Source organism: Musa acuminata, chromosome BXJ3-1 (genome assembly GCF_036884655.1).
Source record: "Musa acuminata AAA Group cultivar baxijiao chromosome BXJ3-1, Cavendish_Baxijiao_AAA, whole genome shotgun sequence".
NCBI classification, from domain to species: domain Eukaryota; kingdom Viridiplantae; phylum Streptophyta; class Magnoliopsida; order Zingiberales; family Musaceae; genus Musa; species Musa acuminata.
The window spans coordinates 12,580,611-12,717,445 of record NC_088349.1 but is presented as its reverse complement, the minus strand read 5'-3'; the positions used below and the strand labels follow the sequence as shown (position 1 = coordinate 12,717,445).

The window sequence follows — 136,835 nt, the reverse complement described above, 5'->3', positions numbered from 1 at the left end:
CGCGATTTTGAACACAGTTGATTATTACCTTTGCTGGGCATGCCAAAAAAAAGGGGATGATAATACTGGGGCCAAAAAATAACATCTGAGCACCACTAGGGAGAATTAGCAGAATGGACAATGTAAAGCTCTTTTGGTGGCAAAATGTAGTAGTCAAACATGGCTATAACTATGATGCAGAAGAAGATAGATACAGATACAACATGATGCAGAAGAGAGAGAGAGAGAGAGAGAGAGAGAGAGAGAGCACAAATTAGGACATTACACAGTACAAAGTTGTTTCTCAGTGTCTCAGTAGCAGACTAGTCCAACAGGTTCTTAAACAGGGCTGCTTGAAACCTTGATTAAGAAAATCCACCCAAATGTATCTTCAAGGAAATTACCACAAAGTTAAAACTAAATCCAAGAACTTTAACCGGACAATGTATGAAACAAATTCTCTGGTATTCAAAGGCTACAAGTCTAAAGATATATCGTTTTATGATTGACACGAAGAAAGTTCTGCAAGTATAATCTTTTATAGAATAGGACAATGAAAACATCAAACTTCCTACAAGTTCTTTACATGATCCAAGTTTGAATCAATAAAAAAACTAAGCATTTTTTTTGTTTGCAAACATATCAATATCTAAACTAGAAGATAGATATTGCATATCCCAGAAGCTAAGGTTAATTCTCAAGGAATGACAGCTTCCGCCTTTGCCCGCCAAAAGCATAACCATGTTTTGAACAGAAAGTACGACTAGTAGAGGATCTAGCAGAAGAAACTATTAAGAACATGCAGTCCAAGTTCTTCAGACCATCACAAAATAAAGATTTGTTGACTTGCAATCAAGTTTGGCAGTCACTAAAAGTAGCCGAAAGAAACTGTTAAGTGTAGATAATATCAAGTAACATGAAATATCATAACATACTACCATCCGAGCAAAGAATCAAATGGAAGAGTATCATCATCATAGACCTAGAGGAACCTAACTGAAGGTAGAATAAATAAGATATCCAAAAGTTTAAGTGCATCAAAATTGGAGTTACATGACAACAGCATAATAAGCTCCTACAATTCTCATATGGTAGCAAGTGCAGCAGAGATCTTACGGTTGATGATTACTATAAAAAACCATCACCAAGAAGCAAAGTTTAGTATGATAAAACAATAAAAAGAAAGCTTCCCACAAGTTCACTGTAATATCCAATTTCAGATTACTTGAGAAAAATGAGTTTTTCTCCCATTTGCATACACTTTAATATTGTCTTAGCAATCTTACCAAAACCTTGAGAAGTCCAAAACTTGTAGAGCCCTAATGTCAGAATCATGAACAGGTGATACCTCATATTTTCACCTACTTAAAAAATCGAACTTGTCTCGTGTAGAACGCTAACAAAACAAGTTGGGGCTGACAAAATCATGGGTAACGGGAATTAGGATCCATTGGAAAAAAAAAAATGAAATGCCCTTCCTTTGCAATTTGAACACACATTATACACAATTCAGTCGGACACAACTAGCATTAAGGCAATTATAAACACTTAAAAATCACTACTTTCAAGACAAATAATAATTAATCTTTTTATAACATCTAGCTCACTTTGCAAGGCCTTAAACATAATCACAAAGTAACAAGCAATTCATGAGAGTAATAAAATTGGATCACCCACCCAATTCCTATTGCAAGCATTACTCATAAATTTGTCTGAAAATAAATATAGAGATGAAAATTATCAAATTATGAATATATATTCGGAAAATAACCCAAATTTCCCCTGACAATTACGTTGCAATCTTACCTAGATATAGAAAGACAGGAAGAGATGCAGTCAATATGCAGCATCGATGACCTTGGTGGCCTTGAACACTGGATGTAGCAACCCGAGCTCGTCCTTCACATCGAGAGGGTTGCTGGTCTCATTCCTTATCCTCTTCACCCTCCGGCTAGCTAGTGATTTGTGGGTGAACCCGTATATCTGCAAGATCTGATTGTCCCCAAAGTTAAAGGCGCGGTCCATCTGCTTTAGGCACCGTTCCACCGGGTAGTCCCCAAACTTCCCGCAGGGCTTGCAGCCAACGAAGTGGGTGACGAGGGGCCATCGGTGATCCCCGAGCCCCGGGTGGTGGTTCTCGATCATCTCCTCGTAGCGATCGACGAGGATTCCCCAGTAGCCGTGGAGGTAGTAGGCGCTCTCGAGGTAGACCTTGTCGCCCCACCGGTCGCGCTGGGTCGCGAGGAGGTAGACCATGGCGGATTGGTCGTCAGCCTCGAAGACGGGGCGGTCCTTGAGGAAGGCGGTGAGTACCTTGCCTGCCTCGGTGCGGGTCTTGCCCTTGGGGCCCATCGGCGCCCAGGCGTCGAGGAGGTCGAGCGACCACTGGCAGTTGCGGAGGAGGAAGCTGCCGGTGTTGAGGCCGATCCAGTTGTGGTCGTCGTACACCATCTCGTTCCATCCGTGCATGACCAGGTTGTAGGGGGCGTAGCGCTCCCAGGGTAGCTCGAAGGCCATGTCGGTGAACATGGCATCGCTGTCCATCCACCACAAGAACTCCACCTCCGGGTGCGCGAGCAGAAGGGATCGGATCAGAGGCAGCTTGGCCCAGAATCCAGCCATCTCGGCGTCGAGCAGGGCCATGTTGTAGAAGATCTCAATGCCGTGGACGCGGCAGTAGTCGATCTTGTTCTTGATGGACTTGAGGAGATAGTGGTCGCCCACGGGGTTCTCACAGGGCTTGGGGGAGGAGCCCGTCACCAGGAGCACCCGGGGCTTGTTTGGCCCGAGGAAGCTGGGCCGCTCGGGATGCCGGCGGAGCCAGTCGGCGCGCTGCTCGTCCCAGTCGGAGATCCTGGGGCCCAACGAGTAGGGTTGCGAGGGGTCGCGAGGGGGGTCCTCCTCGCTGTCATCCAGAGAATTGGAGGAGGAGATGGTGGTCTCGACGAGGGGGCGGCGGAGGCGGAGGCGGATCTGGTTGAAGTCCTGCTCGGGAGTGCCGAACCGGCCGGCGCCGACGGTGCCGCGGAGGACGAGGACAGTGAGGGCGAGGCAGAGGAGGGTGAGCTTGGCGCTGCGGAGCGCCCGCCGGAGATGCCAGACGCGGCGCTCACCGACACACCGCCCCAGCCACATCGCTGTTTCGTTGGCTTCTCCTTAACGCGCTGGATCTGATCCCCTTAATACATGGTAAGAAAACACGTCTGGGTTTTGGGTCTGAGTGTTGAGATAGTGGGAAGGATGTCCAACGGAAGAGGAGGGGACGCAGTCAGAGTATTATATATTTAAAGAGGCATATCTCAGGAGGAAGGGGAATGCACGGGGAAGATGCAACGAAGGGGAGAGTGTGCCGGTGGTTGCTCCTTTTGGGTTGGCGTTCTTCTAACACGGTAGGTAGGTGGATTATATGTCCCACATACGAAGACAACGGTAACTCTTACCTTCTTCCTACTGTTAGACGTAATTCTTCCTTGAATTAAGGGGCACGCACATGGACATGCACATGTCGATGAATACGTGAAGGCACAGCTCGATTGTCTTATTTGACGGGAAATTAATTGTGGGCGATGGTCGTCTTACTCAATTAGTTTGGGCAAAATGACACCACGTCACCGGCACTGAATCCACCCTGGAAAAACGTGTGGGGCATGATGATGTGGTCTGTGGTTACTGGTCTCAAGTGTGGGAGCCACATGCATATGGCCCCACTCATCAGTCGAGAGAGTTGTTTGCAGATGTAACGTACCTGTAACGTGTGTCATGTATGGGACTCGGGTATTTGAAGTCGTGCACTTGGTTGGGTCAATCCAACTACCGGTGAGGCAATTCACAGAAGGATCAGTGTCGTCTAAATCCAAAATGAAATGACCCGAACCTGAATCGAATCGCTCTTGTTGGTTTTAGTTCGGTTTAGGTTCCAGAGCGAAACAAAACCAAACCCCTCGGTTCGGATAGGATTGACCGAAACTGAACCGGGCGGACTCGAATTGAAGAGCCATATCTTCACCTAAAAAGCAATTCCGGTCCGGTTCGAATTTGCCGCTTTCATAAGCTGGTCTAAAATCGATTCGCCTCTCATCCGTCGGATTTGGCGGGAAAATAGACGTCGCTTCCCGCCATTTTTCAACACCTTCTTCATTCGATGTAATTATTTTTTTTTTAATTTTAAGGTAAAAACAAAATGCTGTGGACACCTACGAGAATTGTTTGCAATACCCTTATCAACCTTAAAGGTGAAGATTCTTGTGCGTGGAGAGCATTCCTCGCTCGTTCCATTCAAGAAGGGGAAAGGGGAACACCGCAATCTTCGTCTCCTACCAACGCTACGCTTCGGTGTTGCTTCGCCGCCTGTTGGCCGCCGATCAACCGACTCAGACCTATAGGTTTCCTTTCTGTCCTTTGTCGCCCGATCCATCTCTCTCTCATTCGCTCGCTCGCGCTCTGTCCCTCCTCTCTCTCTCCCTCACCCTCTGGCTGGAGGATCATACACGAAGTGGGTGGAAACTGATAGGAGCCCAACACACCTTTCCCTTGTTACCTCCGCCGCCCCCAGCCGAGCCACCCCAACAGATAGCCTCCCCGTCCTCTTCCCCTCTGCTGTCGCTCTCCCTCTCCCACTTCTCCTCCTCCTCCGCACCCCGCCCCGAACCCCCCGCGCCCCCCCCCCCCCCCCCTCTCTCTCTCTCTCTCTCTCTCTCTCTCTTTCTCTCTCTCTCCGACGACCTCGCTTCTTCTCCCATCGTTCAGCAGCCTCCCCTTCTCTACTTCTTTTCTCCCCCCGACAGTCCCCATCCGGCCTCCTTTGAATTTAATAGTAATTTTTAATTCTTGTCCGTAATGGTTAACTTTTTGTTAATACTAGTTCTTGAATGGTTTAAAAGACGGAATTTGTCATTGCTAGTATTTTCAATTGTCACTGCGTTATATACGATTTAATTAATTTAATTTGATATCTTAATGGTAATATTTTGAATATGAGATGATACGAAACTCTTATGTTGTCTAATTTTTTTTCATAATTATCTTTCGTCTTAATTTTATTTTTATAATGCTTATATTGACGAGCAAAGGGTTAATTATATATTACTCCATGTAGTTAATTATCTTTGGCATCTTGGTTTCTACATTTTAAAAAGTTATATTAACATTCCTATAATTATTAAAGTGAAACATTTATATTCATTTATAATAATGTCGTTGATTTTACCAATAGAAACATGAAAAAAAAGAGAAAAAGATAATTTTAACGTTTCAGTCGATGGTAGCGGTGTTGTTGGGGTCGCAAGTAGTTATTGTGGATGAGAAGAGCGGCGATGGGAGATGAGGGTTGCTTTGCGTTGATGTTGATACCAATGTAGTTGTCGAGTGATCTTTTTGTCACTCTACATCTGTGTTGGGGTAATGCAGTTATTGAGCGACGAAAGGGTCGCTCGACATCTACATTAGTGTCGATAGATGCAGAACAATGTCACTCGACAATTACGTCGGCATCGTTTTGCATCTATGTCGGTGTCGATGTAGTTGTTGAGTGGCAAAAGAGCCGTCGATACAGATGTCGAGTAGCATCGCTTTGTATTTGCATTAGTGTTGATGCAGTTATCGAGTGGTGCTTCTCAGCATCTGCATCGGCGAACCTTTCATTGCTTGGCAATTGCATCGATGTTGATGTAGATGCAACGCGGTAAAAGGGTCGCTTGGCAATTGCGTCAGCTTTGATGCAGATGCAGAGCAACCCTCACTTCTCATCACTCTCCTCATCCACAATAGACACTTGTGGCTCCTAGCGGCATCGTAGTTCACCACCACTGATGTCATTCGCCATTATTAATTAAAACTTTAAAATTATTTTTTTGTCTCCTTTTCATGTTTTCATTGGTTAAATCAACGATGTTAGGATAAACGGACATAAATGTTTTACTTTCGTAATTATAGGTATGACAATATAACTTTTTAAAGTGTAGGGATTGGGATGTTAAAGGTAGTTAACTACAGGGGATAATTTGTAATTAGCTCACGAGCAAATGTGTGAGTGCCTAGGCAAGCATCGAGTGCCTTAAGCATTTTGGAAGCTTAGAGTCTTTTAGCCCCTAGTGCCTAGACAACACTGAAAATTAGAGATAAAAGCTTCATATCAACATAACAATGCATTTGGTGAACAGAAAACACTTTCTATTTCTCAATCTGAACATGTTGAATTATTTGGTTGGGTTGATTTTTTTTTGCTATTATTGATTCTTTGTTGTTTGTCTTTCTTTTTTTTTCTAGTTTGTATCCAAGGATCATGACTAAAGAAGAAACTTCTGCTGAAAGAGATGACATGCAAATTGATGGACGTGAGTCGGAGCACCTGCAAGTTAGCACAATTCCTGGAGGATTTAGTTCTGACTATCTCAAACTATATTATGGTAAGGACCTTTTCGTAGGTGGATTTTTTTGTTAACATGATTTCACATTTCTAACTTTTATTAATATAGAAAGGGAATTGATGTAGAATGTTCTTAGAGTTGTTCTATGATTCATTCTTATTTTTTATCATTTTGAGAATTCTTGCGCGTCTTGGTCACAGTATGGTTTGTCATGTACACAAGCCAAACCGCATGGACTTCCTAAATTAGGTTTGTCCTGTTTCAATTAGGCCATGCCTTCACTTGATATAGTTTTTACTAGATTATTTTTCTCATTCACCATGTTAGGCATAAGTTTTTGGAAGATAATGTGCTTAGTTTGTTTGGTGGCAGGAAAGCTCTTTCCACATGCTGATATTTATAGATGGCTCTCCTATGGAAATGGTAGGTCATATTAGCTATCAAAAATTTTTGTGAAGCTATGGTCTTCCTACTCATTCTTGTTTAACTATGTCGCATGACCTCTTTGCAGATGGAAAGCATCCTGCGTGTGACCATTCCTACTTTGGTCGAAGAGAATTTTCATTCACTTTAGAAAATGATATATATGTACGCTTCCAGTCATTTAATAATGCAGTTGACATGGAGAATTCTATCCGGGAGAAGTGTCCTTATAAGATTGATATTGGACCTGTTTACAGTGTGGATGTATGAACCAAACTCTTGAGCTTCAGACATATAGTTTTGAGATTGCTTTTATCTTTTGCTTCTTGACTATTTTCTTACTGTTATGACATATGTTGCCACAGCCTGCAAAAAGGCATGCATATGCACAATCTGGAAATAATGTGTTTGCACCAGTGGAAAGGGAGCTTATTTTTGACATTGTAAGTTCAAATGTTTAAGGCATCTGAAACTTTTAAATATCTGCTACATTACTGGACCAGCTATTTGATATGCCACATTCCAAACAGGACATGTCAGACTATGATGATGTTCGGTATTGTTGCTCTGGGGCTGATGTTTGCTTGAATTGCTGGCCTTTAATGACTATTTCTATGAAGGTTTTAGACACTGCACTTAGAGGTCTGAAACACTTATGTTCTATGATAATTATTTTATACCTGTTTTTTCTTATCTATATAACTACAATATCTTTCATAAGCAATTCGAAGATCCATAAGAAACTGTTTTCCCGCCAGGAGCCTTCATGGAATACCTTGTTTCTCTACTGTTACCTACTGTTACAAAATCTTGCAGATGATTTTGGTTTCAACCACATCTTATGGGTATATAGTGGCCGTCGCGGTGTCCATTGTTGGGTTTGTGATGGCAGAGCAAGAAGGTCAGGAGAAAGACTTTTGTCATATGCATTGTTGTCTTGCTTTATAATCAGAATAGTTACTAATATATGTCTCTTTCAGGCTTAGCAACGAACAACGGGCAGCAATTGCAGATTACTTCCGTGTCTATAAGGTGATTCTCTTATGATGTTTGTTCTACCATGCACTAAATTCATTCAGGCAATGTGCAATTCTGTGTTTATGGTGTTGCTTCGGTTCAGGGTGGCGAAAATAATGTGAAGAAAGTAAATTTGACGGGACCAGTTCTTCATCCCTTTCTTGCGTATGTCTTGATCTGTTTAACGTCGCATGTGTCCTCTATGTTTCTTGATTAACTTCTTTTTAAGATTTATTTCATGGGAAATGTGCTTTTTTGTGTAGACGATCTTATACGGATGTTTTAAAGGGCTTTTTTGAAGGAAAGTTGCTTGCTAGCCAAAACTTATTTGCATCTATAGAGAGATTTCAGAAGATCCTTGAAATCATACCTGACGAATGTAAGCAAACAAGAACATCAATTGATGAACTTTTTTAGTTAATCATGACAGTGTTGTGATATCATAGAAAATAGCTCTTTCCTATTGTAAAATTGTGTCCTTTTCAGCTATTGCTTCTGAGCTTCTTGACAAGTGGCAAGGAAATAGAAGATCCTCAATTTCAAAGGAAGATGTCAATGTTGTTCGATGGGAACAGTTAAAGCACGTGTTACAATCAGGAAAGCAGAAGGTTGATGTTTAGTTGTCTTTATTTAATGGTCAAATGTGACTTTACTTTTTTCTATAGTTTATTGATTTACAACTAAAAATATTCTTCCAAACCATAAAAATGAAGTATCTGTATTAGTAAAGTTCATATATCTTTAGTAAGAATGATAAACTCCAATCAACATTTTATCTCTGATCTTTTTATGTTGTGATAACTGATATAGCTGGTGGTGCAAGAAAGTACTATTGTTATTTGTAGATCATTGAATTCTTGTTGATCAGATTTGAGATACATACCAATATGAAAATATGGAACTAAAACTGTTCAGGAGAAAAGGTGCACCATATTGGTCTTGACTGTTGCATCATTGAATGTTTTTGTGCATTTTAGATGAGCATTAGGACAATGAAGATATTGGAACATTGTTTGAAACAATAGGGCAAGCATAGTAATGAAGTAATACTTTTAAGGATACATATGTTAGGACATTAGGTTTGTCCAGGAAGATTGTTTAGGTGGTCTGGTTCAAAGGTAGAGGTCAAAATAATGATCACAACAGAAAAAGGGAAATAGCCAGATGACTTGTCTGAATAAGTTTATGAACACTGTATCTTAGCTCTATATAAATTTGTTTTATCTTGGTGCCAATGGGAACTGAGATTTGTACGCCTTGGACTCTTGGACTTAATTTATCAGACATGCCCGATTGTATCTATATTATGTGGATCTGGTTTTAACTTTATTCGTTTACATGTTTCAGGCACAGGGGCTTCGGAGGTGTGTGGAAGAAATTATTTTTACTTATACATATCCTAGGCTTGACATGGAGGTCTGTTGGTTGGTTCTGTTTTGTTGCTTATGCGTGGTTCATTTCAGTTTTCACTTCTGAGTTTGTGGTGATGTTAGGTATCAAAACACATGAACCATTTACTAAAGGCGCCCTTCTGTGTACACCCAAAAACAGGTTTGTGTGGAATCTTTATGGAATCACACACTGCAATTTTATAATTTCATTTGCTTTCTTTAGCTCTCTTTCTAATATTAGATCCTATAACTGTGGCAATTTTCACTTGGATATCACAGGTCCATGATACAGGTTCTGATAAGTTTGTATTTTTGTTATAGGGCGTGTATGTGTGCCTATTGATCCCAACAATTGTGATAATTTTGATCCTACAACTGTACCTACTCTTTCTCAGGTTAGTTTATGAATGTATTTTGTCAAATTGAATTTGATGTGGAATCTATATATATATATATATATATATATATATATATATATATATATAATTTATTTCATATGCCTTTAACTCTTGTACCAGCACTTCATGGGTTCATCGAGTGACCCAAGTTTACGCATGAGATTGTAGACCAGCTTATCAGTTAATGCTTAACATATTTGTCTCTCCACTAATTTATCAAATAATAGTGCAATGTTTGCTTATATTTTACCATACACCAACAGCCATTTTACCATCATTTGTTTATCCTGTAATTCCTATGCTAGCTACTTCTTCGCTCATCTTAATCATCATATGAGAATTGAATATTTCAAATTTGTAATTTTTGTTTAAATTATCTATAGCTATTCCACAAAGTATTGTGGTCACATAAAATAGTTCCCCTTTAAGAAAGTACTTTAGCTTCTGTCTAGAAATCCCAATTTTCCTATATAATATGATTTTATCTAATATGAACATTTTGAAACTTGATGTGCTTGCAATTTGTTAATTTCTGAGTGCTGACCCATTTGCGAGCAGCTTGCCTGGACCGTGGTGTCCGTTTTGTGGATCTTGATTCTGACCTTTGGTTGAGAATGTCTAGTTGGCATTTGGACTTGCCAAGTTTTATTCGATATATTTAGTTCTGTTGTGCTGATCCTGTTTTGACCATAGCTTTTATGGTGTTGCGGCAAGTGCATTGAATCATGGCTATGCAAATCATGTGAGGATAAACTTAACATGTTCAGATGTGGATATCTGATAAACTTAGTAAGTATGGAGCTTCACAGCTTCATTTGCATACACGGTCAATTATCTTAATATAAAATGTATGATATGTTCATATGTAAAACTTGGTGACCTTAGGCATTTAGATACGTCTTTCTTATTTAGAATGCAATGACTATGGTTGGTCTTAACAGCATGTCTTGAATGTTCTGGGGCTCCAGCCTATCCATAGTTACTATGGTAACTAGCCCCTTGTAACCATGTTGCCAGTTATGGATCCCAATGCCTGGACCATTTGGTCCAGGATCATGACAGTGCATGATTTCAATCACCTAAAGGCCTATCTCTGTCTAGCACAAAGAAGAAGAAAAGGATGAGGATTAAGTGGTTGATGCCCTTCTGCAGATAGACCAAGGGGGAGAAGAGAAGGGTGAGAAAGAGTAGAAAAGCATACCTGGTTATCACCTACAATTGGTTGCTCTACATGCACTGTCGCCAATTGCTGTTGTCTGCTGTAATGTGCAACTCTCCATCAGTGCACTCAAATAAATTTGGCTTTTCCCTTAAGAAGTGTGCTTGAGTAACATGTGAGAAGTGGGCGAGAGAATTGAGAACTAAATTTCACGAGATAAGATCTGAATCTGGCAACTTAAAAGTTTTCTTCTGCCATGAATTGAAAAGAGAAGAAATGAAGGGGAAAAAAGGGAAAATAGAAGAAAAGAAAAGCTATCTGCAACATATCCTTTAAGTGATTTTAGTTTCAAAATAGTGTTTGTTTTAAAAAATATTCATTAAACTGTTATAAAATATCCAAACATAATCAAAGAAATATAAAATAATGTGATATCACATGACCAGCAGGAGCCACAACTAGAAGCAGTGATCTGGCTAAAACTACCCCTTTGTGCTGCATGCTAAGAAATGTATTGTATTCTGTTCTGTTTCTGTAATGCATACCATGTTGAACCACAATCCAGGTAACTATGAGCCAATCCCTTGAACAAGCTGTTCAGAATAGCTTCCTCTTAGGTTTGATTCTCATGTTGGTTTCCTGGACTTATCCCTTGTATGAGTAGGTTAATGTTTCAGTTTCAAATCAATCAATTAAAATTATTATATTACGCCAGACAAACATTATGGTAAGGTCATCCTTTAAAGATTTACTTGTTATGAAAATAACCTTCTCCCACTTGGTCAAAAACCTTAGAAGCCCATCCATATATGAAGTCTAATTTGCTTTAGCACTTTTTCCTGCTGCTGTTTATGAAGTCTGATGATGCAATCTTCATGTGGATTTTTATAGTTTTTGTTAAAGGGAACAAATTCTAGATTAATATTTGAATTCAGAATTTTTTATGACTATTGAATTGAAGCTCTTTTGTTTCCTCAGTGGTTAAACAAAAGGTAGATGATGATAGCCAAAATTTCTAATTTTGGGCCGTTACTGATTTTGGTAGTGCAGTATACCAATTTGTACTATCGGATTTCAGCTGAAAAAAAATTAAAAACTTGGTAATTACTGAAGTTAGTCTTTGCACAGACTGGTAAATGCTGGTTGGTTTACACAATACTGACTGATATTTGAAACGTGATTCATAGTATTTTCTGTGGAAACTTAACTTGATGCACATTCTTTTGTTTATTATATTTCAGTAAACTTTCTCTTTGTAGTTCTTTGATATATGTTTTTTGGTGATGACACTTTGCAGCTTTTAGAAGAGCTTAACATGAGCGGTATGAGATCAGAGTCCGAAGATGGTAGGTGACTACTGAAAAGAAGAGTTGCACTTGTGGGTTTTCTATTAGGAATTCACTCTTAGGATCTACACGTCTATTGCCACAAATAAAATAGAAGTAATCTCTTCTAGGATTCGGTTGGCTAGTTCTTATTGCATTTCTGTCTGTGTGCTAGCATGGTGTAGAACCTATACCGTTAAGACGAGTTATTCTATTACTCATGAAGACTTTCAATTTCAATTTTAACATTTTTTTGTTGCATCTCGTGTGACAGAATGGGAAAGAACTTCACTTGGCAAGTCCATCAAATTTTTCAGATCATCATTTCTGTCCCCGCTGTTGAAATCTTGTAAGGTAATTTTTTCTCTTGCTGCCTTCTCATTTTATAATCAAATGAATATAGGGTCGATAACTTCTCTGGATGCAATCTAGTTGATCAGTCGGCCTTTACTGTGCATACAATGGCACATAGTTTCTAAAATGAAGTTTTTATTGCTAAACATGCAGGTGCTTGATCAATGACTACTTTATATGGTCTTGATGAACTTGTTTTTCATTTGTCATAGTTTAGTTTGGTACGGAATCTTGGTGCATCATCTCTGGACACCTCGTTTTTCCTGCATAGCACTATAATCAAAAGTTGGTAAAAGTATGCATATAGTAAGCTGCAAAAATAGACTATCTCCTTAAAGCTCATATCTCCTGTTACTAGACAAATCAGTTATAAATAAATAAATGTTTCTTGTTCTTCTTGCATTTGTGAAGTCTTAGTTCGCCTTTCAAAAAGCAAGTGTTGATGCTGTTGCTACTGAGATATGCAGTCCTCTTAACGTGACCTTTTCAAAAACAGTTTTCTTTTCCCTTCTTTCTGCAGGAGGAGATGGAAAGTTTGTACAATTCCAAAGTCAAGCAATCTAAGAACGCACTGAATTGGTAGAATGTACGAGAGGTTTCTTGGGAAAACCTGACAGGTTTCCAACTGACCTCATTCTATGCTTCGAGCGTTGTCTGCTTACAAAACCTGTGTACCAATAGTCCTGTCTATTGGATCTTGCATGTTCCAAGAATCCTTGTCAACCAACTGATAATATTTTTTGATCAATATGTTCAAGGCTATTTCTCTGTTTAGATGAAATGCAAAATGCTTGTACAAGATTAATTATTATAGAATAGTTTTCTACTTGTGTACAGTTTGGTACATTTCTAATTGCTGTACTCTGCTTCCTATTTGTCTCAGTAACTTCCTCGACATGGTGGTTTTCTGAGGTTTCTGAAACTTAACCTGTTTACAATGATGACGGTTGTACCTGTTTTCAATCTCAAGACCTTGCCATCAATCATTCATGTTGCTAAAATAGGGTGCTCTTCTTCTGAAGCCATGCGAAAGAAGAAATGCTCATGCTGAAGCACAACAATTTTAGTGTGTCTGTGGAAGCAGAGCTTTGTTGTACGTTAGGACAAGTTTGGTTCAGGGAAGGAACAGCAAGTGGTCCTTTTAGTAGACCATTGGCGATCGTCCTGTAGGCTGCCTCCGTGAGGTGCAATCCGTCCCAGGAAGCGTAGCTCGATGGGTCGCTGCATAGCTTCGCCGACGGACCACCACATCCTACGCAGCATGCAGAGAGAGGCTCCTTGAAACCTGCAAAAGGGTGCATTCCCTTCACCACTCACCTAAGCAGATCTTGTAATGGACGGGTAAGAAGGAAGGAGCTCACCGAATTGCTTTGGGGACTCGAACAGCCTCATCGCGGACTCATAGTAATCAGCGTAGGCGATGGTTGCGTTGGGATGAAGCCCCCTAACCCGCTCTATCTCATCCTGCAGCAACCGATTGTGATACTGGGAGAACTCGTTCAACCATCTGATGCAGCCAGTTTTGGCGTCGTAATCGTCAAGCTTTTGGGTCTGGAACTGCGTCAGATACACTGGAACACATCCGATGGGTAGATTTCCTGGAACCACCAATTTTTTTGCACCGAGTTTGATCAAATCCTATCATCCAGAAATAGAACCGCATGGGGGTGAAAGACATGTCCGCATGGTTGCAAGTTCTCGACAAAGGATCAGGCGGAACAAGTAGGCTCACGGTGATCGCAGAGCTGATCGCCTCGACCACGCTGGGCACGAAGGTCCTGATCTCCTCCACCCGCCGATTCTGGAAGAACGGGTGGTTGTAGTCATTCCCTCCGATCTCTCCCACCAGGAACAGCGAGTTGCCCAAGATCGACGGTTCTGTCATTGCTGGTGTTCAGTCAAAGCCTTGTGATCTAACTAGATGCCATAGATGGCTGTGCAAAATTTGGTTGTTTGATGATTGATTCAGCAGTTGCTGATGGATGATGACACACATCTGCTGTTACTGCACACATCAGAAGTTGTTCAGCATGTCTTTTTCTTCTTTTCTCCTACTCTCTCTCTCTCTCTCTCTCTCTTTCCTTGTCGTTCTTTCGCTTTAAATCTTTATTATCTTTGAAGTATTCTCTGTTATCAGTAGATTGGTTGGGTTGCTTCAAACCACTCCTTTATGCTCCAAAGGGTACGGTTCTAGAATCGTTAGCTTCGATCATCTTCTACGTCCTACGCCACCATTTGTTTCGGAGAAGGTAAAAGCAGACAAAGACGAGGGAGGATCTATGATACCTCGGAAGATTTCCGGCAGATCACTAGATCTGACATAATGATGCGCAGGGAAATGAGCCAATCAGTGCTAACCTGAAACGGATGGTGTGGAGCGGAGCAGCTGCTTGAACCACGCGATCTGAACCTGCAGGGAGTATTCGGTCCAGGAAACATCAATCTTCTTGTCCCTGAAGAAGGAGCTGTTCAGCGCAGTGGCTCCTCCGACCGCGAAGTTTGCTCCGTGTCGGAAGTCCTCGTCGCTCCCTCCACCAAGATACGGCCGCAGCAGTGGTACTCCCATGGCTTGCGCTGAGACAAAACGTCAGACATCGTTGACGAGCAGGCAGAGGCGGACTCAGTCTTGGACGAACAACACAAAAAGAGGACCACTGACCGATGAAGTCTATGATGAGTCGGCCGTCGGAGTAGCGGCCGGTGGGGCGATGGAAGTACGTCTCACCGTACGGGAGGCGGCTCACGGCGCCAGCTGAGTCGCCATCCGAGGCCAGTATGTTTCCGGTGTCTGCAAGCGAGTCACCGAAGCTAAAGATGGATGAGTAGCAGCTGGTCACCCGATGAACGCTCAGGAGGAGGACGATGGTGATGACGACACCAACGTGAGTCTCAGAGGACGCCATTACCCAACTGTGTGGAGGAGCAGCGTACTGCTCAAAGCCTATTACTTTATTGTTGCCAGCAGTAGCTGTCATCAGCTTTGTTTAGCCATAGTCCAATTGACGGTCGCTGCAAGAGGAGATGAGATTCCAGCGATCCATCCATTCTTATATAAGCTTTTGACTCGGTACCACAATTGAAAGTGAGAAGAAGACTGGTTCTTTAACCGGCAGTTGTCATGGGCATAGAAAGACACTAAGATACAGAGTCAGACAGAACAAAACAAAACCACAGCAAATATGATGACTGGCTTGGAATATTTTTTGGGATGCGTGAGAGATTAGGAGTACCAATTGAGAGGGCATGTTTTCTCCGCGAGTTCTTGCAGGAAATGCAATCATTCATGGCTACCTCCATGTCATCTACAAACGCCTACTCTGATATTGAGCAGAAACCTGAACTCGGTGGTGTAAGTGCCAATGATATCAACAGTTGAAAGAATTGGGTTCTAAATATGTGTGTGTGTATGAGAGAGAGAGAGAGAGAGAGAGAGAGAGAGAGAGAGGGAGAGAGAGTATATGCAGCAACATCTGATTTCCAGATTCTTAGCACTCTTAATTAGCTGGCCAAACTCACACAAAGCATTGAAAACGAGTTTTATTTTAAGGGCAAAATGATTACAAACTAAACTTAGAATTGGAAAGCATAGAATGGTTCAAATAATTGTAGAGACTGACAGCCTTGTTTTTATTATTGCCTTATGTTTCATTCATTTCGATAACAAATCGGGTTTTGGCACTTCACTTCAATTAAAGCCTACTGGATTTCGATGGCAGGTTGGGCGGCATCTTCTTCCTTCTCCTATCAGTGTGCTTGCACAACATGGAATCCAATGCTGCCACCGCATCCACGACGTGCTTCCCTTTGTTCAGCATTATGCAGCTCGCCCTGCACATATCCATCCTTCAGATTCGGTACAATGCTGTGTAGATTATCATCAGTATCTAAGCAGTAGATTATTACCACAAGATTGCCAACTTACTTCATTGCATTCGCTACATCTGTGATCTCAGCTCTGGATGGGAACCCGGACTTGATGAGAATGTCCAAAACCTCGGTCGCCCATGTCACCGGAATGTGAGCAGCACTGCAGACGGCCATGATCTCTTTCTGGATCTCACCCAATTGATCCCACCCACACTCCACCATGAGGTCTCCTCTAGCAATCATAACCCCTATCGGGTTCGATGACTGCATCGCCTGCAGCAACAACTGAGGTAGATTGTCGACAGCTTCCCTCGTCTCAATCTTCAGCATCAGCCCCAGTGCCGGGACGTTCCTCTTCTCAAGCTCCCGCTGCACGCTGGCCATGTCGTTCGCATCCCTGATGAAGGAAATGCCGACGATGTCAGCGTTGGCGGCAACGAAGTGGAGGTCCACGAGGTCTTTGGAGGTCAGACCTCTGAGTAACTTGGTGTCGCTCTTCGGCAGGTTGATCGACTTCTTAGTGCCAAGTTTGGATCCCATTGCGTTGGCCTGAACGATCATGACTACTATCGCATTGCTGTTCTTAGCCTGAATCATACCCCAGATTTTGCCATCATCAAACGCGATCGGCTCACCTGGTTTGACGGAGTTGAAGATGTGATCACTGGAGCATGTTATGATGGTTGAATCGTGTCTGTCGTCATGGAGATCGTTCTCAGCTACGCAGCAGCTTCTAGTGAGAGTGAGCACGTCTCCTGTCTCGACTGTGATATATCTCTCTACTATGAGTATCTTCAAGATCTGCCCGGAAACCTTCTTGTCTTCCTTGTCCACCTGAAGTGTCCCACCCAAACTTATGTGAGCAGCTTCTGAACACTCCGCTACATAGCCAGAACGACAGTACTTCTCCACCACCATGACTGGTCTTCTTCCACCCGTGGGATCGACGAAGCTCACCGTGTCGCCCACCCTGAGCTCACCGAAAAGCTCTTGGCCGATGCGAAGAATGGCATGGCATGATTCGTCAGACGGAGGGCTCCTTCCGTCGCAGCACAGCCAAATCCGAGCCGGAGAAAGCATGTCACCGCTGTCATCAGATTCCGGGGAAACAACTGCGGCGATCTTATTCACCAACAGAGAGGCAGTCCTCAGCTTCGGCCCTGCGAGATCCATCAGTACCCGACATGATTTGCCCAACGATGCTGAGCTCTGTCGAGCGATCCTGACGATCTCACTCCACACGGTGGGATCGTCGTGTGCGCAATTGATTCGGATGACGTCGGCGCCAGCCTTGAGGAGATCGGCGATGAGCGTTTCGTTGGAAATGGCTTCTTTTCCTGCGGTCACCATGACATGCACTTGCCCGCTGTCTTGGTACGGACCGAACAGAGCTGTTGCATGGGAGAAGCCTCTCTCTCTCATGGCACTCGCGGCGGCCGCTCTCTCGTTTCTGCCTTCCTCGCCGGCGGTCGTAGTACCAACGGAGAGTTCCAAGAGCTGGATGATGGTGTCGATGCATGGAAGCACGCTAGGGTCTATGGATTCCAAGCTTTGGAGTCCCACAGAACAGAGGTCCTCGTTGAGCCGCTGGAGATCAAGGCATTTGAGTGCCAAATGATGGCACAAGTTCATGGCACTATCCAGGTAATTCCTGTCAGCTTCGGTTGATTAGCGTACGAAGAGGAAGGTTTATAGCACAGGAAGATGACAGACATTAATGGCCAACCTGTGGCACAGATTGAGTCGACAGAGATCTCTGTTCTCCGATGCCAATAAGCATCTGCGCACCGCCTTCAGCTCCTCGAGAATGCTTGCTAGAACGTCAACCGGATGTGCAGAAGACGGCTGGACATCTTCCGGTTTATGATCTACGTAATGCTTGATCGAAGAGTTTGAAGTTGACTTCTCATTGCACACGAAAGATCTGCTTGATTTCTCGTACGGTTCTAATCTGGCAACATAGATCGAGTAGCTTCTTAGATTTCCCTTCATTTGTAGAGGGAAATGCTTCATCTGATACGGGAATATGATCGTGGAAGAACAGAAACTGCGACCGCTTAGATTCAAAGATAACATCTCTCACCCGCTCCACAGTTTGGACTCCCTGGAACCAGAAATAATTATTATTCCAATAATCTGAATACTATTAAGCTAACTAAGAGCAGAAAAGATATATAAAAGAAAATTAAGAATATAAATGAATAAAATCATGTCTTATACATCACAGAAAATACATCTGATGATGAGGAAAGGGTTGCTCAGAAAAAGAGAGAGATTAAACGGAGACAATGCATTAAAACGATCAAATAAAATAGGCACATAAGCTATGCTCCCATCGTCATCGATACAAGTCCGAAGCGAAGCCAAACAATATTAGAAGCTTGGGAGAGCTACTAGATATGATCGAGTGACCTGAGTTGGTGGGACTTGGAGAAGCAGCTCGTCTAAAGCAGGCGAGAGATGTCAAACACCAGAAGCGTTCCATCCCTTTATGATGGATTCACAGAGTCTGCTAAAACCTTCACAGAGGAAGGACAGAGTCGCCTTCATTGGGTTCCTCCTGCGAATGAACAAAGCCCGTAGTTCTCATTGGATTCGCGTGAGTGATTGAACGGCGAGTAGATCCCGTCGAAACGTGTTTCATGACTTCTCATTGCAAAAAGCATGACGAGATATGTTCTTACAATCGTATAAGGCAATCGTGGAGGCACCCCTAAGGAGAACTCATGGGAAGAAACTTACCGTGCATAATTTTTTAATATAATTAATGTTGAAATTTCAAATATCATATAGAGGTTAATTTTATCAAAATAAACAATAAATTAACTATATATGAAAAGAGAAGCCATATTGATTCTTGGAGAGATTTATTGTAAGAGAATGATTAATTTTTAATATAATTAATGTAATGTATCTTTCGAGACTATATAAACCTCATATATTAAAAAGTTTTGAGAGGAATATAGAAGATTTAATCTTGTCATACTCTTCCTTTGATTAATAATTATTTGATATCAAAGCATAGTTTAGCTATGGTTTTTTTCTCAAGTACCATTCAACTCTAGATCCTTATATTGCCAAAAAAAATTATAATATATGGTATATCCAAATGAAGGTTCTTCTAAGCTTTCAAGATGTATGGGAGTTCGTAGAAGATGAATATGTTGAACTAAGTCCAACAGAAGGACCAATAGATGCAGAAGTAAAAAAAGAGACTCAAAGATAAAAGGAAGAAGGAGAAAAAAAGTCTTATTCATGATCTATTAAGGGCTTGATGATACAATGTTCGAGATCATCGCTCTAGTCAATATTTCAAAGAAGACTTGAGAAATGCTTCAAAAAGCATTTGGTGGTGTTGATAAGTTAAAGAAACTTCATCTACAACTTTTACGAGCCGAGTTTGAAAAATTACAATAAGGTATTTCTGAAACTATTTCTGATTACTTCTTAAAAATCATTTATATTGTTCATCAAATGCGACAAAATAGTCAACAAATAAGTGATCAAAGAGTAATAAAAAAAATACTAAGATCTTTAAATCTAAAATTTGATTATATTACTGTTGCGATCGAAGAATCAAAATATTTAGAAAAAATATCTTTAGAACAACTTATGGGTTCCCTTCAAGTTCATGAATAAAGGATTACAAAAAGAGGATGAGACAAAACTATAGAGCAAGCACTACAAGCCAAGTTTACTTTTGAAAATAAAGGTGAATCAAATTCTCAATGATGAAGAAGAGGCAGAAATCAAATCAATCAAGAATCTCTAAACAATAAAAGTAATAGAGCAAATTTTACCCAAAGAGGCTGATGTTATGATTAAGGACGTGGCCAAGGCCGTGGACATGGCAGAAATTATAAAAGCTCTGAAATACAATGTTATGTTTGCAAAAGGTATGAACATTACTCCTATGAATATTATTTTAATCCTAATAATCAATGTGATAAGATAAACTTTATTGAGGAAGAAAAGAATGAAAATCAAGTTTTACTAATGACTTATGATAATTTGAAAGAGAATCAATCTATAACATAGTATCTAGATACAGGAGCCTTAAATCACATGTGTAGCATCAAAGAACTATTTTTAAAAATGGATACAAGTTATTTCAGGAACATTATATTTTGTGATCTGTCACAAAGATTAGTAAGAGACAAAGGTAAAATTTTTCTTGAACTTAATAATGACAAAGAATTATACATTTCAGATGTTTATTATATTCTTGATATGAAAAATAATATTTTAAGCTTGGGATAATTACCTAAAAAAGGTAATGATATTGAGATGAAAGATATAGCTCTCTCAATTCGTGATAAAAATAAAATATTGATATCACATATGAAAAATGATAAAGAACATAATGTTTCATCTGCATTTATATATTTTTGATCGATCAAATTATTTTAAAACTGATATTGAGAACATTTTTATACTATGACATGTTAGATATACTCACTTAAAATTTGAAGCTTTGAAACTTCTAGAGAAGTATGATATGATGATAGGAATGCCAAGAATTGATCGTCCATCAAAATTATGTGAAGTATGCGTCATATGTAAGCAAAAAAGAAAGTCTTTCAAAGTCAGAAGAACAAAAAGAGCATGACATCGACTTGATCTGGTGCACTTAGATGTTTGTGGCCCTATCAGTCTAGTATCACTTGGAGGAAACATGTATTTTTTTACCTTAACTAATTATCATAGTGGTAAAACTTTGTTTATATGTTAAAAAAAAAGAAATTTTTTTTAAGCAAATTTAAAGAATTTAAGGATTTGGTTGAAAGACAAAGTAGTTGTAAGATTAAATGTTTAAGAACATGTGATGAATATATATCAAATGAATTTAAAAATTTTGATAGAAATAATGAGATTTTATATCAATTCATTGTGCTATACATACCTCAACAAAATAGTAACTCAAAAAGAAAAAAATAGGACTATACTTAATATGATCCGATACATGTTAAAGAAAAAAAAAATTCCTAAAGAATTTTGAGGAGATGCTATTACTTATGCAGTTTATTTACTTAACAAATTTCCTACAAGGTAAATTAATAATTTTACACTAGAAGAAGTATGGAGCTTGCAAAAATCAAGAGTTGATCCTTTAAAAATTTTTGGAAGTATTGCATTTGTCAAGATACTAGAAGAAAAGAGAACAAAACTGGAGTATAAAAGTCAAAAAAGAATTTTGCTAGGTTATGCAGAGAATTTCAATGATTATAAACTCTACAATCCTTTCACAAACAAAGTTGTGATGTCAAGAGATGTTGAGATTGATGAGCAACAGATTTGGAATTAAAAAAATGATGAGCAACATAAGAAAGTTATAGCTTTAGAAGAGGATGATATAATACAAGCAAACACTAAAGTGGCTCTACCGGAATCATCACCTAAATTAGCTAGGTCACATAATTCAAAAAATCTGATTATAAAAAAGATAAGATCGATTTAGGAGCTATATGATTTGACTTGAATGATTGATATTAACAATGATAATTTTTTTTTATTTTATTTTTTTACACGATATGATCTATTAATCTTTAAGAAACTTGTAGAAAAAAAAAATGATGACAAGCTATGAATGAGAAGATTCATGCTATTAATAAAAATGATACATAAGAACTTACTACACTTCTAAAAGACCACCAAATGATCGGTGTTAAGTGGATCTTTAAAATAAAAAAGAAATACAAAAGGTGAGGTGGAGAAATATAATACCCGATTGGTTGTAAAGAGACACAAACAACAAAATGGAATTGACTATGAAAAAGTATTTACATCGGTTACTCGATTGGAGACAATAAGATCACTTATCTCTCTAGCAGTTTAAATGAAATAATTTTTTATAAATTAATATCAAATCAATATTATAAAAAGGTTAGATGTCAAATTAGCATTACAAATGGAACAAGTTTGAAGGGGAAAATGTTAGAATTAAACTTGTTCAAATATTATAAATAGGTTAATTTGATGAAAATAAATAAATTAAATATCAAAGGAAAAGTTGACTATTAGATTTTAAAGGAATTTCTCGAAAGATAATGATTATTTGGGGACTATATAAATCCCGTATGTTATGTTAGATCATGAAACATATAGAGTTTCTAAAATTATAAAAAAATTTAAGAAAAATATAGAAGATTTAATCTTGTCATACTCTTTATTTGTTTAATAACTCTATTTTTTTCTTCCTAGTTTAACAATTAAGAATCGAGAGAAAATGATACGAGAAGTCACATGTCGTGGGGCTCAAAAGGACGGTGGATTTGCGTGTAGGACGAGCTCTTTTGTCGGTGTGGACTCCAAGCAAGCAGGTTACGAGCATTTCATTCGGCCAAGAGAGCACACAATGATCACAAGCGGAAACACACACCCTCTCCTTTTCTTCTTGGTTAAGTAAAGGAAATTAAGAGAAGCAGCTTTTTTTCGTGTGCTGTGCCATCATATGCACGATTGGAGATTTATGTCGATAATTATTCCAATTTTAGGAGTTTCCTACAGCAAATTCCGCCGAGGATCGGTGACATGACATGTGGTTTTTCTTAGAACAAGCTAAGAGATTCTTGCCGATCAAAGTTAAACTTTAGACTATGAGAAGAAATGTAAGGATAAATAGGGTTTGATCCTAAAATATTTCTTTCTATTACCTGTCGAATACTTCACATTCAAGTTTGCTAACGTTGAAAGAATAATAAATAATTCGATGAAATGGGAACAATCTTTGCCTTACACGCCACAATTTTTTTGTCTCCTCATCATTCATAATACTTGTATTCACGCGATGTGGCGGCTCACCGCGTGACCAACGAGACAAACCGTGTGTTGAAGTGAACGAAGCCTCCCACCGGTCTCTTCCTCCATAGATCTCCAACAACACCCTCTCTCTCTGTATAAATATATCCCACTCACACCATCTTACTCTTCAACAAAAGCAACTCCCCGACGCTTCTCTTCCATATCAGCAAACGACATCACCGGTCTCTTCCTTGCTGTTCTTCTGAGCACTTGCTATAAGGCCATGGCTAAGAAGAAAGCGGCGTTGCCAGGCCGCGCATGGAGGCTGTTGCGCATGGCGCTTCTGTGGGCGCGCAAGGGCGGCGTGTTCAAGCGCGGCATCTTCGTCGACCTCCGCATCGTCCCCGGCTACCTCAAGAGCCTCAAACCCGGCGGCCGCGGATCTGACAGGCTTCACTTCGGGGAGCGCGAGTTCTCCTTCGAGGAGACGCCGGCTTTCCGCTTCAAGACGCCTTCCGTGCGGCTTCTCCGCATCCCCTGCATCACTCCGGCCGGGGACTTGGATACGGAGGACGACGATCTCGTCTTCGCCAAGCTTGACAGGAATAGTTACTTACCGGATAAGCATGAGACGAAGGAGGCGAGCGAGATCGGCTGCGAGGATGACGACGACGACAATGCGGTACGGGAATGCGAGGATCACGCGGGGATGGAGGAAGAAGATGAGATCGACAGGAAGGCGGAGCAGTTCATAGCAAAGTTTTACGAGCAGATGAAGATGCAGCGGCAGATCTCATGGCTTCAGTACAATGAGATGCTCCTCAGAGGCGTGAATTGATTGATTTGCTTGGCTCGGAGTCACCATACATCATATATCCTGTTTGATTTGTTTTGTGTTTGCTGGTGGATCTTTTCGTTGCGGCGTCGGTGTAAATATTAAGAAGCGGGATTTGGTTATATTCTTTTTGTTTATCTGAATAAAAGACTTCATTCTTTTTTATTGTGTCATTTCTGCGGAGCTAATTGGGATTGTGAACAATATATGTTCCCTAAAGAAGAGCAAAGTAAAGTGTTGTAATATATTGTGAAAGAGATAAAACTGAGGTAATAATATTTATATAAGTTTTGAGAGAAATTTCTTCTCTCACTAATAATTAAATCAGTTATTTAAATATAAGATTGTTTTTATTATTAAGAAACACGTAGTTGATGTTTGACAGCTTGATTTCGAACGAAGTAAAATTGGATGATAATATGTTTTGTTGGTGAGTGAAACAATGGATTGAGATAAAATTAAAAGAATGAAATGTTCATTCAAAAACATAAAATTAAATCATGCTTCATGAACTTGCAGTAGACCTGTCAAAAGCTCTCCTACATATATCTATATGAAAGCTCTTAATATCTACACCGACGCCGCAACGAAAAGATCCACCAGCAAACACAAAACAAATCAAACAGGATATATGATGTATGAAGACTCTGAGCCAAGCAAATCAATTAATTCACGCCTCGGAGGAGCATCTCGTTGTACTGAAGCCATGACATCTGCCGCTGCATCTTCATGTGCTCGTAGAACTTTTCTATGAACTGCTCCGCCTTCCTGTCGATCTCATCTTCTTCCTCCATCCCCGCGTGATCCTCGCATTCCCTTGCCGCATTGTCATCGTCGTCATCCTCGCAGCCGATCTCGCTCGCCTCTTTCGCCTCATGCTTATCCGGTAAGTAACTATTCCTGTCAAGCTTGGCGAAGACGAGATCGTCGTCCTCCGTATCCAAGTCCCCGGCCGGAGTGATGCAGGGGATGCGGAGAAGCCGCACGGAAGGCGTCTTGAAGCGGAAAGCCGGTGTCTCCTCGAAGGAGAACTCGCGCTCCCCGAAGTGAAGCCTGTCAGAGCCACGGCCGCCGGGTTTGAGGCTCTTGAGGTAGCCGGGGACGATGCGGAGGTCGACGAAGATGCCGCGCTTGAACACGCCGCCCTTGCGCGCCCACAGAAGCGCCATGCGCAACAGCCTCCATGCGCGACCGGGTAACGCCGCTTTCTTCTTAGCCATCGTTTTACAGTTGTTGCAGTAGTTTAGAAGAAGATCAAAGAAGAGATTGGTGTTGTCGTTGATGATTTGGAAGAGAGAGAGAGAGAGAGAGATCTAGTCTGGCTTTGGTGAAGAGTAAGGTGGAGCGGGTGGTGTTTCTATATGTAGGGAAGCTGATCAATGGAGACGCAGACGCTCCAGAATCATAGAAGTGGGAAAGAAATGGAATGGGATGCTTCCTATATTACATCATACACGGTTTGTTTTGTTGTCCACGCGGTGGACGACCACATGAATTGCGCACACATTTCCTTACAGAGACAGCATATATGCATTTTTTTTTTGGCTCTAAGCTGAAAGCTTAGTCCTTTAGAACATCCACAACAATCCATCCCATCGGTGACTAAAGCAGTGTGATCCGCGAAGCATAGTTACTAATATGAGATGAATGCAATTGGATGGAGCTCGTACAGCAATGCCAGTCTAAGTAGAAGGCCAGCAACCATTAGTACTGACAAATCTCCGAAATATGAGCTTGCCCGGAAAAGAAGTAGACCTGCGCCTTACACGGAGCTCGTGCCCACCAACTGCTCGATGTATTGACAGCTACGGAAACCGCCGGATTTGGCGCGTTCCTACGTCAAATGACACCCAAACGTCACATTACGCTGCTCCAACGCTGCTTCGCCCGCGGTTGCTGTCCTTCTTGACCTACCATGCGTTGGCAAGCTCACGACTTTTGGGAGCCGCACCCACCATGTCCGGTTTGTAGAGACGTTGATAGCTGTAGTGCATGCCACTCTATCTACCAATTCCATTAGCTGTTTCTTGTCCTCATGCAACAAACTCGTTGTTTTTGTATTGACTGCGATGATGATGGAGTTGTATGCCTCGATAGAGTGGAAATGACTCGATGGAAACGGCACACATAAACAATTGTATATTGATGCTGACTTCTCCTTTTATATCCTTAATCAATTGTATATTGATTTATTTCTTTCTTTCATGATTGATATATATATTTTTGACCGAGAGCAGAATAAAGCCTCCTCCCATATGATCACTTCCAAGTGAAAAAAACAAATCATATACTCTACAATAGTAAAAGAAAAATATCACATGTATGATAGATAGTAAATAAGATCAAGTTTGCGAGATTGTCTCAAAAGTTACACTTAGCTCATTAAAAAAAAAACTCCTAAATTAACAAACTGAAAATTTTGAGATACTATTATGAAATTTGATTATTTTGGATGATAAATAAATATTGAACTTTGATCACCTCAATCACATTTAGTTCAGTTTTTACACTTGTCGATCGGAAAACCTAATCTGATGTTGCTAAATGTGAGTGCAGTAAGGCTGTATTGGATTTTAGTTTTAATTGTAGCAAAGACTGCCCAACCTTATGCTTCCATTGTTCATCCAAGCAATGAACAATACTGCAAGCCATATAAATGCTGACAACCAGAATTGATTAGACCTCCTAATAGAAACATAAATTAGCATCAAAAGATGCAGATTGTTTGACCTCAAGATTCCTTTTTGCACTTTTTTTGTATGAGAAATAAATAGGGTATGACTAACTGGTGTAGATTTCTTGAGCTGTAGTATCAGATGCAAATACTTGGCCTTTATACCAATGAAGAAGAGAGATAGATTTATGAACATTATAAACACTAGGTTAATAAACTACAATGCCTTGTAGTTTATTAGCCTAGTAAACAATTTGATCAGATATAGTCCCAATTAGCTGTTTTATTTATGGAATTTTCCTAATTCTAATAGTAGGAGACATATCCTTTTTCATATAGAATAAAAAGAGAGAATTCTAACTGAGTTAGGAGGAGTAATGTTTAGTCATTAGGAAACTAGTCTTAATTGATGCAGAATTGGAGGTAACCAAAAGAGAAATTATAAATAAAGATTCTTAACGCGATCATTACCGAAATAAAAAATCGATCAGTCGAGGCTTGAATTCAACTCAACTTGATGGATGGTTCTTTTGAGATCATACACAATAATTTCATATCAATTTTAATATTTGAACAATGAGGATTATAAAGGGAATAAAATGTTGATGAATTTTGGATCACTGATAATTGATAACAGTGAGTTCGATATCCTGTCGAACAGTATGATCGAGTTCCTTGCAAGATGTTGTTGTTGTTGTCGTTTCAATGGTTATCGCAATCCTACCTCTAAATCTAGAGAGAGGGTTTGTTCTTCATTCACAAAAGTTTCAGCATAAGTAGTAGCTTTGATCACTATTCACGAAGGAGTGACAAGCATGAAGTACAAACACGTAATTGGAGTCTCATCTTTTCCAAGAAGATGAAACCAGATAGCTTCAGAGAAGAAGGACACAGCTAATGACGAGCATCATCAAGCAGACGGGAACGACGAGCCTGTTTCCATCATCACAGTACACATCATAGTCATCAGGGTTGAAGTCGCCTGCGACCAACAAATAAACACTTTAGAGAGAGAGAGAGAGAGAGAGAGAGAGAGAGAGAGAGTTCTCTTAACCAAGAGGATATATGGCGCTCGGTCCTGCAATTACACGGAGAGGAGACGGCACACCTGACTCGCCATAGGTCGTGGATAACCAAAGCACAGCCAGGAAGAAGTAGCAGCAGCGCTTGAGAGGGATGAAGGCAGGCATTATTGTCATGCCTTCAAGCATGTAAGATTGAGGGATGGATACACAAGATCGAACAAGCTTCCTATTAAAGGCTCACGACGTACAAAAATGTCAACCATAAATCTACCTAATTCATTCTTTCATCAGTTTGATCTTTACATGCCTTTTGGTGAATAGTCCATCCACTCTTTTTTTATGGTCATTTTTCAAACTAGAAATGAGAAATTGATGAGAAGGAAAGTTGATGCGATGAAATAGATTCAAGAGAGATGAGACTGCTTTACCAATGTGATTCAGATAGGGTGGTTGGATGATGTGTTTCTAGTTCTAGTTCATGAGATGGATAGGATTTGGTGGGGAAGACTGATGAACAACATTCTTGACTTAATAGAATGATTACAGCAGACACCATTACCCAAACCACCATAGTGTTTCTTGGTAGATGATGGAGAAGCCTATCTCATCAAACCTAAATCCCACATCAAGCATGCCATGCATTTTGAAACTGGTCAATATCTTAATCAAAGTATTTGTTATATATATCCTTAAACAATCACTTCAGAGCCTTCTGATTTTTTTTTTAATGATAAGAGACGAATATGAGATCCGATTTCACAATATTGTTATCTATAATCAAAGTTTTTATCAATTAAATTAGTTGTTATTTTCAGAAAAATATAAGAATAAAATTGTCAACCGTGACATTTAGTAAGTAGGTCGATTATACTATCACCGAACTAAATTATTTTTTTAGATATAAGAAATACGTATCCAGAGGTGATGCATAAGATCGAAGGTAATATTATTGCCCTCGCATGTATAAATACATTGTACCTCACATGAATAAATTATCGATCTTTCATAATAAATCTATTCATTTTAAATATAAAAAATATTACGAGAATCAGATACACTAAATTTTAGTTATAAATCTTACGAATTAAGATTTTATTCACTCAAGTAATGATAATGATAAGCCATCAGGCTAATATTTAAGCATCCATATTATAATCTCACCATAGATAAAACTTAGGCCTTTGACTCAATCCCGGTCACCAGCCCTATTTGCATAAGGATCTTATCGACTATAAATCATAGTCAATAAAAGCACCAAAACTGCTGCTAGGAAGCCACCAAAGTTAGTAGGATTTGGTTGACCATGAATACCATGACACAGAGCCAATAGAGTTATTAGAATTCAAATACAGATCCGAGCTTAATTAAGTACACTTCCCCTCATGTGCACCCCTCACCCATCGACACCTGCCAAATTGCACTCCCCCAAGTAAAAGAAACCCTCACAATGTCCACTTTTAGTCCTTTACGTTCTCTCTCTTAGCGCCTAAATTAATCTCAAGATTCATATGCTTTCACGCTCCCACATGCATCCCATCATCATCCCGACTCATTTGTTCTATTCTATTCTTGTCCCCGATAGTTCCAACTGCACCTACGTTCCCCCCAAAGCATCAGATCTATGACCGAGTCATCCTTCCCACTTCATTCTAAGCTTGGCGTTTTGGTGATCGGAAGATGTTCTTCCCTGTCATGAGATTACAATAATGCAGTCGCTATGTCACCTGTAAAGAGGAGAAGTCATATGCATGTATAGCCAGAGTGATAGATACATGAACTATTATTCAATGGGCATTTGGATCGGCCAAACGACATGCCTAACCTTGTGATCTGTCTCACCTTGAAAAGTACTGGTGGTGGGACTGCGTTCTTACTTGTTTGAAGTTTTCTTTAATGTATTTCGCACGCAGCATTTGTAGAAAGGAGACTTCGATATGTTCATACGAGATTTCCTTCGAATGGATCATAAAAGTAATCAGACAGTTCCATAAAACCAAAAAATATTATATTATATTATACAAAGTTGTAGTAGTATGATATCGGTTTTCAGATCAATGATTATTATTATTATTGCTGCTGTTATTGTATCTTATTAGCAGCATTCATGTGTCAAATCAATGTATTATATAGGGACTGTAAGCTATCAATGGGTACGTAAGAGATGCTTCCCAAACATGCATGGAGAATCTCAGCAATACTGACCTTTTCCACTGGTCTTCCACGTCCATCGACAGCTTGCAGACATCATAAAATACTCGGTGCAAGAATCACCACAATGTGTTGCTTGTTCGACACAGTGGACTGTGCACACTGTGATGTCCGACGATCCCTTGCCAGTCGAAAAGTATGATCCCGTGATAGGCAAGTCAAGGATTTGACCATTGAGCTTTTCATGTGTTTGGATGAGGTTTCCCACTGTCTGACTCCTAAACAACACATTACGAACATAACAACAACCTATCATCGTTCAAAATTTGCTCTCTAAGTTCCAAAACACTGTACAAATCAACTTCTACTCTTCATCGACTCACTTCACCGGAATTGCTCCATGGCAATGCATGCTTCCCGCCTCCGCCGTGTCGCGGCAAAACCGCCTTTGGAACACCCCCGCCGCAGCCACGGCCGCCTTATTTGGCACCTCTGACCCACCACCCGCCACCGTGGGAATTGATGCTGCAACTTGAGCTGCAGCCGCCACTGCCACAGCCACCTTCTCCTCGTTCATCACCGTCGCCTTAATCCTCGAGTACCCTTTCTGCAGCATCCGGTATAATACCATGGCCGACATCTTCGCCTGATCCCTCACGCCGTCCGGATCCCGGTGATCATCCGCGAACTCCAACCGGGCCACGAACGCCGTCGCCTTCTCCGGCTTATGTCTCAACGACAGAAGCAAGTACGCACGCTCCAACTCCGACCTCGTGCAGCCGTGACGGACTCCGATCAAAGCGTGGTAGTCCACGTCGATGCAGCCCCCCGCGGCCCCGACTTGGCACCGCAGCTGCTGAATTCGCGCGGCGAGCGCCCGGTGCTCGACGGGGATGTCGCGGTACCGGACGCCGTGGTGGGGACGCCACGGTGGGCCCGGAAGCTTGCCGTCGCGGAGGATGGAGTCGTAGAGGAGCTTCAGGTGGTCGAGGTCGCTGAGGCTGTCGGGGAGCGCGCCGATGGCCTCGAGGAGGTCGGCCCGGGCGCGAAGGGCCGGGACGCAGAAGGGCTCGACGGCGAGCGCGCGGTTGCAGTCGGCTATGGCCTCGGCGAGGCGGCCGGCAGCGCGGTGGGCAGAGGCGCGGCCGACGAAACAGCCAGCGGCGAACGCGGCGGGGACGCCCCGCCGGCCGTCGAGGACCTTGGAGAACAGACGGCTGGCTTCCGCCGGGACGCCGGCGTCCAGCGCGGCCACGGCGGCGGTGGTCCGGCGGAGAAGGAGCTTGATGTGTGAAAGGAGCTGGGAGGCGGATTCCAACTCGGTAGGCATCGGAGCAGCGCCGTTCCCTCCGGTAGAGGCGGTGGAGGAGACGAAGCTGTCGTCCGACCAACAGACGGACCGGCGTCGGGAGGCGGCGGCAGCGAGGCGGCGGCCGGCCTGGAGGAGCACCATGGCGTCCTCCAGCAGCCCGAGTCGGCAACAAGCGTGGCCGAGGACGAGGTACCTGAGACCAAGAACACAACGTAACAGTGAGGTAAGTTCACAGGCCGGTGACCCTATTGAATGGAGCAGCAAAAACAAACCGAAGTCGAATGCCTATGGTAAAGAAAGAGACAAAGTTGTTCGAGGAAACGTAAAGAGATGTCCTGCTTCATTTAAAGATCCTTTTGCCTTCCATTGCTTGAAACTTCGAGGAAAGGGGTTGGGTCGTATTCAGCTGCAACCAATGGAAGCTGTCTCAAAGACTCCATCAGAGTAACGAAAGAAAAGGAAGAGAGAGAGAGAGAGAGAGAGAGAGAGAGAGAGAGAGAGAGAGAGAAATTATGGAAAGTTGACCTAAACCACAGCAATAATGGCTGAAGGACTATGGTTGCAGTGCTTCTTGTTTTTGAGGGCCAAGAACCCCATGACTCTTGAATGAAGAACCAAAGAAACATGGAAAGAAGAGGGTTATGGTCTAATTTCTTTCTTTCAAGGGAAAGAGACAAATGCATTACTTGGGAAAGATGACTCCACAACTCTCTGAAACTACAAACCAATTACTTTATGGGATGTTTGAGGTTATTAGTGCATCTCATCATTGCGGTAAACGTACCTCCAATGGCCTTCGTCGCCGGAGCTCTTCGAAAGGCCCGCCAAAAACTTGCGCTTGAGATCCGAGACGGAGAAGCAGCGAAAGAAGAGGCCGCCGCCGGACCCCTCGCCGCCCGGAGAGAGCAGCTCACGGTTGAGGGGGGCGGAGACGGCGGAGCCGAGGGAAGTGGAGGAGTCGTTGTCGGCGGCGGCGGCGGCCATCTTGCAGCTCGGGATGTAATCTTGGAGCATGTCCGCCACCTCCCGGAAGCGGCGGAGGAAGAGGAGGGAGCGGGCCTTGAGCTCTAGCGCGGCCTCGTGGAGCGGGGAGACCACGAGGGCGGCGTCGAGGAGGCCCACGGCGGTGGAGACCTTGGGCAGCTCCCGCGTCGCGACGAGAGAGCGGGCGTCCCGGAGGTACTTGCGGACGAGCTGCGCAGGGTGGGAAAACCATTCAAAGATTAGATCTTGACGCATGGATCCTTCAACAAAATGGCTCCCGAAACAGAGCACGAGGAACCGAAAGCAGAAAACTGATTCTGATATGAAGACCACAAGACACGGGCTAGAAATGCAGGAGAATCTGCGAGGGTTCTAATGAGAGAAGAAGAGAAAGCAAGGGCCATGAACTCTTCAGTTCTCGTTTTCCTTTAGTCCTTTTTCTTCCAAGAGAAACTTACATCAGAGATGGAAACATGGACAAAGACCAGCAGGGAAGCGAAACCAATGCAAAACAGAGCAATAAATGCATTGCCCCTCGTCGAAGGAAATCGAACAGAGAAGACGCTTGAAAGGAGAACACGGCCAACACCATGAGGTCTTTACCTTCCTGTTGCTCAGCCACCAGCGCGTCTTCTCCCCGGCCAGAGAAGACGAGGTCGCCATTATCCCCAGCGCATCAACTTTCCTCCCCCAAACTCTAGGCGACTCAAACACCGCCAAAACCCACTAAAGGCCTCACCTTTCCCTCGTCTGAGCTCGGAAGCCTCAAATGGCACCTCAAGTCGAAGAAATAGAGGAAAACAACGCCACCACCTCTCTCTCTCTCTCACTCTCTGCCTTTCAAACCAAGCTTCGAGCCCTCACCCTCCTCGCTGGCAAATTATGACCTCTGTCTTCCCCCGCCGAACTCGAGAGAGGAATTTATAGCAGCAAGAAATCTATGGAACAAAAACAAAAGCTGACACAGAAAAGAATATATATATATATATATATATATATATATATATATATATCTCTCTCTCTCTCTCTCTCTCTCTGGGGACACAGTCACCATAAGTACGTCACCGGCTCCACAGCAGGGTGGTGGTGACATGGTCGTGATAGGTATAACACCAGGTCACACTCTTCGGCCAGCTTGGGCAGGAAGCAGGCGGGCCCCACGTCGGGTCTTTAATGTTGTGGGGATTGGTTTGATTATACCGCGCGAGGGTTGATGGCGTAAATTAGCAAATTCCTCATATTCCAATATTATATTTATTTCATTCATGGAAGAAATTGATAAGGGATTGATGATCATTTTTAGATTCTCGTAGGGTACATGAAATGATTTGTGTGGGAAATTAAAAACTAATATTGTCCAAAGATTTGAGGGGTTGGATCGCTTGTTGGATATGATTTATTCGAACAAAAAATCTTAATTATTAACCAAAGATTCAAAATGTGAGAATAAGAGAATGATAAGAGGAATATTTTTAGATTATGGAATACAGACTTGGTTGATTAGAATCGGTGTATTATTAGTGATCATATAAATATATATGAAGAAAATATTTTTATTTCATGTAAAAATATATAAGAATAAAGATGGAAGAATATATGCATCAGCTTTCATCCAAAAATTAATAATTTAAACTTTTAGATTATATTAGTATCTAATTTTATGTATGTTAACCATACTCTATCAATGATATCCACACTTATAACCTATTTTATGAGTTTTTGAATCATTTAGTGTCGCTAATATGATTATTGAAGTATAATTCTTTTTATCAATAAATAAATAAATATAAAATTTGATAAGATAATTGGTCTATTAATTTTGTTGGATCGGAACTATTAATCCAAAAAGCTTAAGTTAAAATTAATAATAGAACACTCCAATATAATTCATAATCATATGATTGATGTATTATTACCTTTGTAAAATATCTATAAATCACCCACAGGGCTAAATCAAAATAATTACATATGGTGGGCTCTAACTCATGTAATGTATGTTACTGTTCATGGACATCCTAAAACTAAGCTTAAAGGAATTAGCTAATGGCTAAGTATTCAACGTGTGAAACCCAGTCTTCTTGCAGAGGAAGGAGGAGCTGCCACTTCCATTAATTGGACACTGAGTGAGTTGGCCTCATTTAATGAGGACTATGTATGGCTCCATGTAGAGAGAGACTCCACCTTCTCCAACAAAACAAAGAGAGGAGGCGCATGAGGACATGTAACCTGCCCACCCAACCATGCATGGAAGGGAACCCTACCGTCACCAAATCCTTGGTCAGAGCGCCCATTGGACCCATTGGGGCCTTCCTCCTCTTCTTAGGCAGCTACACTGAACGCAAAGGTGGCAATAATGGCCGTGCCTTACCTTCCCCGGCAGTGAGGACTTTCTCCCACATACCCATCCCTGGTCTTCTGTGTCCTCCAATTAGATGCCGTCCCCTGACGTTTGGATTCGGATGATCGAAGCTTACTTGCACGAATCATTTCTGGGAGCAGTAGGACTTTGACTTTCGAGGATGCTGGCATGCTGAGCCCATCCTTGTTTCTTTCTTCTTTTACTCTGAGAGGTGATCAGAGTGGGAGACGAGAGGACATGGCGGACGACTTCTGTGCGCTTCTCACGTGAGCTATCGTACGACACAGACAGTGGTGCGTCGAGAGTCCTCTCTCCCCATCTTTCTTCTCCCTCTAGATTAGGTGTGAGGAAGTAATTGACCAGTTGGTGAACCTATGATTTTTCTTATTTTTATTAAAAACATATATATATATATATTAAAGAAATAAGAAATGATCACAAGGTGTTTGGTAGGGATCAAACGACTCCACCAACCCGGTAGATGCAGAACTAGCAACAATGTGAGAGAGAGAGAGAGAGAAAGAGAGAGAGATACCATGAGGAAATCAACATCTTTCTCGAGGAGTTGCGGTCACTCGTCAGTCTAATTACCGAACAGTAGTAATTGTCTCTTCTTCTCCATCAAACATTCTAAAACTTACCTTGTCAAGTCCCACCAATATCATGTTCAATATCTATATTCTCATTGCATAGAAGATTCGTTGAGTCATATATGATGAGATCTAACGTTGTCTACTAAGAGTGATTAATATAAATATAAAAATTATAATCATATGTAAAAAAAATTAATGTGAAGAATTAAAATTAGATAATCATAAATTGAAGTTTAGATATAAAATATATTTCTATACCATTCAAAAAAATTATTTAATTTGTAAGCATATTCGTTATATGATCAATAAGCATACCATCATCTAATCCGAAGATTATAGTGATATTGATCTGTAAAGAAAATTAGATTTCTCTTTACCTCTCTTCCTATGACGAAATAGGGACTAAAGAAAGATTACAAAAAATTTATAATTATTGTCATGTATTGATTTCCTAAAAGATACTACATGTAGATCATCTAAGATAAGTAATTAGGAGATTTTCTATTAAGAAATTATATCATAATTGTATTTCTTTTCTATTGATCGATAATAATATCCAAAATATAATCAGATATATAATATATCTTACCTCATTAAATAAAATCATATAATCTAATAATTAATATTATAGTGAAATAATAATTATTGTGATCCAAGCTCAAAATCCCTTAGATCAATTTTAAAAAATGAATGCTTAGAAGTTATTCTTTTAATTATTATCACTTTATATAAGACCAATACAAAATTCTCATTATTCATGTGTGAGAATAGTGACTCAATACAATATTTAAAGTCATACTATTTAATTAACATGAGATTATTTTAAAATTATAGAAAAATATTCATGTGTGAGAGGTGGATATCATGATTAGTTTTACATTGATATGGATTGAAAAAAAATATCAAATAATATATATTAGGACTAATCCATGTCCATTCACGAGGCCCCTCTACTACCTCCGTCGGAGCAATCACCTAGGTGCTAGTATACGAGCTAACCATAAGCTTGGAAGTGAGCTCACAATAATTCTTATGGTTGATGAAACAACCCCATGAGCATGATGCCAACACAACATTATTTGGCTTCAATAGTGAAATTGATGATCCCTGTTGCTTCTTGCCCAAGGGCTTCTAGGAGAGGACCCAAAGCCTTAGATCTTGTGATCCCTCACTAGGCTCCTTATTGTCCTCGGCCATACCACTACCAAAAAATTTGTGATGCACTATGAATGGAACTTGGTGCTAGAGGGCGTCATACATGACATGCCACTAATCAGGTTACCGCTCTACATAGAGCAGAGATGAATATGATGATGCTAGCAGAGGACACAAGTGTGATGCTACGATCGTAAATGGGTAAGGGTAGGTTAGTGCATTAAGAGGAGACAAGAGCCATTCCTCATCCTCTCCCATGCTGCCAATGTTAGCATAAAATCTGTAATCATGCTATCTGTAATGCGAAAAAAATTTTATGCCAAAATTGAAATCAAATAAATTGGATTTAACAATATTACGATCCATACCTTTCTTGTTGTTCAAAAGAATAAACCTTATCTGATCTATAAGCGCTTCATCTTTGGATCTAAAATATCAATATGTAAGGAGAACTAGATCCTTCTCCTCTCTTCCTATCTTTTCACAGGACCACCTAGATTGATGGATTTGGGGATTAGGGGAAAGGGAGATTGAGAGAAAAACCTTAATCTCTCAATTGCTGAGATGCTGCTCAGATGCTCACTTAGCCCCTAGAGGTCTTGTCTATTTATAGGCGAGAGCATAGAGTTTAGGATAAGTTATTAGGAGAGTTCATCCCATCAAGGTTATCTCCTAAGGAATTCTACTTTAATATGGACTTCTTTTCTATTAGCCAATAACCATAATTAGACTCCAATCATATCTATAATATATCTTACTTAATTAAATAGGGTCACATAATCTAACATTCTCTCATTAATTAGTAAGATACAAAAAGATTTAAAATCAAAATTAAATAAATAAAATTTATTTAAAAAATAATTTGACTAAATTAGATTATGAAATTTTAGAAAAACTATATACATACGCATGAATTTTAGAAAATAGACTAATAAGTCCAATAATAATAATAATAATACATTAAGTCTCACTAACAATATGAGTCATAGCGGTTGTATGCCATTAGTGTCATATTTCCTTCTATGTACCATAATACTGTTAGCCTTTCCTAATGCAGTCCAAAATGACCCATATAATTTGTCTTGTCAAGACAATCCTATCATCACATTCAACCATAATATGTACATACATAATTGTGAACAGGATAGCAGAAATAAATAACTTTAAATATGTAAGTAAAAATGTCAATTATAGTATCCATTCAAACATGCATCATCATATCCTTTATGGGTTGCTCACAAACCCAATCATAAGAATATGTTCTTTCAAAATACTTTAGACTGTAAATCCTAAGTGAATAAATCAGCAATCAATATAGTGGAACTCAAGTAATTAATTGACATTAGATATTTCTGAACTCATCTTCTCTAACCATTAAGTACTTTATACCATAATGCATATAAGTGCAATAGCACTTGTCATTCTTAGAGAAGAAAACTACTGCAATGTCATAAAATATCTTCAACGACTTGGTAATTGAGTCTAACTACACCAAGTCTTGAGATAAAAATTTTACAGTTAAAAATTTGATTAGTGGCCTCAAAGTATGCCACAAAATCAACTTCTATTATTAATAATAATAAATTGTCCCTCTAATTGACACAGCTATTAACCGTAAGGTGGACTTCCTATTATCAATGTAATTTATATAATCAGCATATGAAAAATACCATTATTTCAAGCTGATATAATTTCATACATATGAGCATATAATCCTTTGTCCCTTCCGGATATCCTAATACTATCTTTGTAGTCCTTTAATATTTTTACTTCTGGGTAACTCCCATATATACCCAATATTTTAACTATAAAAACTTATATCTTTACTAACATAAGCTTGAGCATAGACTTTCAACTGCGCATATACAAAGAATATCTTATTTAATTCTTTTCAAGTCATTTTAAAATATTTACTATTGACTAAAACTTTACTTTTATGATTAACTTAACAAAGCTGTATATTAAAATATTTTCAAGGCTCGATTGATATATCATTTCTAAGACAATCTTTATAATCATTGAGGTCTATCCTTGAATTACTCAATGTTAATAATATAATATGTCTCATTCATATCAACCATCTTAAAATTCTTAGTGACAAATTTCTTGATTTAGTATAATAAATCAAGATCATTATTGGTAAGGTAAAATATTATATATATATAAGACCAATATAATAAACTTGCTTCTACTGATATAAAAACTGATTAATAGTATTTACCTTAAATCTAAAATAATGATATTAAGAACCTTTATATATGATTATCTTGAAGCTTGTTTAAGGTCATAAATGTATTCCTGAATTTGCATACCAAACTTTATATTTCTTTTATTTTCTTTGTAAATCATTTAAAATAACCCATATAAAACTAAATTTTTTAAAAATATTTTTATATCATTATGATATAACTCAAACTCATAATAAATCACTAATGTCATGATGATTCTTAACGAGTTCATTAAAAATCTTATTATGATCGATATATTCTTTATGAGTAAAACTTTTAATCACAAGTCTAACCATTACGTCGTTCGACATTGTCCTTTGAGTCACATTTATATAATAGACTCTTTTATTATTATTGGACAATTCGATAAATTTATTAGATACCATTCTGGTTATTAATTTTAACTCTTCTTTTATTGCATCATATTACTTTTTAGAATCATTATTTTTCATGGCGTATGACAACAATAAAGGATCCATTCTAATTCCTATATCATAATATAATTCTTGTAGATATACAACATAATAACCATAAATGATATGATTCCTTCTCCTTTGAGATATTCTCAAAGTTATTAATTATGGTTGTTCTACAAGACCATTAATAATGATATCAATATAATACGAGAGTTTAGTAATGTTATTTTATTATTCACTTTTATCAAATCATTTAATGATTTGAGTAACAACAATCTCTCGAATAATAAAGGAGTATTAACTTGTATCTCCTTTATATCAAAATTAACTTTCGAGATTTTCACTCCCACTGATTTGCTATTTTATAGGAATTTTATGTTACTGGATTTAATTGTCCTTATACTATGATTAGAGTAATAAAATATGTACCCCTTTAAACTTTTTTGAATAGATAATAAAATATTTAGAAATAATTATTAAATCTAATTTTCTTTTATGTGAGTTGAAAATCCTTATCTCCATAGGATAATTTTAAACATGTAAATATCTTAACTTAGGTTTCCTATCATTTTATAGCTTAAAAGAAGTCATGTAATTTACTTACTAGGAACACCATTCAAGATATACATAGTTGTCATTGGAACTTCTTCTCACATTGATTTGGGTACAAAAGAATAACTTATCATTGCTCTTAACCATATCTATAAGGTACGATGATATCTTTCAACAATCATATTCTGTTGTAACACATCTGGTAAATCATACACCTTATTTTTCTAAGAATCTAGCAAAAGAATTATAATTGGATTCATCATAAATACCCCTCATCAGATATGATGATATTGACTTTTCTATCTAATTGTCTATCAACTTCATTTATACACACTTTAAATGGTCATGGACTTTATATTAATTAGATGTATATAATCATATCTTAACAGATTATTTATATGGTGATAAAATGTCTTTCTTTAATGAGACAAAAGCATATAATGATAAACATAACCTCAAGGAGTTTGTAAAACTACATTTCACTTCAATATTTAATTGTAGGATCATTGTAAACTTATGATTCATATTAGTTCTGTATAAACTATTATACAGAATTCAAAGGTTAATTTTATTGAATCATAGTAAGCTTACAACCACCAAAAGGGAAATATTATTATAACAATTATAGATAAAGAACTCAAATTCCCATAATTATAAGAACACAACATGGATTCTCAAGATTTATCAAATTGAATCATCTTTAGATATAAGCGATAAATACAAACTAATATCGCTTTCACTTTAAGATGATTCCCTATAATGATAAATATCTCATTCTCTTTTAGTTTTATACCTCTTCATTTTTCTTTTTATTTTAATGAATATCTATTATTGGTAACAAGCATCAAATTAATCCATCAATAATATCTGTAATATTTGATTTGAACCATATAAAGGTTATATTTATATATTTTTCATTTCAAATAAAATCTTATAGTATATTTCTTTTTCACATAACTTTATTTACTACAAAAGTAACATTTTATTGTGAAGATATCCTTTTATGAGTTTATATAGTAATTATAAACTCAAGTGGACTTACGCTTCATCATTATTTTAGTGTTACCTACTCCTTAAGTAGTACTCAAAATATTATGAGTCTTGAGCTTACAACTTTATCATTTATTTTGAGGATATAATCTTGAATTCTTCAAATATTATCATTTTAAAATGTCAACTAATGGCTTATTAGAAAATTTAAATTGATCCTTAAATATTCTCATGCGTTAGTTGTAAACTGTACTGAAGTCTAAGAATCATAAAATTGAGTCATGCATACCTTTCTTAATCAGTCATCTCAATTATTTATTTCATAAAACTTTCAGTAATTAATATTATGTTCTATTCAATTAATTTGATCAAGGTCTCACTCACTAAATACAACTTGTATATGCTCAAGTCATTTATTTCAAAAAGTATAGGGATATTTACAGAAATACAATAAAGGAAGTACCACTATAATAATATAACATTAATACTTTGAGTTTCCAAAATATGATGAACTATTGATATCATCTATATTTTACCTTTGGGTGAAATATTAACATATACAGTGTTCACTCAAGATCACTCATGGAGGATTGATACCATCCTTGTGGAATAGTATTGTTACCTTTGGGTATACAACCCTAAACTATAAGAATATCCAAAACAGTATCATTCTACCTTATCATATAATTATTTGAAATAGATTCTCCTTTGAGATTATCTAAATCTCATAATTATATGTGCCATCGTGAATATTATTTTATTTAATATCATTTAGGATGAATTCCATAATATATTTTATAGATTATTGGTCCAGGTCACTTTGGTGGCTGCAAGACCAATACAAAAAGATAAAATACAATCTAAAATATCCCATGAATGACATGAACTTTATTGTAATTCATATCCCATAAGCCTATCATCCCATGCTACTTTGATAGCTACCGGTCATATAAAACTTAGGAAGATAAATTACAAATAATATTCACTAAATTTCTTTATCCTGATTCATACTACCATTGTAAATATTATTTTTATTTAATATCATTTAGGACTAATTTCATAATGTATTTTATGAATTATCGGTCCATGTCACTTTAGTGGCTGTAGGACTAATACAAAAATATAAAATATAATCTAAAATATCCTATAAATGGTAATACCTTTATTGTAATTCATATCACAAAAATTTATCATCCAACACCACTTTGGCAAGTCACATAAAACTTAAGAAGATGAATTATAAATAATATTCATCAAATTTCTTTAAGCAGTTCAATAATAGAATAACAATCATAATAATTATTGAACATTAATGCTAAGTAGTTCAATAATAAAATAATAACCATAATAATTATTGAACATTAATGCTAAATAGTTTAATAATAGAATAATAATCATAATAATTATTGAATATTAATCAGCAAAAGAAAACTCATATGATAATCATGATAACACATAAATCATGTCTTCATGTGAAAGGTAAACATTATTTCATAAATTTAAATATATACATGTGAATAACTAAATAAATATCCAAGAACAATAATTAGATTTTATTTACCACATGTATAATCAATAATTCATATGAGAAAATTATAAAGTAAACCATAATTTATATTTTTTAATCAAAAATTAAATCTAATCAAATAATCAAAATATAATCATGATTAAATTCAATCATAATTATAATAAATCATATTTATCAATTTTATAATTGAGAATATAAACTAAATTTCTCAATTTCATAATGATAAAATTGTAAATACTTTATAGGATATAAATCAAAAATATGTAATTTATGAATGACAGAACTATAATTTGGCAGAAATTAGATCCGAGGGTAAAATTATAAATATGTTGACAGAATATAAACTGAAATTACGAAATTTATAAAGGGCAGAACTATAATTTTGTAAAACCCTAGCCTCGAGGTCAAAATCGTAATTATGCCAAAACCCTAATCTGCCGCGCCGCTTGTGCGTGCAGCGCTACCACTGCGGCGTTACCCCTGCTCGCGCGCAACCGCTGCGACGCTGCATGCGGCACTGCCGCTGCTCGCATGTGGTCATTGCGACGCTACATGCGGCGCTACCGTTGCTCGCGCATGGCCGCTGCGGCAGTGCCGTCGGACGACGTGCACGGCTGGCCGCGACTGTTGCCAGCACGCGGCCGTTGCGGCGGAACCTGCCCGCGCGCTGTCATTGCCGCCGCGGGGGCTGCCTCTGCCCACGAGTTACTGCTGTAGCGGTTCCTGCCCACGCGTGGCTGTTGCCAGCGTGCGACCACCGCCACTACCTATGCCTGGCTGCCGCGATTCCCGCCCACGCTTGGCCGTCACCTTGGCGCAACCGCTGTCGCTGCCCTCTGTCCACAAGGGCAGCGACTATCACCATCTACGACCACTGCCCTTCCGCAGACGCCTTCTGCGGGCACCACTATTATGCGTGAGGGCGGCCACCGCCTTCACACGGAGGGGAGAAGAACTAGATCCTTCTCCTCTCTTCCTATCTTTTCAATTGCTGAGATGCTACTCAGATGCACACTTAGCCCCTAGAGGTCCTGTCTATTTATAGGCGAGAGCAAAGGGTCTAGGATAAGTTATTAGGAGAGTTCCTCCCATCAAGGTTATCTCTTAAGGAATTCTATTTTAACATGGACTTCTTTTCTATTGACCAATAACCATAATAAGAATCTAATCCTATCTAATCATATCTAATCATAACTAATATATATACTTAATCCGACGAGAAGATTTCTTGGCATCAGAACATGAAGAAGGCCGTCGGCGATGTGTTCACCATGAATTGCCAGACGAAGCGAACAAAAGGGGTCGACTGGTCCAAGCTGCCGGCGCATCTCCTGCGGCAGATCGCGGAGCTGCTGGTCGTCGACGTCTCCGACTACGTCCACTTCCGCGCGGTGTGCACCACATGGCGGTCCGCCGCCGTCGACCCTCGTCGCCGTCCTCCGCAGCTTCCGTGGCTGCTGCTTCAACATGATCGCACCACCAACCGCCTCTCCTTCTTCTCCCTCTCCGACGCCAAGACGCACTCGATCAGGCTGCCCGATCGGGCCGGCGACTGTCACGTCTGCCTCTCCTGCGACGGATGGCTTGTCCTAAAAAAAGCCTCCTCACGCATCTGTTTGCTGAATCCCCTCAGCCGCACTCTGCTCGAACTTCCGCCGGTCTTCAATCTGCTCCGGGCGCCCCAGCTTCGCCGCTCTTATCCAGACATCACGAGCGACATCATGAAAAGGTATAACGTCCGTGCCATCGCCATGTCCTCGAATCCAAGAGCCAGACAACAACACTGCACCATCCTGGCTAGCTTCCGCTTCATGCCAGACTTGCCACTGTTAGCATCTCTCCGCTTATCCGATCGGTACTCGTGGACCTTGGTCGATCACTCGATCATGTACGACGACGTCATCTGCATCAAGGAGACCTTCTACACTGTTAACGAAGCCGGACAGGTCGCTGTGTTCAACTCCCGCCTTGAGAAGATGGCTGTGGTCGGGTCACCAACGAGAACCTCAATCTTTTTCCGGTCATGGCGTCTCGTGGAGTCGTCCGGCGAGCTGTTGGTGCTCCGCAATGTGGTCTACAGCAATCCTACAGTCGACAGGAAGAACCCCAACCGGCTCCCTGTGTATTCGACGGACAGAGTCGAGATCTTCCGCTTAAAGTCGATAGCAGGGGAGCTCTGTTTGGTGACAGCAAAGAGCTTAGACGACCAGATCTTGTTCGTAGGCTTCGGCCGCTCGTTCGCGCGGCCTGCGATCAGTTATCCTCCCGCAAGACGAAATAGCATCTTCCTCGCAACGGAGTACGACTTCATGCGCAACGACAACCTTCTCTGTCGTATCGAATCCGGCGAATACAACTTTGGAGATCAAATCATGGAACCGCTTCCGTCTGATAGAGTTGAAGACGAATCCATGGGCTACACATCCATATGGCACTCTCCAAGCTTCTAACATAAACTCCATTGTCTTCTCTTAGATATCTTTCGCTAGATTTGCAGGTGACTCTCCCAAGTGAAGCAGACTTATAAATGCATGATTCTTTCTTATTTCTTATCATTTAATTTCCATTAATTACTTCCAGTCTTACATACTAATTGTTCTGTCCAATAGAGAACATGTACACCCTGCTGAATCTTGTTCTTGTTGGTGGTTTAAATTGAAGTTCTTTGTTTGTTTGGGCTAAATCAGTATATGATCTATGAATATCATAAGCAACAACCTAATGGAAACGTTAATCTTCTCTGGGATAAATGTGCTGAGCTGTTGAGTGTTTCTCAAATCATTGTATCAAGTGAAAGATCAACTGTCATCATCTATCTTGGAGAGGAAGAAGGCTGTGAGGCATGATAGAGGAGACCACCCAGAAACTAGTGGTGGTGAAGAGCTTGAGGCTATTGTGAAGGGATTTATATATTCATTCATCTCTCATCATCTCCTATTTCACTGTCTCAGACGCACATCAACACATTGACTGCACAGATCTAAGACTGGATTATTCGAAGAAAGCTTGCCAAAAGAACATGCATCAATTAAGCTTCTCGATGTTTCACGATCAGAACAGGGCACTTCGCATTTCGAGCGCAGTGGTCGCTGACGCTCCCCAGCAGCGCCCTGAGACCACACGGATCAGCAGATGGATCGAATGTACATATGCAATGTAGACCGAACGCCTCTCTTCACCTCTTAATAAAGCCGTAGCCATGGCTGCCCATGACCAACAGGTCCGCGCCCAGCTTGTCCACCATCTGACAGATGACTTCTCTTGCGTCTCCCACCGAGATCTTCACGTCCACCTTCACCTGATCCAGTTTGCAGAGAACGAATCCAGTTCAAAAGTGGAAGAACACGAACAATTTTCATGGATACTGCAACCTTACGTTGCCATAATCCTTGCAGATGTTCCTAGCTTTCTCCGTGACCGAATCAGCGAGGTCTCTGCCGTACATGTCCAATGTGGCGGTCACATCTTCTGCAAAGGATCGCCCTACAAAAGGAACAACGCAGAAAGATCTTCTCCTCTACTGCAACCAGAGGATCAAGAGAGCGATCACGCCTCGTACCTGTTTCTCGAACTTGAAGATCGGGTACGAAATCCTCTTGGGTACCGAACACGTGGTGTTCTCTTCCATTTTCTGTACACAGAGGGGACTCATTCTTCGTTCTGCCATGACGACACAGGAAGAGAGCTCGTACCTGTTCCATTCAATGCAGAGTAAACCGGCGGCGTAGGTCTCGCATAAAGGAGCACGATCATGTCCTTCGCCCCTGACCCATCGCCGGGAGCAGGCCGGACGAGGTTGCGCAGGCACCACCGCAGCGCGCTCAGGCTCTCCTCGCTCTCGTCCACCGCCACCACGATCCGCCGCTCCCTCGAACTCGCGACGTTCGCCATGGTCGCAGCTCCGGATCCCAGGCCGCCGGCTCTTATACTGACGTCCCGGGTTTCTCCTTGGGCGGTGGTTCTCCATGGTTTGGATTACGCGATCACTTGTTACCTCGACAACAGCGAGCAGCAGTTTTAGGCCGAGACGGTCTAGTGCGCACGCGTGTTGATGAATGACTCGTCAGTGGAGGTGTTTTGTGTTTGCAGGTGGTTCGTGTAACCCATCGAAGCAAGGAAACAGGGGAAGGAGAAAGCGGGGGCGGCACACCGAACCAAGCGGGGTTGAATCCGCCACGGGAGGGTCCCCTTCCCTCTCTCTCCTCGTTGACTTCGTCTCACTAATCCCAGCAATAATAACCCGACATTTATTTTACATAATGGATAGGCTATTTAAATCAAGCGGATCCACACGTGCGCGGCCCACACGCGTGCGGTATCAACCACCTGCATGCGGTAACTAACCGCCCCCGAAATAATGCCACCGCATCTCACACGTGTCGAATCCGTCTCTTTCCAGCGACCTCTTCTTCAGCCTCCTCCTCCTGTGCCCATCTCCTTTTTAACTCGGAGTAGAAGGGGAAGAAGACCGAGGCATCGACGAAGGAGGAGGAAGAGAGAAAGATGAGTGGCGGCAAGTTGGAGACGCGGACGCTGCTTGACGAGATAAGGGACATGGACAACGGGTGGCTCTTCGACTTCGGCCACCCGCTCATCAACCGCGTGGCCGAGTGCTTCTTCAAGGCCGCAGGGGTACCCTCGTCGTTTCCGCCTCCCGGCCTGCTCTTGAAGTTTCTCATTTTGCTTGACGCTTTTGCCCTTGCAGATCGGAGCCGTCCAAGCGGTGACTCGAGAGGCCTACTTCACCGCCGTGGAAGGTCAGCATCGCATACTTTCTTATGTATGTGTGCAGGTGCATCGACGGTTTGGTGTTTATGCAGGTAGTGGGGTTGATACCGGTGGGGTGGCGGACGTAACTGGTGGCAAGAAGAGAAGGTTCTCAGACCTTCGAGGTACTACTGGAACGTTTCTATACACGGGTAATAAAAATAGTGGCTGATTGCATTTCTTGGTGTATACAGGAGAGAACTGTAAGAAGTCACTTGAAGCGATGGTAAGAACTACACTACTTCCAGTCTTTTACTGTGCAGCTGAGCACTGAGCAAGTGTTGTTATGTTTCAGGTAAAGAGTGCTGGGAAGGAGTCATTTCAATGGGGTAACTGACGGCCTTTGGCTATGGATCTTTTATTGGTTTATTATTGGATTGGGAATTTGGTAGATGATTCTTCGCAGTTTTGGGTCTTTGAGATTCGGAAGAGAAGTTTAATCATCACCCATTAGCAAACTATTTATTAAGGATATCAGCACTCTTTCTTTTTCTTTCCAAAGGGATCCGTTGATGTTCTTTTTGGTCTCTCTATGCATTTCAAGGTGGAGTCCGAAGGATCTAACATAGATTTGAGTCCTTTTTAATAGCTTGAATTTTTGACATTTGTGGTAACTCAATTCAAAATCTGCATGGCTTGTTCAGATTCTCTTCACTTTGATAGAAGAAATTACTAGATGTCCATGTTTTCGTTATAGACTAACAAATATGACTTCCCATTCTCCTTGTTGCAGGGATGGCTGCTGGCATGTATTCTGGCCTAACCTATGGTTTAAAGGAGGCTAGAGGTTCTCATGATTGGGTTAAGTATTGTTCCTTCTTCTTCACTTGGATGAAGATGATGTGATTTCCTGATCTCTTGATGTTCTCATCTGCAGAAGAGCAGCGCAGTCGCAGGGGCAATAACGGGAGCTGCATTGGCACTGACAGCTGATGGCACCTCCCATGAGCAGATCGTCCAATGCGCGATCACCGGAGCTGCGCTCTCCACGGCAGCGAACCTCCTCTCCGGCATATTCTGAAGTGGGAGCCGTGGATGACATGGCTTGGAAACCCAGATTTAGGCAGTGTGTAGGCTGGCTGGCTTGTCGTAGGTAGATCTCTGGTTTTGACGACATCAGACGTTCTTCCGGTTGCATGAGACCGCTCTGTCTCATCCTTGCGGTCTCCATTTCGGCAAGCCTGTTCGTTTCATAAGGGCACTCTGTTTAGTCCTGTTTTGTTTCTCCTTTCTTTTCGTCGAAGTACCGGTGGATGGTATCCTGTCCTTTTCTACGCGTGCACTTCATTTCCTTTGCAGGTCTTCTTCCAAGAGCAGCTTTGTTTCTGCTTGTGTTGACTTGGTTGGATGTATTGTGCTTAGGTTGTCTGCAACTTCTTTGCTCGTTAAAGAAGATAAAGGCTGGAATGCTTTTTTTTATCTCGCGATGATCTCCTTATAAGTGCTGATTTTTTTTTTTTTTTTTTTTTTTTTTTTTATGTTGTACATGCTTTTATGCGTATCACATCTTTGGGTTAGTGCTATATTATTTGGTAATATGTATTGTGCTTAGGTTGTCTGAGTCAATTTGATATGATCTAAACTCGAAGGCGTAAGGGTGTTCGAGGTGGTGACTATAAAGTGGTTTCGAAGTGGAAGTGTCGAGCTTCTAATTTGTTACATGTATAAGATTTTTGTATGGAGAATTTTCTCATCACCTGACTCGTATGTCTCGGATATATTTTGTTATGTACCTTTGTCACAGTGAATTTCTCTTGATATATATTGAGTTTTCTCAACTCATACATCTTCTAGTAAAGGTTGGGTTTTCTCAACTCACATGTATCGAGTATATTTCGTCTCGTGCTTTCATCGTAGTAAATTTCTAGCAATGGTCGAGTTTTTTTTACTTGAATGCTTTAAGCATATTTTGTCTTGCATCTATGTCAACATTTGTCCGTCATGATGGATTTTAAATTCTTAGTCCATCATCATGGGCTTTAAGTCATTCCTTTGTCATGATAGATTTTAAGTCCTCCCTTCGTTATGACGGACTTCAAGTTCTTGTTTTGTCGTGATAGATTTGGAGTCCTCTCTTGTTATGGCGGGCTTCAAATTATCTCTTTATCGAATTTTAGATCCTCTTACTATCGATGTTTTTTGAGATTTTTTTTCCCAAAAGGACATTTGTCTTGATCATAGAAGGAGAGAGATCGATATCCTAATTATAAATTTTTCCTCCATGTAGGATGAGATTCATTCTTTAATTTTAGTCTTTAGAGACTTCAGTCTCTTTAGAGTATCTCTAGAAGCTTTCTACCTCGCCCTTAGGGCCTCCTTAGGAGAGTTCTATATCTTGCTCCGGTTCCTAGTAGGGTGGGTCGGTCTTTGAGTCCCTCGTCTCGATGTCGTCAATTCTGCAATAAACTAGTCATCAGTCATCTTATTCTTCTGCCTTAGGTTGGGATATCTTTCCTTTCTTATACAAGTTCCTCTTGATTTTCTGGCTATTAGTCAATCATCTTGCTCTTCCACCTCAGGTTGAGATATCTTTTCTTTCTCGTACAAGTTCCTCATGATCCTTTGGCCATTAGTTGGTTGAGGTTTGTGCTCTGTCTTTGAACAATCCAAGAGTGCAGGAGGTGTCCTCTCCTTCATAAGAGGAGGCATCTCCTATGAACCCGAAAGTGTTTTTAGACTTGAAGTTTATGAAAAGTTCATATGACTATGACTCAGTGGTAAACATGTCTCTCCTATATCACTTATGAACTAGGTATTATATTTCGATTGAGTTTGATCTATAAGTTTTCCGACCTGGTCAACACCCTTTCAACCTCACACTTGTGTCTTTTTGCTTGTCTTGCGACACCTTAGAGGCAAGACTCTAACTTCCTCTCCACTCGGTGATAATGTCCGGCCTTCAATAGTGGGGATATCGTCTTTTCAAATGGCGCCCAACTCGTGGTGCTACTTAATAATGTTCATAAGAGAATGCTAAGGTGTAGATATTACTTCGATCCATACCCTTTCTGTCACTTGAAGTAGCCACTACCTAGCCATTCAAGGAGGTTTCATGGTTAGTGGTACCCCTTCCAACTACAAAGGATGGAAAGAGCACTTCTTTCTCGTGAGTTCAAGTCGAGATTGGGGATTTAATTTTGCTTGGTTGGCACATTGCATTCACAACACCCCTCCCTTCTTGTCGGATGAGGAGGCAGGTCAAGTGCTTCAATTGAGGGATATATTCTTTTCCTCCAAGATAATTTGAAAGATAGATAAGGACTAGTTGATCAACATGGGTCTCAACCCAACTCCTCGGGATACGACCCGAACCTCTTATCGCTTCACTCCACCTCTTTTTTTAGTCCTCAGCCTTGTGATTTAGATCTATACAGGCATGGATTTATACTCCTTGGAGAGGAAGGCGCCTAGCTCCTCGTCGGGCACGATGGAGCCCTGTTTGGCCCAGGTTATTACTCATGAGCCATTGATAGAGGTGTTGGACCTGCCTTGGTTTGATTATCATAACAACGTCAACAAACTGAGGAAGAAATATAAGATCATTGCGAGGAAGGTCACATGCCCTCAAAGGGATGACACACCTAAGGAGCCAACTCATGCCCGCACTCCACCCCCGCCCCTGCCCTCGCCCCCACCTCCTCTGATACCATTGTTGAGGTGAAGTCTTGGGTGGTCGAGTTGGCATGTCAATTAGAGGACGCCAAGCAGTGTCTAGTTGGCCTCGCCAAACAACTAAAAGAGGTCTGAGGCAACAACTGAGCAATGGAGGATGAACTATTGCGACTCACCCAAGAGCTGCACTCAATGAGGATGTGCAACAGCTTGTCAAGAAGGTCACGATGGTCAGGGGGAGGCTCGCGACCTAAGGAAAGTGCTAGAGGCCAAGCAACGTAGTATATTATAGAGAGGAAGCGATTGCTGATTATAAGGCGTCCGTCAAGTTCAATAGGGGTCTAAAGAGGACAGGGGTCACCTTGTACCAATTTGGGCACCAAATCGCTTTGGCTCATTTCAAGGCAAGGTACCTTAAGCTAGTGCTCAAGGAGAATCCATTCATGGACTACCCTGACCAAGATACCCTTTGATGATAGCCTGACTCGTCACTCGTTTTGTCGCTTGAGCTGTTGTCTCCAACTGTTGATCTCTTATTTAGTCATCGGGTTGGTCTACCTAAATCATTCCTTTTGTTTGCCCTATTAGCATTTTATTTTGACAGGCCAGAGCTTCATCTTGGATGTAGAAGCCTGATCTGATTGATGTAATCATTCTATAAGTAATAATTTTTTTTCTTATTCGTAATTGGCACTTTAAAGATACATCGTACAACCAACACCGCTAGGCCTTGCAGGCCAACATTTGAGGCTCGTGGCATAGTCCTCCTTGGCTTGATCCCAAGGGAGGCCTTATGGGTAAAACTTTTTTAAGTTTACAACATCCTCTGTTGTCGCAAGATAATATATTCCATCTCGAATGACTTTGATTACTTGGTAAGGCCTTTTCCGGTTTGGCGCTAGCTTCCCTCAGGACTTGGTTGGGTCACTAACCTTATATTTTTGGAGTTAGAGTTTTCATTGAGAGGATTGACGGGTGTACGTTCTTGCAATATCAGACCCTTCTTAAAATGTTAAGAAAAATTATCGTCGACATTTGAGTCAACCCGATATGGTTCAAACTCGAGGGTGTAGGAGTGTTCGAGGTAGTGACTATGGTGGCTCCAATGTTGGAGTGTTAAGCTCCTGAGGCATCATCTACACTAAGATCAATGTCAATTTTTTTTTTTAACTTAGTTCTTCCGACGTTTAAGTTAATGACCGAGGTCTCTTAGTGGATGTGAGTTTTTCTTGAAAAAAGAAACCTTTGGGGTAGCATCGGGATTAGGTTTTATACTTGATCTTGAAAGGAATAATCCGTAATTGCCTCAACATCTATCTCTTGATGTTTTGTTCACGTGAGTGGTAAGGAATAACCCCTTGGGTAGCGCTTTTGTCCTGAATGATTACCTTAGGGTGACATGATATTTTTCCTTCGATAATAATTTTTGTGTTGAAGGATGATTAACCATTAATATATTTCCTATCAGCATCTATTCATCGTGGTTCTTAAGGTGCGATGACCGAAAGATTGAATTGGTTCCACACGTCAGACGACCAGCGGAAATATGAACTTGGTTGGATTCCCGACAGACGATCTGCACGCCTCGTATAAAAATAGAGGCTGAGGGAACATAATAACAAAGAAGAGCAATCTCATATAAATTTGATACGTAGACAGAATTAATCACATGAAGAACAGACTATATATATATGTATGTATATTCACACAAACATCAATTGCATACAATAGCCATGTTGATGAGATGGTGAAGCCATCTCACATACACATCATGGATATCAGTGTGGTTCCTGTGATACAAAGTAAAATAACCTCATCAAGCAACTTTGTGTGCTCGGCTATGAGACACCGAAGAATCATCTCTTTTTGAACCTTCAGGTTTCCTGGCCCAAGCAGGCGCTTGATCAGGGCCGTAGCGGTAGTCATAGAAGAGCTCCTCACCGGCTTCAACGTGTTCTTTGGCAAAAATACCCACTCGATGATCGCCGGCTACCAGCATAACCTGCAGAGGTTAATATAATATCGTCAGGATCTCAAAACAAATGATAAGTTGTTGGATCTAAGTTGGTCTTGTTCCCACCCTAGTTTTATCTGAGATCATAATGTATATGTCCACAGTGTGCATGATGCACTGTCATAGATGAGAAGCACCAATATGATTGCTTAGATGCACTGTTATACAATTCGTTGAAGTTTTTAACCTTTTAGAAGGAGAATTTGCTATGCAGTATGAAGGACATCAAACAAACTCGTTACACTTTGTATTTCCAAGAAAAGAAAAAACCAATTTTAGTAGTTTTGAAGTCAATGGTAATATTAGTATGAACAAAACAATTCATGTGGAGCATATAAAAATTTTTAAGTGAGAAATATCAATTGACGAAATCATTAAACTTGTTTCCTAGACGATTCTGAGTGGGCATAAAAAGGTTGGTCTGGCTGCAATGACACTTGCTTATAATTTGATGATAATTAGACATGGTGCCTCTCGTTCTCCATAGTGTTTTACTACTGACTCATGCCTCCATTTTTCTCATAACTTTCTGGAGGTTTTATGCGAAAAAGAGACTTGAAAACCTTTTACTCTATAGTTCAACCCATGGTTTAATCCAACTTATGCTACTCCACGATCTATAATAAAAATCTAATCATGAAAATACCAAGACTGAGCATACCTTGGCATAGCAATTTGGATTCGATGAATGATTTGCAAACTTCAGCTTGTCACCCTTGCGATAAGCATCCAATACATACTGCATATAAGCAACAGGCACATTTATGTTACAAAAGGATAAAAATAATCTTCTATCAACAACGAACTATATCCAGTGAATTATATGCTTCTTGTCAGGTCAACAAGAAGAGCAATGAGAGTCAGGGATACACAGATCTATTGCTTGATTGAATATCACATGTAATAAAATCTGACGTCCAATTTTGAATGGAAATTTAGTAGAAACAGCCAAGATGGTACCTGATCATTCAAGTCAAAAAGAAAAGATGAGTTTGCACGGTCATAAATCTTCCCCCGTTTATCTGCTTCTCTATGGGAAATCAATTCACCAGTGTATTCTCCGAGATAATCATTCTTGTTAACCGGATTCTATTAACCACATGAGGGGAGTATTAATTACAATGTCAAAATTACAGCAAATGTAATACCTATCGTCGATCTACTAACCCTAATAAAGGCTCCCCATCCAGCAACATCGGACCTTGCCAACAAAATCTATGCAAACGGAAAAGAGAAGTAGAACTAGTACGCATAGTATTTTGGTATAAAGCGCCATAAAAGATGATGTAACATTGCAACAGTAGTGCACACTCACTCTTTCCTGCTGCTTTAGAAGGAGCTTCATGTTGCCACAGTGATAGCCATCACCTCGATCTGGTGGCTCACCTAGGGAACCATCTCCACAGCTGCACAAGTAGAAAGCATTTTCTTGTGTATATTATGCCCTACAATAGTATAATCATCTAGCTCCTAGAAAGAAAACTACATTAGATCTACTCTTTCTGTCAAACTTATTTCAAAAAATTAAATAGGATGATTTAGTGAAAATATCAATATATTTGTACTTGCTTTCGTTTCTCCAAAATTCCATCAACAACAAGAGTAGAAGCACCAAGAACTGTTCTGGCACAACAAAACCATGACCAATAAAACACAAAATTAATTAGGGCATAGACACTAAAGGAGGAAACAATTTTATTCCAGTAACCAGATTTGCAGGCTCTATGAAACAACTAAACCAGCCTTGTTTTATATTCACTTAATAGAAACTGAGGATACTCTTTATAGTAACATGATAATCTGGAAATCTAACATGATTTGTGCACATAAAGTTCTTCCACAGCAAAGGATGATGCTTGGTCATGCATAATAAAGGATTCATAAACTCAATTGACTAAAATCATTAAAAATGAAGAAAATTATCAGAGAACAACAAAATTACCTAACCCAACAATTCCTGCAGACATCAGGATCGCATTCACGACCCGCTGCAAAGCAAGGACACTGCCGGCTTCTGCACTGACTCTTGGCACAATGGCATCCTCGGAATCGGTTTTTGCAACCCTTTGAACACCTGCATAAAAAAAAAACTCATAAATGAACCAGAAATGACAATTATACTTCCAGATGACCTACAAAAGCTCACAGCAATCTTATATCATTTCCTCCAATAGGAATTCAACATATCACTTCTGATTCCCATTTACAATTGCGTACGTCAACATAAACTCAAACCACAGCCTAGCATGTTATATTCTGAATATAATGTCTTAATTTTCATGTAAAAAATATTGTTCAAAGAAGAAAGTTACTGTATATATAATTGTTTATAGATTGATGAAAAAATAGCATACCCACAATACTTCTCACAGCAAGTTCCGTTGTGCATACAAGGGCACTGTTTCCCACACATTTGTTGGCAACCACATGGTGTGTACTGTTTACATGACTGCTGTTTACCATCAGCAATTCTTTTGCGAATATAAGGGTAGCCAGCAGATTTCCAGGTGTATTTAAGCTTCCGTGTTTTTCCCCTTCTTCGCAATATTCGTGTTCTTGTGGGCATATCTTGATCCTACAATGTTAACATCAACTCATTTAGAGTAAGCATCTAGAACTTGATATATTTGATATATAAAACCATCTGCATAAATAATGTGTCCAGAGTTGGAGAGCAACTATTAAGCATCCGTAGTTACCTAACAGCTTCTTAGCTAAATTAGAGAAGTTATATAGAGAAGAGAGGAAAATGATAATGCACAGAGAAAATTAGTTTGATTTACAACCTCAGAATTTATTGTATTCCTGTAGGAGCTGAAAGAGTCAACAATATGCAGTGCAATGAGAGACAATATATAGAAGTCGACAAAATCAGTTTACTTAACAAATTCCAAATATTGCCAATATTTTTTTTATGTTTGCATTTGGATCTTAATTATAAACTTCTAGGGTAGTCCAAAAGCTCATTAGAAAAAAAGAAAACGTTGACGAGGAAAATGAGTTTCAAAAAGGGAAGCCAACCAGATCGCTTGGTTGGTATTGAGAAAGACATTACCATGAAAACACAACCACACTAGGCAATTGACTATTCTTCTGATTAGAGATTAAGAACATGTATTTGCATACAGTTCCTTCAGAGTTGTCCCATTCCTTCCTCAGGTTTCCCAAATGACTATTTTATAACTTTAGAACCATGTAAGCTAAGAGATGGTGAGGAAAAATTTCCTTGCAGAGGTTTCATTAATTTTCTAGTTGACAGTTGCATAATTCAGACAGTTTTAAGAGTCACCCTACTCAACCAAAGGTTAGTAAATCAAGGTTCGCCAAACCGTGACATACCACTTGCTACGGGCGATACATACTGGTTCGATAGGAGATTGGTACGTGTGGCATATACCAGTCTATCGGTATGGACCGGTAAAACAAACCATGTAGTAAATTATTATTTCCTTATGTTGTAGAATAATCTAATAATTTCAATCATTTCCCTGTAACAGGAAGTTTGCCATTGTAATGTCAAATATGCTGGTGTTTTACAACGCACCATATGTTCCTGATCTGTCCTCCCACTGTCATCAAAGCATGAATTTGCTAAGATGGGTCTGCTCGCTAGGGAAGCTCCATAGCTGGCCATGTAATTTGCAACTTCCATGCATGTCTTCAGGCCAGAAAGTAGGTTTCTTGCTATGAGGCAACTGCAGAGAATGAGCATTAAATGAATGCAGATTAATGACATGAATAACAAACAAACCAACTGGGACAACAACCATCAATACAGATGTGTGGACTAAAATTTAAAAATTAGCTTCAGCTCTTCGTTTGGGCTAAAAAATAACTAAAAGAGACACAAATGACAAGAATATAGAGTCATTATGTGATAATTCTCCAAACTGCCCTTGCACCAGTTCTATTTTTCATAGAACTCATGGAACTCATTATGACTGAAGTCTTCATGAACAACAGATATTGCAAAGTTAATCCTTCTAGCTCTTGTTTACATTGTTAGCTACAAAGAACAGAATGTAATTCTTAAATGCATCTATCATTCACTTGACAATGAGCAGGATAGCGTTACCAGTAAATGCATCAACATTAACATAAAGTCACCTCTACCCATGTACTGACTTACCAGGTGGCATTTCTTTTTATCCAAAGATCAATAGAACACATCTTGCTTGACAATTTAATAACAGAGGTAAGTCACTATGTCCTTCAGGAACCATGGAAAAGCAACAAGAATGGGACAATCAAGCATTATATTTTTAAAAATGTATTTTACATATAAGTTATCTCTTTACACTATTCATCTTATAAAAAATGTCTCCAAAACATTATATTCTTTTGACTAAATGGTAAACAAGATAAGGATTTAGTAGCATACCAGTTTTCTCCAAATATCTCTATCCCCTTCAAGTATAGATCTTTCTCCATAGTGTTCCAATCATGAGCGGTTTCATTCCTGTTAGAGCAAGAGGTCTTTATCATGGTAACTTGAGTAATACCTTTTGTTAGGTCTTCTATAGTATTACTGCTGCTACCAACACGAACATCGTTCCCAGTAGGCTGTTCAACATACTTGTCTATAACTTTCTCCAGTTGTTGATTTGGAGCAGGTGACTCAAAATCCGGACATTTACTACCAGTGCTTGAATCGGGATGTCTGTCTGAGAAATCCTCATGCATCGAAGGAACCTCTGAGTAAGATGGTTTCTTCCGCTTTTTGTCAGAAGCCATCAAATTTACTTCGCCAGGCTCATGTTCTCCCAGTAATCTCTTTCCATTATTTGATGTCTTGTGCTTGTCTATATTTTTCAGTGGAACATCTGATGTGGTGTCTATATCATCAGTATCTTCAGAATCTTGTTTACCCGTTCTATTGGAAGTTTCGGACAAAATGATGGGCGTGTTAATATTAGTGCATATTTTCTCAGAAGCAACTGGTTTCGCATTCTCATCATCAGGATTTGAGTCTTCAGATTCAGAGGGTAATGAATTATCAAGTCCCTCTGCTAATGTTTTAGGTTCTATCTCATGTGTAAATTTGGTACCAAAAGTACCACTTGATTGAGCTTGACAATCTTCTTTTCTCTGAAAAAAGATGAAAAAACATGTCAGCTATTTCTTTGATTGTTAAATGAACAAAGAAGTCCAGCTGTATCTCTCACATCCTAAATAGTCCTCTGTATGCCATCTGCAACCTAACATACCAAGGTGTTCACCCTAATAAGGAAAGGAAAAAACAGTCTTATTCACCTGCTCAATATTGTTTTCACAAGGTTCAACTGCAGTAACTTTCCTAACTAAATTATGAGCACATGAGTTAATTTACCTACTCATGATGATATGATGTTTTAGGCATTCACAAGCATATACTTCGATTTTTTATTATCTGTTAGCCTCTCTGTTACACAAATGAAAAAAACAATACTGAAGCTCCTCAACAATAATCCATACATCAAGATAGTAGCTGGAATCATCATGAATAACAAGTCAATGGTACAATGCCATTACAATGTTGCCATTTGATTAAATAGCACATCACTTAAATCCCAAACCAGCTCACACCTGAAACCAAAAGGACTCCAACAACTGACAACATAGCCTTGAATGAACTGAAACATAAGTGATGCTTAGGAGTCTTAAACAGCAAAAGCATCTAACAGCACATTACACTCAATTTTGTATCACTAAACCTAATGTTATTTGACATTTTGAACTCATCTATTTTTGAACTCAATTTTGACATTTTGAACTCAATTTTGTATCACTAAACAGCAAAAAGATCAGAATTCATTCCAGTACATTAACTCATCTATTTTTGAAGGCCATCTATCTTTTTATCATTGCCATTTATGTATATAAATTTCTCAAGTATTTTCTTTCGCTATGCTCATCCTAGCTCAAAACATCCATCCAAGAATTTTAAGATGACCATTAAATATGTTTTACAAGTGCAAACATCATTTATTGACAGAAGATTGTACAACAAAGATCACCATTCAATAAGAAAATTGGCAGCACACAAACATCAAACGTTAATCCCAAGCAATCACTAAATTCAAAGAGTTCAGGGATCACATAACATTCTTTCAGTGATATCATGAATAAAAAACTATTTCTCTTTATGGTTGACCAAAAATTTATTACAAAGATACTCCAAAGACAGCATTCAAGGATTTTAGTGCTTCACTAAGTATGTGAATCATACCATAAGGTAGCATTGATCACCACAAGGTTTCCTATTTTCTTCAAGGTCGAAAGCACTAGACTGCTTTTCGTTCTGTCAAGCAACAGTTATAAAAAAATCATAAAATGTTCTTAAAATCTTGGAAGAAGAAAACTTTGAAGAATATGACTCACAGAGATGACTAAGTTCTGAGAACAGCCATGAAGTCTACAATCAAAAATCTGCAAGCAGTAGCATCTAGTCAGTGAAGGTATCATGCCTAATGAGTAAACCAACTTTAAGAGAAGCTTCTTGAAGACAAAAAAGTTGGAATGAAGTTAAAACCTACCAAGCAACGACGACAGAAGAGATTATCAAAAGAATCTAAAGCAGCATTGAGAGACTTATCAGAAAACAATCTTCCTTCTGAATCTTTTTCATCAGAATCTTTCGGCTCGCTTCTGTGCTTCTTGTTATGTTTTGACAGAAGCATTTCATACCTATCCTGCAAAAGAAATTTTATGTATAAGCTGAAATTTATAAGCATCTTAAAGTACGACATCTGAAACGAATTTTCATCACTAATGCATTAAAGCTCTCATGTTTCTGTCATTCAAGATACCTCAATTTCATCATGAGTTGCATCAATAAATTGGTGAAGAATATTGAGGACTTCCTGATTAATCCCATGCTCTTGAATGGCCTTCCTGCACACAGAAGATGAAAATATTATATTGTGTAGATGAAAGGAAAAAATAAACCGTCAGCATCAAGTCAACTTGACATCCGTAAATATAGATATTATAATGAAAACAACCTTCTTATAATTTTACTGTCTGATAATGATTTTACACAGCCAAAGCAGATAAATTTTATTATTACACCAACAAGCAGAAAAGGGAAGTTATCAAACAAAGAAAGAAAAGCTAAAATACTGAAATCATCAATGGTATATATCAAATTGAAATATACTCGTTTACCAAATACATTGCAAATTTTGAATCAACCTAGAGCCTAGACAATATTGAAGAAAACTTAAACCAAGTGCACCATCACATATAGTCTATAGCTTCTGATTTTCATCATATTTATTGCTTACATTCTGCATTATAAATTGGCATTTAGATGGATTTTTTATTCTCCTATGGAAGATTTTCTTGTATGCACCGAATGTTCATAACGAACCCACCATAGTCAAGAAAAAGAGAGCCTGACAGTATGAAGGTTGAAATGCAGTGGCTGGATGGCAATAGGCTCAACTAAATTCTTTGGGGTGCCAGACCTAAAAAGAGGTTCAGAAAAAGCCACGAGAACAACAACAGACATCTTTCATATCCAGTTGGAAAAAAGCATCATCCAAGGGAGAGATACCTGACATAAAAACTTGAAAAACTACTGATGCTTCATAAATTGTGGGTAGGCCAAGCACAATAAAGTGTAAGAGTTATCATGTTTAAACAAGTAATTTTGAGTACTTAAAGGTGCATAGAATGGTAGCATACCTACCATTTATGCTGGTGAATAATGTTCTATTCCAATTTATCATAGTGTAATTATGTTCCGAAGAAAATTTTACATGAACAGATTAGAAATATTTGAGGACTTTTAATCATAATAAGAAAGAAAGAAAGAGAACAAAGAACCATTTAATCCAAATGAATCAATCATACAAAAAACTTGTAACATTTATGGAAAAACACTTCGACCCCTAAAGTGATTTGATAAGAGAAGTGTAAAGTCGAATATCACATTTCACACCATCTATCTTGTTTACAACTGAAATATGTATTATGTGGTAACTGATATGGTGTAAATCGAATTCACTATATTCCCTTCCCATCAAAAGAGACCAAGATTTATAAGTATTACTGAACCTGGCAGAAATATTTCTCAGACAATATGTCCTTGCAAATAGTAACTTACTGACTCTCTAGATACATGCTGTCTGGGAAAATTTTGTTCAAAATTTAGTGTTTGACGTACATCCCTATGAATGTGTGTGCATGATGAATGTGAACCATTAAAGAGGGGGTTCCAGACCTCGGGGGCACTATGTAACTCAATCCGTTATAGGACTATTGGTGGATTATTTTTGTTCTAAAAGAAACTAGAGATAGAGGAGTATTCAAGGAGATTTTATCAATATAAGGACTGGTAAAGTCAAGTAGTTACAGAAGTAAGATCTCAGACTCCTGGAAGAAAAGTGAAATATATCTTGAGGTTTCACCATGCAAATTTAATGAAACTTGCCACTGCTTTGAAACAATAAATTCAAAATATCACAAAAGTTTGACATGGCTTAGTATGTGAAGAAGCACTGTTGGGGACATCCTATAATTTTTGACTTGAAACAAAGGTTTTTGATGCATTGCTGATATGCAACAAAGAAGGGAGATTGTAGAATAGCATATCAATTTCCAATGTAAAAGAAAATGCAGTTTTGAACCACTATAATTCTTTCCGCTATGTGCAACGCATCACAAGCCCTGCTAGGAAAGGTAAATAATTGGTGCAGCAATGTTTACCACAAGATCTGATCTTCCCCTTCAGAGAATTCATGTTTCTCTTCCTCTGGTTCTGCAATTTCTTCATCAGTATCACTACAGATGAGTGCCTCGTTGCCAACTGGATCATAATAAATCCGTCTCCTTCCAACAACAGACTGATCTTCAGCCATTCGTTGATTTCTGCATTGTGTAATGTGTTAGTGTAGCAAATACCAAGAAATTGCAACTTACGAAAAGAGGAACTTTAGCTGGTATAGATTGTCTACCAAAAGGTGTTGATTATGTACAGAGAACAGTAGCAGAGGAAATAATAAGTAACTAGGAAGAAAGCTATGCATATATTAGAAATTATTTTGTAAGGTTAGCTTGAGTGTCGAGGCTTCATCGTCGTGAATCTTCAAGTTTTCTTTTTTCTTCTCCCTCTTCTTTCATCTCTATCATGGACCTCTTTCTTCTCCCTCTTTTTTTGTCATCACCGACCGATTTAGAAATGGAAATAGTCTACTGACGTACTGGTATGTACCGCCAGTACGTTATTGGATTGAGGTCAATATAGAATGCACATCTTACATATTATCTGGACTAAGACAACGAAAAACAAAAGATGATTTTATGTTGATCATTATTAATGGTCATGAGAGATACGAACATTGTTCACAAATAGCATGATTTAAGTGATAAACAAACAAATGCAACGGTTGTTCAGGCAAATAAGTAGCAAAATTTTCATTGCATATCCATGTACTAACTTCAGAATGTTTTTCACAATTTTCTGGCAATATTAGCATGGTAAGGATGTATTTTCAGAAAGACCGAAAGAAATATCAAGACCAATACTTGAAGTTCTCAACTTCTTAAGGATTTAGCTTGATTTTGACCACCCATGCAAGGCACAATACTTAGGTATCAAGAATTGTTCCATGATTGAAACAAACAAATGTAACATGCTAAAAAAGCATAAATCTTTACCAAAAAGGTAACTGTTTTAAATAGTAAAAAAATAGTTAACAAAAACAAACCAATCAGCATTTTACCACTTGACTTCCTGATTCATCTCATTTTATATTCATGTAAACAAAGAACATGTTACAACTTGGCATTTGACTAAAATTTTGCAATATCCAATTTTCTTCTTTTTAATTGGGTGTTCATATATACAAGGAACAGAAAAAAAAACACAAATGTATTGATACAATTCCGTTTGATCCGATTTCAGCAAGTAAAACCTAATGTGAAAGAAAATTTAGAAATGGTGACAATGATAGATTCTTCAGTACTTGTTTAAGAATATCCATGTGGTGTATGGTGGAATTTTTTCGACAAAAGGAAGGTTGAGGAGGCGCACGACACTCTTGTTGCCGCCATTATTTCCAATCACCACCGTCCCCGACGACAAAACCTCCTCCTGGTTGTGCACGACCTCCTTATCCCCCGATCCATTTAACACATCCCATCCGCTCAACGTACAAGGAGCGCTTCCCATCCTAGTCGATAGCAAGTTCTCCCCTTTCGACTGGTTCGATGAGCTCCTCGTGGCGGCTTCCGCCGCAGCAGCCAGATCAAAGAGATTGCAGGTGTGGAGCCGAAGATTCTTGCTGTTCGTCTCGATTTTCTCCTATCGGGATCAAACAAACATCCAGCTCAATCCGATAACGGGGAATTTCAAGGAAAACAAGGGTTTAGAGGCATTACCCTGATGGAAACCAATCTGGATGCCTTGATTTGCTTCTTCATCTGGGACAATTTCCATGACAGATTAGCAATCCCTTCCCTCCCCTGCTCTCCCTCCACCCTCTGTGACGGAAGAATCGTGCGAAATACTAAGAAATTTGGATTGGCTTTCAGGAATACCACACGAAAAGTGGACGAAGAGATCTACAAATCGTGGAAAGATCAGACCTTAGATCGATTGGAAGAGGCGTCGCCGGCGCGGGAGGAGGTAACCATGGCGGCTGCCTGTCACCGAGCGAAGCATCGAACGGGGCCGGGCAGAATTGGCCGAGCTTTTTGAAGGTACCGAAGTAGATTTATTTCCGATACCTAAACGATTACCGGACGTCAGGACTCACGTCTTAGCGGCTCATCATTTGTGGGTTCCACCATGATCGTGTGGTCTGAATTAACTTGGACCCCAGCGTGTTTCCTTGAGGTGTGCTCGCTGTTGTTTGTTATCTCCACAGGTTTTCTCTTATTTATATTCCTTCTCTTTTCCCCCGTTTCCTTTCCCTCCTCTCCTCTCCTCTCTCTTCGCTCTCATCATAAATTAGCTAACAAATATTTGCAATCGTCATAAGCTCTAAAAATTAATTGGATTGTGATGGAAAAGTAGCTAACAAATGGATGATTATGGAAAAAAATTCAAGGTCAGTATTACCATTTGATTGAGATCACACGGTTTGATCTTGTTCTAAAATAATAATAATAATAATAATAATAATAATAATAATAATAATAATAATAATATTTAAGTGATTGAACCACACTCTTGGCAGATTAAAGAAACAATAAATTTGGTTTCGGATTCCAAAAACAACCTATAAAATAATTTACCAATGATTCATATAGGGTGATTGAGATTGGAAGTTCAAGCACCCTTCTTAGTACAATGTCATTGAAACTCTTTAATGGTTCCAAATAAAATAATAATAATAATAATAATAATAACTAAATTGGCCAAGTTTTCCTAGTTCCTCACCTTGGTCTTACAAGTCTTACCACAGTTATACATCTCTTATCATCATCGACACAAGCTCAAGCTCAATGCTGATTGCATCAACACATCCACGGACAATTTAAGCTAGCAGTTATGCATTGCACATCATTGAACATCATCTCTAAAGACAATTTTCAAGCCGGAAGCTGAAAACGAAATTGTTATAGTGCACAAGTTTACGATGGTCAAGATTTAACTTGAGATTAATTTTTCTGCTTATAAACAAATGCACAAAGGTTTATACATGATACTTGTCTAAGTAAAAAATTTTCAAATACACAAACGTAATTGTCTAATTTTTCTCCTGCTGCTCCCCGAAACAATACTTTGGTTGAAGCCGAGCTAATGCTTCCGTGTGAGCCACTGGAATGTCCCTGGTAGAGAAGATTTCCTCCCATACTTGCCGGACTTCTACAAGAATGAGAAAATAAAAGCAAAATTAGCAGTTTATGGGCAATCATTAGTTACCACCAGATACTAAATTCTTATTTTGGAACTATAGTTCCAAGTCAGAGTGATCCTCGAATCCAAGGCAATGGGTCCAAACAAGAGGACAGTTCAGAGTTGCCAATGTGGCTCAAGGCAAAACGATTAATGCATCATTTCATGTTGCTCAAATGGTCAACTCATTTTTTTTTTCTTAGTTTTAAGTCTTTCAGTCTTCCTTAGAGCCATTGAGACTATAAAGGCGTGTAAAGGTCTAGCATAAGCTACTTCATCTTACGAGAAACATAATATGAGAAATGGTGGACGCCTGGTTCTGCCCTCTCCAAATGCAGGTTGGTTGGCACATAAAGTAGCACAAGCAGGTGAACACAAAGCTTCAGAAGCTAAGATAAGAAACCATGGCAGATATCTTGAACAATGCCAAAAGAACATTTGGCTTGTCAAGGCAAAGCACTCTTACTTTTTTTATCCATGTCTGTGGAAATAACTCCACTTTGATCAATATGCAGATGGAGACTGTCCATTGGAAGCATATGTTAGTTTACAAAAAAAAATAAGACGAGAAGATTTTTTACACTGAATTTGGGTGGCAACAGACCAAGACAAACTTCGTGAAACAAATCAATGAATCAAGGAAACATTCTCTAATGCACTTTGTTGCTATATCAGAGGAAACAGATTAACATTCAATGCCGTGAATCAATATATTAACTCAACAGATCATGCACTTCTGGCTATTCAAAACCTGGAAGAATTTGTTTGGAGTATCTCATTGTATTTAATGTTTTCTTTTTTCTATGCTCACCCTTCTCTTTTATTATAAAACTTCTATCATTTCATTCTCTTGCTATAATCTTCATGGCTCCTTTTTCCTTCTAAAGAAGAGTAAAAGATTAAATTCTCCCATGATTGCTGCAGGTGGAGGTGGGGGGAGAGAAAAAAATGGTCTGGAAGGCAAGAATACATTATCATTTGAATCATCTTGATGTGAACAGAAACCTCTCATGGTTTTTTCCCTTTGAAGTGGTAAACATAAAGAAGAGAAAATGAAGTTTAGGAAAGGCAGATAGTGGAGACCAGCTTCTTGAGTGGGAGGACAGCACATTCTTGGAAGTCAAGCCAGAGTTAATTTAACTTCTGAAGGCTCAGATTAACGAGTTCACACACTTTCTCTGTCAAGCAGCAGAAGGAATTCATCTTCAACAGAGGGTGGAAGTAAAAGATTTATGATTATAATTGTTGATGACATTATTACCAATATGTTGAGATTTTTTATGATATATAAGTGGTAGATGCAACCATATGCGGCAGAGATACACCGCAGCCATTGAACATTCAGAGCTGGTATTGCCAATTTCTATGGTAAAATACACATTCCGACCCTACTACACAGCTAAGGAACCAGCCAGAATTCTTTTTGTCCACCTTGAAGAAGGGAGGAAAAGGAAAACAAATATCTAAAAGGAGAGAAAAAATGAAAGGAACATAAATTTTCCATTGGTTTTTCTACAGTGATAAAGAATGACAAAAGGAAGCAGACTACTAATATTTCACCTTTTAGGTACCAGCAGATTCAGGTTGAGTTCATGAGATTCTAAGAGCATACTGTAGGCACAAGATATAACTAGTGATAAGGAGGTGGGTATCTAATAATAAAGGCATAACCCTAAAGAATATCTCTACATAGGCAACAGAAAGTAACAACACATAGAGTAAACAAGAATAAAAAATTATCACACACATAACACACACAGTAACCAAGACAATCAAGACTACGCAGTTAAGATGATCCATGAAAACAAAATAAATCAAGAGACACCTTTGTCCCATATAAACATGCAATAAAATGCTCAGAGTTATAAACATGTAATTTCCTTCAAAATATGCCACAAATTAAACAGAAGAAAAAGAGACTCAAAAGGCTAAGAACCTTAACATGTTTAAATTGCATAAGTAATTATAATGAATCAATAGTTAAATTCCACACTCACCAGAATGATCCTTAGCTGAAAGACACATGATTATCATGTCAAATCGTGGCACCTTGACCATATTATCTAGAAGACTAATAGCTGATTCAGTATCTTCCCTGAAAATGGAACACATGCCGTCAACATATGGTCAAATCCCTGGTTATGATTCCCTTTTATGATGAAAAAAAGCCATAATAACATAGAAACAACTTACTTGAAAAATGTGCCAATGCACTTAATAATGTCAACTAAAATTGGTGCCGACAGGGCATTTTTAAAGATCTGAGGCAGTGTATGAGGTGGGATCATCTGACCTCACAAGTTGAAATATAATACAGACCTCAGCAACTGAATCCAATAAAATTTCTGATTAAACATAAGTAGCATCAGGACAAACCTTTAGCAACTGAGCTTGAGCAGAATCATCAGAAAGTGCCCTCCAAGAAACCTCAAATTCATAAGCTGACTTTGGAGAAGTAATATTTTTAGCTGCTGAAGCCACAGCTCGAGAAGCAGCACGAGAGGCGACATCATGCAGTGATGCTTTCAGCTCATGCTTGTGTTGGACACGTTCATTTTTCTTTCAGATTGTTTAAAATTGCAAGAATATGAGAAAAACAACAAAAGTGAATCATTACACTGATCTAAAGAATGAATAACCTTTCTGAAAATGAAGTATTATCACATTTAAAAGGTTTATCCTGAAAACAGCAGAACATATGAGAAAACTAACCCAGATGCAAATAGGGTCAATGGACAAGTTTTGCACATTGATCAATGAAAAACAGATGTTCTCAAGTAATAGTGGAGAATGTGCTAATGATAGCCTCAGTGTCATGACATCCAATTTAAATAGATGAACTTGTTATGGCTGCTAAAAGCCCCCGGCACCTTATATTGTTTATGAGTCCACATACACAAGTTCTGATGTCAAGCATTGTAATTATCATCATCATCATCATCATCATCATCATTATTATTATGTTTCATACAACCATCACAAAAAAGAAGCATATGCCTCAAATTATGATAAAATAGTCACTGTCATAGAAGATACGAGTTTATAATATCTAGATCGGAAATTATAGAGATTTTCAGATGATGTAGATAACTTCCAGCATTAGTATTGAAGGGGCTGAAGAAAAGATTGATGTGTCTATCACATAGGTCGAAATGTGAAAGGAAGGTATCAACAAGTGCCAAGCAATTTCGTGATATAGCCACTAATATATAGCCAGGTCAATTTTGAAATTCACCAAACATGATTGATGTTTGCAATCAGTTACAACATGAAATTACATCACACCAGAAAAAGATCATCATGGCCTGTGCCACAGAATGACAATTATACTGAAATTTCCAACCTTGTAATTTGAGGAAGCAATGATGTACGTTAATCAAAATGGATCTGGTAACTGGGATCCAATCTTGTATGAAAAACAAACATAATGAAAACTAAATCACATAGTAAAGGAGTAGGTTTACTTTTGGAAATACTTCTGAAATTAGCTCAAAATGTTTCCCAAATTAGCCTTACAGGTAGCAAAGTACTATTCATGACATTTCATTTAAAAAGAACACTATTGGTAGCAACATGTCAGGAAGGAACACCATTATCTAGAATCATGTTTTCTCAAACTTGAAAGTGCATTTAGAGAATCACATTTCTTTAGGTAATTCTATTTGTGACACTAGTAAGATTGCTCCTATCCGACATAAGTGGCCATGGTCTGAATCATGTGAACAGTATCCTCATCTATAGAAGTGCAAGTTGACCCACCTAGAGCACGTATTAACAAGAGCCTCATGCACTGGCTCACCCTTTTCAATCGGCAACAAGGCTTCATGATGTAAAATACTACTTTGAATTTGCATTTTCAGGCAATTATTAAGCGCCCTTTCACATCATCAAAAGTACTAGTCCTGGAAATTTTTCACAATAAAGGCTCATTCAAAATATCAAGGCAAAAGCTAGTTTGGAAACAAGTTCAAAATATCAAAGAAAAAGAACATATCTAGAAAGGCATGGATGACCTAGATGGTAACATATCGAATGAAACTGGCCTCAATCCAAAAAAGGTTAATTATAGGCTTGATTCCCAACAATAGAAGAAGAAAAACCAATGAATATCTTTCTTTTTCTAGATAATGACAAGAACAAATCCAAGTAATATTTCTTTATTCCTTCTGCAGAGTTTGCTAATAGATAATAAAATGGAACTTATGATCTGTAAGTGTAGCATAGACAGAAGTTCAGGGGAAGTAAAGGATATTGTTTGAGAAGTAGGACATTGATAACCAGGTGGTACACCTAAACAGAAGAGGGTGTCATCTTACAAAATTTTCCAGGTTGTACATCTAAACGGAAGAAGGCAGGATGAAAATGTTGTGAGCAGAGCAACTACTATAATAGTATTTGCTCCCCCGTGTTTTGGTCGCATAAACTTGCAAGAATGCAATGATAATGACCACATTGGTGCAGCTGGGTGCATGCTTCAAGTTATATAATGACATATATCTAACTGAACAACACCATTTCACAAGAAGTGAGTAACTGGATGTCTGAAAATATGATACCATTTTTTTTTTCATTTCTACATAGCAAAAACAGGCATGGGGCATGGACACTTTACATATGTGATTTACACATCTCAGTTCTTAAGGCTAGTGTTTTATTTCCTCAACATTTCTCTAGTAATTACCACCAGTATCAAATAGGAGGACATATGTAGTGCACAAAGTTCTCACCAGTGTAGGTTTGGGGCCAAAGGACAGTCTTATCTATATATTTAGAATATGGAGAGGCAGTTTCCGGAACTTGAACATGGTCTCACAGATAGGAAAAAGGAACAATCTCACTATTGTACCAAGATCCACTCTCATCACTAGTATCAAATGATTATAAAAAAAAAAGGCAAGATCAATCACCACATACCACCACACTGGATTTATGTGAACTTGCTGCTGCATTGTGGACTCTATTTGAGATCAAATAATCATCTTGGATAATTTTTGATTCCACTTGCAAGCCATCTGCCCGTTGGCTCTCTTTACTTGCCTCTTTTAAGGCTCCAGATTTCCTGTTGGCAACCTCCTATAACACCAGATCTGAATTAGTCAACGAACATAACCTTCCTGATTTCCTAAAAAAATATTTAACTTATAACAACAATAAAAGGATTAACAAAAAACTTAGTCAGTTCACATTAAATGTTCTAGAATTAAAAATTGCCAAAAGATATGGTGACTTCCTTCTAAATTTAAAAAATTAAAGGTGAACATGATCTACTTTTGTCACACCTACTAAGGAATAAAGAACAAATTGAACAGAAAATAAATTTAACTGGTAGTTGCAGGTCAATTTTGAAAACAAATTACCACAATATATCTAAGAGTAACTCCATTAGACAAGGAAACAAAAACGGAATAAAAATATGGAATATAATCAATCACACTTGGTCAAAACCAGATACGATCTTATATAAGATATAAGCTTGTTAATAGATTTGCAGCACTGATTGCACCATCAATTAGGTCAACATCGATCAATATATTAGGTAACAAGATGCAATAGATATATCCGGCATGAAAAATATCTAAGTACTAAGACAAGATTCATAAAATTCAGAAAAGAAAAACATGATGAGAATGCCAATGACCACCAAAAATTCATGTCTTCCATCAAAGTAAATCTATAAGTAAAAAAATATATTATACTCAAACAATAAATAAAAAACATCAAGATACAGGTAGATAACCAAAGGCATAACATACATAATCTTGCCATTAAATATCAAATCTCCTTCTCAAGCAGAAGAGAAGCAATGTGAAATTGATGTGCCAAAGGATTCCATATCCATGATAACAAGTATCTCATCAACAATGGCAAAGAAATGAGTTCAAGCTAGCACTATACAAGCTAGCGCTATAGTACTTAATCACCAACACCCATTTTAACATTTCCTGCAGCAAATTTGCAATACATCCTTGCATCATTATTCTGGCAAGGATGTATACCAAAGGCATAACGTACATAATCTTGCTATTAAATATCAAATCTCCTTCTCAAGTGGAAGAAAAGCAATGTGAAATTGATGTGCCAAAGGATTCCATATCCATGATAACAAGTATCTCATCAACAAATGGCAAAGAAATGAGTTGAAGCTAGCACTATAGTACCTAATCACCAACACCCATTTTAACATTTCCTCTAGCAAATTTGGCATACATCCTTGCAGCATTATTCTCGCAAGGATGTATACCAAAGGCATAACATACATAATCTTGCCATTAAATATCAAATCTCCTTCTCAAGCGGAAGAGAAGCAATGTAAAATTGATGTGCCAAAGGATTCCATATCCATGATAACAAGTATCTCATCAACAAATGGCAAAGAAATGAGTTGAAGCTAGCGGCTAGCGCTATAGTACCTAATCACCAACACCCATTTTAACATTTCCTCTAGCAAATTTGGCATACATCCTTGCAGCATTATTCTGGCAAGGATGAATCTGATGTTTAAGAATCTGATTTTGCACATTTTTCTTCATAAGTTCCTCATGGCAGAGAGAACTTACGCTTTGCTCTCTCATGGTGGCATCACAGGCTCCTGTGTTGTCATACATCAGAAAGCTTTATCATTAAGTATGCATGAGTATCCACTTCCCAAGTGCATGAAATATACAACACAAACCCTATGTAAGCTGCTGAATAATTTTGTTTAAAGAACATCTTAAGAAAAATGTATATAAATATTTAGGTAAAACAACAGTACTTAGAAATGCTAAAAGACCAATAGAAACATAGATGTTACCTTCTCATACAAAGCTTTTATCTCAGAGTACTGCTTTCTAAGTTCTTGAGTATTTGGATCAAGTCTCACAGCAAAATCAGCATCTGTAATCAGAACTTAAGGATCACCAGTTCTAGAAACAAGATAACTGAATTCAAAATGCATGAACTAGATATCAAAACTACAAGAGACCAAACATATTATCTTATACCCTCTAATGATGCTTTAAGCTTTCCAAGTTCTTTCCTGGCAGTAGCTCTACGTGAATATGCTTTGACATAACGATCATCCAAGTTTAAGGCCTCCGTACAGTCATTCTCGGCCTCTTCAAATCTAACAAACATGTGTAAGGCACACCATCAATTAAAAATAAGAACCACCAAAATCACATGGAAGAAGGAAGATAAAAGATCTAAATTAGCCAATTTTGGCAACTCTATTTCTCCAATTCTTCTTTCATATTTTCAATAATACCTTATAAAAGCCCAAGAAGTTCTAACCTCATAGCTTTAAATATTTTATTACAAGTAATGACCCAAACTGAAGCATAGAATTACTAGAACAATAAAAGTTTCCAGTTGGCTTACAAGGCCACAAGAATTCTACAACCAAGTTTTCTAATAGGATTGGAATTTTTAAAAGCTTGGTGAGAAGAAAGACCAAAGGCATCAAGAAAGAACATTTTATCTATCATAACTAGTTGCAAATAAAGCTTGAACAGAGAGACATAGGATATCTCTAGTCCGACCTCTCAATGATATCAAAGACAAATTTCTTTAATTTGTATATAGTTGAAATTTGCCAAAGTCCTAAAAGGTGGAGTTACTTGCATTAAGTATCTGATAATACATCAGACATAGAGCTATAATTATTACAATTAGAACATTTAAATTTTAAAATGGAAAATTAAGTTATAAATTAAAATAAAGAATGAAAACAGATAAATGTAGGATCTGACAGAATCCAGAATGATTGTAAAATACCTAACAAACTAAAAGGTCAGATCTGATCATATACACTATAATCTGGAAATCTGAAGAAAGCATTTTATCAATCGGAAAGACACTCTTCTAGCATTTAATCAACACAAAGACCATATACAGAACTGCACAAATTATTGCTGAATTGTACTTCTGAGCCATCATATTGAAACTTTGGAAGAAAGTGACTAAACAAAGATTAAGATTTAGAATCACTAATCCAAAATTTTGACATAATAAAGATATACCTAAGTGTAACAGTTTGTTTCTTTAAAAAATCAAACCTTAAAGGTTATTTATTTATGCAACAAATATGAAAAAAAAAACAAAGACTTGTATCTGAAGTTTAAAACCCTAGAAAAAATTCATGAGAGCTCCTACAAAATAATTCATAAACTAGAATACAACCTGCTTTGCACAATGTACAATTTCTTCAAAATCCTTTAAACATGTAAAAAAGAAAAAACATAATAGAAAGTTCAAATTTATCTTTAAAACAACAACATATAACTTCAATTTTAACGTCAAACCAATAACATCATGAGCAGATAACATGAGAAACTTGCCTTCTAAGTTTGAGATAAGCCATAGCTCTATTTGCAAAAGCAACAGAAGTAGGAGATAGTGCAATACTTCTTGAGTAGCACTCAATGGCTTCGAGAAACCTTTTTTGCTTAAAATATTCGTTACCCTACAAGAAGAAAAAAGAAATAACAGTTGTCACAGAAGAATCTAACCATTCTATACATGAAAAGTATCTTCCTACCAGCTCTTTCTCTGATGCAGCATCAGGTAAAGCTTCATCATTCAGATTGCTACTGTACATCTGGCCAATTGCATCAGTATATTTTGAATAATCATACGGTGCGGAATGATCATTAGAAGAAAAATCAAAAACTACATCAGATTTTGGCTTAACACCAACTGCTGGAACCTTTCTTGGAGGTTCTTTATATCCATCAATAATTCCAGGATTCTGCAGTGAGCCCTCCAACATAACAATAGTTCCGGTTAAGCAAAAAAAACAAACTATGAAAAGCATAAAGCAAACTCTATACCAGGGTCTGTAGTACTACCGCCCGGTACGGGCGGTATGTACCGGTCCGACCGGTTGTCGGTACACGGACCGTCTGTTACCGGTCCGAGTATACTGTAGCACTGTAGCAGTGCACTGTAACACCATAGCAATACTACAGTACTCGGCACATCTGGGTGTACCGCTCGGTATACCGTACCGTACCAGTACCGAGCCCAGATCAAAATACCGGTACGGTACGGTATTGCGAACCTTGCTCTATACTATGTTTCACTTCTCAGCAGTAGAACTAAGATCTGCAATTAATTGAAGCTCATGCAATTTGAATAAAAGATAAGCAGTTACTATTATCAACACCAATAACTATGCAAAAAAAAAAAAAAAAAGATTGACAAAATGCTAAAAGCAGTAACCATGGATTCATTGTGAACATATCTTGGTTTGGAATACAGTAAGGCCAAATCAGAATATACATGAACTCCACTGCCTGGAGCTACTGAATAAAATAATATGGACAAAATGATTTTAAATGCAATAAGGCTCATTGAGCCAAGGGCAACATAGCAAGTCCACTATACTGTATATGCAGGCATAAGTATCATAAATCAAGAATGCATCGTGAAAAACAGATATATGTAGTGCAAATTATCCATATATTCAGTTCTCAAGCTAACAAAAATGCAGTTCCATACAATTTAATTGTAACAGAATAATCCACAAATAATTAAGCATGACTTCAGTTCATCAGGGTTGCAACTTTCAAATTCATTTGTGCACAAATAAATTAAAACTGTACAAAGATGTTATAGTAGACAGAATGAAGATCAGAAGGACGATCAAATAATATGTGGTCACCAGTGCCACAACTACGCAAGATTAAAAAAAGAAAAGGCTCTTGATGAACCAAATACATTTTTTGAAACTCAATCTATGAAAGGATTATGATAAACCTGATTAGGAGGCAGATGGTTACAAATACATAACATAATCTGAAGGACCAATTTTTATGTCATTATCAGTCAATTGCAAAAAGTGGACAAGACAATGGATACAGAAGTCTGGCAGTGATTTTTTCACTGTTCAGCAAAAGAAACTTGGGGATTTGCAACATTGATTCATCTTGGGCAGAAAATCCGGCGGCCATATGCTCATTATGAGAAACAGAATAACAGAAATCACCACATCTGTCAAAAAATGAAAGGTCTGTAGAAAAATACACAAACATTGACCACCCAAAGAACAACTCAACTACTTATTTATTCAGGTCTTGCATTCATGTTGTGCTTCGACTCTTTGATATACTCATGAGAAACATCCAACAAAAGATCATATAGCCACCGTATTAGGACCTATGTAAAAGTGGATAACTTTACTACTTGTACCAGTGACAATTCAAAGATGAATGTAGTAGTAGAGGAAAGAATATAATAATACTGCATTATTCTCTTACATCATAATGTTTACTTGTTTAGAGTAAAATTTTTAAGTAAGCAATCTTCAGCATCCAAGCAATCACAGCAGAATTGGCTGTTACATCAGGCACATTGCAATATTAGCCTATAAGAAAACTAAAAATAAAACACTACCGGCTTTTTGTTCTGGCGGGCATGGCCCTTCAGCTTCTCGTCCTTGTCCTTAAGCAAGTCATCCCAGTCTTTCAGGTCGTTCAAGAAACCCTTGAACTCCTAAGAAACAAAGTATTTGCGGTGAAAATGTTCTTAAGTTCCAATAACAGCATAAAAAGCGAAAGAGAGAATTTTGTGGCAAAACAAACCCGGCTACGCTCTTATTCTAACATTTTTTCACCGTCACCATATCATAGTTAATATCATTAAGCCTATTTCATCAGAAGGGCGGAGGATAAAAAAATTGTTCTCGTCTACGAACAACAGGTAGGTACTGCTTCCTCATCAACACAATAAAAGGCTCGAATTTTGTCCAGAAAACATAAAAAGAGATGCGATTTCGTGAAAATACTTACCATGGAGCGGTCTCGGTCCGGCTTTCTGGGGACCCCAGCCATCGATTTCGAAGCAACCACTAACAGCTAGAAACGGAGAGAAGGAAGAGAATAAATCTGTCAAATCTGAAGATAAGATACGAAAAGAGCAACAGTTCGCGAGGGCGAGGGCGGGGCGAAAGCAGGAAGACACTGGAACTTCGAGGTCTCTCTCGGTTCTTCTTGGGGTGAAAGGGGCGTTTCAACCTTTTATATGGGCTTTGAGTACGACGCCGAGTTGGACTTGGTGGCCGAGTCGCAGAGTTGCAAGTCTCATGGGCCTCAAATTTATCCCACCTGAACCGAACCAAACCGAACCCAATAACTCATAATGGAACACGACGTTAACGAAATCAGAGGATATGGTCCGACCAGACCGGCTAGATACTTATCGGTCGCTGGGTCTCCCTTCCTTCGACTTGGTTGATGCCTTGTCTCTCTTCCCCTTCCCATAGCTCTCACAATCCCCGAATCCAAACCCTTGTTAGGGTTTCCACCTCTCTCACCAAATCCCGTATATCGACCTTGGATTCCTCCCTCCTTCCCTATCTCCGGCTCCAGGATCCGAACCGTAGTCCCTTTTTTCTCTTTCTCCTCGATCTCGCGATCGCCATGTCGAAGCGGAAGTTTGGCTTCGAAGGATTCGGCGTCAACCGCCCCGCCACCTACAACTTTGAGCGCACATCGGCACCGCAGCGCCTTTACGTCCCACCTTCCTCTCGCGGCGGCGGCCACGACAACCATGAGGACGCCGACCTTGACAATATCGACTACGACCAGCCCGACTTCCCCGAGCGGTCGTCCCCCGCCGGTGACGACGGAGAGATTGACCCACTCGACGCCTTCATGGAGGGGATCCAGGAGGAGATCCGGGCGCCGCCTCCTGCCTCTGTGAATCCCAAGGACAAGGACGACAAGTACAAGGACGACGATGAGGACGACCCGGTCGAGAGCTTCTTGCGGTCCAAGAAGGACACTGGATTGACTCTGGCGTCGGAGGCTCTTCACGCCGGGTATGACTCTGACGAGGAGGTGTATGCAGCGGCGAAGGCGGTTGATTTGGGTATGGTTGAATATGATTCAGACGATAACCCGATTGTAGTGGACAAGAGGAAGATCGAGCCAATTCCAGCATTAGATCATGGCACCATTGATTATGAGCCGTTTAACAAGGACTTTTATGAGGAGCAACCGTCGATCTCAGGTAAATGTTCTAGCTTTTCTCTTGTTTTTGATGGCTGAGATGATTCTGATAACTTCACATTCTTAAGTAGATTATTATGTTACTCTCTGTTTTGCTAATGAATACCTAACCTGCTTGTTGTTACGGTTTGTACTATGCTAATTTGGCCTGCATGTGGATTAACATAATGACCAAGTAAGCTTAAGGTTGAAACTTCACACGATCCATGGAATGAAATAAACTGATTGAATTCTTCTACTAATAACAGCAATTTTGATATGCAATACAATATGCCCCTCATTGGTAATTTATGAAATTTAGTCAAAATCATCGGCTTTCATTGAGTACTCTGGAATTTTGAGATTATGCTCTAAAATCTAAATAACCTTAGATGTTGTTGGTTGCTGCTGTTGATTCTTCTAAATAAACTGAAATGCTTTCTTTTTTTTTCCTACATTGTTATTCTTCATAGTTGTGCTAAGTGTATATTCTGCTACCATGTTGGATATCAAAGTTTAGATGCACCTCTAATGAGCAGCGTTTTGCTGCATATGATTATTATTCCTATGAATGACTGCTTAGACATTGTTATACTGTCTAAAAGCCTCATAAGGTGTTTTTTAAGTTCTCACTTGCTCAGTTTAACATTTTGGTATCTTTAAGTTGTTATGTTGTATATTAGTACTGTTTCTAGGCTTTTTGTCACAGAATCTGGCAAAGCCTCAAAGGAAACCTTGTCAATTATATGTTTGTTGATTTATTTTCTCTTAAGGTGCTATGTAGGAGTCAGTATGTAGTGAAGATTCTCTGAAACATATACTCAATATCTTATCTTTCTTTTGTTTTATAGGAATGAACGAGCAAGAAGTTGAAGAATATCGGAAAGGTTTAGCCATACGGGTTTCAGGTTTTGATGTACCAAAGCCAATCAAACTCTTTGAAGAATGTGGGTTTTCTCCTGCACTAATGGGTGCTATCACAAAGCAGGGCTATGAGAAACCAACAACAATACAGTGTCAGGCTCTGCCCATTGTACTTTCTGGTAGAGATGTTATTGGCATTGCAAAAACAGGCTCTGGTAAAACTGCTGCATTTGTTCTTCCTATGATTGTTCATATTATGGATCAGCCTGAACTTGACAAAGGAGAAGGTCCAATAGGCGTAATATGTGCCCCTACTAGAGAATTAGCACATCAGATTTATCTAGAAGCTAGGAAGTTTGCAAAATCATATGGAATACGAGTTGGAGCTGTGTATGGTGGTGTCTCCAAACTTGACCAATTCAAAGAACTCAAAGCAGGTTGTGAAGTAGTTGTTGCCACGCCAGGAAGATTGATAGACTTGCTGAAGATGAAGGCCCTTACAATGCTTAGGGCAACTTATCTTGTGCTAGATGAAGCTGATCGGATGTTTGATCTTGGCTTTGAGCCACAAATACGATCTATTGTTGGTCAAATTAGACCAGATCGTCAAACTTTACTTTTTTCTGCCACTATGCCTTACAAAGTTGAACGTTTAGCAAGAGAAATTCTCTCTGATCCTGTAAGGGTTACAGTTGGTGAGGTAGGAACAGCAAATGAGGACATTACTCAAGTTGTTAATGTAATTTCTTCTGATGCTGAGAAGATGCCTTGGCTTTTAGAAAAACTACCTGGAATGATTGATGATGGGGATGTTCTTGTATTTGCTTCGAAGAAAGGTACAGTGGATGAGATTGAAAGCCAGTTGATTCCAAATGGATTTAAAATTGCAGCCCTTCACGGTGACAAGGACCAGGCCTCCCGCATGGACATTTTACAGAAGTTTAAATCGGGAATTTACCATGTCCTTGTTGCAACTGATGTTGCTGCCCGTGGACTTGATATAAAGTCAATCAAATCAGTTGTTAATTTTGATATTGCCAGAGATATGGACATGCACGTCCATCGTATTGGTCGAACAGGCCGTGCTGGGGATAAAGATGGGACTGCATACACACTTATCACACAAAAGGAAGCACGTTTTGCTGGTGAATTAGTCAACAGCTTGATAGCTGCTGGTCAAGATGTCCCTGCTGAGCTAATGGATCTTGCTATGAAGGTATGACTTAACATTTTTTGTTCATTGTTTGTGCACTTTGAACAAGGTTGTCTCAGCAAATTTGCCTAATTGTTTTTTCTGTATAGAAGGCTGCATCTTGGTTGGTTGGTCAAATGGAAGACTTACCTTTACTTCATGTGACTTTTCAAGCATCCAGTCCCAATCCAACCACACTGCACCTTATGATGGGCTCGTGTGCAACAGTAACCTGATCCCATCACAAATTCCATTTTAGTTAACCTGTCTATGTTGGGTTTTATCAGTTTTTCAAAGAAGATTTACCCTAGGCCAACCCAAGTTAAAAGAACAAAGCTATTCTGCCACATTAAACAGTTTTGAGTTGTTGGACATCTAACCATTTGTAGTCCTGATTCTCCACATCATGGTGTACAACTTCGTCACATTCTGCATTAAATAATTAGCATAAAAACATCTCTTTTATGATTTATTGTTGAAGTGTTGCTCTTCAAATTTTCCATCGGAGACTTCATGGAAGTGCCATCTAAACTTTACTTTCAGATTCATTTTCCTTTTGCAAAGACATGTAACCTTTTATTCTTTAGATAAACCATATACTTCAAAGTTGTAAAGTGTGAGCATTATTTTTCTTTAGTTCTCCATGAAATGAGTTTATCTAAACTTCTATTAAATTTAGGATGGGAGGTTCAGGGCCAAACGTGATGCAAGAAAAGGTTCTGGTATGTGTATATGGATTACTGCATGTGACCCCGAGAGAGGTAAAGTCAATATTTTCTTGCCTTCGTTGTAACACAAAGATTCCCTTTATCAGGTGGAAAGAAGGGGGGACGCAGAGGAAAAGGTGGCAATGGAAGTGGGAGAGGTGTACGTGGTGTTGATTTCGGGCTTGGTATCGGCTACAATCCTGATACAGCAAATGCAGCAACATCTCATTCTGTTCCAAGCAGATCTGCTGCTGTTAATTCACTGAGAACAGGGATGATGGCACAGTTCAAAAGCAATTTTGTTGCTGCCTCTTCTAATTCTGAGGGTAACATATCCTCTACCACAAGACCATCTTTATCTGGTTTTGTCTCTGGTGGTTCGATTGGTGGGGAGGCATACAAAGCACAGTCGCTTACTACTTTCATTCCTGCCACTAAGAATGAAGGAAGCAGAATCGAGAATGGGAACCAGAAGAACTCTGAAAGGTTAGCCTCCTGAAATTGAATTTTTATAGTTTTATGGATGCATTTGGATCCCAGCAAAACTGCAAATCACGTCAATCTTGATATTGATTGTTCTCTTAGAAGCATTGGATATGATTTTTTTACCCTTTTTTTTTAAAGTAAACAGACTATTTTGTGCTTGGGTACATGATAAGAATTCATAGAGTTGATTTTTCCAGTTTCACGAATACTTCCTCTACTTTCTTCTTCAGCATCCTAAAACCTTGTGGAGAGTTTCTTGGTCAAATAACCAGATTGTACACTTTAAATCTTGATGTTAGACTGATATTGCTGATGCACAGTGTATTTGCTAATGTGTATTGTGTATCTGTTGGACACACAATTGGGCATGTCAATGCTCTCTGATCTATTGTTTTCATTGATTGCAGTGTGAGAGATAGACCTCGAGAAAGGAAGCGGCCTTCTGGGTGGGATCGTTAATGTTTTTCTAATGTATGGATACATGTTTTCTATAAATTGTTAATCTTTGTCATGTTACATCACGATCAATCTATACCTAATGTATTTATGGTAATGTGTTTGCTTCTTCTGTCATCTAGATTATTTTATCAGTCATATATAACTCATTCTTCACTAGCTGGAACTTCACAAACCTAAATTTTTGGTTGACGAATTGATAACTTGGACATTTGAACTTATTCTATCCTTTGAAACGATATAGGTTCTCATGGGTATATGTGGCACATCCTTGCAGCAAATAATGCATCTAGGTTGTCGTGTTAAGCGTGGACAACACTGATCAACATTGTATATTTATACCTATGCTTTGGCTTGAAGCTAGCCTGTCATTGCATTTTTCTGTTTGTGGCTGCTGATTTCTAGCCGGATCCTACTTGACTCGCCTGTCAGGTCTGGTTTGACCCTCTATCGTATTTGGTTTCTGGGATATGGGGCCAGTTACTGAGCTCAGCCCATTTGTGCGGTTAAATGTTTTTATTTTTTGTTATTTTTTGGTGAGTGTGATCTTTGTTTGTTTTCCTTTTCTTCAGATAGTTTTACAAGCATTGTAGTAAAAAAAAGATAATTTTCTGGGATTGTTATGCATTGAGTTTGTTTATCTTATTGATTTTTATATGTTGTAACAATTGAAGAATATAATAAGTTGAAGTGTCTTCCTACTGTTCTATAGTTGTATTTGTCAGTACACTTATATTCAACTTCTGAATTATAGAAATTGAGGTTCCCTCTTTTATGGTTTTTTGTCTATATCAGCTGCCTAACATTATTAAAGAATCCTTGTGCTAGTTCTACCAAATTGCTTAAATTTTAAAACAAAAAAAAAGCTTATTTAGATAATATATCTAATTTGATTTATCTTCAAGTTATCTTTGATACCTGGTTATGGTTCTTTGGGTGATATAGTTGGCCATTTATTTTGTGTTTGTGCGACCAATTATATCAGTTGCCTTGTTGATGTTTTCTTCAGCTAGACAAAAATTTTCTAAGATTGCAAACACGTAGGGAATCCCATGTCACCGGTGATCTCTGCATGGAGGGGTTGCCTCGATCTATTGTAGATCTTGTTAAATTTTTTTTTTGGTATCAATCAAGCAATTATTTCTTAGTGATAAATTCTTAGTGATAAATTGTGGGTTAATTATAGATTGATTACTTTCTATAGTTAAATCTTTTATGAAAATTATGAAAGCGAAATATCTAGCTTCATTTATTCTAATGATATTGATTTTATTGACGGAAGCATACAAACGATGGAAAAAAAAATAATTTTAGTATCTCAATTACGTTTTCGATAATGGCAAACGATAACGTTGTTAGGAGTCGTGGGTGGTTATTATGGATGAGGAGGGAGAGCGACGGTAAGAGGTGAGGTGACAACGTAGATGTTGATGTTTTGTATTTACGTTGGCACCACTCAACAATTATGTTAGCATCAACATAGATGTAGAGAGGCATCACTTTTCTTCGTATCGTTGTTGGCGTTGACATAGATGCAGAGCAATATCGTTTTGCATTTGCATCGATGTCGATGTAGATGTTGAGCGATATTTTGTATTTGCATCTGCATCAACATTGATATAGATGTAGAGCGATAAAAGGGTTGCTCGACATCTGCATCAGTGTTGATGTAGATGCATAGCAATGTTGTCCTTTCTCGCATTATTGTTGGTGCTCATGTAGACGTCGAGTGGCTCGCATTATTGTTGGTGCCCATGTAGATGTCGAGTGGTACTCTGCATTTGCGTTGGCATCGATGCAGATATCGAATAACCTTTTCATTCCTTGGTAACTATGACGATGGTGCTCTATATCTATGTCGACATCGATAGTCGATGCAGTTGTTAATCGGCATCGACGTAGATGCAAAGCATCGATATCTACATCATCGTTCTTTTTCGTTCACAACAATCACTCATCATCCCCAATAGTGTCATCATCTGTCACCATAAAAAACATAATTGGAATGTTAAAATTTTTTTTTTTTCCATCGTTTATGACGTTAGGGTAAATAGAGTTTGATGTTTTATTTTGATAACTATAGAGATTTTTTGTCATCTCTTTTCTTCATTTATAACAATCACTTATCACCCCCAATAGTATCATCATTTGTCATTACATTTGAAATGTTAAAATTATCTTTTTGTCTATCGTTTTTGTGCTTTCATCGATAAAACAAATGACGTTAGGGTAAATAGAGGTTGATGTTTTATTTTGAGAATTATAGAGATTTTAAGATAATTTTTTTAAATCTAAGAATAGTTAAAGAGGTACTACAGCGATAACATCTTCATAAAATTGTTTATGAAGTGTTTGGTTGACATTCAACCAATGAGAGAGGGTTTGATTGCTAAATCGTCACTAGACATGCATGCTTCCGGTTTCTGATTGTTCAGTTCTATAGGGATTTTCCTTACACCAATATTTTATGATAATAATTGAGTTTTTTTTTTTAATAGAGCTAAAAAATTTTCAAAATTGACGAGTAAATGGATATTTTGAAAGGTTCAAATTGTCCAAATAATATGATGAAGAACCGGTCGTTGACGATCTTGCCTCCGGGATTTAAACTCAAACAGTCATGATCATCCATCATATAAAAAGAAAACGTATATAAAACACCACATTTTAGATTAAAAATGAGATAAAACAAATAAATCAAGTCTCCAAAATCAAAAGCTACTTGATCTCGAACCCAGCGTGCACCTCACGTGCTTGTTTGTTCGCTCACGTTTTCCTCGGTAATCGGATTAGTGGACGGACTCCGTGTTTAAAACGTGGCGCTCAATATCAGTGCCATCGCTTATATCTAAAGATTCACTGACCGTGCGTTGGAGCTGGTGTTTTCCTTGCTACGGAAATTACGTTCATCGCTCCGTGGCCATTCGACACTCGACTCTCACGTTTCTACGATGATCCGTACCTCTCAGCCGATCCCACATTTAAGCATCGTCCACGCGTCAGAATCCAGTAACTCCTGCTCACCAAACCCACTGCGGGCCCCTCCCTCCCCGACACACAGGATTAACGATTGCTCCAGGGATACTCGAGTAATTTGCATACTCTTCTCCATCTCCTACACCGACCAGCTTCACCAAAGGGCTCCGAACCCGCCTGTTTGATACGTACCCGTTATTCCACCTGCCCGATGACCGGTCGCAGGGTTGGCGTTGCTGGTGAGCTCCACCGGAGAGTCACGTCGCTGCGTCTCCTCACCCGGCAGGTGTTTTTGGCGACTAATAGATGAACGAAGGTTTCTCGTGATTCCCATGGAGTGCTGTTGATAAAGCCGACTTGAGTACCGACTGAAGCTACAACTCGAAAACGTGGCTTTGTACCGACTGAAGCTACAAGAGGTGCTGGTCGTTACCTAAGTCGTGAATAGTTAAGACGAGAAGCATTTCCCGGACGTGCCCATGGTCGTACACCTCCCGCCGCACCATTTAAAGTCCCCAGAGCTCTCCCACCGAAATGCCCCTCACCACAGCGGACGTTCTCCACCCCTTCTCATCGCGGGCCTTCCCTCGAGATTAATCGAGTGCGTCCTCGTTCTCGCAGTAATTTCGTCGAAAATGTCCTGGGATTAGTTTTGGAATTCGATTCCTGAGTTGTTGTTCATCATCGTATTTGGTCGCGGTAGCGATCTTGCGTGTTTGTGTGCGGATCTGCGCCGCGCAGCTGTTTTCTTAATTAGGGCTTGATTGCGTCCATTTTGATTGGATCTCGTGTTCGGTTTTCGCAATGTGGCATCGAATACGGCCCGTGGTGAGGGATCGTGGTCAATCGAGATATTATTTTCCCCTTTTTTTTTTGGCTTGTTTCTTTTGCTGATCTGACCAATAGATATCGCATTTTGTCCATCCTAGTTAATGATACTCTTTAAATCATAGGAAATTATTTTGGTGGTTTTAGATCAGCATTTTCTTGTTATGACATCCGCTCTTCGTGCGTGAAGCTCTGCGGACGTGTTTTTCCGGGACTAGAGCCTTCATTCGTTGCCAGTTTGCGGTAACAGTCGGTGCCGATACCCTTAAGATTTCTAATTTGAGCTAAGTTGGTTCAAAATGGAATCTACAGTAGTGAAGCAAAAGCTACAAAACAGTCATGACAAAGAACCTTTGTAAAGGAAAAGAAGTTTGTTTCAATATTTTAGGTTATATTTCCCTGCTTTCCATGTTTTTTTGTGATGTCTAACTTTTAAATGAAAAAACAAGGTGTGGCAAAAAAATTCCATGTAAACTTTAGGTAATTGCAAAAGAAATCATGTTTGAGTTTTGATGTTCCATTGCTCCTTTTTTTCGGAGTAACGTTTATATTCATGTTGGTTAGTCCTTATTAGGTGTTCTTTGCAGGTTCCCGGTGTTGCATTTCCACGACATGGCCACCGGACAACTATTTTCACAGAAGACACAAGCTTTGTTTTACAACTATAAGCAACTTCCCATACAGAGGATGCTTGATTTTGACTTCCTTTGTGGTGTGTTTTGTTTCTTTTCTTATATTTTCAGTAAATGAAATGATTGTATTACAATTACAGTTATAAAGTATGGTCATCGTTTTATCTTCTTCACAGGGAGAGAAACACCTTCTGTGGCTGGAATAGTTAATCCAGGTTCTGAAGGGTTTCAAAAACTATTTTTTGGACAAGAGGAGATTGCAATTCCAGTTCACTCAAGGTGAATTCAAACTTCTACTGATCTTTGTTAAACTTAAATGTATATTTTAGTTGGTACTGCAAACATATAATGCCTTCGGTGATAGTGTGTGTTTTCTTCTGATATATACACAGCTGAATGATGCCATATTTTGTCTGTTGTTTGAGTTATGGTCCAAAGCCCAATTTGAGTTGCATATGTTGAAGTCTTAAAAGTTTAAAACCATGCTAGGTGGCAGGGGATATAAATCTGCATGTTTTCTGTGTGTAGGTCTACTTCATGAAAATGGGGTGGTTTACCTTGTCATACTGAAATATGAAAGATCACTATTTTCTTACAGTTCTAAAATGATCATGACCGAGAATGAGTTCAGCCCACCTTATCATCAATGATTTACAACTTTTTTAAGTAGAAGTAACTGGATATAATTAAAGCGACTACATGACATAAAGACCTACAGTTCTTTGGTGTCTTAAGTGTTTTTTACAACAAGATCAATAAAGATTTAGATTATTTTGTCATTTTTAAAAAAAAAAGTATGGACATATTTAGTATAGATCTGTGGTTATATGGTTAATGTCTATTTATGCATTAAAGATTTAAAAATGGATATTCATAAAAAAATATACACAAGCATATTCAATGAAGACCTTTGGTCCAACATTAAAAACTGTGCATTATTGTATTATTAAACATTAAAAAAATGAATATTTGTTATATTTTAGAATCAATGATAATGTTGTTTGTTCTTAGTTATTAGTAACATGATTCAGTTAATTGTAACATGATTCACTTGCGTTTATAAAATTACATATGATCATTTTGATAGATTATTTTTGTTTTATTTACTACAGTATTGAAACAGCATGTACAACTCACCCAACTGCTGATGTCTTTATCAACTTTGCATCATTTAGAAGGTAAGCTAATTTGTTCCTTCATTTGTTAGGTTAGAAATAAGTAACAGTAAATTTGTATTTGCATCACCTGTTTTGTTGCCATATATGCAGTGCAGCTGCCTCTTCCATGGCAGCTCTGAATCAACCAACTATTAGAGTTGTAGCCATTATAGCTGAAGGTGTTCCAGAATCAGATACCAAGGAGTTAATTGCTTATGCAAGAGCCAATAACAAGGTTTGGAACCATGAGCCATCATCACCTTGGGTCTATTGAATTGAATCTTGGAAAACCTATAGCTATTTTAACCAATGCTTTACAAATATCATCCATTTGAATATTATCATAGACAGACACTGATTCTTAAGTTTCTTGAAGGTTGTCATTGGTCCTGCTACTGTTGGGGGCATTCAGGCTGGAGCTTTCAGGATTGGTGATACAGCTGGAACTCTTGATAATATAATAAAATGCAAGCTCTACAGGCCTGGGTCAGTTGGATTTGTGTCTAAATCGGTATGTCTCCTATTATGGCATTCCAAATTAGTTGTACTCTATGTACTGTATAGTTTCTGTCTTGATCAAAGTCATATGGAATTTAGTGAGACTTAATATCTGGTTGCACCTGAAAGATTTCATCAAGTAAACTGGTTCTTAGCCAGACCAGTATATTATTGGTATGCACCGGCATATTGGGTGTTGGTACAAGTCCAGCCCATACTGCTACAAGCAGAGAGAGAGAGAGAGAGAGAGAGAGAGAGAGAGAGAGAGAGAGATGAGGAAAGGAGAGGATGGAAAGGCATACACTTGATGGAGGCAGTGGCATGGCGGGATTTATGGGAGCATGTATAAGGAGGAGACAGAGAAGGAATAATAGTAATTGGAGGAGGAGGAGGAAGATGAGGCAAAATAGGTGGAAGCAAAGGAAACTTTCAAGGAAGAGGTGGAGAGAAACAGTGGGAGAGATAAGGACAGCTGTTTACAGCTGTCGGGACTTGGAAGCAAAATAAAAATAAAAAACAAAAGGAACTCTGGTACTATTACTTGGCCATAGGCTTACTTTTTGGTACAGTTTGGTTTTCATTAGCTTAATGCTTGGTAAGTACTGTATGTGAGCGTACTAGTTGGCAGTAAGCTCGGTTTTTCAACCAGGCTCAAGTTTGTATTTGATCTAAGCCCATCAGGCTGGCCTTCAAAAGGCCAGTATGCCCCTCTTTTACTGGTTGGCCATCAGACATGTAGATACCAGCTTGTGCTGACAGGTGCAATCAAGATTTGAATCCCACGAGTTCTTTCAAGAAATTAATTTGATGATAGTTATTTTAGCCTGCATCAGTTGTTGAATGATTGTTATCTATTTTACTTCCTTGTTATGGCGTTCTCTCCTTGCATTATTTCCTGCATGCTTAGTTTGACATTACTGAGGTTGATTACAGCAAGGATGGAAATATATAATGATAAAGCAAACTAGTATTGTCTACTATTTGTTCAGTCAGAAGGGATCTTATATTATTGGTTCTAAAATGTTTTTGATGAGGAGAGAGATTCTCTATTCTGAGGTTTGAGGTTTTTGACGAGAATAAAATCTTTCTATCCCTCTGGTAATTTGGCAGGATAATATTAAAAAACCCCTCATTCCTTTAGGTATTTGCAACCAGAATGTTTGTAAAAAAATAAAACTGTTGGGGATCAGCAAGTTGGTTGCAGCTGATGACACCATCTGCATGCTATGTCACGTCTAATCTTTAAGATTTGTTGCTAATCATATAAATTCATGTCATTATTTTGATGGCCATGCCACCTCTTTGTTCTAGGTTATATAGAGATATCTTAATCTTTCATGATTTCTCCTTCTTGACAGAATTGATAATTAGCTTGCGCCACCAAAAGCAATCTTATTCTTTTGAAAGAGGTGCTCATTTCCTCAACTCTAGGGATCATTAGCAGATTTGACTTCTATCTATGTGTAGTGCAACATTTCTAGTCTTCATTATTTGCAGTATTGATGGCCTAGGATCTAAAAGGGGGTAATACAATTATATTGTCCCAAATTTGGGCCATGACAATTATATTGTGTACAATGACAGACTTAAGCAGGTAGGCTGTGAATCTGGTTATCTGGGACAGTTTTCCTGGCCTTCACCATGCGGAACATCAATTCCCTTATTGCACTATAATATGATCCTGAAAGGTCCTTGGTCTTACTAGCATATATGGCACAATAGCTCCAAGTCTGATTGTCCACAGACCTTAGATCATCCCTTTTACATCCTTACCTCCATGCAACAGTGTCTTTGTACTGGGTCAACTGTGACTACCTTGTGAATGATCATGAATTTTTTCTAGCAAGCATTTTCATTAATAACATTTTGAAGATTTACTATTTATCCAAGAGGATAAATATGTTAGCTTGGTTTCAATTAACTTTTCCACTATGTAATGCATTACTAATTTATGTCATTTATCTGGCAATACTGTTCTGTCATTTAATGTTGTTTTGGTTATCTTGCCTGCCAATTTTTTTCCTTCTCCTAGTCTTTCGTTTGGACAATTGAGAATAATCATTATTTCTATTCATGACAAAATTGAGATTATACTTACAGGGAGGAATGTCAAATGAGCTTTACAACACAATTGCACGTGTAACGGATGGAATTTATGAGGGTATGCATGTTGTTGAGCTTATTTTGTTAATGTCCTGGTACAAGTTCTCTTGATCTTTTCAGGAATTGCAATTGGAGGAGATGTTTTTCCTGGTTCCACCCTTTCTGACCATGTTCTGCGGTTTAACAATATCCCTCAGGTAATACATGTCAACATAAAATTAGTGCTGGGAATTTTTTTATGAAGTTCTGGTAATTTCTACTGAATACTCAAGTACATGGCGTTTCTTTATCAGCGAAGGTGTGTTCCATAATGTTCACAACCATTCTAGCACATTATATGAGTTTTTTAAATGTAATTTGATAATAAGATTTACAAATGGCACAATAATATTAAGCATAATTGTGGTCATATTTTTTAATTTCTCATTCTTATAACCAGATTTCCAATGCAAATTTTCCTTGGCAGCTACGAGAAAGAGAACATAAAGCTGAGGCTTGTACATATTCCTTTCATCAAGATCAAAAAACTTTTTCCATCATTTGATGCTTCATTTTGAATATGATTCATCATTTTGGTTGCCCTATATTCAACTTAGTCTGCTTCCAAATCAAAAGGGGCAAATATGGATCAAATATAAATTAGCTTCTTCCAATAATTTCCAAAGTTTCTCAAGGTTACAGCCTCGAGGTATTTAAAGCACTAAACTTTGCCCAATTTACAAAGATAACATCAAGTATGTCGTGGATTTAAAAGGAGAAACTAGAGGACATAATTAACATTTTATAACTCCACTTAGTAATGCATAGCAGCATACCATTTGTACTCTGTCCAAATGCATATTGTTGTGGGCATCATATTGATTGGCAACACAACTGATGCACATAGATCACAGATTGTCCTTGATCTTCAAGAATTTGTTCATGAATTATTGTTGTGACCGCAAGATCCAGCCTAGATCTATGAGGATCTAGGGCAGATTTGAAAAATTAAACGTAGTACATGGGAACAATAAGACATGTATGTATGCTATGTATAGTTTCTAATTTCATACATTGTTGAACTAAAGTATGATATTTGAATATATGCCTCCTGAGTCATCAGTTAGATAATTGTAGAAATTATACTTTTTTATTATATGATTATTATATTTTCACAAACACATAAAAAAGAGAAAATGGGATCTTAAATATATAATAAAAAAGGAAAGGATCATGTCGATTAGTGTGATTAATACTGAGTCATAGTCCAATATTAACCCATACCAACACTTCATACATTTCGATATCAATACCAAATTGGTCCTGAGTAGAGGTTGGTGTTGGTAATAAGAATCCTTTTTTGAACCTTGTCTTGGACAAAGGAATACCATATGACAGTGGCCTTGTGTATTATTGGGCTGATGTCATGGTTCATATGACAATGGTGTTGATACACAGATCTCCATAAATGTCATGGAAGATGAAAATTGCTGGGGGAAGCTAGGGCAGCTCATCTAATTTGAGAAGGAGAAAAAGCTTTCCAAGAAAGAATGCAAGAGAAAAAGGAAAATTTTAATTATTCTACTTCTATTAAGCAATGATAAGGATAAGTAAATACTGTATGTATAGTCTTTAGGCTTTACAAGCTCTCATATTTGTGAGAAAAACTAATCTTGTTGCTCAATACAAACCTACCAAAAGACAACTCTGTAACACTCAAAATATAATCCTAATAGTCAAATAGATTGCATTGCCTCTACTAGACCTATGTCTAAATGCTAAGGCACTAGGTAGACTTAGAATAGGACTCCAAATACTCCAGAAAATAGCTACTAGAGAAACTATAAAAGAAGCCTGAAAAATCACAGAATAATAGAAATGTCTACCCTATTAAATGAAGTGAGGTATGATGCAACTTCAAGTCTTCCTTTCCATCTTGAACTTGAACTGAAGTGGCTTTTGTTTGGGATTTGGTATTCCTGTTGATAGGAATGAATCGTCCTTTCCCAAAATGTACTACTTTCTTTTCCTGTTTCGATTGACATTAGGAATCTTAGGATTTTTACAAGCTCTTATGAGGGCCATTTTAGCCCTAGCAAGAACTGGCCAAGGTAGTTAGATTGGAATTGGCCTAAATTAGCTGAAAATTGATGCAGTCCTGTTTGACAGAGGACAGATCATAATATTAACTTAATTGTATTCCTAAGTCTTTTACTGATTATGTTTTATTATCATTTTTTTTCAGATATTAACTTGGTTATGAATCCTTTGAGGCTTATTTAAATTCTGATCTGAGATTCTGTCCAGGAGAGATAGACAAGCTCCATAAGGCATTTTTATGGCTAGTTTAAAAGTCTAATGTAACAAATGCTTTTTAAACCTCTTACCCAATAAAAAGACCTTCTTGGATACATCCATCCAAAGCTATATTGGACATCCCTGTACAAAAGTATATATGAACTTTGTTCTAAGAATGAATAATTATAAAGCACAGTCAACACAAAATTTTGGGTCTTATATTGCTTGCCCTCGACATTGTTTTAGTTACTGGTAAAGCAAATTAGCCTTTTGGTGACAAACTTTTGGATTAATTTTTTTAACTTGAGATTAAGGACAAAATATACAAAGGGCAAAACAGTAACAAGAGATAAGGAATGATTTTATAGATTAATTTATAAGTATGAAATTTTACAAAGTGAAAATTTTCAATATCTTGGATCTGTTGCTCAACGGGAAAGAAATTGGTAAAAAAACTCATCATGTTTTTAAAGAGTATGGTTTAGATAGAGATGGGTGTTTAGGCTTTAGCATATTGCTTAGCTACTATTGCCCTTGAATTAAATGGAAAATTCTACAAAAAAATTTATAAGAAAATGCTGAAAGAGTTGAAAATTTGGTTTAGTCGGAAGCATCATATCCACAAAGTTAAAGAATTCAGAGATGACTAGAATGTTTTAGATGAATGTTTGATGTGATATGAAAATTGAAAGTATATAATAAAAACTCATTTCATAACCAAAGTTGATGCTTATTACTAATTGAAGATATGATGAATTTAGCATTCCATTAAAGGTTATAAACTAAATTCAAACTAGAAGAATTGCATGATGGAGATTATTACCAATGAAAATTTAGGCTGAATGGAAGAATGCATCCATGTAGCTGACAATTTTAGCTGGGAAAAAATCTCTTCTTTGATGTCATAAGTATATGCTTTCTTCATAATGAAAGATCAAATTTCAGTGTCTGACAGCTTTTTTTTCTCAAATTGTGTTTTATCTTAGGTAAAAATGATGGTTGTGCTGGGGGAACTGGGTGGTAGAGATGAGTATTCACTAGTTGACGCTTTAAAAGAAGGAAAAGTTCAAAAACCAGTGATTGCTTGGGTTAGTGGAACCTGTGCTCGGCTCTTCAAGTCAGAAGTTCAGTTTGGTCATGCTGTAAGTTGAAGCCTTTTTATCTTGTTTCTTTTGATTTCTGCAATTATCTGCAACTGGTGTTATTATCATGATCATGAAAAGGAACATAATAGTGTGGTGCTTTTTTTCTTAACATATGCTGTATGATCACACCAGGGTGCTAAAAGTGGTGGTGAATTGGAATCAGCACAAGCAAAAAACCAGGCACTAAGAGAAGCTGGAGCAGTTGTTCCCTCTTCTTATGAAGCTTTCGAAAATGCAATCAAAGAAACTTTTGAGAAACTGGTTTGTTGTTCCTATGGTTTGATCCATTTTCTGTTGATGGATGTGGTTAATTTTTTGTTCTTTCTTTAGGCAGGAAGTTTCTTGTGTTTTGGCAAGCATGTCTTATTGACCATACTCTTTGTGGTCATTTTATGTTAGGTGGAAGGAGGAAAGATACCACCTGTATCTGAAGTCAAACCCCCTCAAATTCCTGAGGACCTCAAGACTGCAATAAAAAGTGGGAAGGTCCGGGCTCCAACTCATATCATTTCGACCATCTCAGATGATAGAGGTTGGACTATGGCTTGTTTGCAGTTGCAATATATTGTCTTTCATTCAGCATTGTTCTCAAGCACACATCCATCTGTAGGTGAAGAACCATGTTATGCTGGTGTACCTATGTCTACTATTATTGAACGAGGTTATGGTGTTGGTGATGTAATCTCTCTCTTGTGGTTCAAACGTAGTCTTCCCCGTTATTGCACCCAATTCATCGAGGTTTGCAAGGATATGTTTTTCCTATACTTTTAGTAATTATGACAAGTTTCCTACTTGCTTTTGGTAGGTTGTTTATGTTGATAAGTTAAACCTCTAATCAGCACCATATGTATCCAGCAGATATTTTTTTTTACTCTTGTATTTATTATCTTGCACCATGTAATCACTGTCAGATATGTATAATGCTATGTGCTGATCATGGTCCTTGCGTTTCTGGTGCTCATAATACAATAGTTACAGCAAGAGCTGGAAAGGATTTAGTTTCCAGTCTTGTATCAGGTATTCTCTGCCAGTTAGTTTGTGTCAATAATTGTATTAAATGTTTCTACTAATTTCTTTAGAACAGTATCTTATAAGTAATTGTACATTTTCTCTAATAAAAAGTAAAATAATTATGAACACAGGGTTGCTTACAATTGGTCCTCGATTTGGTGGTGCAATTGATGATGCTGCTCGATACTTCAAGGATGCATATGACAAAGTGAGTTAGTTAGCATTGGCAGTTTCTTCTTGAAAATGTATTCTTTTCTTCTACATGCAAACCATATATACTTTGTAGGGTCTCGCTCCTTACGAGTTTGTTGAAAGTATGAAAAAGAAGGGCATTCGTGTACCTGGGATAGGGCACAGGTACTTCCCCTAAAGCACAAGAAAATATCTGGAATTCTAATATTACCGTCCACCATTTCTAGCAGGATCTCTTGTTAAAATATTTGACTTTCTTTTATTATCAATCAAGCCCCTCTTTTGCAACCACTTGCATTTATATTTTAATATTTATTTCTAATTCATGTATAATTCATATATAAAGATACATGTATGCATACAAATACATATCAAGAATTGCCCTTTCATGGCACAGGGTAATGTCTTTGATGGGTCATGCTGACTGTCGATAACCATATGTTGGCAGCTCCTTAATGATACACTATAACATGTGCTAGCACCTTTTGGGAATGGTATTCTTGGACTGTTTCAGCATGTGCTGATTGGCATGACAATCCTTGACACATATACATGTAAACACATTCATGCAGATGCATTTTTACATATGCAGATATACACATGCATACACACACATATAAAATGTCTACACATATACACATGCACGTGTTTTTACCCTCATTTATGATTGTGATCAATGAATAGGTCATCCTTCTGTGTCCTTAATTTTTGGTTTTTATCAGCTATCTTTTCATTTCAAAACTTTCCCATTAGTATAGAATAGTACAATGATTTGTACTGGACCAACCAGCAGTCAATATGGTTTTTTGTTAGTAAAAATGTTCCTTGATACATATTCACATGTATCAAGGACCAATAAACTATTATATATACTAATGCATATGCATATATATGTCTACATGTATACCAGTAGGACCAATAAAATATTGCTACTTGTGTCACCTAAATGTTATAATTGTTGAATTAACTAATATTTAAAAAAGAATTACTTTGATCATTTAGGCTCATCAATAATTTAAATTATTATCTCTAGATATGATTTTTTAATCATCTTAGGTTAAAAACACTTATGAGTTATGACTAACAGAACATCTTCAAAATTATTTAAAGTATGTCCTCTATTCATCCTATGTTGAGCTTTTTTATTTCGATTATGTCAAATATATTAGAATAAAATAAGAGTAGGTTAGACTAGAAGGTTAAATATATTTGTTAAGGCCTTTTGACCTCAGGCTTCTTACTTGTTCATGTGAGATTAAACTCCCAAGTCATGTGTATATACACATTTCATGCCTTCTCAAATTTAACTACTCTTAATATAGGACTAAATTGTTCTCTCCCAACTTGGTATAATGGCCTACAAGTTGAGATCATGATGGGATGTACAAGTCATGCATTCCAGCCCATTATGGGAGAAAGTCGAAATGACTAGTTGAGCACATTATATAATACAAAAAATGCTCAATCTATACTAATGATGTTCTTAATTGGACACAAGATTGATCTACTTTCACTACAAAATCACAACTATCTAATCAATGGATTCCATTATAATTTTGAACCAGAATAGGCTATCAGATTCATGGCTTTGGAGATCTGTGATTAATTGCAAGATTTTCTTTATTTTTATTCGTCATGTGATTCCATTGATTGGATGGATATGACTTTCTGGTGAGAGTTGCTCATATAGTTTGTTGCGACAAAAATAAATGAGCAATTTATATTATACAGTCTCTCAAATAGCAAGTTTAATTTTGTTTCATAATTTGTTGGAATATAATGATTTCTTCTGATCCCATTATGGCTTCAAATGGCAGATTGGCTTCATTAAACACTATGTATGATATTTGAAATCACAGTAATAAAAAAGCAAACTTTTTTTATAACAATGCATAAATTGAACATAACAAAGCAATTTTAGCAGCATGGAACAATTTGATTTTTTTTATGCATTCATCTAATTTTATTTAGATTGTGAGTAACCATTTGGATTGTTAAGTGAAATAAACTAAATTTTTAGTCCATTTATTTTTTATTAGTTCAGGGCACACCTAAAATTTTTTGGAGTCAAATTTTTGTATCTTAAATGTTCTAAACATCACAAATCATTTTGATGGAACCGATCTTCAATTGGAGCCTCCATCATTGATTTTGAGTTGATAGAATTGAGTTGTCAATCCTCCCAGCACTATTGACCAAACATATTTAGGTTCAAATTCTAAGAACTTAACTGTCCTTCTTGAGTACCAATGACCTAAAACTTTCCCAACCTAATATATAGTGTAGACGCACTTATATATTGAAGCAAATACCAAAAATTACCTAAAAGTAAGGAGAAACACAACAAATCAAACTTAGCAAGTCTTTCCCCTCATGGTATGGCACAGGCCATGCACTATTTGGTCATTCTATCAGCATGGAATAATGGAATTACACTTGATGCTGTACCATTATGGTACACACAACTGGCATTAATTGGTATATTTGGCATGAAAATCTGTGATTCATTTTGCCAGGGTTTAATAGATACAAACCTAATATTTTCTAAATAAAAATTACTTGAAGCCACATGGAGAAATTTTGGGTGGTTTAGAGGATTTTCGTTAGCTTTTTAAGCTGTTCCAGGAAGGGCAATGCATCCACATGTAATAAATTTGCATATATCTTCTGTTGCATGGATCGATTTTACATACAACTGTTGAGGACATCTCGATTCCAAGATGACAGTGAAGTGTTCTTTTTTCTTGTCCACCTTCATTGATTAGGAAGGATTTCCTACAATTGGTAATCATAAATCAGTGTAATCATTTGTTAATCAATACTGTTTCATGCCACCTTTGCTGTTTTGTTTGTCTTTGTGCATGGATTGGATATGTTTTGGGTATAGTCTAACATTTTGATGTATGTGAAGTTGCATAGTACTTTTTGATTATCTAGGTTCATGATGAAACAATCATTCAGGTCTGATATTTTGGCATACTCCAACAACTAAAAATTGGAATTTCTAATATTTGATATTTTCTTGTTCAATTAGGATTAAAAGTAGAGACAACAGAGACAAGAGAGTACAGCTTCTGCAACAGTATGCGCATACTCATTTCCCATCTGTAAAGTACATGGAATATGCTGTTAAAGTTGAGACCTATACTCTCTCCAAGGCCAACAACTTGGTTCTGAATGTGGATGGGGCAATTGGATCTCTTTTCTTGGATCTTTTGGCTGGTAGTGGAATGTTCAGCAAACAAGAGATTGATGAGATCGTTGAGATTGGTTACCTAAATGGTCTCTTTGTGTTGGCACGCTCTGTTGGTCTGATTGGGTGAGTTGAATATCTTATAATCATTCCATTTTATCATATTTCTTTTCATTGTTTCATTCTGTTGTATCAAACTCCTGATTCCTCATTACTATTGTTCCATCAACTATGTCAAGTTTGTGCATAGTTCTTTGTTTAGTGACATTATAGTTAATAGGCATGTTCACTACACTGCTAAATGACGCACCTGCTGCATAAAAGTTGTATGACTGTGTTGCAGCTTGACAAACATAGTCTGTAGGCTAAACTGTCTCACCATCTGCATAGTCAAGTTAATCTGCCGTTGATCAACAACCATTACCTGATCCTTCAATCCTTTTTTTTTCCTAATTCAAACAGCATGTTTGTTTATGTTAACATTTTTTATTTGGAATCCACAGGCATACCTTTGATCAGAAGAGATTGAAACAGCCACTCTATCGTCATCCATGGGAAGATGTTTTGTACGCAAAATGATATGTTTCAGCAAGCTGCAACGGCATTATTTTCGACAACTTGTCACTCGGTCACCCTTTCATTCTTCAAGGGACTTCAAATTGGTATTTAAGCTCCACACCACGGCATGTTTTTGAGACATCATGATTAAAGCTCCCAGATCCTATGGGTTCATCTAATATATATATTTCTACGGCGTATTCCTTAAAGCTTAGGTAGACTCAAGCATCTTCAATATTTCAATAAGCAGTTGGTTACCTTTTGTTTATGAACACGATGTAGCTGAGACAATCTTGACAAATTTCCTTAAACGATGATTTTAGTGTTTCCCAGTAATCAAATGCATGTGCACGACTCTTATTACGCTGCATAAGGTAATATAAAGGACAAAATAGTTTCTTCTGTGTTGCTTGAATGATAATTTTCATCCTAGTGTGCAAAAAGCTGGTCATGCGGAATGAATCGCCTCGCAATCTGCAATTAGGATGGGTGATTGTGGAGGGAGATAATAGTATTTTGGCAAGTGACATTTGTGCCTATGGATTCCTAAATTATGGATAGAAGTGCGAGATTCAGCAATTTAAGTTGCAATGCTAATTGGATTACATATACTTAGAGCAAATATGATTAATTAAATGCATGTTATTAAGTGTGTGTGTAATATATATATATATATATATATATAAAGAAAGAAAGAAAGAAAGAAAAGGGAACAAGTTGATATTATCTCTCATGCGAGCATGATTTAATCTTTTTTAATAAATCAAGAAATAAAATTAAAATTAAACTTAATTGAAAGAAGAAAATAAAAAAAAAGAGGAATAAGGGAATAAAACAAATATTCATCTTGGAATGAATGAATATAATATTATAATTAATTTAACTACTTAAGACTCGACTACGATGAAGGGGTATTATCAAAGGTCATGCCTTTTCATCGAGGTAAATATTATACCTACTAATAAATATTTTATACAAAATTTTGAGTTTTAAATATAATTCCAAGGCCACTTAGTTCCAGTCTCTTATCTATTTAGATTCCACATATAGATATCAAGTAATAATTATTTTTTTGTTGATCTGACATCATTTTATTAGATAATTCAAGTCAACATAAAACGTAATTTAATTATAATTGCCTTTTTAAAATCCCATAAGATAAAAACACAAGTAAAATAGGTTATCATGTCATAATAAATCTTTCGCTCTTGAAATCTCATGATCTTTGAAAGAGTCCTTTAAATTTCTAGATATAATACTTGTATATTCTTACTTTGTATAATCTTCTATATACGCTTTTGATAATCCCAGAGATTACATTAAAATATTTGGGCCGTGAAAAGGCCAAGGACTTGGTGGGCCGGCTCTGACTCTTCTACCACCGGGCCGGGCTTCTTTGGAAACACTGGTGGATCTCAACAACAAATATGGACCGTCCATTGTATCATTGGACGGTCGTGATCGGTATGCCCGCCGATATCTCCCGATGCGCGAGACGAGAGATTGCTGTCTCGTGTCGTCACCGCTCCGCCTTAAGATGACCGTGACGAGCATGGCGAAGCGCCGACGCCTAGGGTTTCCGATTTAGCTTTCTCTGCCCTTCGTTTCGACGACCTCCGATCCCTATCGGTCGTGCTCGCCATTTGCGGCTCAAACGCTGTCGTGGTCGAAAGGATTGGGTCAGTTCGATTCGCCTCTTCCCGTCTCCCTCCTCCATGGGTCGTGCTTGGTCGTCGTTGCCTGGATCGTCTGATATGGTTATCTTTCTTGGTTCATGAGGCGTTGCTGTGAGGTTACCTGGATCATGTATGACTCGGTTTTTGAAACCAAACCTGGAGTTATGAGTAGATGAGTAGCACATATGAACTATAGCTTTTTAGAAGCCTATTATGCATTATATATCTAACTCTTTTTTTGGTTCAAACATTGTTCTCATTTAGAGCTTTTCAAGATAGTCTACACCAGTATCAAGAAATATTAGTAAGTTACCAATCTGTCACCTTGGGTTCACAGCACGGCAAAGTGTGGTTGTTCAAGAAATTTTGTTCGTAATTATTTTAGAAAAAGGAAACCTCTGGTTGCTACTTTCATATGCTAATTGCTTTTCTGATATCCTTAAAGTATAAGACCGTCACTGCAGACTGCTAGGAACATGCTAGACTTTGACAGGTGACATAATGGTATGTTTCTTAGAATTGTAGTTCAAACAATCTGTCCTGGTAGTTGCAAATGTTAAGCAATTTCTGTAATGTACTCGTCCCTGCCAATGAGATTAATAGCTAAAGCAAAGAATTTAGTCTCTTATTTATTTTTTATCAAAAGTGTTTTGTACTACATTATGTTTGTTGCACAAGCTTCCCTCGAGTGAATGACATAGTCATATAGGCTATCAAAGACATGCAATGATCATCAGAGCAAACAAATTCCAAGTATGGTAAATGGCTTTTTGGCTATGTAAATTTAGTTTCAGTTGTTTGGGATGCAGGCATTAGTTGTTTTGCTGGCTTGTCAAAATGGATAGACAACCAAGCCCTGAAATAGATGGTGAGCTTTTTGATGAAATTTATGGGAAGGAATATGCTGGTCCTCTGTGTTCAAAATCTGACTCTGCCACACCAAAAGGAGATACAAACAAGAGGCCCTTTTCTGGTAGTCCATCTGATGAGGAAGATGAGCCTCGAGATCCTAATGCTGTACCAACTGATTTTACGAGCAGAGAGGCGAAGGTTTGGGAGGCTAAAGCCAAGGCGACTGAAAGGAACTGGAAGAAAAGAAAAGATGAAGAAATGATATGCAAGATCTGTGGAGAGAGGGGTCATTTTACTCAGGTATGTATGCATATGTGCCGTTGGAAGCATATCCGTTCGACCACATGGCTGTAAGGGAACCCAACTGCTGAACACAGTTCTTAGATTTATCATATGATGTTCTGCAGAATAGAAATCTTAGATTTATTGTATGATGTTAGACCTAAATTTTAGTTTATTTAAGAAACATATCTACATACTGTTTATGTTGAGCATAGGCATATAAAACCGAGTGTTCTGCAACTTGGATATGCAGCAAAGACACTCATCTTTAGGTAAATCTAGTATTGTTTATGAGACAATATTGTAAGAAATCCCATCCATAAGAAGGTAAGAGTTGGTGTAGGTGAGATCATGGTGACGGTGACCTCTTATTGCACAGGCACTTTTTTATAGGAGCACCAAGGAAATTTGGTTGATGATGTGCTCTTCTTGCCGATTTGTGAAAAAGTTAATCGTGAATTAGTTAATGGCTTGTCTACTTTAAAAGAGTTGGTCTAGGTTCTCCTTAGATCCATAGTTTTGATAAATGGGTTTTCTAGATTCACAGTGAATATGAGACTCTGATGAAGTATTAACAATATTTCTTGGCTTATTATCTTCAAATTTTCTTTGTTTCATGTTTTACTTAGTTTGCAGCTTGAGTCTCTCTGAATGATGCTATGGAAAATGTGTTAAAACTGTAGAAATGTTTATGAAAATCAGCCAAACACTATTGTAGATTCTCTGTCAATACAGTAATTATGTCCTGTAGCTTACTGGTGATTACAGAAGGACCAACTGTATAGTACTGTAGCATCAATATTATGTGGGAAAATTCAGGAGGATCAATTGATCTAGGACACATGACATGAAAATTGCTAAGAAAATGGTATTTTTTTGTTCTGTCTAGTGATATTCACTGGGTTATTACCAAATGTATTTTTCTTATTGGAATAACAGTAAAAGACAAAATTTGGGATGGCCAGTTTAGATTGTATGAATTGGTAAAAGAAACAACAGGAAGTTTGATTCTGTATGGATATATAAATATGTTATTGGAGTTTTTTTTCTTTTTTTTATTATTATCCATTAAAGGTGACAAGGTTTTTTTAAGATACTGCTAGATTTTTTATCTTTGTAATGGATTCTTTTAGTTATTTTGCATGGTATGTTACAGCTTCATAAAGGTTGAGATTGCTAGGTGCATGTGCTTTTCATACTCGAAGAGTAGAGTCTGCTATCACCTCAACTTTATTTTTTATAACCTCTTAGAATAGCTAGACCTTCTGCTTGTCTGTCCTACCTGTTTGTTTCTGTTGCAGGGATGCCCATCTACTCTTGGAGCAAATCGTAAATCCACAGATTTTTTTGAAAGAGTTCCAGCAAGAGACAAGAATGTGAGAGCTCTTTTCTCTGATAAGGTGATAAATCAAATTGAAAAGGATATTGGTTGTAAGATAAAATTGGATGAGAAGTTTCTGTTTGTCAGTGGAAGGGATAGATTAGTTTTGGCAAAAGGTGTAGATGCTGTGCATAAAGTGATTCAGGACGGTAAGGATAGAAAGAGAAGTCCAAGTAATTCAAACAGATATGACTCCAGATCACTTGATGGAAGTCCCAAAGGTTCTCAATTAAGACGCTCTGAATCTCAGAGATCTCATTCTAGTCCTAGAAGCACGTCGCGCATCCCAGGCAGGGGTTTTAACCGGGAAAGGCCCGCAAATGATAATGTACGTCAAGAGCTGCGTAAAATGTCTAGGGGCTCTCCACGAGGTAGGGCCTTAAGTGAAACTTCTACTGTCGATCAACAGTTTGGGGCTTGGCATATAGTTTCCTATCTGCTAGTTTTTTTGTCTTTAATCTGATGACCCTAGAAAAAACTACCCTATTTTTCATCAAGAAGTGATTGCCTATTTGTCCTTGTGGAGCAAGAGGTAAGTTCAACCTTTATGAGTCCGATTATGAAGTGATTTTCTGCATGGTTCTGGGTCAGACTGATTTATTGAGTGCAAATAGGTATACCGAAAGAATATCCAGACTTTGTGGTTTAGCTAGGCCCAATGTTTCTGCATCTTTCTGGCATCATTCCTTCCTTTAAACATCATGTAGACTCCAGTTAAAGCATTAATGTACGTTAGACATCTGGATTTATAGTCTGGAATAGCTTACATGTTCTTCATATACGAAGCTTACTTTAATGGAGGAGGAAAAGGCCATCCAGCTCCATCAAAATCTCCTCTCCATTCGACTTCTGGTCGTGATGCATTTAAATCATATGATGGACGCAATCATCATACTTCAATGCATGACCACAGCTGGGATATTGAGAGACAGAGAATGGATTCCCACTCTGAGCATAAGTTTGACTTTTCTAACTACCCTCGATACTTAGAAGAACTTGAATCAGAATTTAAGAAGGAGATTATGGAGATTGGAAGGATACATGATCAAGAAGAGGATGAAGAGAATTACAAGCACCGTGAGGTATAGTCTTAACTTTATATTTTGCTATGCAACAGATAGAAACCTCTTTGATGTTGTTTTTATTGCTAAGCGAAGATCCTTGGAACCTAAGTGGTGTCTTTGTCATTAGTAAATAAAATTATACTCCTGATGAATGTGAATATTCCTTTGAGCACTCCTTTAGCTTTAATTTGCATTGCTCATGGATGGTTACCTTCATGTCATATGTTTACTTTGACAATGCCACTATATGCTTGTAGAGTTTATCCGTGAATAATTACTTCTCTGGAAATGCTAGGATACTACAAACATGTCATACATGTTCACAACTGTTCCATAACATGATAGTTGGAAATTTTAACCCATCTCCATTTATTAAATGCTATTTAAACTTGTCTAATGCACTAAATAAATGATGTGAATTTTTTCTTTCCTTTTTCTGTCATGCTATGTTTAAACTCCTAATGCATGTAGAAAGATTTTTTAACTACGGAAGTAGCTATCAGCTTGTTCTTTATAGTTTTCTCAGGTGTTGTCAGTGAGCACGTGCTGCTAAGAATTGCTATTTGTTTTTTTTAATTATTTTGCCATATGTCAGAAGATTAGCTGTTGAAAGTACTTATGCAGCAATTGGTCCCTCAGGTTCAGCATTGAACATTTTGCAACATTGGATTAATAGAAAGGTCATGACTGATTTCTATATTGCATCTTTCAGCTGAAACTGACTGAAAATCAGAGCTTGATAATAGGATCAGGAAAAGAGTTAAACAGTTCAAAAACCAGACAATTTTTTCTTCTCTTCATATGACCAATAAATGTGTTTTTGTTATATTGCATGTATTCATGTGAATTCAAAGAATTTGTGCCAGACCAGTATATATTTAGTACATACCAGCATACCAACACATGGACTTATGAACAATGCTCCAATTTTCACATCTTTTTAATTTGTTTATAGGAACCATAACTCTCAGCTGAGGTCCAATATTTCACTTTTAATATGAATGGTCTGAGATGAGCTAGGTCCTTAAATACTTAGAGAGGACCCTAACTATCCCCGTGAACCTTAGGAAAAAAAATCTTATATTTTAAGTTGAGACTGGATGTTCAAAATAAATATATAAAATTTTACTGGTCATAACGTTTTTTTTGTTTGTTGATACTTTTTTTATTGTTTGGATTTATTTTTTTTTAGTCAACCTGGTTCCAAATCTTTAGGTCGATCTCACTCATGTGAACCTTACCGGAAAGATGAGAAAAATTGACATTTCAGTGGAATGTACAAATTTTGATTTCCAGTTTTCTTTGATACGTGATGAAGTCGATTTTACACTAATGCTTAATAGAATTTTAATTAACTTAATACTTTTTTTGTTATTTTCTCAAATAATTCTTTCTCTGTGCTCAATATCTAAGTTGGAGACAACTCACTTTATTAAAAAAAGTTGCCCTGGGTTTACAGCCTGTAGGCTTATGTTGCATAATCTGTCTATTATGAGCATTCTTTCTTTTTTTTTTATAAATTTGAGTGATTTTGGATTTTCAGGTCTGTTAATAGAATTTAGGGTGCAATGACTGGATACTGTTATCTTTGTGTTTGAACAGTTCCAAACAAAAAAATATGGGTGTAGAAAAAGCTAGACTTAGGTTAACATTAACTCTGATTAAGACATAAACTAGACTTACTAGGCTGCAACTAAATCCCACTGACTTGACACACTTGCATCATTTCCCTATGAATCTTGGTCTATTAGTCTTGTAGGCAACATTTTCTTTCATCTGTTGAAACATATGCTATATGCTACTTCAGTTTTGGAAAGTCAGCATTTTCTCCAGTTTATGCTCTTCCAGTTTCAATTGTGATGTATCTAAAATTGTGTTTGATCTTTCTCTATCTCTGAGAACAAGCTTGAAGCCTCGAACTGTTTTCACAAGTGCCTACAGGTTGTACCTTTGAATATTTCATTATTATGTATGGTGATAACTAAATATCCTATCAATCTGTTGGCCCTTCTAATTGATATAAACGCAAGTTACTCAAAGATGGGATTGCCCAAAGGGTTTTTCACCTTAAAGGATAAGAATGTAAAAGATCTTAAACATTTGTTTCCGAGGTTAGACTGGATTATTCACTTCCCATCTTGGTATGTGGAAGGTGGTCAACTATGGATTAGGTGTATCATTTGAAGCGATAGAGATGTGGAAAGTATCATATGGTTTTCAATTGTACATATTTTGGAAGGTTGTAGTGTGCTCTTGGCATAGAGACTAGGACTAATGTGGAACCAATTCCTAGTTTCAGCATTCTATCGCATGGTTGCATTTGGATATGCAAGCATTGTTCATTGCATAGGTGGTGCAGAGGTGTTATGTCTATTGTGCAGAGTGCTGATCAAATAAGGATCTCATGATTGGCTAGAAGATAATGTTTCTTGATTCAGTGGTCTACAGTGATGATTTAACAGGAGCACTATTTAATCATTTTGAAGAACCACTTCTGTTAATTGGATTTTCAAAAGCTGTCTCAGTAAACATGGCCATGAGCATCAGGCTGTCTGTATAATATCAAAAACCTGGTTAACTGCTGGATCAAAATTCTTTTGTTTTCCTCTCTTTTCCCTTTTGTTGTATTCTCCCTGAAAAGGTAACCAGTCAACTTCCACTTGTATCTCAAATTATGTTCAACTTCCACATCTGCTGTTGAAGTTGTAGTTGCACAACATTCTTGACTAATGTTGTGAGTTTACCATGGGATGTTACAGATTGATGGGTCTCTTTTACACCATTGTTAATGGAGATACACAGATGTTAATATTAGTGGTTTACAGTTTTGTAGTAGCCCTCTTCCTAACTTCTTTGTTGAGGTTAATCGACCGAATATAGATTTAGCACACATTATTTCCATGAATGCAGTGCATTAGACAGCTGAGGGAGGATTACATGAAGAAGCTGGTAATTATGAGGGGTATGCACAGGAAGCAGTGGAAAGAATTTCTTCCGCTTGATATCCAAAGGCGGCAACAAGCACGTCAGACTGCCTATAACCAACCATCTTTGGCTGAGTATGATCTGTCTACCAGGAATATGCAGTATCTTGGGTCTAGTTTACATATGGATTCCACAAATAGATACCAATACCCTGGTGAGAACTATTCAGCTCCAAGGCCACATGAGGCATATGGTGAATTACAGCGTCAGAGGCATGAAGATTTTGGGAATGCGTATGGTCGATACTAATCAGGATTGTATCTGGTGGTGAGTTGATCTTTTCTATTTGATTGTTTCAAAGTTGGAAAGGAAGTTAGAATCATGCTTTAACATTATTTTCAACGTGATGCCTTTTGTCTATCTACCTTTGGAAGGACGAAGTTATTGTTTTTGGCTCTAGCTTGTGAGGTAAGTGCTCTGGTCAGAATATTGACCGGCTCTCAAATTGGAAAGCTTCTGTTAGATGTCAGTGCATGCAAAATCGATGATGTCCGACACTTAAAGAGTTATATGATGGATGTTGTTGGTTATCTGACTGTACTTTTGCCCTAATACTTTGTGGCCAAATTTTCAGGGTGCAATATGGAAATTCAAGTTAAAAAGATTGCTGATTCTGTGGTAAGCTTCCAGTCTCTTTATCTTTGAGGTTTAAGGATCCACTGTTCTACAGTCTTAACTGTTTCTGCAATATTCAGCAGTTTGCATTTCAGATACTTCAAGAAATGCATTTGCCTTGGAATGGAGGGTTCATCACATTGACATGAGATAGATATGTATCTTGCTGGTAGTGAGACTATCGTTGGATCTTTGATTAGGTGTAGTCTAATCAACACTTCTTTACGCATGTAGAGAAACTCTCTGAGTCGGTAATATTTTTTGGTACTAACTAAGGAAAAGGTTATGTCGGCATGAAGTCATATAATACCGATAAAGGATGGAAATCAGGGCAGCCTGCAGTTGTCTTGCCTGGTATGGCTATTGTTTCGGATAATATGATCATGAACATGCTGTTTGTGATTTTTACATGGTGACTAGAGACATATGGGTGTATCATTTAGTTCACAGTTTTGGTGCCAACTGCTACAAAGTTGATGTGTTCATGACACCTAACCTAGGTGGCCGTTAGGTACATGCTATGCCTGCTGGATGTTAGTGTTATGTGGATGTGCAAGCTTACCAACAAAGATTTACCTGCAATCAGTTTGGTTTGTGTTTGCCCCGTTGTTTTTGCCACCAGATTCAGCCACAAGTGAGCCTTTTGATCAAAGTCTTTGGCTGCGCATACATATGTCAATTTCTAATATCATAGATTGATTGTGGAGATTTCTGGGAGTATCATATTATATTCCGTTGAAATAGTCAGTATTGATGCTGCTTTTCTCTGTTTTTGGAGTCGACTGTGTTTTTATTCAGGTTCTGTCTTCTTTCATCGCTCATAGCTCATCAGATATGCAGCGAATTTTGTACCCAGAATAAACAGTGTTGGATTAATATAACCTTTTAAATTCCTGATGTGCTCATGTGCACTAGTTTTACTTGTAATGTCTGTGAATCACTTAGCAGTGACTTGAGCCCCCAGGATGAATAATTTATACAGTATTTTCTGCGTATTTTATTTCATGTTATTTCTTTTCTTTACATTTGTTGTTCAATATTTATTATTTTTTATATCGTTCTACCCTTTTTTTCACATATTCTGAAATGTTTTATTCATCCCTTAAAGCTTCTTCAATGTATCAAACATGTTGGTGTGAATTCACAATTTAACTGAATGCTTTGTACTTGTAAAATACAGATGTTGGTAAAGATCTTTGATACTTGATACCTTTGTTACAAAAGACTACTACTACTACATCATCAAGGTTTGGTATCTTTCAACCATTCTAAAAGCATATGCATTGCACTTAAAAAAGTTTGGCTCGTCTCCAACCAATGATATTGACATGCAATAGTCTGTAGATAAGGTCTCAAGAAAAGAGTTTGCATCCTTTCACAAGTCTTTCAACCATTGAATTCTAATATTTCAACCTATATATATAGTATATCCATTGTTTAGGAATTAGGCTCAAGCGGTTTTGGCACATATGCACCCAAACATCATATAGATAGATCCAATTAAATGTGTTTGACACTTATAGTTCCAAATATTATATGATAATTCATATTAGGTATCTGCCACATTAGGTAGGTGGTTGATTATTTGAATCAAAAATTTATGAGAGGGTTTGACTTGCATCATGCTTGAGCTATTCCTTTCCCATGTGATCCATCATCAAGTTCTGAAAATAATCTATTTATTTATATAGTAAGATTATATTCATCGGTCCTCTTACCTTACTCATTTAATCAAAAGTCATAGTGTGTCATAATAATCACGATTGCAATCAGAGAGTGACTCTTTTCCAATGACATGTGGGTTTTCTTGAATTATATTATTGCATTCAATTTTTCCACTCCCATCATAAATGTAGAGATGATGTTAAGAATTGGATGGTTCCCAATTGAAAGCAAAAATATCCTTATCAATTTAACATTATTTCTAATACTATTATAAATATCATATTACATAATTATATAATATTCTTATGAATATAAGGAGTAGGAAAGATTAACTGATACTCCCATTTCTATTATTATTATTATTATTATTATTATTATTATTATTATTATTATTATTATTATTATTATTATTATTATTATTATTATTATTATTATTATTATATAATCAACAGAAAACCTCGGCCTCTTCGCCCCCCTTCGTTTTCCTTCGCGGTCTTCGTCAACATATGTTGGATTTATCCTGCTTTAGACTATGCTCCTATGTGTTTCCCTATTCCGATGCTTCAGCTTCACCAACCCTCCGATTCTCGTCAGCAAAACCCTAAATCCGCTCTTATCCCCTTATCCGCAGGCTCTTTCTTGGTTGGACTCGATTGGAACTCTTGCTTGCTTGGGCTTGATGGTAAGGCCGTTGATATGCTTTGATTTGATCGTGTTTGATGGATTTTAGGTCGGATTTCGCAAAATCGGCGTTTTCTTGGCATGTAAAGTTATTTTTTAATTTTCTTTTCCGAAAGCAGAAGAAAAAGAATCATGCAGTGGTGTCCGTAACTATGAAGAAGATCATTAGGTTTGCCTTGAAGAATCAGTAGCTGCATTTGGAGGTCGGTGGTTGTTTTATTGTGTTTTGGTTATCAGCTGAAAAAAGGCGGATTTTTGGTGGCGAATTTGATATCTTTGGAATTGTTTTGGTGGCAGGAAGATGACCTTTCTGAAGTAGACCAAATGTTCTCTCACAGATGCCAGCAAAATAGATGGATATTTGGGCTGTGAATACTCCATGTTACTGAGATGATGGATGTTTTGGTATAGGCACTTCATATTTGATCAGAAAGGTACCAATTCTATGACTCGGCTATCATGGATAATAGCTCGTTGGTTGTTTTCTTCGATCAGATCCTTATCTACCTTTGGTTTCTTGTTTTCAGCTGATGATGGTGGATCCTTTGCTGGTGGACTTGATCTATTTTGAACTCTTTCTTGGTTGCAGGAAGATGGTTTTTCCGTTTCTTTTTTGAAGCGGACGAAGTGTTCTCTTATAGTTACAGATGCTAGCAAACAGATAGATATTAGGCTGTGGATACTCAATATTAATGAGATGATGGATATTTTGGCACGCACACTTTATACTTGACTAGAAAGCTGGAATTGGGGTCATCATGGATAAGAATAGTTCAAGAGAAAAAGAACTTGTTTTTGATTTAGAGGGCGGTGAGAATTCCGTGATAAGAGAACTGGAAGGATCAAAAGATACATGGTGTAGTGCCGGACAGGACAATGGAATGTTGAGTAGGGTATGGAGTAGCTTCATCAATATTGATGGGCCGATAAAAGGAGAAAGAGTAGTAAGGTTGGGGGATAGTGCATCTAGCTCTGTGGAGCTTCCTCTCATAGATGGGGAAGCCTTGGGGGATAGGAGTGTTGGACTAGAGGCAAAAATGGGCCTCTTGGAGAAGAAGGTTGGACTTGAGACAACAAAAAAGAAGGGGTGCAAGAAGCCACCAAAACCACCTCGGCCACCCAACTCTCCGCCTTTGGATGCGACCAACCAGAAGTTGATGAAGGAGATCTCAGAAATTGCAATGATGAAGCGAGCTAGGATCGAGCGGATGAAGAAAAAGGTGAAGGATGCCAATTCTGCGCGTATTAACGGCAACTTGTGGGCCTTGATTATCACCATTCTTTTCATCCTTGTTATAATGTGGCAAGGTACCTTGATTCCAGTTGACAGTGTGTTGGATTAGGAGTTGATATAATTTGAGAATGCCATGGGGAATAGATAACATATCATCAAACTTTATTAGAGTCTTGAATTTCACACTATATTGCATCTTCTACTAAGTAATGGATGGTTGGCCTCTGTTCCAACTTTGCGGTTCTCGTCGAGTTGTCTATGTTACTTACACTACTTCCATTTACTGGAACTAAAAGTACACTGTTGACATGCCCATATTTAGAAGTTGCACATATCATACACAAAAGTACATTTAACTTGCCGATATTTAGAAGTTCCATGTTAGTGTGAATTATTCATTTACATGCCTATTCACGTTGCATGATGTGAGAAAGAAACATCAATTTCCTAGTAACAAGTATTCCACTTTATAACAAGTGTTCAATGTTGAGCTCATGTTTGGTGTGGCTAACATTCACCAATCTTATTCCAGGTTTGATTTAGTTCGTGCTCCAGTCTATTCTAAAACAGCGAAGCTTGATCTTGAGTTTTAGTTGTGTTGTTCTGTGCCGTTATCGGCCGAATGAAGCAGTTATTATTATAATTTATCAAGTATGAATGGTTTTAAAGATGGTAGTTTTAGAATCTTGTAGTGGAGATTTACATTCGTTGCAATGTTTTTGTGTATATGATATTACATGCATCACGCCATTCCCCAGTTGCACATCATATGATTGAGGTCTTAAAATGCCTTGTGCTTTGCATCTGATCACGACACTAATAGACAATTGCAATATGGTCATGGAATGGTGTGCTCAAGACACTGGCAAAGCATGACATGATCACATAGGAACTAAGATACAGTGATCTTGATTCTAGAATCTTGTAGTGGAGATTTACATTCGTTGCAATGTTTTTGTGTATATGATATTACATGCATCACACCATTCCTCAGTTGCATATCATATGACTGGGGTCTTAAAATGCCTTGTGCTTCGCATCTGATCACGACACTAATAGACAATTGCAATCTGGCCATGGAATGGTTTGTTCAAGACATTGGCAAAGCATGACATGATCACATAAACTAAGATACAGCGATCTTGATTCTTGACAAGTGATTGTGATTCGTCGTCATTCATGTTACTTCGAGTTTGTGGCTTATTACTGATTAGACTGCAATTATTACTGCTTAGGCTTCCAATTTCATGTTTTTGTTTCTTCGCAGGAGTTCTTCCTAGCGGCAGCTCCAGTGGCAGATCCAATGGTCACCCCGTATCCTCCGTAGAAACAAGGAGCGGGTTGATTTCTATTCACTTCTACAAGAATGCATCAGGAAATACTCCTAAGGCATCCACCTCCATGTCTCCCAAGTATGCTCCTCGAGTCCTTTAGTTTATTCGACTAAAATTTACTATGAGATGGCTTGGGAGTCTGTTTTCTGAAACCATTCTGTTGATAGTATTTCTTGGTGGAAGGCAGATTTCCGGCTTCTATGGAATGGTGCTATTTTAGTTGATACAATGACAAGTTTTATTGCTGCAACCATATCATGATTAAAGTTTGATTCATACTCATGTCTTTTAATTCATACAATTGGAGAATGTCATGCTTCAATAATACTCCAATATTGATTGCTTGTGTTCGGCACAAGTGGATAACTATTGGTTTGCCCCAAACAATTGCACCAAATCATACAAAGTCATTTCATGTATGCAAGTTCATGATGTCAGTATCGTTTCTTGCTGCAGCGATGTCGAACCAGCGTCCGGGTATGATGAGCACAACAAAGCAACGAGGAATTGATCTGGAACCTTTAGAGAGCGAAACCATGCAAATCCTTCGATGGGATGAGCTCGATCGATCATGTGTGCAGAGACCAACAGCTGAATGGTACGTCTCTTCCAATCTGCTCATGTATATATGAACATAGATAGTATTCCTGTACATGACCCTTTGTGTTACGCCATCACGACTCCTAGTCTTTTGTCACACGGTTAACTGTGCCCGAGCCGTGTCCTTTACGTCACCTACTCACGAAACATCGATCGTCATGTCACCTCATGCAATCAATCCCCTTAGAACTTAAATGGAGAAGGAAAGCATATTACTACTGAGAAGCGTGCACTCAGATGTTCTGTTGCTCATTCAGATCATAACTCGAGATGACATCACACAAACATAAGAGGGTTAAAAAACACACTTCACTAGTAATTGAAATTGATACACTTTGCTTGCTTGCAACTCACTTTTTCTTTAATACCCACATCTGTAATATCCGCTTAAACTAGATGAGTACCCTTAATGACCTACATCAAGGAAGACCAGAGATTATTATTATTATTATTATTATTATTATTATTACAAGTTGATATCATCATTATCATTATCATCATCATTATTATTATCATCATTAATAATAATAATAATAAGATTATTATTATTATTAAGATAAAGATTTTGTCCGTCTATCTTATGTTCATCTTTTATTATTTACTAAACAAAAACCTCTTTTGAAGCATGTTTGTAATTACATATACATAAGTTATACCTTCAGTAGAAAGGTTGATATTACAACAAACAAAGCATAAACTCACCTATGAGAGGGTTAATTACAGTTAGCTACCTTTAATATCTCGATCCATACATTTTAAAAAAGTTATATTCATATCTTTATAAGTGTAAAAATAAAATATTTAAGTTTATTTATCCTAATGATATCGATTTTACTAATAAAAATATTAAAAAATTTAAAAAAAAATAATGTTAATATTTCAATTGATGACGTTTCAATTGATGGTGGCAGATAACGACATCGCTAGAGGTGGTTATTGTGGATCATGAAAACGATGACAAGAGGTGAGGGTCATTATGCATCTGCATCGATGTAGTTGATGAGTGATTTTTTCGTCGCTCTAAATCTACGTTGACGTCGATGTAGTTGTTACGTGATGAAAGGACCATCGATGTAGATGTCAAGCAACACCACTCAACAATTGCATCGATGTTGATGCAAATACAGAGTGATATCGCTTAGCATCTACATATTATTTCTATGATCTTTTTGCTAGAGCTCCCAAGAATAGGACTTAGTAATAACTTCATAATATCTATTATTGTTACTACCGCACAGCGGGGCACATGTATTGTAATAACGACGACGTTGATGCAGATGTTGAGCGACCCTTTCGTCACTCGACATCTGCAGATGCCAAGCGGCCCTAATGACATCAATTTTACTAACGAAAACATTAAAAAAAAAGTAAAAAGGTAATATTAACATTTCAATTAGTGGCGTTTCAATTGGTGGTGGCAAATAACGACATCGTTGGGGGTGGTTATTGTGGATGATGAAAACAATGACAAGAGGTGAGGGTCGTTATGCATCTATGTCGATGCAGTTGATGAGTGTCTCTTTCGTCACTCTATATCTATGTCGACGTCGATGTAGTTGCCCAGCGACGAAAGGACCGTCGATGCATATATCAAACAACATCGCTTAGCAATTGCATCGACGTCGATGCAAATATAGAACGACGCCGCTTAGCATCTACATCAATGACCTTTTTGTCACTCGACAATTACGTCGACGTTGATGCAGATGCCAAGCGACCCTTTCGTCGCTTAACAACTACGTCGGCATTAACGTATATACAAAGTAACCCTTATTTCTTATCGTCATTCTCTTTATCCACAACAACCACTTGCGACCCCCATTGATGGTACCGTCCACCACTACCAATTGGAACGTTAAATTTATCTTTTTATCTTTATGTTTTCGTTGATAAAATTGACGACATTAGGATAAATGAACTTAGATATTTTAGTTTCATAACTATAAAGATATCAATATAAAATTTTAAAGTGTAGACACTAAGATACTAAAACTAATTACAAAAATTAATATGTAATTTACCTAGCAAGATTGACTATATTGCATGATGGCAATATATGATAATCACAATACTATATGGTAATATGATCTATACTTAGATGGAGAACAATTATAATCTAACTTGCATAATTGAAGTCATGCATAACACAATTAAACAAGTCAGATTGGTGACTATATATCTCTGTCACTCTGCCCTAAATTTCATCTTCGATTTTCTAAATCAAAGAAGTAACAATCATCTCATAAGACTGATTCATTATTATGTCCAACACACCTATAAGAACGAACAAACTAGTGGTTCAGAAATCTAACATATATGAAGCCTCCACCAGTAACTTATTTATCAACTTTTGGATAAAGCAACACAAAATCTGTCTTGTCCTTGTGATATTATAATCCTACAAGTATACAATGTGATAAACAAGTCGCAAAGTCCACAAATTGGTGTAAGAAACCATAACAACAGTACTCGAAAATTATCTAAACCACACATTCAGTGTTTATGATCACATGCAACACAATACAACAATCATATAGACATGTTCACTAACAATCACAAAGTTAAGCACAGAACTGATAACTTGCTTTCACAGTATTAAAAAACAAATATTATTGTTGAGCATTCTGATGCTAAGTAGCAAACAGATATATGTTCTTTCATTTGGAAGAAAATGTTCCAACAAATCAGCACTCAAGTCAACATCTATGTTCATGCAAAACCATTCTCCCAATACGATTATCATGATAATCAACAGGTGCGAGCATCACCCCCTTTTTTTGGCTTCTGAATCAAAGTTAAGCTGATTGTTTTGGAGAGCCAGCTCGAGGCCTCCAAAGCCCCAGCCTATACTTGTGTGTATATTCGAGAATCAATTTCCTCTGCATCAAAGGCAAACATAAATTAGTGAAAATCATTAGAATTTATAAACAACCTAGTTGAAATTCAACTATGTACAAGCATATTCAGATAGTGGGAATTCCACTAACAAAAGGTAACCAAAGTTCAATTTTTTTATTCTCCAGTGTCTTATTAACATCAGAATATTCAAGGTGGCGAACTAAAATAAGCACCTGCATGGGGCTTCCTAACTTCTGGTAGTGTTCCATCTATTTTGTTAACTGAATGTACATACCATTTCCGTAAACCACAACAGTCTCACTCGGGTCCACATTAGACAACTAAAATTTAAATTTAAGATTATCTCATCAGGATTAGACTAAAGAAACTCAAATTTTCTGCACTCAATCATGAAGCAGCACTACGACGGCAAATGCTTCTTGCATAGAGCATACTTCATTCTATAAATATTAGGTACAAAAAAGACAAAACAATTGACCAACAACCTGAAATCTAATCTCTTCCCAGCAATTTCAGTTAGCCATTTAGCCCTTTAACGACAACATCGTCCAACATCTTGTACAGAAAGCCACCTCAACTCTTCTATGAACCAACTCTTCTACCACCTTTTGCTGCAATATAACTGATCAAGGCTACATGATTTCACACCTATGTATGGTCTCGGATTTAACACATCCACGAATTCTGGTTTGCAGCCTGCATTAACTGAAAGTATCAAAGGAAAGTGCAGGACAACCGAGTTCAAGTTGTGATCTTCATTGTCTGAAACTGTGAAAGCACAGGACAATTGCAGAAATCAAATCTACACCACAAACACACAGTGCATGTGAGGTTATTCTTCTTGGACTTCCATAACTAACTAACTTTTTTAATTTGTAAAATTAAAATATTTAAATAAAAAATTATAAGATTCATTATTGTAAACTACATATAAAGACAGTCTTGACACAATGTTAAGATTGCTCCTTCGCAATTTGGGATAATATTATTCAAGTCACAGAAATTCCTTGAATATATTTTGTCTAGTATCATTTGATCTTAAATTCTAAATAAGTATAATGATTATTCTATATGGTTAAGAACAACATTTGATATATGGTATATGAATATATTTAAAATTCATATAGAACTTGTCTTAAGTGGACTATGCAATATGTATTTGCATCCATGAGTTAAAGCACTATAGGTATAGTTGTGTTTGAATTTATCATCTAGAAAAAAACTAAATCATGATATGAAATGTAGCAAAACAAATTATCAAGGTTAACCATAGTAAAAACACCCTGAAGTAATAGGCAATCTACTATAATATTTATGGAACAAATATCATGCTAGTTGCATAACTAAAAAACATGTTAGCATGTCTGACGTAGTGTCACGACCTTAGCTGGAATTGCCTAAAGCGTGAGGCACCCTTGCGGCAAAGGCACGAATTTAGCTTGCGTTACCTAAGTCGCAAGACACCCTTGCGGTAAATATGCGAACTTAGCTTGCGTTGCTTAAGTCGCGCTTCGCCCTTGCGATTTGCGTCTGCAAAGATCAGCTCACTTGCAACCTCTCGCAGGTCCCGAAGGACCTGTAAAAAGAGAAAGTTGATTATTTCGAAGAACGAGCAACGAACAAGTCCCGACGTCTCGCGAAAAGGGGAAGCTTTACAAGCAATTCAACGAGCACCTTGCGTGCACAAGAGAAAAGAGGGAGAGGGGAAAACAAGGACTTTAGAAGGTTGAACGAACAACTGCAAGTTCACAAACAGCTGCTCACCGAGTGCCGGGCACGACAACAAGTTCCTGTCAAGATAACGTGTGAACTTGCGAAAGATTGTTCAACGCCCGACACTATACCGAAACCCCATCCAGCCCTATGCCACCCGGGGGTTCCAGGGTGCTGAGATGGCTGACGTTTCGCGTGCAGCAACGGGCTGCAGAAATCAGCCTGTGGCACGCGAAAACGGAGCTATTTTGGGACTGTTTTGTTCGGTTCGGTGAGCAATCGCACTATAGCGCTGCAACTTGTTCGAACTTACATTTTTACAAGCAAAAGAACTTAAAATCAAGCCAAAACATGCTGCCAAGCAGCTGTACATGTAGACGAGAGCGACGAATGGTTCGTTGAACGGAGTTGTTGCGAGTGCGCGACGACCGTTCGTGATAGTAGGTCACATGAGAAGTGTCTTAATTTCCATCAATATTCAACATTTCCCCTCATTGGAAGGGTCAGAATGCCGCTATAATAAACCTATAAGTATACATACAAAATATAATTTCTCACTTAAATATTAATGTTACAAACATGTACCTGTCAAATACAACTTAAGGAACTCATTAGTAAAAAGGTGGTCTAGTTTGGTGTATTTTACAATATAAGAATAACACAAAGGAATATCATGATATTTGTCATTCAAAGATTATGCATAACAAAACAAAATATATAAGACTTAACTCACAGATACAGATATAGTGCAGTTGATACAGATCTTAAACATATATGAAAAATAATCAAGTAAACACCATGCTTATTAACTTAGGAGAACTTTCAAATCAGAAGAATACTACACAAAATATATATAACATATACATAAAGAATCTGAAGGGTAAAAATTTTATTAGGAGCCATCCAAAGTTTAAAAAAACGCCACAACAGGATCCAAATTCCCTAATACCTATGTAATGCTACAAAAAACAATGCACGTGAAATAAATTGAGATGAATAGAATCGTTTGAGTTAGCACAAGGAATACTCAAAAGATTGGTATAGATACAATATATAACAAGGTTAATCATTACCAACAACAGTGCATAACTAATATAAGTGGAACAAACATGTCTAATCATATAGACAAAGGAGGAGGAAGCGTGCAACTAGCAATTACAGTGTGGCATTTGAAAAGTTGACTTTGATTTCCTTCAAGTTGTTGCTTAACTCACACAAATATAGGTAGTTTGGGTATAGAATAAAAAAAAACTGTCAAATTCAAACAATAAATTAGTGTGACTTTGTTTTCCTTCAAGTTGTTGCTTAACTCACACAAATATAGGTAGTTTGGGTATAGACCAAGTTGACTTCGGACTGCATCTCACTAATTTATTGTTTGAATTTGACAGTTTTTTTTTATAGTCATGATTCACCATTTATTTAATATTCATCATCCAATATTTTTGTAGTTGCCAATCCCTATTATAGATTCCACATATTCCACCTCAGAAGAGACCTCAACTGCACTATCGAATATGTCATTAAGCCTCTGCTGCAGCCCTGATGCCAACACATTGATTTCTTAGCTTTCCAATGTAAGGTAGCCCACAATATATTTGTCCACTAGCAAAATTAAAATTACCCATCGCTCTAGAAATCATCTCCTTCACTTCAGAAAGAGTCAACGATACACAAAAGAGGGGCGCTTTGGACCCATCGTCACCACTAAACACCAAAGACAAAACATAGCATAATAGCTATTTTAACAATAAAAACCCAAGCCACAACCTTTTTATGGAAGCAGATAGTCCTGAGATTCTAACTGTTAACAAAATTATGGTTTATAATCTTTAAACTGATTTTAGAAATGGCAATCCTCTCTCAGCCTATGGAAAGTAGAAACATCTACTCCATGAAGAACATTTTCAACCTAGCTGGCTTAACTCATTCAGCTGCAAACTACACAATTAGACACCTTTCTTGATGGGGCAATGAAATCCTGTAAAGCTCTTCCCACACTATCAATTTCCGTTTTGTAATTTACTAATAACACGATATTGCAGATAGAGACGGGAAAAAAAGGAATCGAGAACTACAATAAGAAACTTGAAAGAGAATAAGAGGAGATAAAGAGGCATTTACATGTTTGCAAGGGATGCCGAGCTTCTTGAGGCGAAGTGTTCGCGTAACGAGAAGCTTCTGCAAGTCCCCGATCTCGGCCTCCAGCTTTGCTATGTGCGCCTCCGCCCCCTTACCCACCGCCTTCAAGAACTCCGGGATCCCCACCTTGACTGCGCCGCCACCACAGTCACCCAATCATCATCAGAACCCTAAACCCTAAACCCTAAACCATCGCGGCGGGCTCGGAGAGATCGTACCTTCGTAAACGGCCGGGTGGTATGGTCTGACAGCAGAAAGACGGTGGAGGAACAGCGGAGGAACGGCGGCAGCGCCGCCTCCCCCGCCAGCGACGAGCCGCATCCAGTACTTCGCCACCAGCGCCATTCTCAAGCGCCGCCTATTTCGGTCGAACCCGATGACGAGGAGTAACGGCTGGGTCTCCTCTTCCTCGAGAAATTTCTCGTTCCTCCGAGCCCAGGTCGCTACTTAAGTCACGATCTCCTTTTTAAATTTATTAATAAAAGAGTTAATATTATAGTAAATGACAAATAAATATATCACATCAAAGTGGAGGATAAATCAAAATTATAAATATTAACATCATAAAAAAAATAAATAAATAAAGGTCAACATTTTATTATATAAAATTACTAACTCAAAATAATTAAATTATTATTAAAAATATGTCAAATGAAATTTGAAGTACAAATCATAGATTGTTTATAGACGGCCCAACCCGGTTCGAACCGGCCTGCGAATGCCAGCCTCGCCTTAACTCGCGACTTACACGATAGGACGTAACCGATGCACGACTTAACGACCGCACGCGAAACACCGATTCCTACGGCATCTTTGCAACAGCGCTGTTCTCCATTCTTTGAAACGAAAAGGAATGCTGATGGAATAGCAGGCATCGACTCCCTTAGGCGTGCCATTGACCGAGTTGAGTGTGCCAGATTCAACAGCAGTCAATCCACAGTTGCACATTGTCATTCAAAATTACAGTAGATTAATGATCTCAACCAGCTGAGTGTGCTTCCAGATCTGATTCATTAACAACATACAAATCACTTGCCTACGAGAAGATCCATGTCGCATTGATTATAACACCACTTGCTCTACAAAATTGCATGGATTCGCTCCGCACTGCAGTCAGCTGGCTGCGTTACTGGGAAGTAAGGTGTCTCAGTTGGAGATTGCCAGCCCTCTCCGGTTGCATGTTGATAACTTGATTCTTGAGCCGATCATTCGCGGTGAGGAAGAACAAGTTTTGGCTGCAGGCATCGGCGGCGTCATTCTCTTCTAAATTGCAGCATGTCAGACCGGGCGAGAAGCCAGGAGGGCAGTGAAGCTGAACGAGGTTATGTAGGAGGGGCGGCGTCACGTTGCTGAGATGTTGTCCGTTGCCCGATCTATCAAAAGGAAGCTGGTCATCGTTGGCCTGTGGAGTCTGCTTGATCCGTTTGGCGGGTGCTCCGATCGGAAGATCAGTGTTTGCGATGGCGTCCATGTCGTATCTACTGAGCTCGAAGTTGGTGACAGCGTTTGGGCCGCGAAACTTGATTGCCGCCACATCGTACGCCTCTGCAGCTTCTTCTTCCGTTGCTGTACAACAATTTTTGGATTAAGGATGGAAACAAGATAGAAAACAGTGTTCAGCAAACGTAGACAATCGAATAAGCTCACCAAACGTGCCAAGGTAAAGATCCTTATTTCCAGCAACACGACCTATCCTTGCTTGCCACCGGCCATGTTGATGATGCCTGATAAATCACAAGCAATTGCCTTAAACACACATTTGCAGTAGTAATTTTGGTATTGCATGGGCACAGAGTCTTCACCTTGTCACTCCTCTATAGATAGAAGCACCCCTTGAGAATCCACTGCTTCTTCTGAACAATTCCAAGAGACACTCGATAAGCATATGAAATGATGCAGTTCTCTAGGAAGATGGCTGCAAAATGTGTGCTTTTTTACCTTCTTATTGATGCAATGAACTCTTGCTTGGTCAAGCATTTCATCTCCTCAATCTCCTTGCTGTAAATGCACACCTGCCAAGGTTTAAGATAAGAAGTGGAGGAGCAAGCAACGTGAGTTGATGAACATGAAAGGAGAAGTCCAAATTATGATCTTTCTCTGAAGAATTCTATACCTAAATTAAAAAGTAGTCAACAAGAGTACTCTAATCCATAAAGCAAAGAAGTTGATATATAGTGTTTGCTTGGTTAATGAAAATTTCAGTGTTTGGTTAATACTAGGCCCGATTAAATCAGACGGAATTCTAGCAGAAGCAGAGAGACAACCGGAAAGTTTGTCGCAGCAGTAGGACCCCAATATTTCAGAGCTGCAAGATCGTAAGCCCTTGCTGCTTTCTCTTCGTCGTCGTATCCACCTGCGTCGTCGTATCGAAGTTTAATCGGTATTCTAATTCATATAAAATTGGTGTTTACATAACTTGAAGAAGAAAAAGTATATCTCACCTAAATACACTGAAGAGTAGCCACAGATATGACCAACAGAGCACATTCACATACATGCAAAATGAAACAAAACTTGTATCAGCAGAATAGCAAACACACCAAAAGCTCACAATTCTCATGAGTTCTCATCATGTAAGTTCCAAAACTGTAGTTTACAATTAAATGTAGTTCTTTGATTAGCATATCAGACAGCTTCAATGGGTCATTCTTAACTGGAGCCTAAGAACAGAATTCATAACTTGGTGATCCATCTTTGACTGTATACTGATGCATCAATAGTTTAACCTCCATGGGCTCACCACTATTTATATAGTGTAATATAATAAGAACTGAATGCACATGCAACCATGTAATGTCAGAATCATCACCAATAGTGCGATTGATGGGGGTTTCACAAGAACGACCTTTGGGTGATCAAATGCATCTGAATCTTAAGTTGGCCACAAGGACAGAAAGAAGCAGCAGTGCAATGCTACAGCGGCAAGCGCATGAGAGAGCCCAGGGGGCCAATGCATTTGATTCACGGTCTGTTGCAGTGACTCATGGGAGCTTTGCTGGGTTTGAGCTCCGGTCAAAGATACTGGGAGCCAGGAGATTTGACATGCGAGAAGCCCCCCCACTGAAAAGGGGTATCAGTGTACTTCTTCATCGATGAGAGGACGCCATTCTTCTTTTCCAAGCAGATGAAAGCTGCGTGTTGTCACATCGAGTATCACTGGATCGGCAAGAGATATCGATCCTACAGCTCGCATCACACTTTTCCCAGCTACTGATCCATGCACATGCACAGGTCATTGCATGTAGTGTTCTGATGCCTGATCCTAAACAGCAGGACTCTCTCCCAAAGAAATAGGTGTTTCAGGTCTTCCTAGAGATCTCTCCAGGTGAAGGAGGGTGGATGTGTGACTGCGAGAGACAGAGACGCTGGTTTCATGGCACCAGAACACTAGATTATCGTGGAAGCGGCAGCCTCTTGCGGACAAAGCGCAACCAGATCCGGGCGTCGTTGTTGTGGCCGGCCGTACCATGTTGTGGTACTGCGCAACGTTTTCCATCATGGATACTATCGAGTGCCGATATATCTCTGCCCCGAGCCATCAATTACGTATGTGGAAGGATCCATCGCAAAGTATGAGCGCACTCATCATATGTTTGATATCTACGTGGCCGACTGCTATCACAAGCCGACTTATAATCCTAATCTGGCGTAATTAACAAGCATGCAATACCAAATCTACTTAATTCTCGAGGAGAATTGGCATGAAGAAGAAGAAGAAGAAGAAGAAGAAGAAGAAGGGAGTCGTATACCTTGGCGTCCCTTGCGCTTCTGGCCCTCCCTCCTGCACGTGTTGTCCCACAAGTGCGCCTCATACCTCCCCGTCCACCTGTGCCTGGCGAAGGCAGAAACCGCGGGCACCCGCGCACGCACGGGTGAACCAATCACACGTTAACATGCATAACGAGGAGAGGAAGAAGCGAGTAAAACGATATATTGATCGACTACTACCTGGTCACCCCTCTGTAGACCGACGTCCTTTGGCCAGCGGCCGCTGACGCCGTCGCTTTCTTCAGCCCCACCGGCGCGGCCACCTCCCCGGCCCCTCGAACGACCGCCGACGACCCGTCCCGACCGTCAGCAGTCAGAAACTCGGAGCGGAGGGCGCCGCCGACGCCTCCTCCCAGGAGAACCTCCATCTTCAGCTCCGAGGGGGCGGGGGCCGGTGGAAGAACGTACTGGTAGCCGTAGGCAAAAGCGCCGACGTTGTTGTCCGAGGAGGAGGAGGAGGAGGAGGAGGCGGCGGCGGAGGCCTGCAGGTCGTAGCTGCAGGGTCGGAGGAGCATCTCCATGTGCGGCAACGCGAAGGAGATCCAGTTGTGGCCCATCTCCTTCTCTATCTCTCTCTAGCTCGCTCTGCAGTGATTAGGGTTGGAATTCGGCTTCCGGTGCAGAATGGAACCGGTGGACGTGTATATGAGGGGATCACGGAGAGAGATGAAGATGGGAGGGAACGACAAAAAAGGCTCAGCACTGTAGAAGTGCTGTGTAATTAATATGGTCCAAGTACTACGTGGTGGAGTGGATGGACTGGTGGAGTGCGGTCCGCTTTTTCGCTCGCGGCTGCTGCGGTCAAGGAAATCGGTCTTTAAGCAGCAGCAGCAGCAGCAGCTTTGCGGATGTTCCGGTGAAGAGAGAGAGGTAAGGCAGCATCTGATGACGTTAAAGAAGAAGAGAAGGGGATGGACTTGTCGTCTTGTTAAGTGCTCTCCGGGCCCTGCGCTGCGCTTCATCAATCTGCTTGTTTGGGATTTATTGCTTTGTCTTCTGTTTTCTATTCTGCTGTCCAAAACCTATTTCCTATCTGATTATTTCGCTTTGAATTAGAATTCGAACTATATAATGTTTAGCTTTGATCTTACTCGGTCGGGTTGGATTCGATCAGCTTTAACATGAGACGAACTTGGACGTAATACAATCGAATCAATACTGACAAAATCTAGTTGTGACAAGGCTGCAAGCTGTTGTAAGCTCATTGGGCTCAAGCGTACCCCTTCTTTCATCTTGAACTAATCAGGTTATGACTTTGTCTTACTGTGACAAGTCCACTCAAGAAGATGTTGGAGAAGTAGGACTGCCAATTCCCATTGATGATGGTGTTGGGAAAGCCATGAGGCCGAAGCTCATCTTTTGCCTCGACTCTAGATTTCATCTCACCTGAGCTGGGTAGAATTCATGCAGTGCCAGAGAGACATGGTGTAGAGTTCATCCAACATTTGGACAGGGTAATCATCCAGGAGATGATCAAATGAATGAGATCAAGGCAATCATCACTACAAGGAGTGATAGTTAAGTATCACTGTAAATGGAATTAATGGGGTGGTGTCTTGGAGTGGGGCAGAAAGGAAGACAAGATGAGTTACTAAGGACAAGACATATCACCAGCTTCACCAACAAAAGAATCTGAGCTTTCAACATTCTTAATTCTAGAGTGATCCATTGCTCCAGATTTGGTTGACTCCAGCTTCATTAATGGAGCAGATTGCTTGGTGAGCATCACCATGATACAATTTTCCATGCGGTCTTCATGACAATACTAATTATAACCAGACAGTGTTATGCACCTCTGCTATAGGTAGTGTGGCAATCCAACTTGGGACCGAAACAGACAAATCCAAAGATTTACTCATCATTATGTTCTAACAGAAGAAATATATGTTGATCAATGATTCCCAGATGGAACTAACAAGGCAAATCTGATGCTCTTTGGGGACTCATCAAAACATGTTAAGTTAGCTATTAAAGCAAATTGCAACATTGAACAAGATATAACCTGGATGAAGAACAGGAGTTTAACAATCAATGAAGTAAGACTATTAAGTTTAAATAAATTTCTAAGTTTATTGCTCACTTGAGTCCTTTTTATCTTTGGCAATATGGACTAATCCTTAGTCTATCTTCATAAGTTTCTCAGAGAGAAATCCAAACCTGTCATTTTCTATTACTCAAATGGGTTCATATTCCTTTTGTCATTATACATTTATTCTGTTCTTTTGCATGCTTCCACTGTAGATGTTGGATTCTTTTCCTTCCCCACTGACTGTCATGGATGGGTGACTAGTGCTTTTTGATCATCAAATTCAGAGAGATGGGAAGAGATTTTGTTCTTTCATCATATCTTCAAGATCACCATCTAATAGAAATAATAGAAGATAAAGAACAATAATTGAAGAAGTTTTATTGTAAAAATGAAATAGTTTTAGCTTGAATATATTAACATATTCCCTCTCCTATTTATACAGATTAGAAGGAAAGATTTTCCTCAGGAAAATCCTTATCTTCTATTAAGTTGAGGAAATCTTATCTTCTATCATGCCCCCGCAAGATGATGGTCCTGACAAGGATACCAATCTTGAATCGATGCAAAGAATGGTTTAAAGCGAGAGGCTTCGTAAGTAGAGCAAGAGCAGATCGCTATTGTTGCTGCGATTGCTGTTGCTGTAAGGGCACAGACGTTCCCTTCGTTCTCCTTAAGTCCGTCGACTGTTGGCAGATCAGCAAGAGCGAAGCTTCGCTTTTCTCAGCGGCGTTGGTCGCTGGCCACAGGTAAGAGCGAAGCTTCGCTTTTCTCAGCGGCGTTGGTCGCTGGCCAAAGGCAAGAGCGAAGCTTCGCAAAAAGCTTTATTGTAGAAATGAAATAGCTTTAGCTTGAATATATTATGTTCCATGTCCTATTTATACAGATTAGAAGGAAGGATTTCCCTCAACAGAATAAACAGAATAGAGAGATTTCCTCGTATAGTTAGAGAAATCTTATCTTCTATCAAGTTGGGAAACTTATCTTCTATCACCATCAACTTTCCTGGATCCCTATATTTCATTAAGCACCTTAGTGGCACAAAAAATCTTTAGATTCCATAAAGCATGTTATTTATATTACCTTTGGGAAAAAAAAAGCTTAAGCTTGCCAAAACAAATAAGGCCATATTTGGTTCCAAATTAAATATTTGGCTGCCTGTGATTGTGTATATCATCAAACAGATATATATATATATATATATATATATATATATATATATATATATATATATATATATATATATATATTGCAAAATGAAAGACTTCAAAGGCTATTACTGCCAATACTATTATCTTTTTGTGTGGAAAAAAGCTACTACTGTGTATCTTCATGAGAATAGAAACCACTTCAACTTCAATTGTATAAGAGCAAACAGAAAATGCTATACCAAACAGATCTGAGAAACAAGAAAGAAAATATGATGAAAAGGAGGTTAAATTTTTGTTTCAATGAATAGGAGATTCAAAAACAGTACATAAAGAAGTAAATCATCTTCCATCTAGCAGTGAAAGGCTTTACATATAAATTAAAATAGTTGCATAAAGCCAGGTGTGTTGTAAAGTGAATTAATGCACCAGCATCTCAGTCTAAACAAGCACAGATACATAAGAGCATCAAGACAAGACTGGAATTACCTTAATTGAGATAGAACTTGCTTAGCTTTCTCTGTTTTGGTTTTTCTTAGCATTCTCTGCTACAGTAGATTTCATATTATGTTGCATTCAAATGCCTTACAGCACCATTTAATCCACCAATGTGAAATTTTTAGATGCAAACTGCTTCAAGTTTCAGACACCTTCCATTATGTTCAGAATCTATTTGTCTCTCCATCCAAAAAGAACAAACCACACTACATCAAAAGGATTAGCCTTAAGAGGTTACCTCAAGACAACTTGCAAATGCTTTATATTCTAAGAAGAATGGCATAATCATCCTAATGGACCAGAAGGCCAATGGCACTAGTTTATTGTGGTGAAATAAGGCAATTCTTAGTGGCAAGTTAACCAAGTGATGAGCTTTTAGTGCAGACTGGCAGCATGTAACTTAACTACTTTATCTTGGTGCAGGTTTTGAGCAGTAGAACAGAACAATTGATATCTAAATTATTCAACATGCTTAATGAACAAGTTTTCACATCACAATTTAACAATATATCATGATATTTAAGAATAAGCAAAAGCTACATAGCAGTGATTTACAATGATAAATTCACAATAGAGGCCCTCTGCAATTGTAGTGACATCACCCAATTGATTCATTAATCAGCTCCCTGATTCAAGTTCCAAGCATTAGCTCTGGTTAGAACCAGTATGAATCAAGAAATAACTCGATGAATTTTACTCTCACTGCTTGTAGGAAGACGACTGCATAAATTCTATTTTCCTCTAACTTGGCCCACAGAGACCATGGCCATTGTTCATCTACCAGCAAAGGCTGTCAACACCATCAAGTGGTAGAGGCATATAGATATAGACAAACACAGGGTAAAGTATGAAGGAAATCAATAAGAAAACCCAACTAAAAACGCAAACACCATGTTTTTCCGGTTCACCTAACAATCCAGCCTACCAATCATCATCACTGTCCCCAAATCGCAACAAGAAACAAAGCATCAAAGCTCCAATGGTGCAGGTTTAGAGGATCTCCATGACTTGGTTTCTGAGTTACACAAGATATGAGTTAAAACCTTAACACTTTCATTGTACCTTAATAGGTTCATAGGTTGCATCCACAGAAGACGAAGAAGAAGCAGAGCATGGCAACCAAGGCTACCGACTCTAGCACCATAACAAAGGCCCAGACTATGTCGTCCACCACCGAGAAGGTGATCGCCGGCCAGGTAGGAATGATGCTGGAGAAGCTGAACTCGGTCAAATTAAACACGAGCAGAGACATGTTACTTGCGAGGTTGGACAGGTTGAATGGTGGCCATCGGAACACCATCGACAGCAGACTATTGCCCATCTTCTCTCTCTCTCTCTCTCTCTCTCTCTCTCTCTGTGCAGGGAAGAGGCATGAAGCTTTTGTCACAGAACCATGGTTATCAATCTATAGATAGTGAGACAGTGATGTAGAACAACACTTCTATTGCTCTGTACACCTGGAGATGGGTCCAACACAGCACCAGATGCTCTTCTGCCGGACTCTGGTAGCTTGTGGAAGGAATACAAGGCTGTGATTGAGGCCCACAAAGTAAGTGTAATGCCATCTTCTTCACAAGTTTGTATTTACCTCTCAGATACCTGATCCAAAAATATTCATCATCCCAAATTACTAATGCATGTAGTCTTATATATCATAACCTTTCATCTTCGATATAAGACTAACAAGGATGTCATATAAAGTGGTTTAATGGCAGTATTTTGAGCTCCTGCACACTTGTGAAAGTTGAGCTCAGAGGAAAGAAAACCTTTCAGTAGGGTTGTGATCACATCTAACAATCCAGTCTTGTGACCAAAGCAATTAATTGACAACAAATAGTTATTAATGGATTGTTAACTACTCTTCCTTTCTTCCACCACTGAAGAACTTACTGAAAGAGCTTGTTGTAAAGGAGTTGACCAGTGCCACATCCACTTGCACTTGTAGGACAGATCATGGCGAAGGACTTGACCAGTTCCACATCACTGTTCTTGGGGTCATGTTTGACTTTTCTAAAATAAGATGAGAAGAGTAGACCCGGTTTATTTTTTTCTCTTTACTTAGTTTGACTTCCATGGTCGTACTTGGAGCTGCAGAAATTGGGGGATGGGGCATTAGGACAGATCTTTGTGATAATTCAATGACATGAACTCGTTCTGTCCATGGTCTCCTTCTAGTATGGTGGAGTTTCACCTGCTTGCTCAAGCAAAATGTTTACTACTCGTTGTGGGCTTTGACATTTTCGAAGAGAAAGGTACAACTAGTTTGCCTCAAAGTCACGTGTTGTGTTGACGAACAAATCCAACGAAAGCAATCGACTAAACGCTAAATGGAATCTGCCAAAGCGAAGCACTGAGCAGACTGCCATCGAATCTGTTTGGACTAAGGAAGCAGTCATGTACTTTGAAGCACGCATGAAGAGCGAGAACGTCTGATACGACAGGTTATTACCACAAAGAATCTGCCATGGTTTCTGAGGCCAAATGAAGTGGAAATAAATCACTACAAAGCATTGCTCCCTTCAGGTTATTAGGTGGTGCACAATCTCATGCATGCGCGGAAACTTCGTGCAACCTTAAATCTCTTACATGAAGCCAACATCCTTCAGCTGCTAACAGCCAAAAGTTAGGAAGAGAAACATTAGTTTGAGGCATTTCTGCTTCGAGGAGACTTGTATATTACCATAGGCAAACCACAATGAAATCTTCGAGACGACTTTGAGGCCTGACTAAACAACAAGACTGGAACCCCACTTGGCTATGCATTCATTAGATAGATAGATAGATAGATAGATAGAACAGTCACACAGTTAATTATCTTTATGTCATGCATGATTGAAACTTGGACAAGAAAACTGAGAGTCAACCAAGAATCGGTGTGGAAGATCAACCTTTCGTTCTTATTATAATGATCGTGGTGGAATGTGATGACAGAATGGTCCCAATAATTAGACTGTGTCACTTGGATGGACTTGGGTTGGCAGCAAGCAACTTCCACAAACAAGCAAAGGAGAGCCCACCGCACGTTTCGAACTCCCTGTACTCCGGCAAAGGAGCTAACAACTACTAGAAAACCTTGCTGTGGATGGCGTATAGTGTATGGCATTCCATCCAGCATGTATAGTAGCTACAGTGGATGATCACTGAACATACAGTACATATGTGTATATAAATATATATTCATAAAAAACTTGGAGAGGCGAGATAATGAAGAACACTTTTAATGTGCAAGAAGTATATACAAAGACTAATATGCCTGAAATAAGCTAGAAAAGGATCAAAGGTTCGTCTCCCATGAGATAAATGATAACCACTGGCTAACATCCTCCGTATGCCACAAGGAGAGCTCTAACAGTTGCCTTTGCTAATCGATTCCGTCTTTGACGTATAGGTAACAACAATGTTCCAACTTTCTCATGCGAAGGATGAATACAATGCCACATTTCGCATTCTCCATTGATTTATCATTTTACTGGACTCAATCAATCATGCTTCCTCGTTTACTTCATTGATTGATCGACACGGCGAAACCAGAAACAAAGGTGCAGATTATTATTCGCTGCAGGAATACGACATGCATCTTCTTCCAAGTCCATGCTTTTAGAAGATGTGAACAGCTAGAAAAAGATGACGTTCCGTATGGCTTCCCTTTCATGATTTCTTCTCCTGTACGTAAACCATATCCACTGCCATGGTTGATCCTTCAGTCTGCAACCGCACTCGTCCTTTTCACATTCTTCTGGTTCAGTGACGGTGGTGGAGATGGTGATCCAAGTGGTGGACGGAAATGGCGGCTGAAAGCGAAAGATGTACATTGTTGGAGACGTAGAATTTAGAAGCTTAGAAGACTTGGAGTTCTTACCTGAGACATGGTCATCAGAATGGCTTGTGGCTTACGCCATGATCGACCTAATGCTTGCATATACAGGCCTATTTTTTATATCATATTAGTTTATATTCTTAATTTCTTGCTGTTAAAACAATTATTCAGAATCTCTTCTTCCTTCGAATTTGAAGTGGATTTTGAGATATGGTTGGTAGCAACGAAGATGATGGATGCAACATAAGTGTTGTTCTTCATATAGCCTCGAGTTACGGGTAAGTATGGATCTATATCTGTGCAGGGGCTGTCTCCGTAGATCCACACCGTTCATCAATAATTGCACGAACCTAAAAGAATTGTTGCAATTCACACCAGCGAATAGTTATGCAGTACTGTAAACAAAAAAGAGAAAACTATATATAAGCTTAGATTAAACCGTAGAAGATATATATATATATAATGATAAGTGATTGGACTCCCAACCAAGATAGAGTTCTTCATCATAAATCATCTTTAGTCCTAATATCCTTTGTTCTGATTCCATATATACATCTGAAATAAACCATGGATATATATATATATATATATATATATATATATATATATATATATATATATATATATATATATATATATATATATATATATATGTCCTTCCCAATATTTAAGTATTTCGTAAGTGCTTTTTATGCTAATATTCATCGAACAAATGCAAGTTAAGCACCATAATTATGATCATAGCCAATTTTTTAAAAATATTTTTTTAATTAACTAAAACATCTTTTATTACTTTCACCAATTATCTGAACCCTTGTGTTTTTTAATATTTTTAAGAAAGCATTAATGTAATTTTGTGTTCCAATATTAGTATGGTAATGGTCATATGTAAGTTTTTGAGTTTTGTAGGGATATATATGCAATGGTCATATAGTAAATATGAATTTACTTTCCCTTGTGTCTTCTCTTCTAATCACTCACCTGTTGCTGATGCATTGTGCATCATCTCGCAAGTACATACCATCGGAGGTGGAGCTTTCAAGTCTCAAGTCATTTGGGGTACATGCCACTTCTGTTTCCTTTGTGTGTGGTGTCATCTCCTGGAAGAGAAGGAGGAGGAGGAGGAGGAGGAGGGCCAGTCTGAACATTATCTGCTTGAAGAGTTTTAATGAAGCATTAGCACGTAAGTCTTGACCACACTTGAGCTTTGATTGTTTGGTGCAGAGTCATGCAATCTACCAAAACATGGTTTCGTCTACCAAAATGGATCATTGTTTTCAGACTTCTTGATAGCATCAAGTCAAAACTAGTCACAGTGATGCAACATTAAGAGGAATTCTTGGCTTGTTCCCAAAATATTATAGCAGTCAGAGCAAACAGGAAGTTGACTTTTATGGATGACTGACTATTATAATCCAACAAATGACAACATGAATTTTTACTCTCGATCTGTGGCTTGTTTCTGGAAACTCCAGTAGTAATTAGCATACATAGATTCTATGTTTGTCTCATTAATGCTTGCTTGGATTCATAGACAACATGATGAGCGCAGTAACCTGAATTCTAGTCAGAGAGATCAAAGCTTTTTTCGCTACACCTCAGAAACAATTTATTCGATACAAGCAGACGTGAATTTATAGTTCCTTAATCACGTAGTAAGAATTATAATGAGTGGAGAAAATGATGGGAAGACAGAAAAATTCCCGACACATTCTCTGGTTTCCCAAATCCATGCTGTCTTTTCCCTTTACAATTGCCTCTGTGATGTCCTCTCTCTGCAATTAGATCTGCTGCTGTAACCATGTGTCCTCCATGCTCCACAAGTTCTCCTCCCACCCGCTCTGATCCAAATCCATTGACCAACCCCAGATATCGCAAGCTCCGGGACTCGGTAGAGTCTCCGGCCAGTAAGCGCCGAAGCCTGTCGTTTCCTGAAACCATGCGTCGTCACAGTTGGTGAAGCGGTCGGACACTGAAGCTGTTGAAACCTGCACCTCGGAGGACTCCGAGGACGACCTGACCATGTTCGAGCTCTCCAGGCTGGCCCTCTTCGCCTCACCGAGCTCGACGTCTCCCTCCTCGGGTCGTTTGCAAGTCGATGGATCGTTTACGCTCTGATGCGTGGAGACCGCGGAGCCGTCGGAAGCCGCACGAATCCTCTCGAGCAGCCGAGGCATCCATAGGTGCCTCACCACGTCCTTGAACCGCTTGCTGTCGACGTCGCACCGGAGCTGCTTCGCGTGCTTCTGCACTCTGGTCCTCCAGTAGTTCTTGATCTCGTTGTCGGTCCTCCCCGGCATGTGCTGCGCTATCTTCGACCACCTGCGGGAAAGCCATGGCGCTCTGTTCAGGACTAAGCTAAGAGGAAAAACATGGGTGTCGGGAGATCCCGTGAAGATGGCAGCTCACCGGTTTCCCCAACGAGAGTGAAGCTCGAGGATGAGTAGTTGCTCCTCCGGGGTTATGTTCCCACGGCGGAGATCGGGGCGGAGGTAGTTGAGCCATCGGAGCCGGCAGCTCTTTCCTGTCCTTTTGAGACCTGCAACACGCAGAAACAGAGTAATTAGCACCATGAACAAACTGTTGGACGAAAAGAATCGATCATAGAGTACTGACAGGATTCACTCTACCTGCTTCTCGAGCTAGTGAATCCCATCGGCCCTCGCCGTGCTCCGCGACATAGTTCATCAGCAGAAGGTCTTCTTCCACGGTCCAAGATCCTTTCCTCAGCTCCACCTCGTCCTCACCACGGGCCCTTCCATCGAACTCCATGACTCGTCGAGTGTCCTGAAACCGAGTTCTTATGGAATTAGAAGAGTAGATCACTGGCGCTGGACTCGTTCGATGCATAGGTAAGCTTCTTATAGAGGGTGGCGTCAAAGAAACAGGAGTCGTATAGGCTACCAAAAGCCAAAAGTAGGGGCTTTAAACTAAATCAAACAGCGCGAGACCGGCTTCTAAGTTTGACTTTTCTTTGTCTCACATCTGTCCTCTAATATGTGGCACTGCAAGTGGATCAGCTCGATGCCCTGCACCCTGGCATGGTCAGACTCCTCATCAAGAGATTGATTTGGATTTTTCGATGATTCAATGATGCTATGGTCTACATTTGATACCATTACTCGCTTTCTTCCCTTTCTCTTTTGTCGAATGCAGTAAGGTAGACTACCACCTTCCTGTACAACAAGACAAGACTGTTCTTAGTAGTTCTTCTGGAAGAACTCTGCTGCTGCTGCTCGAGCATTACTTCATCATGTGATAGAAAGGTGTAGCTACAGTGCTTTCAATTTAATCTGGTGAAGGAAACCATGACAAACAAATAGAGGATTGCTGTTCAGTGTCAAGTGTGAGATTAGTGGCTCAGACTGCATTTAAAAGAGGCATTTCTTCTCTGCAATCTTGCAGCTTCCGAAGGGAACCAGTGGCTGAGAGCCAAACAAGCTTCTCCGGGAGATCCCCATATGCGTCTGCTTCGTGTAGCCCAAATAAAGAAGAAGGGTGATTCCATGGGCGAGGCAACGTGTGCTATTAGTTTGCTTCAACTTGTGGGAACTTTGACTGCGGTTGTTCTCAGATGAAGAAGCTTCTTTGACCAAAACATCCTTATGCGGATAATGCCTCCTCGTTTCTCTTCGCTGTCAGTCTTTTGACTTCAAATGCGTGTGGGTGAGACATACTTGTCATCGAGTGTCCTGAGTTAGACTGGCCATGGGTCCCTGCTGTGACTTCAGCCTGCTGGTGATGAGCATGATTGGCTCGAATGCATCCAACAATCTGCATGCTCGAGTGATTAGTTTGACCAGTATGGATACAGAGTCAAAGCAGTATATCTATTTTGGTGGGGAGTTCAGCTTATGATTTGACATCCAATTTGGACAGCCATCTCTTATGGAGATGTTGAGGTGAATTCATCCTTGTGCTTCTGGAATTAGGTTACATGTATGAGTGGTGGAGAGTTAGAGATCAAACAGCAAAGCACCCCCATTTGAAAGTGATAGGATTGCGAGGAGTTCAAGTTACCTAAGGTCTTAGGTGCAAACATCAATAATGACACTGAAAACCCTAACAACAACAAAGATGACACCAGTGCTTGCCATTTGTGTTGCATGTTGCCATTGCTTACTACTTGGGAAAAGCTAGACATGAACCTTTTGTTCTCTTAACTCTCCACCACTGATGCATGTTTTTGAGAAAGGAGGGACGTCTCTAATGATGCATGTTCTTGCACCAAAAGGCAAGGATTACTACAAGCTTACTAGTTTAATGATATGATTGTACCATGAAGAGGAGGGTGGCTCTATCTCATCTTCCTTTTTCCATCTTTCTACTTATCTCATCCCAGAAAGCAAAAGAAAAAGTGTGGAACAAGTACAGCTATCCTTCTCATTCCCCACTTCCCTCATAGTGTGTCCTTATTGGAATAATGGAGTTGCATGAAGGAGCATACATGGCATCCGTCTAAGTTGTTTGAATGGCCAAGTTTTCTGTGAGCTATTAGTCCTTGAGATGTGTCCAAGTCTAAGAGCTGCATATACATATGTAAAGAAGGGAGATTGCATTCCAAATGGCAGGTACTTGAGCAACTTCTTCTCCTTTTAGTCCTCACCACCACCATCGGAGATTGCTGTAGTCCATACTGGGTGAGTCAATGATGGTGAGAAAGATGGGGAAGATGATTCAAGTGGGAAGCGCAGCTGCAGCGGAGCCAAAAGATGGAGGAATATAGTTGATGAGAGGATGTGAGTTCTTAGATTGCCCGGTGGCACCTATCACCCTTTGATTTATCTTCATCAGTGTTGGTGGCACTGAAGGATATGGATTTCTAAGGGGAAGTGAGGGTTACTGTGTCATCCACACAGCAGATACAAGGAGACGAAGCACTACTAGTTCTTCAGATGGCAAACACAAACTTTGTCTCAGCACACAATTCCTACATCAATACATGCTTCATTTCATTATTAAAGGAATCCTAATAAAGAAATTATCATGAAAAAAAAATTTAAATTTTCTGTAAATATCTCAGATATTTCTTTATTCTTATGGAAAAATTTAGGTTTTTCTCTCAGATGTCTAAAGAAATACTTTGTTTCTAAAGAGAATTATCGTGCAAAAGATCTTGTAATTGATCTCATACGATTAATTTTCTTCGTAGATATAGATGAGATTTATTAAATCACATTAATTTTACGACAAGTTTCTGATATATTATTTATTTATTAATATAGGATGAATTTTGTTTTTTCTCCTTCTCAACAAAACTCTATAATAGTACTCACTCTCCATCGTCGGAGAAAAAGCACTGTGACTTGATTGTGGTAGATAGAAAGGGATAGAAAGGTGGAGAAAGTGAAAGAGAGGGAAAGAGACAGGTCCGTCTCCCAGTGATGCTGATCCGTGAGAAGAAGAGTAAGGAGGAAGAGCATAGAGAAAGCTCATTACTCGTGATGTTGGGTCTTGTGTTGGAAAGAGAAAGGGAGTAAGGAATCGATTTGCCGATCCTTCTTGAGACGACAGTGACGGCGCAACCGGGTGAAGTGATCTCTGCATGCATGCTTCTCGGCTGCAAATTATTGTTGCAGGTCTTGCTCATCTCCTTGACCTGCATTTCCCCGTTCATAGCGAGATATGAGGGTCCCTCCTTGTTCTTTAATGATCTCCACCACCAACACTATGTTTGTGAGGAGGATTAAGCATTGTATTTAGTAATGAGTTTTAGATCAGTCATTATGTGTGAAGCCCAAAGCTTGCTGGAAGGATTTCTCAGCAATTTCTTCCATGACTCACAGGGAGTGTCTCGAGGATGGTAAAAATCATCACCGGGAGTCCTTTTTGGGTGGTGGCCTTCAGAGACCATATTGTGGACTGAATCTCCTTTATTGCCAAAAAGAAAAAAGAAATTAAATAGCTATGCAGACTTGAAAGTAATTTATGACCATAGCCCGATTATAAATTTCATTCAAGAAATAAAACATTAATCCAATAAACCTAAAAAAAATGTTTAAATTCATCTAAGTGATCAACCCTAAAAATCCAAAGTTTCCTTTTTACCTCTTGAGAGTATCCATGAATCACCAGCAAATACTGATGATGATGGTTCTGGTGACTGATAATTTTGCTTTGTCTTTCCAAAGTTTTTACTCATTGGATCAAAGGTAATATTGCATGATAAGCATACCAGACATTTACAAGAGACTCAAATTTCTGATCTCTAGATAAAATATTTCTCACTATATATTTTGGCACTTGGCATAGGAGAGTGGCAGGAACAGCACTTCACAATCACGTTAAGCTGTGGTCAGAAAATGAAACCATGTAAGCATCCATGAAGAGTGATAATTGATGCAGAGTTAGATTTCCAATCTCATTTTCCTTTATTTGCAAAGCACCAGACTGTTGTAACACACTGTATACTACTTAATATTGAAGGAAAGCACTGTGGGAAACTAAGATACAGACAATTAAGTTGTTTTCTGATAGCCTACAGAGTTTAAGAAAAAGAACAAATTTGTTTGTTTAACAAACACGACATCCTCTGGCATAATTCTTTATCCGATGTTATTTCAGACAACACTGAATGCTGACTGCAAGGATGATGTGAAGCGCGAAGCGATGGTCTGAGTGGCAAATTGTTGGATCTGTTTCTTGGCATCTGGAGCACAGAACAGGAACAAATGAGGTTTATGTAAAGAAATATAAGAGAAAAATCAATATCAAATATTTGCTGATATAGAGACAGAATAACATATCTCAAACATTGTAGTGTGCAATAAACAATGACAGTCATGATGCTGTAATATAATTCTGCAACATGTTAATGTACATTGTACATAGTTTCTATGAGGATAGATGGAATATGTTACATAAAATGTGTGACATGAGAAAAGAATTCCAGAGAAGTATGTAATGGACAATGTCTTCAAACAAACAGCAATTAGATGACAATTTAAAGAATTTTCCTGTTGCAGTCAAGTATTTTGCCATCTTGCTGATAGGGATTGCCAAAATGTTGGGCTTACAGACAGAGGGTTAAGAGGACAGAGGAGAAGACGTTCTCATTTCAGTAAATCATTAAAGTACATGGAGATAGTAACAGCACAGTAGAAAAAGAAACTATTTAAGGAAGCAGAAAGGAATCTGTTATGAATATAGGAGTCATTGATCTATCCAACAATGATGTGAAATCTTGAGCAACAAATAACATAAAATGCTGATTGATAATTATAAGAAATACTATAATGCAAAACAAGCGTTACAGTTGTCTTTGGTGAAGTTTCACTAAGCCAATGAACATGCTTAATCATTTTGAATAATTTTAGTAGAATTTTATGGACCATCAAACTCAAACTAGCATGGAAATAGAGAAGCCTCTTAAATGTCAAATATAATTTCTATAGTTTAACTTTTACTACGGATTAAATTATTGGATGCTTTTAACAAAACTCAGCAAAAATCATAAAATGTAGTATGCTCATCATAAAGTAATATTTAGTGAGATCAAAACTCTAAAGCACAAAATGTTAAAAGTAATTTGGGCTCACATACCTTTACGGCATTTAGTGAAGCCAACAATATTCGCAATGCTGAGGGTTAAACAAACTCCCACAACCAGTAGATAATCTGCCTGGAACCTTATAAGTGAGAATATACCAAGAAAAATCCATGCAACAGCCTGCATTTTGAAGAACGTGCTTTAAGAGAACTGATAATGTAATTTACCAATATATCAAAGGTATGGCTATGCAGATGCTAATCCTTAAAGGATAACTTATGGTGTAGTAAAAGTGAGCAAAGAATTCTCAAAGATCAGAGAGGAGCATGCCATCCCAGATTGCATGAGGGGTAGCGATAATAATCATATGACCAGATAAAACTTTAAACATTAAAAATCACACAAGTGGATATTCAGGGAAACATGGGATAACTCCAAAATTCTAAAAAATACTTGTTTGTCTGAACAATAGGAAACATTTGCCTATCTTTTTAATGTGATCCAATGGCCTCCATATTAAAGATCTATTCAAGTTTTAATTAAGAAAAATGCCCCCATTGATTATTTCCTATGTTACAAATAAGACAGACGATTGGAAAGGCTGCTGACCAACCAAACCACGGGGTGCTATGCTATGTCCTTGCCTCTTCATTTGCCTATCTTAACAATGAATATGTCGGGAAAGTGCCAACGTGTATAGAAAAAGTGGCACTCTTCAGTAAAG

At 38.6% G+C, this 136,835-nt stretch overlaps 20 protein-coding genes across 39 annotated transcripts in view; 8 read left to right on the top strand and 12 right to left on the bottom strand.

Moving 5' to 3' along the window:
- The window catches only part of LOC135585423 (probable xyloglucan 6-xylosyltransferase 1), a 4,366-nt gene extending 1,008 nt beyond the window's left edge, over window positions 1–3,358 (bottom strand). Inside the window, exons 1-2 of one of the 2 annotated variants that reach the window (XM_065136566.1) lie at window positions 1,786–3,358; window positions 1–33 (exon numbers count right to left, since the gene is read on the bottom strand). The exon at window positions 1–33 is cut by the window's left edge and continues 1,008 nt beyond it. In XM_065136566.1, coding sequence (XP_064992638.1) covers window positions 1,816–3,114 — 1,299 coding nt within the window. In that variant the 5' untranslated portion in view covers window positions 3,115–3,358 and the 3' untranslated portion in view covers window positions 1–33; window positions 1,786–1,815. The other variant, XM_065136565.1, reaches the window with a different exon arrangement.
- An 850-nt stretch (window positions 3,359–4,208) lies between these two features.
- LOC103996854 (uncharacterized) lies at window positions 4,209–13,322 on the top strand. Its single transcript, XM_009417885.3, has 17 exons — window positions 4,209–4,361; window positions 6,244–6,383; window positions 6,717–6,767; window positions 6,856–7,031; window positions 7,133–7,210; window positions 7,298–7,409; window positions 7,584–7,668; window positions 7,748–7,799; window positions 7,888–7,949; window positions 8,048–8,163; window positions 8,271–8,392; window positions 9,132–9,200; window positions 9,278–9,335; window positions 9,497–9,570; window positions 12,030–12,078; window positions 12,332–12,411; window positions 12,932–13,322. Exons 2-17 carry the CDS (start codon window positions 6,260–6,262, stop codon window positions 12,992–12,994), a joined length of 1,371 nt encoding a protein of 456 aa, XP_009416160.2. The 5' UTR covers window positions 4,209–4,361; window positions 6,244–6,259; the 3' UTR covers window positions 12,995–13,322.
- A 79-nt stretch (window positions 13,323–13,401) lies between these two features.
- LOC135628800 (GDSL esterase/lipase At1g28570-like) lies at window positions 13,402–15,556 on the bottom strand. 2 transcript variants are annotated; one of them, XM_065135709.1, is made up of 5 exons: window positions 15,071–15,556; window positions 14,770–14,985; window positions 14,144–14,298; window positions 13,773–14,049; window positions 13,402–13,696 (listed from the first exon to the last, which is right to left on the bottom strand). In XM_065135709.1, exons 1-5 carry the CDS (start codon window positions 15,384–15,386, stop codon window positions 13,407–13,409), a joined length of 1,254 nt encoding a protein of 417 aa, XP_064991781.1. In that variant the 5' UTR covers window positions 15,387–15,556; the 3' UTR covers window positions 13,402–13,406. The 2 variants fall into 2 exon arrangements, with proteins under 2 accessions (XP_064991781.1, XP_064991782.1); XM_065135710.1 differs by having other exon boundaries at window positions 14,144–14,289; window positions 15,071–15,553.
- A 367-nt stretch (window positions 15,557–15,923) lies between these two features.
- On the bottom strand, window positions 15,924–18,829 carry LOC135628148 (plastidial pyruvate kinase 4, chloroplastic-like). The gene is made up of 4 exons (XM_065134629.1): window positions 18,691–18,829; window positions 18,005–18,382; window positions 16,334–17,929; window positions 15,924–16,239 (listed from the first exon to the last, which is right to left on the bottom strand). Exons 2-4 carry the CDS (start codon window positions 18,352–18,354, stop codon window positions 16,101–16,103), a joined length of 2,085 nt encoding a protein of 694 aa, XP_064990701.1. The 5' UTR covers window positions 18,355–18,382; window positions 18,691–18,829; the 3' UTR covers window positions 15,924–16,100.
- A 4,390-nt stretch (window positions 18,830–23,219) lies between these two features.
- Window positions 23,220–24,027, top strand: LOC135628140 (uncharacterized). The gene has a single exon (XM_065134618.1). The coding sequence runs from the start codon at window positions 23,303–23,305 to the stop codon at window positions 23,855–23,857; it is 555 nt and encodes a 184-aa protein (XP_064990690.1). The 5' UTR covers window positions 23,220–23,302; the 3' UTR covers window positions 23,858–24,027.
- A 305-nt stretch (window positions 24,028–24,332) lies between these two features.
- LOC103996881 (uncharacterized) lies at window positions 24,333–25,205 on the bottom strand. The gene has a single exon (XM_009417936.3). The coding sequence runs from the start codon at window positions 25,072–25,074 to the stop codon at window positions 24,520–24,522; it is 555 nt and encodes a 184-aa protein (XP_009416211.2). The 5' UTR covers window positions 25,075–25,205; the 3' UTR covers window positions 24,333–24,519.
- A 4,506-nt stretch (window positions 25,206–29,711) lies between these two features.
- Window positions 29,712–32,875, bottom strand: LOC135629084 (uncharacterized). Its single transcript, XM_065136255.1, has 3 exons — window positions 32,601–32,875; window positions 31,798–32,207; window positions 29,712–31,206 (listed from the first exon to the last, which is right to left on the bottom strand). The coding sequence occupies exons 1-3, from the start codon at window positions 32,658–32,660 to the stop codon at window positions 30,081–30,083; spliced, it is 1,596 nt and encodes a 531-aa protein (XP_064992327.1). The 5' UTR covers window positions 32,661–32,875; the 3' UTR covers window positions 29,712–30,080.
- A 10,204-nt stretch (window positions 32,876–43,079) lies between these two features.
- Window positions 43,080–44,323, top strand: LOC135628434 (uncharacterized). The gene has a single exon (XM_065135067.1). It carries the CDS (start codon window positions 43,090–43,092, stop codon window positions 44,266–44,268), a length of 1,179 nt encoding a protein of 392 aa, XP_064991139.1. The 5' UTR covers window positions 43,080–43,089; the 3' UTR covers window positions 44,269–44,323.
- A 386-nt stretch (window positions 44,324–44,709) lies between these two features.
- On the bottom strand, window positions 44,710–45,729 carry LOC135628435 (universal stress protein PHOS32-like). The gene is made up of 5 exons (XM_065135068.1): window positions 45,511–45,729; window positions 45,378–45,449; window positions 45,195–45,301; window positions 44,998–45,116; window positions 44,710–44,928 (listed from the first exon to the last, which is right to left on the bottom strand). The coding sequence occupies exons 1-5, from the start codon at window positions 45,707–45,709 to the stop codon at window positions 44,847–44,849; spliced, it is 579 nt and encodes a 192-aa protein (XP_064991140.1). The 5' UTR covers window positions 45,710–45,729; the 3' UTR covers window positions 44,710–44,846.
- A 543-nt stretch (window positions 45,730–46,272) lies between these two features.
- On the top strand, window positions 46,273–48,004 carry LOC135628401 (outer envelope pore protein 16-2, chloroplastic-like). Its single transcript, XM_065135027.1, has 7 exons — window positions 46,273–46,450; window positions 46,524–46,575; window positions 46,639–46,710; window positions 46,780–46,811; window positions 46,881–46,914; window positions 47,319–47,386; window positions 47,463–48,004. The coding sequence occupies exons 1-7, from the start codon at window positions 46,322–46,324 to the stop codon at window positions 47,604–47,606; spliced, it is 531 nt and encodes a 176-aa protein (XP_064991099.1). The 5' UTR covers window positions 46,273–46,321; the 3' UTR covers window positions 47,607–48,004.
- Window positions 48,005–51,858: 3,854 nt separating this feature from the next.
- On the bottom strand, window positions 51,859–62,937 carry LOC135629581 (histone-lysine N-methyltransferase EZ3-like). Of its 3 annotated transcripts, none has more exons than XM_065137137.1 (17): window positions 62,784–62,937; window positions 62,577–62,678; window positions 62,162–62,499; window positions 60,903–61,064; window positions 59,000–59,084; window positions 58,727–58,882; window positions 58,572–58,619; window positions 58,420–58,491; window positions 56,593–57,299; window positions 55,756–55,906; window positions 54,566–54,786; window positions 54,154–54,285; window positions 53,527–53,617; window positions 53,379–53,426; window positions 53,172–53,300; window positions 52,873–52,950; window positions 51,859–52,199 (listed from the first exon to the last, which is right to left on the bottom strand). In XM_065137137.1, exons 1-17 carry the CDS (start codon window positions 62,829–62,831, stop codon window positions 52,014–52,016), a joined length of 2,754 nt encoding a protein of 917 aa, XP_064993209.1. In that variant the 5' UTR covers window positions 62,832–62,937; the 3' UTR covers window positions 51,859–52,013. The 3 variants fall into 3 exon arrangements, with proteins under 3 accessions (XP_064993209.1, XP_064993211.1, XP_064993210.1); XM_065137139.1 differs by having other exon boundaries at window positions 62,577–62,704; window positions 62,784–62,916; XM_065137138.1 differs by lacking the exon at window positions 53,379–53,426.
- A 733-nt stretch (window positions 62,938–63,670) lies between these two features.
- LOC135629631 (uncharacterized) lies at window positions 63,671–75,027 on the bottom strand. Of its 4 annotated transcripts, none has more exons than XM_065137303.1 (11): window positions 74,808–75,027; window positions 74,413–74,511; window positions 72,557–72,778; window positions 72,357–72,481; window positions 71,022–71,143; window positions 70,832–70,914; window positions 68,953–69,111; window positions 66,415–66,597; window positions 66,232–66,326; window positions 66,036–66,133; window positions 63,671–64,008 (listed from the first exon to the last, which is right to left on the bottom strand). In XM_065137303.1, exons 1-11 carry the CDS (start codon window positions 74,847–74,849, stop codon window positions 63,890–63,892), a joined length of 1,347 nt encoding a protein of 448 aa, XP_064993375.1. In that variant the 5' UTR covers window positions 74,850–75,027; the 3' UTR covers window positions 63,671–63,889. The 4 variants fall into 4 exon arrangements, with proteins under 4 accessions (XP_064993375.1, XP_064993376.1, XP_064993377.1 ...); XM_065137304.1 differs by having other exon boundaries at window positions 72,557–72,766; window positions 74,808–75,026; XM_065137305.1 differs by having other exon boundaries at window positions 72,557–72,616; window positions 74,808–75,026.
- A 188-nt stretch (window positions 75,028–75,215) lies between these two features.
- On the top strand, window positions 75,216–79,809 carry LOC135629399 (DEAD-box ATP-dependent RNA helicase 24-like). 3 transcript variants are annotated; one of them, XM_065136701.1, is made up of 5 exons: window positions 75,218–76,029; window positions 76,859–78,087; window positions 78,743–78,785; window positions 78,878–79,256; window positions 79,664–79,809. In XM_065136701.1, exons 1-5 carry the CDS (start codon window positions 75,252–75,254, stop codon window positions 79,713–79,715), a joined length of 2,481 nt encoding a protein of 826 aa, XP_064992773.1. In that variant the 5' UTR covers window positions 75,218–75,251; the 3' UTR covers window positions 79,716–79,809. The 3 variants fall into 3 exon arrangements, with proteins under 3 accessions (XP_064992775.1, XP_064992774.1, XP_064992773.1); XM_065136703.1 differs by lacking the exons at window positions 78,743–78,785; window positions 78,878–79,256; window positions 79,664–79,809 and adding an exon at window positions 78,177–78,535 and having other exon boundaries at window positions 75,216–76,029; XM_065136702.1 differs by lacking the exons at window positions 78,743–78,785; window positions 79,664–79,809 and having other exon boundaries at window positions 75,217–76,029; window positions 78,878–79,193.
- A 3,144-nt stretch (window positions 79,810–82,953) lies between these two features.
- LOC103996973 (ATP-citrate synthase beta chain protein 1) lies at window positions 82,954–96,684 on the top strand. The gene is made up of 17 exons (XM_009418057.3): window positions 82,954–83,289; window positions 84,104–84,228; window positions 84,325–84,427; window positions 85,261–85,326; window positions 85,417–85,540; window positions 85,682–85,816; window positions 87,904–87,964; window positions 88,027–88,103; window positions 91,170–91,325; window positions 91,461–91,589; window positions 91,728–91,860; window positions 91,939–92,066; window positions 92,240–92,345; window positions 92,471–92,547; window positions 92,626–92,696; window positions 95,566–95,850; window positions 96,228–96,684. The coding sequence occupies exons 1-17, from the start codon at window positions 83,168–83,170 to the stop codon at window positions 96,301–96,303; spliced, it is 1,974 nt and encodes a 657-aa protein (XP_009416332.2). The 5' UTR covers window positions 82,954–83,167; the 3' UTR covers window positions 96,304–96,684.
- A 1,096-nt stretch (window positions 96,685–97,780) lies between these two features.
- On the top strand, window positions 97,781–106,034 carry LOC135629302 (uncharacterized). Of its 9 annotated transcripts, none has more exons than XR_010493187.1 (7): window positions 97,782–97,961; window positions 98,768–99,110; window positions 100,394–100,844; window positions 101,260–101,555; window positions 104,448–104,789; window positions 105,097–105,140; window positions 105,221–106,034. XR_010493187.1 is itself a non-coding variant. In XM_065136485.1 (6 exons), the coding sequence occupies exons 2-5, from the start codon at window positions 98,796–98,798 to the stop codon at window positions 104,769–104,771; spliced, it is 1,386 nt and encodes a 461-aa protein (XP_064992557.1). In that variant the 5' UTR covers window positions 97,782–97,961; window positions 98,768–98,795; the 3' UTR covers window positions 104,772–104,789; window positions 105,097–106,034. The 9 variants fall into 9 exon arrangements, 5 of the variants coding, with proteins under 5 accessions (XP_064992558.1, XP_064992557.1, XP_064992556.1 ...); XR_010493186.1 differs by having other exon boundaries at window positions 105,218–106,034; XR_010493185.1 differs by having other exon boundaries at window positions 104,448–105,140.
- Window positions 106,035–107,269: 1,235 nt separating this feature from the next.
- Window positions 107,270–110,869, top strand: LOC135586022 (uncharacterized). Of its 2 annotated transcripts, none has more exons than XM_065135607.1 (6): window positions 107,270–107,484; window positions 107,603–107,686; window positions 107,781–107,917; window positions 108,073–108,791; window positions 109,985–110,129; window positions 110,508–110,869. In XM_065135607.1, the coding sequence occupies exons 4-6, from the start codon at window positions 108,242–108,244 to the stop codon at window positions 110,560–110,562; spliced, it is 750 nt and encodes a 249-aa protein (XP_064991679.1). In that variant the 5' UTR covers window positions 107,270–107,484; window positions 107,603–107,686; window positions 107,781–107,917; window positions 108,073–108,241; the 3' UTR covers window positions 110,563–110,869. The 2 variants fall into 2 exon arrangements, with proteins under 2 accessions (XP_064991679.1, XP_064991678.1); XM_065135606.1 differs by having other exon boundaries at window positions 108,011–108,791.
- A 2,343-nt stretch (window positions 110,870–113,212) lies between these two features.
- LOC103997027 (uncharacterized) lies at window positions 113,213–117,781 on the bottom strand. Its single transcript, XM_009418156.3, has 3 exons — window positions 117,584–117,781; window positions 117,348–117,496; window positions 113,213–113,530 (listed from the first exon to the last, which is right to left on the bottom strand). Exons 1-3 carry the CDS (start codon window positions 117,708–117,710, stop codon window positions 113,447–113,449), a joined length of 360 nt encoding a protein of 119 aa, XP_009416431.1. The 5' UTR covers window positions 117,711–117,781; the 3' UTR covers window positions 113,213–113,446.
- Window positions 117,782–118,281: 500 nt separating this feature from the next.
- LOC135628440 (AP2-like ethylene-responsive transcription factor AIL7) lies at window positions 118,282–122,423 on the bottom strand. The gene is made up of 7 exons (XM_065135080.1): window positions 121,314–122,423; window positions 119,807–121,197; window positions 119,630–119,718; window positions 119,304–119,377; window positions 119,168–119,218; window positions 119,013–119,089; window positions 118,282–118,931 (listed from the first exon to the last, which is right to left on the bottom strand). Exons 2-7 carry the CDS (start codon window positions 119,850–119,852, stop codon window positions 118,492–118,494), a joined length of 777 nt encoding a protein of 258 aa, XP_064991152.1. The 5' UTR covers window positions 119,853–121,197; window positions 121,314–122,423; the 3' UTR covers window positions 118,282–118,491.
- A 7,662-nt stretch (window positions 122,424–130,085) lies between these two features.
- Window positions 130,086–131,471, bottom strand: LOC103997054 (transcription factor JAMYB). The gene is made up of 3 exons (XM_009418189.3): window positions 131,253–131,471; window positions 131,032–131,161; window positions 130,086–130,944 (listed from the first exon to the last, which is right to left on the bottom strand). Exons 1-3 carry the CDS (start codon window positions 131,392–131,394, stop codon window positions 130,404–130,406), a joined length of 813 nt encoding a protein of 270 aa, XP_009416464.2. The 5' UTR covers window positions 131,395–131,471; the 3' UTR covers window positions 130,086–130,403.
- A 3,498-nt stretch (window positions 131,472–134,969) lies between these two features.
- Window positions 134,970–136,835, bottom strand: part of LOC135628654 (Golgi apparatus membrane protein-like protein ECHIDNA) — a 3,827-nt gene continuing 1,961 nt past the window's right edge. For both annotated transcript variants that reach the window (XM_065135459.1, XM_065135458.1), the window contains 2 exons: window positions 136,165–136,291; window positions 134,970–135,271 (listed from right to left, as the gene is read on the bottom strand). In XM_065135459.1, coding sequence (XP_064991531.1) covers window positions 135,183–135,271; window positions 136,165–136,291 — 216 coding nt within the window. In that variant the 3' untranslated portion in view covers window positions 134,970–135,182. The remainder of the gene's footprint in view (window positions 135,272–136,164; window positions 136,292–136,835) is intronic.

Bases quoted from the DNA above. Each gene is read 5' to 3' on its own strand.
- LOC135628440 (XM_065135080.1), bottom strand. From the start codon at position 119,852: ATGTGCTCTGTTGGTCATATCTGTGGCTACTCTTCAGTGTATTTAG. The intron at 119,719-119,806 runs GTGAGATATACT...ACGACGACGCAG, and splicing joins CTACTCTTCAGTGTATTTAG to GTGGATACGACGACGAAGAG. The intron at 119,219-119,303 runs GTAAAAAAGCAC...GGAATTGTTCAG, and splicing joins TTCATTGCATCAATAAGAAG to AAGAAGCAGTGGATTCTCAA.
- LOC103996973 (XM_009418057.3), top strand. From the start codon at position 83,168: ATGGTCGTACACCTCCCGCCGCACCATTTAAAGTCCCCAGAGCTCTCC. The intron at 85,541-85,681 runs GTTTGGAACCAT...AGTTTCTTGAAG, and splicing joins ATGCAAGAGCCAATAACAAG to GTTGTCATTGGTCCTGCTAC. The intron at 92,548-92,625 runs GTGAGTTAGTTA...TATACTTTGTAG, and splicing joins TCAAGGATGCATATGACAAA to GGTCTCGCTCCTTACGAGTT.
- LOC135628434 (XM_065135067.1), top strand. From the start codon at position 43,090: ATGAATTGCCAGACGAAGCGAACAAAAGGGGTCGACTGGTCCAAGCTG.
- LOC135628435 (XM_065135068.1), bottom strand. From the start codon at position 45,709: ATGGCGAACGTCGCGAGTTCGAGGGAGCGGCGGATCGTGGTGGCGGTG. The intron at 45,302-45,377 runs GTACGAGGCGTG...TTCCTTTTGTAG, and splicing joins TCTTCAAGTTCGAGAAACAG to GGCGATCCTTTGCAGAAGAT. The intron at 45,117-45,194 runs GTAAGGTTGCAG...AAACTGGATCAG, and splicing joins TCTGCAAGGATTATGGCAAC to GTGAAGGTGGACGTGAAGAT.
- LOC103997027 (XM_009418156.3), bottom strand. From the start codon at position 117,710: ATGGCGCTGGTGGCGAAGTACTGGATGCGGCTCGTCGCTGGCGGGGGA. The intron at 117,497-117,583 runs GTACGATCTCTC...GTGGCGGCGCAG, and splicing joins CCACCCGGCCGTTTACGAAG to TCAAGGTGGGGATCCCGGAG. The intron at 113,531-117,347 runs GTAAATGCCTCT...CCTTTGATGCAG, and splicing joins TCGGCATCCCTTGCAAACAT to AGGAAATTGATTCTCGAATA.
- LOC103997054 (XM_009418189.3), bottom strand. From the start codon at position 131,394: ATGGAGTTCGATGGAAGGGCCCGTGGTGAGGACGAGGTGGAGCTGAGG. The intron at 131,162-131,252 runs GTAGAGTGAATC...TGCGTGTTGCAG, and splicing joins TTCACTAGCTCGAGAAGCAG to GTCTCAAAAGGACAGGAAAG. The intron at 130,945-131,031 runs GTGAGCTGCCAT...GCTTTCCCGCAG, and splicing joins CACTCTCGTTGGGGAAACCG to GTGGTCGAAGATAGCGCAGC.
- LOC135629084 (XM_065136255.1), bottom strand. From the start codon at position 32,660: ATGGCGACCTCGTCTTCTCTGGCCGGGGAGAAGACGCGCTGGTGGCTG. The intron at 32,208-32,600 runs GTAAAGACCTCA...CACCCTGCGCAG, and splicing joins GGTGGCTGAGCAACAGGAAG to CTCGTCCGCAAGTACCTCCG. The intron at 31,207-31,797 runs GTACGTTTACCG...TCTTGGTCTCAG, and splicing joins GGCGACGAAGGCCATTGGAG to GTACCTCGTCCTCGGCCACG.
- LOC135629302 (XM_065136485.1), top strand. From the start codon at position 98,796: ATGGATAGACAACCAAGCCCTGAAATAGATGGTGAGCTTTTTGATGAA. The intron at 99,111-100,393 runs GTATGTATGCAT...TTTCTGTTGCAG, and splicing joins AGAGGGGTCATTTTACTCAG to GGATGCCCATCTACTCTTGG. The intron at 101,556-104,447 runs GTATAGTCTTAA...CCATGAATGCAG, and splicing joins AGAATTACAAGCACCGTGAG to TGCATTAGACAGCTGAGGGA.
- LOC135629631 (XM_065137303.1), bottom strand. From the start codon at position 74,849: ATGGCTGGGGTCCCCAGAAAGCCGGACCGAGACCGCTCCATG. The intron at 66,327-66,414 runs GTTTGTCCTGAT...TTGTGAGGTCAG, and splicing joins CTCAAGCTCAGTTGCTAAAG to ATGATCCCACCTCATACACT. The intron at 64,009-66,035 runs GTGAGTGTGGAA...TCATTCTTGTAG, and splicing joins TTCAGCTAAGGATCATTCTG to AAGTCCGGCAAGTATGGGAG.
- LOC135629581 (XM_065137137.1), bottom strand. From the start codon at position 62,831: ATGGTTACCTCCTCCCGCGCCGGCGACGCCTCTTCCAATCGATCTAAG. The intron at 61,065-62,161 runs GTACTGAAGAAT...TACACAATGCAG, and splicing joins ACATGGATATTCTTAAACAA to AAATCAACGAATGGCTGAAG. The intron at 54,286-54,565 runs GTATGCTATTTT...TTTTTTATGCAG, and splicing joins TGCTGTGAGAAGTATTGTGG to GTGTTCAAAGGGTTGCAAAA.
- LOC135628148 (XM_065134629.1), bottom strand. From the start codon at position 18,354: ATGTTATCTTTGAATCTAAGCGGTCGCAGTTTCTGTTCTTCCACGATC. The intron at 17,930-18,004 runs GTTGGCCATTAA...CGAAGCTGACAG, and splicing joins CGACTCAATCTGTGCCACAG to GAATTACCTGGATAGTGCCA. The intron at 16,240-16,333 runs GTAAGTTGGCAA...GGATATGTGCAG, and splicing joins GATGTAGCGAATGCAATGAA to GGCGAGCTGCATAATGCTGA.
- LOC135628140 (XM_065134618.1), top strand. From the start codon at position 23,303: ATGGCTAAGAAGAAAGCGGCGTTGCCAGGCCGCGCATGGAGGCTGTTG.
- LOC135586022 (XM_065135607.1), top strand. From the start codon at position 108,242: ATGGATAAGAATAGTTCAAGAGAAAAAGAACTTGTTTTTGATTTAGAG. The intron at 108,792-109,984 runs GTACCTTGATTC...GTTTCTTCGCAG, and splicing joins CCTTGTTATAATGTGGCAAG to GAGTTCTTCCTAGCGGCAGC. The intron at 110,130-110,507 runs GTATGCTCCTCG...TTCTTGCTGCAG, and splicing joins TCCACCTCCATGTCTCCCAA to CGATGTCGAACCAGCGTCCG.
- LOC103996881 (XM_009417936.3), bottom strand. From the start codon at position 25,074: ATGGCTAAGAAGAAAGCGGCGTTACCCGGTCGCGCATGGAGGCTGTTG.
- LOC135628401 (XM_065135027.1), top strand. From the start codon at position 46,322: ATGAGTGGCGGCAAGTTGGAGACGCGGACGCTGCTTGACGAGATAAGG. The intron at 46,576-46,638 runs GTCAGCATCGCA...GTGTTTATGCAG, and splicing joins CTACTTCACCGCCGTGGAAG to GTAGTGGGGTTGATACCGGT. The intron at 46,915-47,318 runs GTAACTGACGGC...TCCTTGTTGCAG, and splicing joins GAAGGAGTCATTTCAATGGG to GGATGGCTGCTGGCATGTAT.
- LOC103996854 (XM_009417885.3), top strand. From the start codon at position 6,260: ATGACTAAAGAAGAAACTTCTGCTGAAAGAGATGACATGCAAATTGAT. The intron at 6,768-6,855 runs GTAGGTCATATT...ACCTCTTTGCAG, and splicing joins ATGGCTCTCCTATGGAAATG to ATGGAAAGCATCCTGCGTGT. The intron at 7,800-7,887 runs GTGATTCTCTTA...GCTTCGGTTCAG, and splicing joins ATTACTTCCGTGTCTATAAG to GGTGGCGAAAATAATGTGAA.
- LOC135629399 (XM_065136701.1), top strand. From the start codon at position 75,252: ATGCCTTGTCTCTCTTCCCCTTCCCATAGCTCTCACAATCCCCGAATC. The intron at 78,088-78,742 runs GTATGACTTAAC...TATTAAATTTAG, and splicing joins TAATGGATCTTGCTATGAAG to GATGGGAGGTTCAGGGCCAA. The intron at 79,257-79,663 runs GTTAGCCTCCTG...CATTGATTGCAG, and splicing joins AACCAGAAGAACTCTGAAAG to TGTGAGAGATAGACCTCGAG.
- LOC135628800 (XM_065135709.1), bottom strand. From the start codon at position 15,386: ATGACAGCTACTGCTGGCAACAATAAAGTAATAGGCTTTGAGCAGTAC. The intron at 14,986-15,070 runs GTCAGTGGTCCT...GTTTTGTCTCAG, and splicing joins ACTCATCATAGACTTCATCG to CGCAAGCCATGGGAGTACCA. The intron at 13,697-13,772 runs GTGAGCTCCTTC...ACCCTTTTGCAG, and splicing joins CGAGTCCCCAAAGCAATTCG to GTTTCAAGGAGCCTCTCTCT.